The sequence below is a fragment of the Drosophila eugracilis genome, unplaced genomic scaffold, assembly GCF_018153835.1.
Source record: "Drosophila eugracilis isolate 14026-0451.02 unplaced genomic scaffold, ASM1815383v1 contig_90, whole genome shotgun sequence".
In the NCBI taxonomy this organism is placed as follows: Eukaryota; Metazoa; Arthropoda; class Insecta; order Diptera; family Drosophilidae; genus Drosophila; species Drosophila eugracilis.
Genome location: NW_024573812.1, coordinates 9738180 through 9874936, shown reverse-complemented (window position 1 = coordinate 9874936; position 136757 = coordinate 9738180). Strand labels below are relative to the sequence as shown.

Sequence of the window (136757 nt, the reverse complement as noted above, 5' to 3'; positions counted from 1 at the left end):
ATAAGGACCCTGCATTAACATGAAATCCAATTCGCAATTGCAGGCCCCCTTGGGGCGGTGTTCATAGGGCACCACTTCCACTTCCCCACATGAAGGTGGAACCTCCTCTGAGAGCTCGACAACTCGCAAGTTGAAAAGGGGGTAAAACGATTGTAATGCAATATTTATGGCGCAGAGTGGCCAGGAATCGAGTGGAGGCGGTCGGGAAGGCTCCCTGCTAATAATATTACGTTCTGTGCCAGGAATTTCATTTCGCTATTTACACCCTGTGCATGGGAGGGATGAGGGTATGCTGGAGTATTACTGATTAAGTATCAAGTAGGGTTAAGTTTCAGAGGTTAAGAACTACTAAGCCCTAACTTATAAGATTAGCTTGCTAAGGAAGTTAGTAATACTACGATATCACGTCTGTTGCCCATCTTTTCTTAAACATAAGCTTATTTATTATCATTCTTTATGCATTTTAATGTATATTTATTTACATATTTGCTTAAATGAAAATAACAATGGTAATTGTTAATATAGAAAAATATGACCTACCCTTTTGGTTTGTTTTCGATTTAACTTTGCATGAGGTAACCGCTGTTTATGGACGATTAACGATAACAACGTTAATATTTATAACAATAGGTGGCTAAACATAACTAAAACGGCTTGAAAAATAAAATCAATCGGTATGCCAAAGTCGAGTTTTGATTTTATATTTTCATTTCAATTTTTTGTATGCAATTTTTAATTTGCAGGCACAACATGCAAAAAAATGTCAACTCGCGGTTAAAATAGAAGAGAAATCGTGCTGAAGGCAGGCTTTTTGGGGGAAGGGTGTTCCAGGGGGCAGGCGGGGGATCAGGTGTAGTAGGTAAAAAGCCGTAATTAAAGTAGAGCGTACAAGGTGACTGACTAATGCATTGATTCATAGTTTAGATATAAAACGCGCTCTCCGCCGATAAAATGCCAACCGAAAGGCGTTCACATGCTGAAAATCATGCGGTCAATCCGTCCGTCATTCATTCGCTCAGCCAGTTAGTCAGTGAGTCCGTCAGTCATTTTCAGTTCGTACCTGGGGTTGCCAAGAATTTGCACCTGCATGTCTATGTCCCGGTTACTACTGCTGCCCCCAAACATATATCCACCCTAAGGACACGATAACCGCATCGGGCTCAGTGGGCTCATGCATTTTTTAAAATGCGCCGTTGGAAAATCCTCTTGCGAAAATTTCGTTGCACGTTCGCGGTTCTGCAGTTAGAAAAATATGTGTATGTTAATATTAAAAAATTCGTAAAAAATGTGAAGAGAAGAGAAAAACACAACCCTTTTTAGTGAAACTTACTAGTTAAGGAAAAACATCCACGAAAAGTAAGATAAGTCTCAGCCAGAATACAGAATCCCCGGAAACTAGACCAGCTTTTAGCTTACACTTTACACCCTATCATTCTATCATTTTTGGGTATAACCCTCTTTAAATGTCAATAAAGATTTGGTTTAAAATGATTTCCAATTAACTTAATATATCCTTTCAAGATCCCTTTTCTCCACGTGTTCCTTTTTTGACGAACCTACTGCATATTGCATGTTGTTGTGGTCACTCGGAAAAGTTGTGGCAAATTATTGCATCAACTTTGGCCCATTGTTTTTCCAGGTTTCTGTTGTTCTTCACCATGGCCGGCAAGTAATGGAATATCTAAGTACGGACAGAGTATTAACCCTCCAAATGCATCGATCCAATCCCAGGTAATCCCCAGCTGACATCCGAGGGAATCGAAATCAGTGCAAAAAATCAAAATGCCAACCCTGCAATTTCAGGCATTTGCGGCGCGACGTCGCCAATTAGATTTGATGACCGTTTTCCACTGGAAAAGCGCTCAAATGTTATAAAACAAAAGTCCAGGTGGGCGTTTTTCGACGCAAAGCGAAAAAGAATGTTAAAAATGTCATGCGAATTGTGCGACTTGGCTGTCCCCCACCCAAAAGGCGGTGGCAATCCAATTCTGGATCATGAAACTGCAATTTGCATGTCTGTCTGGCCGTGTCCTGAACCTGTACTTGCAACTGCAACACCACCCACCCACTCGGTTAAGTAATTGCCCTGCCGGAAAATGGTCAAGCAACAAGTTGAGGTAATTATTGGGAATATTCGCATGGGCGGTCGCCTTTTGGGTAAATGCAGCTTACCCTTCCGCCTTCGGCTCTGCATTTGTTTGTAAACAAAGGCCCTAACCCTGGCCAAAGGATGGGTGTACCACTCAAACGCATTGGAAGTCCATTTACTCGGAGCGGAGACAACGCAGGCGCATTTGTAATTTCCTTCCTTAACTGTTATACCAGGGTTTCCCCTGTGGAAAGTCCTTTTTGGGAAATGGTCATCAAGGAAATACTTTGGAGTGCTTAGAAACTGATCCTAATCCAAGGAGTCTTAAGCTGTTGGCTATACTATCATTATCCTAAAAAGATATCTGTGAATGAAAGTGATTTTGGGTTTAAATTCTAACTTCTGCAAGGCGTTCATTCATTAAATGGCCAATCAATCCATGAAAACATAAAGCCAAGAACCGCATATTCCTAAGTTTTTCTATATAACTTTACCAATTATTTAAACTTTTATGACATTTACCATTAACGACTACATTTTCAAAGATAAATTTCATTTCTTAAGCACAGACATTTAAGACATTTACTTAAGACCAGCGAATAAAAGCTGTTCATTGTTTTTATGCTGATGTCACCCAACAAGAGTCACTTACAGACATAAATATTTTTCTATTCCGGGTGTTAAAGGTAACGAAATTTATCTAAACTTGCTAAAAGGGTGTTATTAAGAAGTAGAAGTCATTTTTAGAGCCTGAAGGAAAATGAACTCTGTAACTCTTTATCTAAATTCTGATTAATTTCATTCTTAAAAATCAAAAAAAATTAATATTCAGCACTCTTAAACTTACTAATAATAATATCTTCCCCTACTAATTCCTAAAAAAAGTACAGTTCTGGCCCAATTAAGCCCCCGAAATCAAAGCAACTAAATGACCACTTCAACTTTCGCCCCTGCCACACATTATTTTTTGGCTAATTAATAGGCCGAATGCTAATGGAATTTTCCCTTGGAAAAGGTAAACTGGTCAATCGCTCAAGAAATTATCATTAGTTGGACTGTCAGTGAAATGCGTCGAGTGAAGGCAAACGAATTTATTTGATTTGGACCCAAGGTTCCCTTGACAAATATTGAAAAAGCGTAATTAGCGCAGGACACATAATAATGCACTCTAGTGATTAATTAGCCAGGAAAAACGATTTCCTATTGGTAAGGAATCATTGAGCCAAAGAACTTTCCAGCCAAATTAACTTTCAAATTCCCAGCACGGAGTTATCATAAAAGTTGGGAGTGAAAAAGACCAAATTTGCAATCAAATTGGAAGAGCCAAAGCTAAAGCCAACTGACCATTTCGGGTTTATTGGGTGCACAAATATTGAAAAGAAATTTGCGCTAAACGCCTCGAATTGCCAAGGCTGATAGCCACACGTATCGAAATGGCAATAAATGCAAATGAAAAGCTATAAACACGATATCCAGGCCTACGGCTGTCCACTTTTAACCCTCTCTCTCTCTCGAGAGAGCTCTCTAAAGGGTTATGGTTATGGACCACTCAATGGGTTAACCAAAAAGCATTTTCAATAAATACCAATTATGATGGGCACAGCCTATTGACCATTTAGCCGGGGATTTGACTTTGGCAGTTTCGATTTGAGCATGCGAATTATTTCCTTTTTGTGTTTTTGGGGGGTTGCAACATATGGCCCTTTTCAGGTGGGTCATTCCATGGCCCATTTACGGAATTATGCCATGGCATAAAAATTTGATGAGCTTCAACTTCACAAATGCCTGGATCCCAGTGAAAAGTTTGAAGTCCACGACGAGACCGGGGAATTTCCATGCTTCGAAATTGCGTGGCTCCTTACGCAAGTTGGAAAACTACTCACCCCACATCCTGTCATTCCCCCTGAACTCCATCTATTTTCTATCCAAATTATCAGTTGGCCAGTTGGCTCCAACATTGCATGTCTTGGCATACGTGGGCCATGAAAAATTCATGGTTCTGCCTTCATTGTACTGCCACATAATTAGACTGCGGCTGCCAAAAAATAGAGCTTGTCCTGCCACCATGATTGCGGTTAGATACCTTGGAAAAGAAATTCTCTAGATAAAGAACGCTTAGTGGAGTATAATTTTTAAGACATCTTAAAGTTATTTTATGATTTTAAATTGTAATCAAATACAACATATTAACATGTTGTTGTTATAGAAATTTCTTTTCTGCTTAGAATGAGGAGCCAATTTACTTCATTAATAATTATTTAACCAGTTGAACAAGTTTTTAAAATCCTAAAAAACAATTATACATTATTCTTTAGGATTATTAGCAGAGAAACTATTCTTAGATTAAATAATACATATATAAATAGTTAAATAATCAGTAAAAAAAACAGAAAAGTTAATATAGTATTATTTATAACCATATTATTTACGTTGTTTTCTTGGACTTCAATTTTAAAAAAGAATAATTTATTTAAACTGAAATTAAGTTTTTAAGTATTAATATGTTGAAATGTAAAAATATTTCTTAATTGACAAATATTTATACATTTTTATTTTCTAAAAATATCCCTCAAATGGAAACTGATTAATTTTTAAGGAATTAATAAATTGAAATGAGAATATATATAATATAAACATAATCCTATATTTAGAATTTAGAAAATTTATATTTTCCTTATCATTAAATACGAATGAATAATATTAGGGGTTCCTGTTGAACAAATTCAAAGATATTAAAAACATAATACAGTATAATTTGCTTAGCTGCCTCGATACTTAGCTGCATCGTCAAGATAGCTGCCTGATATTTTCATTTTTCTGCATCATGGTCACTTTAGTACGAAAATAATTACGTTTGGTGCACCCAACTTAGCAGCCTTCTGCAATTAAGCGCCTCATATCGGAATTTTTGATGGTTTTCTATGAAAATCATGTAAGTTAGCTGCGCCATCTATTGAGAGCGAAGCAAATTTTCTTAAATAATTTGTATAAAGTAAGGCAACTCGTGCAATTTGAATTTCTGCATTTCTGCATTTCATATGTTTTAATATTTTGTTAACAATAATTTAGACATTGAAATGAAAATATAATTTGGCTAAAAAAAAAACAAAATTTATATGTACTTTATTTGAGCTATAGGTCAACTTTTTTTTGTTCAAAAATTAAAATTAAGATAGCTGCCTCGAAGTTGCGTGCAAGGTACTCGAGGCAGCTAAGCAAATTATATTGTATTACCTTTAAGTTATAATTCTTAGCGTATACGAACATTAAATTTTAATATTAATAATCATTTACACAATGTACCTAACTATAAAGAAAGTACAAAAATCTTTAATATTTCTTAATGTTAATGTATAAAAGTGTTTCTTTTATTATTTAATAAGAAAATAGTTAAGAAACGAATAAGTAAACTGGATAAGAATTCGACTTTCTTTAATTGTAGTTTCATTTGATTAAGATCCAAGCCAAGGTCGCATATACTCCTTTAACCCATTCACTGCCAGGTATTCAAATGGGGCACCTGTCCAGCGGGGGGCGATTAGCTTTGTCTATTGGCCGCTGTCCCAAGTCCAATAGATGTGGTCTATAAAAAACAATGCGGCAATCGTTTGATTTACCCGCCAAGATTGCGTTCGTTCCAGGTCCTGAAATTTGCGCGCTTATCACTTTAATGTCGATTGCCCAGCACCACCCAGCACCACCCAGCACCACCCACCACCCTAAAACCTCCAAGAGGGCCAAAGGGGTCGTTTCGCGTAAAGGTCATTGTGTTATTAGTGCCACTGTACCGCAACTAACGTAATAGCAGAACAATTTATATTATTAATGCCTCGTATGTGGGTTTTGGCAGGGGGACTGTGCTACTGCTGGAAAATTCCTACGACTTATCTAAAAATATATAAATTTTTTTGTATTTTTAAGTTCTTGGATTTGCTATTAACTCGAGTTAATGAGGATGAAGGATTTCTTTGACGCATGCTGGCAATGTGTTAAAAATAAAAGGCTCGTCACGGCAGCTAATTGAAGGCTGGAAGGTTGGAAAGCACTTCCCGCCCCCTTTGAAGGCCTTTTCAGCCGCGGGTGTACTTAGCAAATTGCTTGTCCTCTGTTGCATAGTAAATGGAATGCAAACACAAGGGTGCCCCATGAACCGAGTACACACCGAACTTGGACTCCATTTCCTTTTTTTTTTTTGCGCTGCTAAAGAGGTCAGTATTACAAATAGAGCACCTCCGAAATGACCCTTCCATCCGGTAATTTCTGGCCTTTGTGCGATTGACACACGCATGTCAGGCCCCATTACCGGATCTCCATCAGGCATTACCTCCCGATTGTCCCTTGTACGGGGGATAGCCTTTTCCTTTTCGAAATTGCGCATTTTTGGTTTTCCTTGCACCTGACGCACCACCCACCACCCACCAAGCCAGCGCGAACAAAAAAGACACACGCCCACCCATCAGAAAAGATAATTTACCAGTCCGTCGGCCATATCGATCGTGTGAAGCTCGCAACGCTTTTCCGTTACTCCTTCCCGAATTGCGTGCCGTGATGTCCAATTTTCCCGCAGAGTGGACAAACGAAACCGCAAATGGAAAAGCTAAACCAACTATTTCGGCCGCCCAGGGAGGCGGGGCAATAACTATCGGGTCTGAGGTGGCCAACATGTGTGCCGCACACATGAATTATTAATTGACAATTGCCGAAAATGTCCATTAACCAGTCGAGAAAATGGTCGAGGAGAACAACGAGCTGGTGGGGTGGTTTGCTGGCCGGGAAAATTTCAATTTCTGGCTAATGAAAATTATGGCAAAACGGGGTTAGTTTTTCCGTCCACTGGCAGGTGTTTTCATTTCTTTGAATGCCCTTGAAGGGAGTTCATCGGATGGTGGATCGTATTTACATGGGAATGATGTTCTATTAAGTAACTAAATATTGAAAATACTAAAATGTAAGTTTAAAAAAGTTTTAGGTATATAAGAAAGAATGATGACTATATAAAAGAACGTAAGGATAATAAATCTGTTTAAGCTTTAGATAAAATCATAAAAAAATAAAGCTTGTAGTCTTGGGTATTAGTTTATACGAATTGAATTGCCTTAAAGTATCACTAAAAAAGCAATTTAAGTTCAAACTAGTTAATATTAACTACGTTATTGAGATATTAAGCCTTAAGTTTTTAGTATATATTACGAACATTAAGTATTAAGATTATTAATAACTATAAAGCAAGTAAGATACTGCAGTTCTAAGTGGACTTAAACTGGAAGCTGGAACTGTTAATACCCATTTCCCCTTAAAGGGTATTCAAACTTCGAAGCTCCCAACGAAAACTAAACCCATGTACAGTTGCAAATTACCACTTCCTGTAGCCATCGCTACACTGCACTGTCATTCCCTGAACATGCCTAATTGACCGACTTCATGTGGCACGCTCTATTGGCCAAATGATCGCCGAATGGCCGAAATGAGTTATCTATCAGTTCGGCATCAGAATTAAACTCGGAAATTTAGATGACAATTATTTTTAGATTTCCAAAGTAGACCTCAAAAACGTTGAGCACACAACGAAAACGAGGCATTATATAATAAATCTTCAAACTGGCATTACAATAGCTCTGCCACTGCCGAAACAGCTGAACCAACATTAAGAGTTGGCCAACTGTATAGCCGGTTTTTTGAGTAAAAGAGAGCGAGAGAGCGAGAGCCACATTTTACATTTTACTGACGTGTCATTCAACTCGATCGAGAAGCCGAGATCCAGAGAATCTTCGAGTTTCCATACAGAGAGAACAGGTGAGTAGAGAGAGTTGACTTGGAACTGAAAAACAAAGTTACCTGAGCGAAGCGAATGATTATTTAGAACTCCGAAGTAAAAACACTTCTCAGCTCTTCTTGTGGAGGTTTTAGCCAGTTTACGTTGATAGCCGGCTAGAGCAGGGTCAAGTTCAGAAGCCTCTGTATTTTGCCACGAAGATGATGCGGATTTTGGTGACACTGCTACTGGCAGCATTCCACTCGGTTCCCTCTACATGGGCCATATCCTGCACTGGCTGTGTGGATCTCGATGAGTTGAACTTCCAGAAGACAGTCGAACGTTTTCCCTATGCTCTTGTGAAGTTTGATATTGCTTTTCCCTATGGGGAAAAACATGAGGCCTTTGCTGCCTTCTCGAAGTCAGCCCATAGGGTGACCAAGGATCTTCTAATAGCCACTGTGGGTATCAAGGACTATGGAGAACTGGAGAATAAGGTGAGTCTTAAAAGACATAAAAAGTGCAGACCATTAGAAAATTTGTTACGATTTCCTGGTTTTCTTTTTTTAATGTTTAACTTTTATGTGAATTTTTAAGCACTGACGTCAGCTGTGGAAATCCACGAGGCTTAAAGTTAATAATTTTCACACTTTGGAATCATTACTTTTCTGTGAATAATTAACTTTCAGCTGCTGTTGCTGCGTTCTATTTTATATCAAAAAAACTTAGTTGTGGCTTTTAGTTATTTGAGATTTAATGTTAAAAGTGTAAAAAGAGTGATTTCGATGTAAAATTTATAATAAATAAATATAATTTAAATCTTTTCCAGGCCCTTGGCGACCGTTACAAAGTAGACGACAAGAATTTCCCTGCCATCTTCCTGTTCAAAGGCAATGCCGAGGAGTACATTCCCCTACCAAGCCACATGGACGTTACCCTGGACAACTTGAAGGCCTTCGTCAGTGGCAATACCCCCCTGTATATAGGACCCGATGGCTGCCTCAAGGAGTACAGTGATGCCCTCAGGAACTACGCCAATCTTCCCGACGAGGAGCAACTGAAACTCATTGAGAAGTTGGAAGCCAAACAGGAGCAGCTGGCCAGTCCCGAGGAGAAGCAGAGCGCCAAGGCCTATCTGATTTACATGAACAAGATCCATGAGCTGGGATATGGATTCCTGGAGGAGGAGAACAAGCGTCTTCAGCGTCTCAAGGCAGGAAAGGTGTCGGCGGCCAAGAAAGAGGAGCTACTCAGGAAGCTTAACATCCTGGAGGCTTTCAGAGTTCACAAGGTCACCAAGGCTAAAGGCGAAAAGCAGGAGCTGTGAGCCTGCCAAACTTAGTTAATTTTGTAAAATATTAGCATCATTCATGATATTTATAAGTCTCGAAAATGGGCAGTTAATTGTTAATGTAAAATAAATCTTAAACTAAAAGTAAATGGCAGATACTTTTCCATCTACAGGTACAAATTGTTGGTATGTCAGGAGAATGAAAGAAAATTTTTTATGTTAAAAGAAATTGACAATCTTAGGTAAGCTTATTTATGATAAAGAGAAATGTCACATTTTAAAGGACTTCAAACGGCTGATAAAATATTTATCCATTTATATCTATATCATATAGTTAAGTCTTATTAAAAATATTGTTCGAATAAAGTTTGATATAAACCGTTAACATATATTTATTATTTCTCTAATACAGAATTAGCTATAAATGTTGGAAATGTTTCTCTAAGAAACTGAAGGAAGAAACTGAGTCCTCTCTTTTATTTTGTCTCTTAATCCTGGATCCTTTAAGAAACAGTTCTACTCTATATTGTTATGGTAATGAACACAATCAAGAAACCACAAAAACGTTACAAAACATGCGAGTACTCGTATGAGTCAAATACTGATCACAGATCAAAGTTCTGGTAAAGAAAAGAGCAATTTCCATTCATGACTATATCTATATCACTACAAAATATTGCACTTCTTATATTGAGTTTATAACTTATTACTACCTACCTAACCTAGGACTTCCTCTCTTTAACCTTGTCCCTTATTCGTGGATCGTTTAAGACCCAATTCTCCTGCATATTTGAGCCCAATTACCAAATACTGATGTCTTATCAGAGCTCTAAGCAACACAAAAATGATTTTTTATATATTTAATAACAATTTTTAAGTATTTTTTAATGATTCAAAGTAAATCCTCTACCAGGCGGGCATAAATGTTGACAAAGAACTGCGTCCTGCCATCGAAAATAAAATCTAGGCAGACTAAGTAATCTCCCGATGGAACTGGAAGAGGAAGCGATATTTTGTGAAAATCACTTACCACCTGCAAGCCCTGAAAGACAACAGCTTTAAGTTATTATAATAAGAAGATTGTGAGTTAAAAAACAATAAAGTTACCACATAAGGACAAGAATGGTTCAAGGTAGACACATCCATGATAACATTATAGAACATCTTGATGACGGGATTATGACGCTTTCGCAAAAAGAGGCAAGCATCGATGGTGATATTGTACAGAAATGGCTTATAGCCATTGGCCCTTTTCAGCAACGCAAATCCGAGGGATACATTCCTGGCAGGATGCAGAAATGTTGCATTTATATTCAAGCTGGTTTTGTTCCGAGAATAGGCCTTTAGCCGACAGTAATGGAAAACTGCCCAGGACTTGTTGTACGAATGACAGACGACATTTGTCATTTTAACAAAGGTTGATTGCTAAAAAGGAATTTAAAGGGATATTAAGTTTAAAACAGCTACCACTCTTACTCACGGTGTAAAGTAAAAAAGCCAGTGGAACGAATAAACCCAGTAATATAAACCTAGAGCTCATGGCTGTTAAGTCCGAACAACAAAGGAAGACTGCAAATACGGATTGATTATTTTTGGCTATAGTAAAAACGTTTTAATTTGAAAGGCAGATTGATTTTTAATAGGGCTAGACCTTTCCTACAATTATTTTCAAACTCTTTTATTGAATTAAATTTATACTACATTTTTGGCCCACATTTATTTTTCAAAACAATCGACAAATTTGCTTATAGTAATAATCAATATGCTATACATTTTACAAAAAAAAACTACAAATTAGTTCTTACCAAAAAATCTCACTTAAATAATAAAAATATAATAATTCTAAATAAAAGTTAAAAGTTTAAGTAAATTTCACAAGTAGGCGAGTAAGACATATAAGTCCGATAAGATTTTTTTTAATTTAAACCTAAAATTGATGTTTAAATTACTAAATGTTTTTGATGATTTGTTAAAAGAAGGGTTTTTTAAAAAGGTATTTATTTATTTATCTGAGACTGACAGTTAGTTAAAACTAAGAGCTAACATCTAAGGTCTAAGGTCAAGGCTTCTGCTCGCAACTATATTTAGTTTATGGCTTGGTTAATAGTTAAAATATGAATTCATATATATAATATGATATATATAGATTAACACAAGGGCTTACTTATTACATTTTATTTACACATTATTTCTACTTGCAAGATGATATGGGAGTTTATTTATGATTTAAGGTCTTTAGGGAGTTTTTAGGGACCGGTTGTCATTTTGAGTATTTCTTGTTACCAGTCTGATGTACCTAGTTGTGACTGTTTTCCTTGTAGGAATGATTTAAAAAAAATGAAATATGTTGATAGGGTTTAGGTGTAGGTTAAGGGGAATTGGCACCACGTTTGGCTGTATTGTCAGCTTTATCATTCCCGGTAATTCCCCGTGACTGTGCACCCAAATAAGCTTAATTTTAGGGATATTTAAATAAAAGTTACTAATAGCAAAAACAATCTTTCCTGCTACCTCTAGTAATATAAGCTTATAATGAACGGTTAACTGATAGATCTGAAAAAACAATTGCAAATATATATTCATTTTTTGCGCAGTATTAGGTTGAATAATTTGTTGTTTATTTGCTATACCTTTGGCTCTTTCATTACAAAACAATTAAAAATATGAATTACTTGCACATGTTTTTAATGAAAAATCTCCGCAAATTGTGGGCGTTCAAATGAGCGCTGCTAGCATGCCCAAATCAAGTATTTATATATATATATATACTTTCTATCTATATACTTATAAAGTTGAACTCGCGATCTGTTACTTGTGATAAACATTGCAATGAAGACATTTTACATTAATAGTAATAGATGTTGTACATAAAAACTATATTTAGACTTTAGACAGCCTTTCAGCATTTCTGTTACTTCAGCTAATTACATGGTCAGCCCCACGTATTATTCCAGGTATATTTTAGTTCATTAATTTATATTTCAGCTTATTTAAGCTTAACTTGTTTCGCGAATATTTTCTTTTTCAGCCGAAAAGTATGATAATTGTTTAAGTTTTGTTGCTTAATTTACAGACAACGTTTATCAGCTGTAGAAAAGGTGTCTCCAGGAAAAGCAATTGGACTTTTTTAATTAGGTGTTTCTGTGTCAGCTGCCAAGAAGTAAATTCTTCAGATTAATAACTTTAAGCAACCTTATTAGGAACCGAAATTACTGCAATATAAAAACCAAATTGTATGTAATATCAGTGAGCAACTTTAGACAAAACATGTATACAAAATTACAAATATAATTGATAATTCAAAAATAAATATAACAAAGTGATTTAGTTAATAATACGCTATTTGCAAAAATAGTTCTCTGAACAATCATAACTATTTTCCAAAGTGATTTTTGCTATAAACCCAGAAGAGTTACTAAACACACAGTTTATACTAAAAAAGAAAAATATGTATAAAAATATGACATATATTATTATTTTTTGTACAAACTAAAACTAACGAATGCTGTTTTGTGACTTACAAATTTATATCTTTATTCTATTACTCTTAATCTTTGGTAGTATATTCACGTACATATAGTAAGCCAACGATCAGCTTGTCAATCGGCTGACTTTTCTAATGCTAAACTAAACAACCCATTTGTCATTTTAACGAAGGTTGTCTCCCACAAAAAATGTGCTAGGTGTTACATTGTTTTTAAAATAAAGTATCTTGAAAAGCCATTAGCAAATAACATGGGGGAACGTGGCTAATAAACATGAGCAAAGAGCGATAAATATGGTTAAATTTATATTAAGTAGCTAAACTGCATCACTTTGGTTTTGGTAGATTGATTTTTAATAAAGCTAAACTAAACGTTATATTTTTTTAAGCTCTTAGATTATAAAAAATATTTATATATATTTTTTTGATAAGCGAGGTCAAATCTGGCAAACAATTAACAAACTTTCTGAAGCACGAAACATTTTGTTTTCATGCCAAACAGCTATGTCATAGGTGTGCCCTTTAACCTTTTGGAAATACAAATAAAAAAGCTAACAGTACTCCTAAATAATCTTCTATAAAAAGTAAAAAGATACTTGATAAACAGTTTGTAAGAGTCTTAATGCTCGTGCCATTATGGCAATAATACATTACCTCGACCTTACAGTCAGTGAACCCAACCTAACTGTTATCAATCCATAAAATTGTCAAAAGAAGCTTAGGAGAAATAGCATTGCACTAAAGGAATCTCTACCAGATTTACTTTAGATATTGTGCATCTGCTTATTTCCTGAGGAAGTGAAAGCTGCATCTTTGAATATTATCCTTACCTTTTTGTAGGCGTCTTTACGAACGCGCTGCTTACTTTTGTGTTTTAAAACAACGTGTTACTTTTTTTCTTTTTCTTTTTCTTTTTCTTTTTCTTTTTCTTTTTCTTTTTCTTTTTCTTTTTCTTTTTCTTTTTCTTCTTCTTTTTCTTTTTCTTCCTAGCTTAATTTCAACATGTATTGGTGTCATTTGCTGATCGTGCGAAAAGGACACAAATTATGTTCATTACTATGATCTTTATGCAAAAGTAAGGGAGAGGAAAACATTGTGCTTAGTGTGACTGTTTGTTACCATCTAGTGTGACCACCTGCTACAAGTTAATGTAAATGTAACTAGTAAAGAGACAGAGGGAGAGAGGGTTCTGAAACATAACAGTGCCAAGAATGGCCATAAAATCGAAACCAATTAGTAATGTTTCATTTTTGTTTAAATTAATTCATGATTAATTGATGATATCTCAGCCTATGAGTAAAGTTAAAACTTGCAGTAGTACATCCCTTACAAAGCTCTAAGACCTCTTAATGACTGAATGGCACTCACAAAAATCAGCAGATGTCAATCGATATACCAAACAAAAAGGTCTTGCTGTCTCTACTAATTTGTCAGTCTGATAACGGGGCAAATCCTGAAAATAGTTAATAACTAATAATAAGTAATTATCTATTATTAAGTATTAGGAAAAAGTGTTCTGAGGGTAATTTAACCCTATAATGAACGCTTAACTGAAAGAACTGAAAACACTTTTTGCGCAGTATTAGGTTGAGTAGGTTTTCAAATTTAAATATTGTTTATGACGGCATAACATTTTATCAAATCCAAAGTTAGAAAGTATTTAAAATGATAAATTTTTTGCAATTCTGTTAAAGATCAAAATATCAGAAATTTTATAAAAAATGAATTATTTTTAAATAAGAACTTGTACATTTAAAGGACTTTAGCGGTAAGTGGGCGTTGAATTAAAATAACATCCCAAGTATTTTGTTGCCAAAAACTAGATTTGGATATTTATCCTGACCAAGAATATATATTTATAGAATTGGATACACTTTGTTCTGACTCTTACTACAATACAGCCCGTTTTATCCTGACACTTTCCTTCATATCCTAAATATATTCCCCAACTGAACTTGTGTAAACAATAAAAACAATCTGTTTATCCTTAAACCCATATTTTTCATAGTTTTTGTGTTCACTTTGGGCCCCATGATCTAGTTTATTGTATATTGATTGTTGAAGTTTTTTTCATTGAATATTTTCCTTTAAAAATCCTCTTTAAAAGTAAAGTAAACATTGACATGGAACTGCTTCCTACCATCGAATATAAAGTCCAATAATACTCCGTAGTCTCCTGTTGGCAACGGTACAGGAAACACTGCGTGATGATAATCACTAACCACCTGCAAGCCCTACAAATTAAAAAATAAAATTAAACTTTGTTTAAATATAAATAATTCAAAGATCTTGCCTCATAGGGACAGGTGTGGTTCAAAGTAGAAACGTCCTTTATAAAATTATAAAACATCTTGATGACGGGATTGTGTCGCCTTCGCAAGAAAAGGCAGGCATCGATGGTTATATCGAACAGAAATGGCTTATAGCCACTGGCCCTTTTAACCATCTGCAATCTGACAGCTATATTTTTGGCCGGATGAAGAAATGTTGCATTTATATTGCCGCTTGTCTTGTTCCGCGAATAGGCCTTTAGCCGACAATAATGGAAAACGGCCCACGACTTGTTCTGTGATTCACAGACAAGGTTTGTCAATTTGACATAAGGTGCTTCCTGAAAAAGAAGTTTTTGATTATTAATATATATAAAGAAATCACCTTACACCCACAATGCAAATCACAAAAGCAACTGCAAAGAGTACTGCAATTAGCAAATTTTTGGTATTCATGGCAAGTACACCTCTTGAGCTACGATAAACTACTGCGGAGGAGTGATCGATTTTCAATGAAGCCGAGCAGCGTAGCCAAACACACTTTTTATACTAGATCTGAAAAATATTAAAATAATATTAAATATTATACAAATCAATATTATCAAAAACAGATTAATTTTAAGTTGTTGTGTGTTTATAATTCTTTATATTTGTGGCAGCTTTATTTGTTTAGTTAAAAATGACAACACCTCATTTGGCCAACTAGCTGACTTTTTCTTTGCAAAAAGTTCATGTAACTACACATTCATCATTCTTACAAAGGTTGTCAATTGCATTGTTTTGAAAAGCCATTAGCAAAAAACGTGCAAAACCAATTTTATATTTATTTACGCTAGCATAAAGATTAATGGGATAAAAGACAGCGTATTGAAAACAATTTCAAAAGTTTGTCAAATCGAAAATGATTTCATGCATCAGTTCAGCAAGCAATTTAATAATTACTCAGTGTTTAGTTTATTTATAGCTAACTTATTTATGATAGCTAACTTAAGTCAAATATAAATTTAATCGTTAATAAGATTTTTTACTTTTTGCAAATTAAACTAGCTATAGCTGATAGAATGCTCAAGATCCTCTCGATGAATCCTGCCTAAAAGTATGTAACAAAATTCCTCAAATAAAAGTATATGTTAATAGGTTTGAGAGAAAACTAGAGCATACTTTTAAGACAAAATGCATTTTTTATTTTTATATTATATTTGATATACATATAACTCCAAAGAGCTTTATAGAAGGGGAAATAACCCCAACCCCCACATTAAGTGTTATACAAATGCACTTCTCTGTGAGATGGCTAGAGCTGGCTATCTCGCTCGTGCGATCGTGCCACGGCGAATACGAATATAAATATATTCGTGTAGAAATATGGCTGCGTTGGCCGTGCGGTTTTCTCGAATGGTCGATGGCTTTTTTTTAGAGAGGGGGGGAGGTGGGGTGCTTTGGGGGCTTGATAGAGGAAGATCGCGGAGGAGTGGGGAGTTGCTGTTCTTGTTTTTTTATTGTCTGCTGCTGGTGGCGCTGCGTTGTGTGTGTGTTAGTGCATGTATATGTATCTCCAGCTGTATCTGTGACTGCGCTCGTGTCTGTGCGTTTGTGTGTTTGCGTTGTTATCGCTCATTTTCACTTTAATGTAATTTTTTGTGTGCACTCTTTGGAGTTTGCTCTTTTGTGCACACGCTGAGTTGGGGCCGCCATATTTATTTCGATTCGAAAACGGTGCAGTGACAGAAATTCTAGTTGGTTTTGATTGCTAATGGGTCTGTGATGTATTTTTCATATTTTCAAAACAGATTTCAAGTTTTTTTTTAATTTGTGTTCCTCATATTAAAGCTATGAACTTTTTATATTGTCAAAAAGTTTTTGTCTTTTCGCAGTTTTCGGTAACTTTGTGATATTATTATATCTTAAGTATATTATTCCTTCTATTTTTCTTCTAATTTTATACTTTAAACTTCGAATCGTAAGTCCTTATTAAATATCCCATAAAAATTGAATTTTTAGATTTCAAAAATCCCATAGCCTAGAAAATAAAAACAATTCTTTATGAACTCTTCTTAAAAAATATAAAGTCCAAGCTTTTAAAATAAAAAATTAAAAATATAGTCTTACCACAAGCTCTTACAAAATGAAAAGCCTTACTTAGGACACAGCTTTAATGCAAAAAAATATGAAAACAACTAAGTAAGTATAAATAAAAAATGTTATAAACGTTTAAAAGCTAACAAATTTTCTTTCAGTGCAGCAATAAACTCACTAAAAAGATGCGTGCCGTTGTTGTTGTTTCTCTATGCGAAAGTCAATGAACTTTTTCGGTGCTGTCTACGCATTTTTCCCGGCTCCGCTTGTTTGCGATAACTATTTGGGTGCACTTTGTTGTGTATTTTGTACTTTTTTTTGGACAACGGATACAGACACACACACACACACATACGAATACGCACTCCCAGGGGGAGCAAAACTGAAAATGATTTACTTGCGAGGGAAAATAATTTCCTTATCGCCGACACTGCACAAAAAAATCACAATCAGCACCCGCTTTTGGCGATTTTCTTGCCTTCGGTCTTTGAAAATCAAACAACCTTTGACCCGCAGCTCTGCCAATTGGCAAGTAAAAAGCGGAAAACTCAATTGGGAAAATCAGCATTATGCTGGTGATGGCGAAAAATAGAAATTTTCACACACTCGCAACCGCAGATTAAACTGGGATCGGGGTAAAAGTGATGCAAATATTTGGTTTTCCACGCAAGTGCATCTCTCCTTACGAAGATCAATCAATTTTGGAAACCCTTTCTTTGGCCTGGGAAATCAAGAAAATCACCCACGCAGAAATCGAAACCCATACCTTTACCCCCGTCCCTCTAAGTCTTACCCATCTCTTCAAACTGATTATCCATTCACCCCGTTTTATGCACCTGGCAAGTGCGTAGTTTTTCCTTTTTTTAAGGAGTGTGGAAAATGTGCAGACAGGACAATCAGGAGCAGCAATCTGGAGCAAAATGGAAAATTGAGAAATTTATTGTCGCCGGCTAGACGGAAAAGTCATCATCAAGCGCAATGTTGCAGGTCCAGCCAAGTGATCTCCATCTCCATCTCCCACTCCATTTCCAACTCCATCTCGATCTTGGCCATTCCATCCGGCGAGACTACCTGCTGCGAGATTTACGTTTATGCATTTCATTTTGTCGTTTTGTTCGTTCGTTTTTCGATCGTTTTTTTGGCCATAAAACAGGTTCGGGCCAGACTCTTACTTTATCAGCCGCTGCAGATCGCTGCACATTTCCAAATGTGCATCCCAATCCCGACTTTTATTCCCTATCCCCTTCCCCTTCCCCTCTCCTCGATTCCGATCCCAAATTCAATCCCGGTCCCATTACCATTCCCGATCGCTGTCTTTCCCCGTCCGCGATTCAACACGCCTACAAGTTGTCAACCCGAAAAGAGGTTAAAGTGCACTGAGAAAACTATTAAGTGATACAGAATATATAGATTTAAGTATTGTTTAGATCTAACTTTATATCAAAACCTATAATTAATAAGAATTTTGGTATTTGTTAAGTTTTCTAAGCAAGATTTTTGGTCTAAGCTAAAAACTTTATAAAATCATTTTCAGTTCTATAAAGTTCTATAAAACTTAATTCCAGCTTTATGTATTTTGTTCCCTCATATTTATTCGCTTCAACAATTTGCAAAGTAAATAGCCAGAATCCTGTTAACTTTTTCTCCCAGTGCATGAAATCAATCGAAGGAGTTGGGGCAAGGGTTCGCGCCGAGGTCAGGCCCTAAACTTATAGCCATACTCGGCAAATGCACAAAGTGTGTAATCCCCGGCCCCAGCGATACGGAATCTGGTCGGTCCGCCCTGCCGACCGACTGACTTTCGGCCGATGTGATATGTTGGCCATAATGCTGGGCCAAGAAAACCATTTTCACGACTCTCGACTCGACTTTCTGTTGTTGCTGTTGCTTTTTTGCGGCCTCTTTCTTTGGTAGTGTTAGTAGTAGGATTGGGGCTAAAAAAAAACCAGCACAGGTAGTCCGGCTAACAGCTCTAAACCCGATTTTCCTCATCGCGTAATGCGTGGCTTCGAGAAAAATGTTTCATTTTGAGGTTTTTGCTTTCCTCCGGCCTTCTTTGATTGCAGAGTTTTGGGGCAGCTTCTCATGGCTTAATTGGTTACAACAAAAAAAAAAAAGGAGAGGGGCGGGGCAGCGTCTTGGTCGATTGGCGTTTTGGGCCGTCAGCGTCATCGGCCATTGCACCGCATGCAGATGCGTTTTTTGGTGCCCCAAAGTCAATGACTCTTGAGGCATTCGCCGTGGGCCCAAAAGAAACGCTTGACAGATTCACACACCGCTGCATATTATGCAGAGAACCAAAAGTTTACGGCCGTTTATTTAGAGTTTATTCGAGGGGTTTGTGAATATTTTAATTAGTTTTCAAGTCAGTTTATAAAGCAATGTTTGAACTTGTTTGAGGGGTTTTATGTCGATAAAGTTAATATCATTTGGTGGGGCTTAAGAAGTTTTAAACTTAACCCCAAGTTCTTAGAGAGCTCCTGGTTAGAGCAGTTTTTAGAGAGTTACTATAAGAAGATTGCATAACATTCCATTACATAAATTAACTAAATATTAATAGTGCCACTAAATTTAAACATAAACCATTTCTCTTTGTGCAAAAAGTGGTTGGAGAGCTGAAAGCATCGCTTTTAACGCTTTTGAGAAATGCCTGGGAAAGCGGCGAAATGCAAACCGACATAACCGAGCGTCTCGCTGATTGAGATTCATGAGAGATCTGATAGCACCAGCATGGCATTTCCCGCAAAAGGTAGTAGTAATGCAACCCTTTTTCCCAGCCAGGAGAGCCAAGGAGTGCCCTTCCTCCGCTGACCCTCATCTGCTGATGGATCATAATTAATGTCAAATAATTGGCGGAAATTTGTTTGCCATTTAATTGTTGGACTTTCACCACTCTCGCGGCACACTTTGCCCCCGCCGCCCCTTGGCATTTCCAATTTATTTTCACAATTTCTCAATCAATTCCCTTAAATTGAGGAAGATGCGGGCGCGGGCCAGCTAAATTGTTGAATTGCAATTGCAACATTTCGTTTCGTCTTCGAGTTTCCCACTTTTCCGGGGGTCATTGACTCCCATTTCATTCTGGTTTTCTGCTTTTTCGGGAGCGGCGCGAATAAAATAGCTTTTCCGCCATTCCCAACGGAAATCCATAAATAGTGCTTGTGTGGGTGCGTCGTTTTCACCCAAAAAAAAAAAAAAAGAACGAAAGAAAAGCAGCGAGAAATGCATACATGAAAATCCCAAGGCAACCTGCATGTTTCGACCGCGATCGCTATCGGCGATCACCTTTTGTCCTTTGGCCAGGATTCGCGGCGTTCCCACCAAAAGGTTTTCCATTGTTAGCCGTATTTTCTTTTTTTATATCAAAATCCAAATCGAAATCAAGGGAAAGGGAACGGAAAGTCAGGGTCGCAACAATAGGGTCCAAAGAGCCAAAGTCAGAAATCGCTTAAGGTTAACACATCGCAAACAATGAAGGAAAATCAGGGGGAGCGGGACAAGTGTCGCGACCACGACGAGGGTAAGAAAATGGAAAACCTGTTTGTATCATCTTCTGGACAGCCTGTACCTGTGTATCCACGGTCCATGCTGCCAAGCCTAGCCCTATCCTAATTGAGGATGGAGAACGATGCCGCTGAGTCAGCGGCAATTGCTAAAAAAAATAAATAAAAAATAAGAAAAGGAAAAGAGAATCGCCGAGGGATTGGGAAATTGGAATTGGGATCCTGAGAGCTGCAAGATCGCGTAAGCACCTCGGATCGAACAATTAACAACTGCAGGTCTGCAGGTGCCGTAGACAAACAGCAAAAGTCACATACTCCAAGCCAGACGGCGCACAATGGCCACAAAAGTCAGTAGGAAAACATTAGCCAAAGGCAGAGGTAAAGGAAGAGAAAGAGAAAGAGGAAAATGGGGGCGGGGGAAAAGGTCCGATGGCAACACACAATTCAGGGAAGAAGAAAACGCACGGCGACGGGACATGCGAGTGCACATTTTCGTCTATAAAATTTATTCGCATTAATCGCCGTCAGAGATAAAAAATTAACGAAAAGAATGGCCAAGGACGTGGACGTTAGGGCAGAGGGACCGATCTAGGGGTAGGGGTCAGGGATATCTACTCCTGGGATGATAAGGCAACATTGACACCTTGGCCAGGCAGGCGGCAGGGCAGGTAGAACCTGCGATAGTCAGGGCATCCTGCGTCTGCTCCAGCGATTGCGTGAGTCGTCTTTTTGGGCAGGGCTGCGGCCTAAAGAGCAACAAATTTGCAGTCTGACAAGGCCTTAAACCTAAGACCTTAGTCCTTGGGTTACAGGATATGACAATGGCAGGACTGTACCAAGAATAATATGAAAATTAATTGAAATGAATTTATGATGTTTTACAAGAATGAGAATCTTAGTTTTATTTCTTTTTGAGGACTTAATTAGCTAATTTGACTTACTTGTTGCTGAAAAACTTGGAAGTTTGTTTTTGAAATCTTAAATTAAGAATCTTAAGAATCTTGAGAAACATTCTTATTGAGCAGCGTTATAATAAATAATTAAATATTAAACATTAATGAACTTAAAATATTAGGTTGTCAAAAAAAAAGTCTTGCGGTATTTTCGCTGGTTGGCTCTGAAAGCGTAGTTCTTGTTTTATTCGTCGCATCAGATTATACTATACCTTTTTGGAAAGCTCATTTCACGCGCTAACACGTGTTTGATTGATTGTCTTTTCTTTTAAGTCTTTCGTGAGTTATAGCGTCGCAATCATGGAGCAAAATAAAGAGAAAATACGGCATATTTTACTGTACTACTACGATAAAGGCAAAAATGCATCTGAAGCCGCCAATAAAATTTATGCAGTTTATGGACCCGATACAGTTTCCATTTCCACCGCACAACGATGGTATCAACGTTTACGTTCTGGTGTAGAGGTGGTCGAAGATGCGCCACGCTCCGAGTTTTTTGGCAATAGGGGAGCGAGCTTCTATGAGAGGGGCATTATGAAGATGGCATCTCGTTGGGAACGCGTCATCGAACAAAACGGCGCATATTTGACTTGAATCGCATTATTGTAACCAATTTTATACCGCAAGACTTTTTTGACAACCTAATATATATAGTATTGGAAGTATAAAGTGTAAGAAATATTATATAAGCATAAGCAGTTTCTATACTATTAAAGGTAATGGTTGAAAATTATACTTTTGTGGTTACTTCTATATCTTAGTACTTCTCTTTCCTTAGTTTAAACACTTAAATATATAATCTTAAATAGCAAAAATATTTTGAAGCTAGATCAAAACAGTTCCTAATTGATCTTAGAATCGGATCAGTAAAGTCTTAAATACATTAAGGGCTTGTGAAATCCTCTTCTTGAAATAAATAAAAGATATTTAAGCTTAGTATAGCTTCCTGTCCATAGACAAGCAAAGTTCTTACATTGTATACTGAGATATATGATAAATAATATAATAATAATAATAATAATGCTGATATACAATCAAGTTACAAATTAAGGTGTAGAACAAACTTGAACTAACCGAAAGCCCCAGCAGCATTGGCTTTTCTCCCTCTTCTGCATCTTAAGTTTTCAGCTTCTTTAAAACAAGGCTTGAAAGTTTTTAGGGATTTGAAAATCAAATAAATAACAATAAATACTTACTTAAAACCAATTACTTAACACTTTTTAAAGAATATTTTTAATAAATATTACGTGATAAGAGAACCCTGAAGCCTTCCTTTAACTTCACCTTAAACTTAGTCCATCATTTTGGCCACTCTTCAGTAATTTGCATTATTGATTTGGATTACAGTGATGACCTCCATTTTGTACGATTTTTCCGGAGTGTGGCCCCGTGTCTATTTCCGTAGTGGGCCTGTCCCACTGCGGTGGTCCTCCAGTGAGTCGGTGGGTGGGTAGATGGGTGGGTGGTTGGTTGGACTGCTGGCAAAGCAGCACCGCAAAGTGGAATGAAGCGTATGCGTGTGTAATTAAGTGCGCAAAAAGACGCAGGAGGCTGTTGGCGAAGGGCGATGGGCGATGGGCGGTGGTGTGGGCGTGTCCGTATATCTGTATTTATGGGACACACACGTACATATGTATGCAAATAGGAAAAGCATGTTGTTGTTGCTGTACTCCTTGAAGGTTGTCGGTGGTGGTGGAGGAGGGTGGGTGAGCACAGAACGGGCAGAGTGGGTGGTGGGGTGATAAAAATGTTGATGTAAATTGCAAAAAGCAGTTTTTATGTCCCATTGCCACATATTTTCCAAGGAGGCGGGGTAGAAAGCTGAAAGCCTGTGAAGTGGTGCAAAATATTATAAATATTCGTTGGGTTGGGGGAGGAGGGCTGTTTTCTCTGTAAGGTGGTGTCTCTTTGTGGGTGGGTGTTTGATAGCCTTGTTTGCTTTGATGTGCCATTGTTTGTTTTAGTTTCGCTGTGTCTTTGAGTATCCCAGGTTTTCCATTATCCAGTCTATAATTGGCACATTACTGCTTAGTGAGAGTTCACAAGGATCCAGAGAGGAGATTTTCACTTTTCAATATTCTTTCTCTGCTTACTAACATTTCCCAGAAAACAGAGAGTTTTCTCAGTGCTTAAGTGCAGCTAATAGGCCATCTTCTTCTCCACTTCTTGCTTTTAGTTCACAGTAAAATTTCCAAGGACTGGAAGACCTGCCCAACACTTTCCCCATAGTGTTGGCCAATATTCAGTAGGCTGTGCTTTTCTTTTAGCTGACAAAATGACAGAAAGGCAAAGGAAAATATTTCTTTTTATCAGAAATGTGACCAAGAAAGTTAGGAAAAAGTTTCGACTTCATTTAATAATTTTCCTAAGGAAACTCCAAGCTATTTGAATGGAAAACTAATAAAAAAAAACGTTGGTCACAAACCAAAGAACTTGAATATCCGTAGATACGATAGTAAGTTAACTAGAAAATATTAAAGAAAACTATAAAAATGGTAAGTTATGTATATAAAGGCCCAAGAAGCCCCCAAAAACACATACGTTCTCCCTCAGTCTTTTCCCACGTCCCTTTCCGTGAAACTAAAGCTACCAAATCGTGTCCAGCCAGAGGTTATGCCTCAGCCTGGCAAAGAGGGTCGCTATACCAATAAGATGCACTACATCAAGAAGCATTTGCTGGACGAGATTAGCAAGAAGAAGTTCGCCTTGGACTTCCTAGAACCAGTGGACACGGAGGTACTCAAGGTTCCCACATACTACAAAACCATAGACACCCCCATGGACGTGGGAACAATATTGAAAAGAGTTCAGAACAATTACTATAGGAATGTGGACGAGGCCGTGGCCGATTTCCAACTTATCATCCACAATTGCTTTGTTTTCAATCAAGAAGGCGACGTGGTCTATCGCAAGGGTCAGAAGATGGAGAAGTTCTTCAAGAAGGTGCTTAAAGGAATGCCAAAGGGACCAGAAGTGCTGTGCAACAAGGATCCCAAGGCGACGGGACCGACGAGGAGCAATCCCACCAATGTCCAAACAGAACGGATGTGCCGGGATGTATTGAAGAAGTTGCAGAATTTGACCAGCCAGTCGGATCCCTCAATTCGTAGTTTCTTCAATGCCAAGTGGGATTTGCTGGCCAAGAAACTGGAGAAGCCCTATTTCAAGACCTTCGATGAGTTTCGATCGCATGTGGATGGGATTTTCATGAAATACCATGACACAGCCAAAAGTATCTACGAAAAGGCCTTCAATCTCCCAGGATCCTGGACTATTTCAGTGAGTTCTGCGAATGGTGGTTCCCCCTTAGCTGATTCAGATCTGGATGAACTAATGAAGGCCGCCCAACTGGCAGAGAGTGGCTTGATGCAGTTCCTCCAGTCGCCGAGTTACGGGAACTTACCAAAGGCCAGGACTGCGGTGGAGGCCTTCTCTGAGACTATAACCAAGGCGAAGGCCAAACTTCAGGCAGCTAAGAAAAGTTCCGTAAAGAAATCAGGTCAAAAACAGAAAGGCAGCCCCAATCAGGAGGAGGAACCAATCGAAGGAGTACGCAAGCCAGCAATGGAGTTGCTCAATAGGCGTGAGGTCGATTCGGTCATGGCGGTGAGGCATGAATCCAGTGATGAAGAGGAACCAACAAAGTTAATTGGCGACTCGGAACAAAGTTCTTTGCAGAAATCGTTCACCAAACTTCCTCAGAATGCCATGGGGGAGATCATTCACATGGTCCAGCAACTGGAAGAGAAATCCCTGAAAGACGATCAGCTATGCATCAATTTGAGGAGCATCGGATCGAGCACAATGGTCATGATGAAACGAGCCGTGCCCAAGGTGTCGCGGGCCTATAACAAGGTGAATGTCAAGGATATGCCGGCCGAGGAACTGCAGGGACTTCGGCGCGACCTGGAAGAGCAACTGTTGAAACTTTCAACTACTCTGAACGACAATCGTCGCCGGGGTAATGCTTCCACGGCTAATGCAAGATTGAATAGCACTAAGACAGCTGCGAGGAAGAAACCATCTAACCCATTGGCGGCCAAATTGAATCCGCCACCGGTCAAGGATAGCGGCCAAGGATTTGGTACAGGTGTGGGTAAATGTCGCAATCTCAGTGACACCAGCGATGACTCCTCTGGCCGGTCCAGTCCTCAATTTCAGCCCCAAGGTGACTCTAATCAGCGGATGAATAAGGACCAGAGTAACATGAATAACAAAAATCCACCGCAAAATGAAAAGTATTTTCAGCCAAACTTTATTCCTGGTAGAGAACTCAAGATCAGCAGCAGCAGCAGCAGCTGTGACTCGCAGCCAAAATCCAAATCGGCCAAGAAGTCTGGCTCTCGTTCCAGCTCCAGCTCCAGTTCAGGCTCCAACTCAAGCTCTGGCTCTGGCTCTGGCTCAAGCTCCAGTTCAAGTTCTAGTTCCAGTTCTGGATCCAGTTCGCGTTCGAGCAGCAGCTCCAGCTCCAGCTCCAGCAGCGGTTCCCGTAAAAAATAAGGAACTGCTTTTTGCCGTAAAAGAAGGACTTTTAAATTTTAACTTTGTATTTTTAACACTTTCATAAAACATTTAACCATTTTAGACATGGTTTTAACTTGGTTTGAGGATTAGAAAACTCACTTATATATGTTAAACTAAGACTCAAATAAATAAAAGAGGAAGTATTAAAAACAAAAAAGGCAATATTTTTGCATTAAATTACATTAAATTTAAAATATTTATGAAATTAAGTATTAAGAAACCTAAAAGAAAGCAGAGTTCGAAGTACAATATTCGCAGGTATTTTTCATATTTGAATAACAATTAAAAATTAACATAAATTTAATTTAATTTCAAATGACATTTGCCTAAAAGTCATTGACACATTCGAAGGACAAAAACCAGCCATGAAAATGGAAAACTACGATCAGAGATCACTGATTCAGAATCAAGAATCTCTGCTTCCTTTGCGACGATCACGTAGCCGGCAAAATTTTCACGAAAAATTATGCAAATTTCCCAACTTTCTCACGATCGCAGGAAGGATGCTCGCAGTACCTGACACCCAGCAGTCCAAATTAGAGCGGAGATCATGCAGATCTGGCAAAGCGCAGCGGAAGGAGTTTTCCACAAGCAAACGAAAATTTGCATAAGATTTTCACTTGGCGAAAAAAAAACAAGGGAAAAGGGTGAGGATGCACTCTCATTTGCATAAGAAAACTCGACTTGCGAAACTGGCAAAAGGACGAAAAACCAAAGATCCAAACGAAAGTGAAAATGGGAAATGAAATAGAAAAGGAAAAGGCCAGAGAGACAGGGGTTAATTACGGGCACAGTGGACGGCGCCTCAGTCACAGCATGCCGACACGCTCGCACACCTGAGTCCTGCCGAGTACCTACGTCCTGGCAGCAGGGGGGTTGAAGAGGGACAGCACTAGCCTGGCTCATTTGCATAAGGTCCACACACACACACACACACACATACACGGAAGATCTGCATGCAATTTACTTGCCCAAAAATTATGTAAATCAAGAATCGTGCAAAAAGGAGACTTTCTCACGCTCCTCGCCGCCTCAACTCCTTCGGCAAATGTCCTGGCCGTGGAGGCATCGCCGCATCCTAAGTGATCGTAGATCTGAGGGGTGCGGTATTTGGGTTTCTGCACACCGGGCAGCAAATCAATTTTGATCGATTTTAATTTAGCCTTCGATTAATTTGGTCATTTGCATATTTAGGGTATGTCTATTCGTATCCTGATTATTATGCAAATTCCTGGGAGAAGATTTACTTGACTTGAGCCTGGAGTAAGCTGATGGACTTTCTTAGGGCAGAAGGGTTTGGGCTTACTTTTTTGCTAGCTGGCTGATTTATGCGAATCTTTAATGGGTAAAATAAGGTTCGGTTATTGTAATTAAAGATAAATACGAGGTAAATTTCTAATGTGAATTATATCTAAAAATTATTCCATAATTTAATAAGAAACGTTTTAATATGAAACGATTTTTGAACTATATATTTTCAATATTATATTCTCAGATATATATTTATGAAGGAAACGGAAAATTAAAAATTAAATTGCTTATCTTTGTTATCTCCGTTAAATCTAATCTTAATCAAATATCCTAGTAAGAAAAACTTAACGACTAGTTAAGCTAATCCCTCTCTCTGCACCCAATATTAACTTAATAAACAAATCTATGAATAATAATCTAGTTTAAAGACTAGTTAAACCTTAACTTTATATACTATACCCCACTCTCTTTCCCCTCTACTATTTTCTTCAGAATTTTGGCACATGATTCGCTGATTAGAGAAACCACTCCCTCCCAGCAAAGCCACCGAAACCCACCCTCCACACAACCCCTAAAACCCCAGAAAACTTGCAAAATCGCCACTGCGATTCGCCAAAAAACCAATCGAAGAGTCTTGCATGTTTGCGAAAACTGCAACTGGCAGCCAATGCCAGGCATTTCCACTCCCTTTTCATTTCACAAGCAACCACCGCTCGCGGCGCAAGGACTTTTCCCCGCAGGAAGTGAACTTTGATGTTGCCACCAAACTGGACTCATACTGCCAACGGTGGACGATAAAAAAATCCGCAAAACGAGGGTTGTCTCTCATAAAGTACTTATCGAAAACACCCCAAAGCACCCTCCCTCCGCTCTGTACTAACACACACATACAAACACACACACGCGTAGTGTGCATTATTAAAAGTGGATTGTGCGTGTGCGAGTGTCTTGTATCTGGCAATTTTGGCAGCAGCAACAACAACAGCAACAACAGCAACGGCAAAGCCAAAACTACGGGCCACATGCAAATTTTTTGTAGCAATCGCTCAGGGGTTGAAAATTCATTTAATGAAGGTTGAAAAAAAAACCGGAAAATAAAGTTAAAGCTGCAGCAGACGTTGCCCAGACGTGGAAGCCTTACTACACTATACATAGATATATATTTTCATATATATATATTTATATCAGCAACCCCCCAGCTGGCCCTTCTGCGATTTTCGACGTTGTTGTTTATGCTAAAAAGCGTTAAAAATGCGACAGGAGCTTCTCTACATTTCCTGCAATATTTTCCTGCTCTACTTTGGCTTTTCGCGTTGCGGTTTCTACAAAGGGGGTGGCCATTTTTTTTTTTTTGCTTCCACCCGAGCATAAACTGTCTTGGAAATAGGCATTTCCCTCCTCCCCTTCCTGTTCATAATAATTGGGAATGTTTTTTTTTGGGAGTTGGTAAGTTTTGAGAGGGAAAATCCATTTAAGTCGATGTCGGATTTGCATTTTTCACAGAGATATCGATTGGAGTTCTTTAAGATTTTGGTGAATCATAGAGAAATATATTCGGAAAAACCAAAAAGAATTAAGCTTTGGTAAAGAGATAAGAAAGGAGATGATAATATGGAATAAAATGGACATGGAGTAAAATTAGAAATGTAGTTTATTAGGTTAATCATTAGGTTTGTGTTAAGTTATGCATAGTAATATTCGAAGATTTTGAACTTATAAAAGTACTTTATGCCGCCCTATATCCGAAGTTCAAGCTTTTCACAAACTGCTGTAAATAAATAAATATTCATAACATTATTTTTTTTTCTATGCGACCAACCGTCTGCATTTAAAAGCAGATATTAAAATGATCGATGCACTCATCTCTCATTCAACAAACAAATTCAATATACGCAAATCCTATATCGCACATCCGCGTGCTGACAGGTCATTCCCTTCCTAGTATTACGCTAGTAACCACGAAGCACCAGTCTTAGTTTTATCTTTATTCTTTAAGCCCATTGAGCCAAGTTTTACCATTTTCTTGGGTGATTAAATGTAAATAAAAATGAACAAATAAATATTAAATAAACAAAATATAGAATATAATAGTTGTAAAGGTAGTTAAAAAGTCTAAACTCTAAGTAAAAAATTTGTTAGCTTTAAACAAAATTGAAAATGATATTGAAAAATAAAGCAAAATTATTGAAAAAATAAATAAATAAAAAAAAAATTATTTTAAGTATTTTAATGCAAATTAGATTGAATTAACAATTTAATTTACATTATAAAGTTAAGCCAAATTTAATATAATTTTAAATTTTTGATAACTTTGTGTGGCTTTTAATTTAAAATTTAGTTAAATCAACTCAAATTATTTATTCAGATTATTATTTATTATATATTTAATATATTTTCCTAACAATTATTATTTTAAATTTATATTTTCAGAGCCCCACTGGAATTTGTACCTTCATTTATAAAAGAATTTAATTAATTTTTATACGATTTGCGATGATGTTTGGTTTAATATTTTCATCTCATCTTTGTTGCTTGGCAAACTCCATATTTATTCTAGTTAATTGATAAAAAATAATACACCCTTATGTTATCCTTAAAATAATACAAAGCGTGCAGAAGGACGACTAAATATATAGTTAGGCCCTACTATATATTTAGTCGTCCTTCTTCACGTATTTTATTATGATCGGCAAAACATATATTTCTCAAAAAAATTAATCAATAAGCTTAAAAATTCAGAAACTAGTTTAACCCACTACAACTACATGAGTCCAATAATAATCTTTTTTTCTCAGTGCATGATCTCCAGGCGGGAAATGTGAAAATCGTTCAGACGTTTGGGGGGGACGAGACAGACTTTTCTTATCGCACTTGGATCTGCAACTGTCACTTTTCATGTGGAAAGCCGAGGAGAAACCAGAGAAGAAGACAGGGAAAACGTGATGTCTGTAAACACCGAAGGACAAACATTCGCTGCTATCATATTTGGCATAAATTACACGCCATACGCCATTTCCAGCGAGCCCTGGAAAGTGCGGGTGTTTTTTGTTTTTGGGGGGGAAAAAGGAAAATAGGGAATTGGGACAAGGGACAAGGGAAAAACATATATCCCATCCCTTGGATTGTGTTTTCAGTTTTTTATGCGACATAAACAACGCTCAAAGGAATGGGAATTGTAAGGAAAATGCAGCGAAAATGAAAATAGATATACTCGCGCACTCGTCGCGCTTCACACGCGCAGGGATCGTTTGGTTGCCTCTCGAAAAGGATCCAATTACAAAGGATATGTATCTGGGAACTTTGACTCGAAACAAAGCAACATGCATTTGAGGAAAAATCAAAACTGAAAAACTGAAGAAAAAACTGAAAACCCAAACAAAAAACTGTTTGAATTTGTCGCATTTCGTGGCCTTTGTTTAACCGAAAGGACAGCGTGTGTCAGTCGCTCGAATCGCTCGAGGCTATCGATCTTGGTTTCACTTTCATTCGCAGATCCTTTTTATTTGTTGGTCCTTCGTCCTGCCAGACGTGTGCCAGAGCGAGAAGGAGCAACGCTGACCATTGTCCCGACTTCTTGACCTCTGCGGGCAAATTAGCCACACTCAATAGTGAGGTGATCAAGGGAGGTGATCAGAACTGATGGGAAATTGATGCTCTTATAGGGGTCGATGCTGTGCGAATTAAAGGGAATACGAAATGTGTTTTATATCGGAGGGAGGAGGCGGTAGATGGTCCTGAATTATTTATTACTTTTTGCATCCCTTTTTGGCTTTTTTCAATATCAATCAAGTAGAGTTATTAATGCATTTCAAGGCGAACTGTTTATTAATTCATTGCCTGTTAACCTTTTACTTTAACTTTGGTATTGCGTCATGAACTTAATTTGTTAATTTTTAAAAAATAAATGCATTTGATGTTCCAAATCCGTTAAGCATTGCAACCATTGCTTACATTGCTAAATTATAGCTGATTAATAACTCTTTAATTAACTTATTAAGTTACAAATTTGGCTAGTCACCCCCATAACAACACTTTTTTAAAGAAGAAAATTAACTCTGCCTTATTTAAATTATATTGTTTATCTAAAAATAAGTTTACTTCCTTGTGCCCATTATGCAACATCTCCCAGATTGACATCCACCACATTATTTGCTCCTGCCCCTCCCTTTCCACTCAAAGATCCTTATTCCTCAATAATCCTGGCGATCCAATCACCACCATAGCTAACCCCACAGACACAAACTCCCTAAACATCCTCAAATTCCTAAACAACTCCCATATCACCTCCCAAATCTAACTAAATCAAAGTTTTTGTAAATAAAATGTAAATAGTAATCCATAGAAATATCTTGTATAAACTCATAAGCCAAACATTCACAAGCCATATTCTAACTTAAGCCGAGGTAAAGGCCCTAGCTGCTATTGCTCCTAACCATTTTTTAGCTCTTAGTTTTAACTAATTGTTAGCCTTATTTAAATAAATAAATAAATAAAGTTTACTTCCTAGAACATTAGGATAAAAATAGCTTAAAATTTCTTACCAAGACTAATGGTTAATATTTTTAACTCAAAATTCTTGTAAAATCACAACTCAAAATTTATAAAGTTATTAAAATTCAACTTAAGCTGTTAGTTTAGAGTTATTTTCGATTTATATTTAAAACAAAATGAGAACAAAAAACATAATTAAAATAAACTAGCTTGCTAGTTCAAGCAAAATGTTATTAATTCCTTATGCTCAAGCTGTTAATTTTCATAAACTCTTTAGTGGAAAAGAACTGGCAAGGTGTTATGTTCTAAGACGTATTTTTAAAGTAAAGTTTTTAAGTTTAAGTAAACAATTTTAAGGGCTTATTAAATAAGAAAATATTCATAATGCTTATCATCACTCATTATTACTTGTTTAATGATCAAAAAGTCTGTGCTAAGAAGTGTCAACACTCTTAAAAGCTTAAATTAAGTATTTTCGAAATTGAATTTATTTCATAAATCACAAATTCACAAATTCCTCGACCATCAACAGATATGAAAATATCATAACAACGCATTCATCCATAAAAGTGCATTCCGAAAATTGTGTATTCCCCTGAAGGTTCGATGATCGCCGTGCCGCTGCTGTCGTGGCAATTATGCAATCTGAGGCGGCGTGGCCAGCATTTGAATGCGGCAGTGCCACGATCGTAGCCAAAATCGTGATGTGGCTCCAGTTTTGTTGGTGTAGGGCCATCGCCGCTCCCAAAGATCCCAAAAACTAGTCGAAAAACCACACGAGGGGCATGCAACAAATGCGTGAGTGTGCGATGTATCTGTGTATCTATGTATCTGTGCATCCACAAGTTCGAGTATCTTGTGTTTTTACCAATTTCCCCTTCTTCTGGAAAAGTCAAGATGGCGACCTCGCTATCGCCCCCCTCTTTGCTTACTTTGTTTTCGTTCTTCTTCGGCGTTTTGTTGACATTACCGAAAATATTTTATCGCACTGCTGCTGCCTGGCTTGCCATCTCTTTCGCTGCCCCTTCGCTAGCCATCTCCTTCGCACATGCACATGTGCAACGAAAATTAAATGCAACATTGCGTTGCCGCGACTCAATTGCGTGGTTAATGCTAATTATTTGTTATTCCACACAGGCGAGAGAAGCGGCGGAAAATGCAGGAAAACGGGAAAACGCCGAAGTGGAAAACATACATAGACAAGCATACATATTTTTGGTTTTTGGGAAGACACGCACATGGGACGTGCAATTGCTGGCGATTTCCGGCCCAGCCGAGCTGAAAAAATAATAATAAAAACGAAAATAGACAGCGAAGAGTGTACTGTACCAGCGAGCACAGTTTAAATTGGCTATAATGACCTTCGGTCGGTAAATGTGGTTTTACTTCAGAAACTATCTTAATTGCAGGGGCGTTACTTTGAGTGCCAATAAGAATGTTATATAGTTTGCTATTATTATACATTTTAAGAACTCCTAAAAACTCATTTTAAGATGTTTATATTATGGAAAGTTAGATATGCTATGTACTTCTTATAGTTAGTCGGATTTCTAGTTAATTTTCTATCAATTTGACATTCTATAAGGGTCATTAGTTTTGGGCTTAACTTACTCCTACTGATAGTGCTAGATTCTTAAGAATGACATCAGCAACTATTACCATTAATCAACTCTACTTGGAACTCTTTAAGAATGAAGCAAAGTAAAGTTGTGATAAGATTCATAGAGCAACCTAATTAGGCGAAATAATGTTATCAAAAAAGTATTATTAATATAAAAGAAACTAAAGCATTCAAAGAACCAAATTGACATAATCAGAAACCTCTTTATAATAAACATAAAAACGGGTTAAAGAAAGGGGGCAGAGTTTAACAATTGATCGACTATCAAAGCCTTTAGACATTGACTGATAATGAGGCCCTTGAGTGAGCCTGTGTGGCACTTTGATTGTAATTAATGGCCTGCAATATTTATCAAATAGCAGAAAGAAGCAACGAGGCAGCCACTTGGTCTGCCATCTCCAAGGTACCAAAATCCATAATAATGGCCTGTCACTCAAAGAGGAACTGCAGCAGATCTTCCAGCAGCATCCCAACAATGATCTTTGTTGGTGGCAGTGGACAATGGAGGACAATTTCTCGGCCACTTGTCAAAATAATTTGCGCCTGTCTTTGGCCTGGGAGATGCGGATACCTGCCGTGCAATTGTTGACTTAGTTGCAGCGTTGGAAAAGTGTGAGAAATTCTTTGAGAAACCAGGAAAAATAATATAGATCCGGAAAAACCATCAAAGAGAAGGGGTAAACTAATATTGGGCGAACATGCGATTAATGCGATTATATGGCATAGTCCGCCTTGCCTCTTTTCATTTTCCCCCAACCCAGCATTGCCACTGCGACAAGTGATGGGGCAGTAAATTCCCTAAAAATTATCACCTGTGCAACCTGGCGGGGCAATAGTTCAATAACCCAACAAAGGCCGTCAGAAGAATGACGAGAAATTATGGCAAGGCACAATGAGCTGGGAATATACAGAGATCCTTCGGCTCGGAGGACCCTAAACGAAGGACAAACCAAAGCGAATGCCCAAATCGATTGCTGCTCCTGTTGCAAGCAGAGGAGGCGGGGGCTGCACATGCAACAGGATGCTCGCACACGCACAAATGCGGGATGAAATCCTCGAATCTTTGGAATCCCTGGGAAAAGTTAACTTTTTGATTCGATCGAGAGAATAAAAGGGGCGCAGCCAGAGAATCACACACGGAAAAGTCACACGGATGGAGGAGGAAAAACCAAAAAAAAGGGAACATGTTGCAAGTCAGTAAAGCAGTTGCAATCGCAGCTGATCGTGCAGGTTGCATCGATTTTTGGGGGAAAGGATCTCAAGGATAATGATAGTGCTGAACAAAGGAATAAATTGGCTCTGCGATTCCCTGGGAAACTCTTTCTCCTCTCTTTCAATTTAGGTAATTTTCTTATAGGTTTATATCTTTACTAGATCATCAGATCGGATGAAAACTTTTCAAAGCATTCTCTTTTTGCCAAAGCTTTGGCTTGCAAAATCTAGCTTAGTTTGGTTCTACAAAGCTTGTTAAATAAACTATTTGGAAAAGCTTTTTTGTGGGATTCAAACTTGTTAGAATCGTTCGCCAAGGCAGAATAAGTTATTTACTAAGTCGCAGAAATATATATAAAAGCTTTGGGGCTGTAATAAATCATTATATTGATGGTATTTGTAGTTGTTTTAGTTTTGCAAAAGCTGAGTAAATAAACAATGTGGAAAAGTGTATTTTCTGGCTGTAGTTCGCAGTGCTAAACTAGATAGACTTTATCAGCTTTGTTAGCAGTGGAAGTAGTTTTAGTTTTATAGAACTAACAAGGTTACAGAAGCTAAGATTTAGTGTACTTATTAGGCTATTATGATCGTATACAAACAAGGTTTTTGTTCTTAAAAAATTTTCAAATGGAAAATAAAGCACTAATTAGGGGTTTTTGGCACTAATTAAGGGTTTTAGGGTATAATAAATGGGAAATATGTATATTTAATGACAAAAATCTTTATATTTTTAGACCAAAAACTTTATTAGTTTATCTGTAAAACTAATATTTCATATTTCTTAACTAAAAATAATCATTTTTTAAGATAATAAAGTATTTTTGACTTCAAATTTATAAGTTCTTAACTTTAAATTATTCATTCATAGAGATCATAAAATATTTTCGTCAACAAAAGGTACGACAAGTTTATTTTCAGATCTTTATTAACTGCCATGACCACATCCAGATCTGCCACAAGCCTACTAACTCTCGATCGTTCCAGAAAGCTTTCTCAGCGTTTACAGAGTTCTCCCGTTGAAGGGTAACCTACCTCCCCGTTCTAGTCTTCAATCTACAAGCAAACCACGTGTCTGGGCAATTCTTTTAATCACCTCAAATCGACAGAACGCGACGCCAAGACAGCTTTTGGCTTTTTTGCGCAAAAATGGCGATATAAGTTGTGCCAAAAATAAGCAGAGGCCCGCTCACGCATACTATCTCTAAGAAAAAACCTACACATGCAAGGCAAAGCTTTCGTTTTGCTCTTTTTGTTGTGTGCAAAATTTGCTCTCTGATTGGTCGGCTTGCGAATTTCGGCTGAATTCGCGAGTCGCAAAAGCGAATCGAAAGCTTGCACAATCTGCCGAACAAGAGCCGAAGGCAATCGGCTCCACGTCGGCTCCAAAGAGAGAGGGAGTGAGAGAATCTGTCTGTTTACGCCAAATTGTTATTGTTCGCGACTAGTTTTTGCGTTGTTTTTCGCTTTTTGCCGGCATTTTGCTCTTGAATTTCGTTGTTTTGGCAGCGAAATTCAAGTTCAAGTTTAGGGACGTTGTTATTGTTAATCAACGCTTTCGTGCTTTCGCACGGGTCTCTATATAAGTGTATGTGTGTGTATGTCTGGAATATTGTATCTATGTGAGTGTGTGTTTTTGGGTTGTGGTTCTGTTGACGCAACTTGTTGCTTCTACGTCTGGGGTAATATTTCTGGGGCTTCGGTTACGCTTTTATACAAATTTGGCACAATTTAGAAAAGTTCTTGTGGTTTGATATCTAAAAGATAGTTTTAGGTAATTTGCATCTGACAGATACTTTTCTTTGTGGTTTAACTTTAAGGTTGTTCTTGAATGTGTTCAGATAAATGGTGATAAAGCGATCGTTCTAAAGTTATTATAAACATTTTATTCAATACAATAGATAGAAGAGAAAAACTATTTTTGCACTTGTCGCATCTTTTAGAAGCAAATAACTTTTTTTGATATCACAAATATGGTTAAAGATACTTTGATTATATATCTTTAAGCAACAATTAGTTATCGGAAGAGATATACACTTTTTATATTTTATTTTGTTACCCATTTAATTTAGCATTTACTTTGTAATTGTCATTGAGCGATCCGTCCTTCCGGATTTTCACGTAGCAGCTTTTTGACCCTGGCCCACCGAATTTGTTTTCGTGGTAAACAACAAAACTCAACTCGAGAACCCAAATCATACACACACTCACACACACACATATAGATTACAACAATTTGCGCCGCATTTTGCTGTAAACAAAAATTGTGTAATAATCAAGAGTGACCCTGAAAAGTGCTTGAGAGATAAACAACCCGCCAACTGGCGGGCTTTTTTTTATTATTATTTTTTTTGTCGATTGTTGTTTTCGATTCATGACGATGTTGGTGTATTTGCAAAATTCTTACGTGGGCCCAAGGGCCGAAGATAGTTCTATGCGAGAGAGCTTTCCCCCCACCATATACCAAAATATATATATATATTTTTTTATTTTGCTCAATTTGTGAGTCAGTGGAACTATGTACTAGTGGGGAGTATATAATGTACAGTCGAAGCTTTTCTACACACACACGCCATTTTTCGGGGCTCTCTCTGCAGGCGAGAATCAGCGAAAGAATTATAAACTAAAAAAACAGTCCCCACTGAGAAACTGAGAAACCCAGTCCCAGTCCCAGTCCCAGTCCCAGTCCCTTGGCAAATGCCTGAACTCAAGGTCAGTGCTCGTACCGCCGCAGAAGTTTGGCGGTCTGTCCAGAACTTACAGCGACACATGTAAATCGCCGCTGCTGCCAACCCTGCCCCGCCCTTTGAAAAAAAAAACTACAACAAAAAACGCGAACTAACAGATACATAGATACGTAGATACAAAGATACATAGATACCCATCCAAATGGTCGTGAATATATGTAAGCTTCCGAGAATCTGTTGTTTTGCCCCTTATTTTGTAGTTTTTTTTTTTGTGTTTTGTAACTTTGCGGCATTTTGCCATCCGAAGGCAAAGAGTTCACTTCGATCCGTGCCACAGAAACCAAAGAAAAACCCAGTGAAAATCGAGTTGAAACCAAACGAAAATGCCGGCTAAAGTGTGGGCAAAGCCAAACCAAGTGAAAACGTGGCTAAGTTATTTGCGAAAATGTGAATCGAATTATGGTTAGAGTCGAAGCTCTGATCAGCCAAGAGATACTTTTGTAAAACGTGTTCTACGCGCGCTAAGAAGCCCCCACCAAATCGTCGCCAGATCGTGCAGATACTATATACATATGTATATATATATGTGTATAGGAACAACGGAAAAACAACAAGGTATGTACTCGCTGGAGGGCGGTTCCGCCCCCACCTCCCCTTGCCTTGTGACCGTGGCCGTATAAATTCAAACGCACAAAAATTCACAACGCTCGACTTGAAAAATTTCCCTCAAATTGCTAAAAATAAAATACACGAATGTTGTGTATGTGTGTGTAAGTGTGAGTATGTGTGTGTGTGTGTGAGCGAGTTTTTGGTGAAAACATCGTGGAAAATGCACCCCATGCGCCGCTGCTCTAAAAATGCTAGCCTGTACTTAACGGGGGCGTGGTTGTCGGCTTTCCATTTCCCGAATTTCCACAATTTCCAAATTTCCACATGTGCAACGAGCGGCAAAATGCAACTGCAACCGCCACACTCGAGTGGCGCTGGCGGCACAAATGGCATGGCCCTTGGCTCGCTATTAATAGCCAACGCATTTGGATAGCATATGTATGTACTTTGTGTCTATATCTTTGGCCGGATCTGCAAAGACTTCGGCATATATACTCGTGCATATGTATTTAGGAAGATATGAACATGCAACGACGACTGTCACCCGAGGGTTCTGTGTTTCCAGATACAAACGATCATTGCAAACATCAGTTTTATATCTGTAGCCATAGGCCTAACAGATATCAAGTCTTCCCTGCACGGAACAAAATGAAATGAGTTAGCTGATTCCCTTTGTTAAAATACAAATATTTAGTGATTGATCAATCACTTTAATAAGATCATTTTATATACAGTTAATGCTTTTCTAATATACTTTTTATCTAATTCAAACCAATTTTGTATTCTAGTCAATATCACAATTCTAATTCCACTTTAAAATGTTATGCTAAAGATACAAATTCCTCCTATCTGCCCATCTATGTATCCATCACCCTTATTAAACGCACAAACAAATTAATTATTTCCGGAAGGGGAGTAAAACTTGTAACATTATTCCACAAGCTGTTAATATTTAATTATTACATTAAATATAAAAGTTAGGCAGAGTGAAAAATGGCATAGGATATAGATTTTGAGAAGTACTTCACATTCCGTATACTAATCAGAAACTAAGAAGTATAACAAATATTCTAGTATTTAAAAACAAATTGGTAATGATGCAGTAAGGTAAGCAATTATACTTTATTAGATAAAATGTCAGCAATTTAGTGGTAATAAATAAGTTGTCCCTAAATACTATTCATACTACTAATACTAATCTTTCTTGTGAAAAACTCCTTCAACTTTTCTCTCTCTGCAGCGATCGTATCTTTCTATCTGCGCCAGCGAAATCGCTTACAAAATGGCCGGCCCATGCAAAGTTGCAGTTGCACTGGGAGCTCATTTTCCCCCCGACCCCAACTCACACACTTTGCACACAGGCACAGATGTATCTGTATCTTGTTTGCCTTCTCTTCCTCTTTCTCTACTCAGTCTGTTTTGCCTTCTTTCTGTTTGCTTTCGCCTAATTTTTCGTGCCTTTTTTACACAATTCTCGTTTAAATGTTGCCTTTTGCTTTTGCTATCTGTGTATGTGTATGTCTATCTGTATCTAAATGCGTATTTGTATCTGTATCTGTATCTGTGTTTGTGCTATGCTTTCGTATCTGTGAGTGCGTTGCAAAAGTGCAATGACCCATTCGGAGACCGCTCCCCTCCCCACACGACTCCCTCCTCCGCGACTGCCTAACGCTGCCACCTCCCCCTCCAGCGGACCCACCAACACCAGCACCAACACCACCATCGCTCTTGGAAGCCGTAGTCTACGTGCCACTTTCCATAGTTGCAGCGAATGACGCGCGCGATAAATTTCCAGCGTTTTCGTTTCTCCGCTGCTTCGTATTTGTCTAATATTCCCACTCTCCTTTTTCGTATTTTTTCGTGGTCTTCTTGTTGCATTTTTTTATTAATTTCCCCGGGCTGCAGTTTTTGTTTGTTTTCCGACTGTTGCTCTACCCACACAAACATGAGATATGCACTGGGAAAAATAAGGAAATTATAAATAACATAAATATTTTGAAATTAAAATGAGAAACTCAAAAGTGAATGAAAGGGAAAAAATCGAATTAAATTCCTAAAATAATAAATAAAATATTTTTTACTTAAATACAAAATGTAATCCCACCAATGACGTTATATCTTTCATCAATATCTTTTCTACATAAACCTCAATGAAGACGCATTTTTCCCCAAGTGTAGTGTGTATCTAGCAGATAGTTTTCGTATTTTTGCCCTTCCGCCGCTTGAATTTTATGTAAACACTGCGAGGAAAGGGGAGAAATATCTGTCGAAAAATTTTCGCCTCCATTAGCACCCGAGTGTGAGCGGCGATTTTTATGGCAGGTCCTGGCGATCCTGTCACTAAACTAAACTCAGCACGCTGCCCATTGTCCAGCGTAGGCGGCGGCTCCTGTTCTCCCTTTGAGCCACGCTAATTGCCTTTTGTGTTGGATAGAATTTTCACGTGCCGCTGCTACTTCAAAAAGAATCCACAAGAGGCGACACTTCAACGGCAACTGAGAATCCTCAAGAATCTCAGCAGCAGCATTTAGCTGGCCTACCTGGCCAAAAGATACATGTTGAGGTAAAGGGTTGCCTGGGAAATGCCGGGAAACTCATCCTCAACGTTTTTTTGCATACATTTTTTTATTTTGCATTACAAATGCTGCTATTAAGCTGGCCCAGACATTGATTGAAACCCAAGGCAAAGCATTTCCCGGAAAATCCTTTCGCTTCCTCTATTGGCATGCAAATCTAGTCGTCGCCTCAATGATAATGACCAGGGGCAAAGGGTTAAGGATCGTAAAACTTCGGTCTGCCTTTCCTTCGAACACATTTTGGCACATTTTTGCGAAAAGTCGTAAAACCATAAAAATCCCAGAACCAAAAACCCTTTCGCAAGGATCATAAATGTAGAGAAAGAGCAGGTCAAAGGTTTCAGTCCATATGCGCTGACCAGAAAACAAAGAACTGATAATGGTAATCGCGAAAATGCGTAGGAGAAAAACATTTGTCGTGCAGTTTGCAAACACAAATACGAAATGCAAATCCAGATGTTAACTAAGAGGGAAATCTTACAACTGATAAGAGGCACTTTAGAACAATGCCATTTTCACCAGATGACTGCAAATTAGTGCTGCTCGCAGAACAAAGAATTACTTGATTGTTAAATCATTTTAGAGTCTTCTTTGTTTCCCTTTTTTCTTTTTTTTTTGCCAGGATCCACACATGGCAGGTAGATTCAAGGACTCTACGGGTTCATTAATAGTCCTCCGCTTCATTGAGCGACTGTCTTGTGGTTGGATTATGTGCGGATTTATCCATGCTAATCCCCCATAATGAGCGGTGGCTTTGAGCTGGGAAAACGTCTTCATCTCCGGCATTAGCCACTTCCTCAGCCGTTAGTCAAAAAGTCAGCAAAGTCAACACTGACCAGAGGATAATCAATTTAAGGAAATTCTTAGGGAACGACACATGTCAGGAGTTCTGATAGTTTATCTGTTTTAAAAAGTTTCTTTATCATTTTGCAAATTTATTTGGGTTTTTAGAAATGATAATTAAATTGTTTTGTTAAAAGATATATTTATTCCTTGATTGAGAAGTTTTTCAAAATAAGCAGCGGCAGATTGATTCAACAGTTTAATACATTCCCTATACAAGTTTCTTTGAAATCCTTGTAATAATGTTGATAATTTCCATTAAAAGAACTTCAAAGGTGGTTAATCTGTAAATTTATCACCTAAGTAAGTTATTGTAATAAAAATAACACTTGGTTCTGTAATAGTTGGCCTAAACAAACCACTCAATCTAAATGAAATTTAAGCTCATTTTTAAAACAAAACACTTTGAGTTTTTCAATTGCAAATTCGCTTAAGAAAATAAAACAAATTCTCTCTTAGCAACATACAATTTTCGGCTTCTTGTAATACATATTTTTCACTTTCACTGGGCCTTTGACAGGCACTGAGGGTAATGATGATAAGATTACAAAGGGGAAAACGGGTAGGGGCATATATATACCATATATATATATATATATATATATTGCAGTAAAGAGTAAAGCCCCCGGCTCTTGTCCATAAATGTTCAGAGTCCAGATTATGTGCAGCCCAAGTTGCGGCAACTTTTCCGCTTTTTTATGCCCGTGCCTACACTCATTTCTTGCACTATCAGTTCGAAGCTAAATTCCGCAGAGGCGGGGGGAGGTGAATGCACTTGCGAACTAGTTTTTTGGGATTTTCGGGAGGGAGAGAGCAGATAGTGCTGGCCGATCTTAAGGCCCTGCCAAAAAAATAAAAGTGCAGTTGGAAACATGGTCGGTCAGAAAACAGCTCCGTGAAATGCGGTTGACCTTAATTTCCAAACATGATTAATGGGTTTGGCAACCCGAGTGTGCAGGCGGAGGGGCATGGCGGGGCTGATACACAGAGGAAACGACGAACAAACTAATGATGAACAATTAAAAAATGTAAGTTGAGCCGCGAAGAGAAAAGTGCGTGGAGTACAGCTGCAGCAAGATGGTCAGTGCAAATAGGGAAAAGTTCTATTAAAAACTAAGATTCTTAAAGGTTAAAGTTTAAAGCTCTTGAGATTGTTAATATTTCTATATAATAATGCAATTTTTCGTGCTGATCAGATTACCGATTAAGTCATACTCGTATCCTTCTGTACTGAATATATAAAAATTGAAAAATTAGTGTAAACCCAGATCTATAAGGGCGCTTGTCTTTCTAGGAAGGCTATCATTAAGAACCTAGGCATTCGTGTAACTTATTGTTTTTAAATTGCCAAAAAGGTCAATACCTAAGCTTCTAGTTTAAGAAACTGAAACCCTCAAGTCCCCATATTAATCCCATCCCCTTTTTAACTATTTTGTTAAGAAATTAAAAAACCAGAAGACCTAAGATGCTTTACAGGTGCCTTGCATAAATTACCAGATCAGCAGCTTCTATGCTGCTTTGTGACCCCTAAAAAACTCAACCCCTTGCGACCGTTACTCCGCAATTTACATAAAAAATCAAGAAATCGAAGGGTTATCGTCCGAAGGGTCGAAGGTCGAGACATATGCAAATTTATCGCATTGCAGGCCGAAACTGCATTCAATAATGCATTGATTGCCGAAGGTCGTTTCTTTATCTGTACTTTCGTATCCCAAATTTGCATAACTAAGAAGTTGCACAAGGAAAAACAAGGCGAAAAAAGAAAAGCGAGGAAAATTGAAAATATACGACAAACTATCAAAATGGCGACGAATGTAACGACGAGAAGAGGAAGGAGAGGAAAGGGTGGCGTACAAAATAGTAAAGATCGACAAACGAACCACTCGGAGAGACCAGTTTTTCACGCAACCTGCTTAAGTTCGTGCATTAAAAAAGAAGAAAAAAAAAGTAAAAAATGCAGTCGCCAAAAAAAAAAGAGTGGGACTCACTGCAGCTATTTGGCTCCCTTTCGCACACACTGCGTCCAATGGCAGCAGCCATATATGCAGGAAACGCACACACTTGCAGTCGCAATCTCGTACACGCACACGCATGCAAACGCACGCATGAAAAAAACGCAAGGGGAGAGAATAGGCAAGAGTCAGAGAAGGAGAGACAGAGAGTGAGGGCCAGTGAGAGCGAGAGCCAAGTGCAAGCGCAAAAAACTGCAACTGCGCGAAAGAGAGGGCGCGAGGGTGGAAACGTGACGGAGCGATTTTGTAGGACAGTTTTCCCATGATTCCCCTTTTCGTAATCGAACAGTTTTCTCGCCGCTCTCTCTCCCGTATAGCGCCATCCCGCTCTGGCAGCGCTCGGGAAATTTGGTCTTCAATGACTTGCTGCACACGAAAACCGTGGCAGTTTTATTCAAGTTTGAGCGCTCGAATCTGCAACAACGTGCACGCAAAACTCTCAAAATTCCCTTTAAAAATATATCAAAATCACAAGGCGAGCGAAAAACCTCAAGGAAAAACGCTAAACGTGTCGCAGTTTCTTGGAAAATATCAAATATTTTTGGCAACATCTCGTGTTTTGTGCAAGTGTGTGTGGAGCGGAAAACTTAAACAACCAACAAACAAAAACAACATCTACTCTACAAAACTCTGTTCTGAGAATGTGAATAAATATCAACAAATTAAAAAAAAACTAAAGAAAATTAAAACGAATTCAAATAACTACGAAAAACTATATGCGAAAATAACGTACAAGTGTTCCAAAAATTAATTTGGCCACTTAACACCTTCGATACTGTGCCCCAACTGCGGCATTTTCATTATTTCGTGGTAAGATTTTAATCAAATTAATTAATTTTAATAATACAGAGTTTAGGTATTGTAATGGAAAACCTAATTTTGTAGTGTTTCCACTATACCAGTTCAGCTTCATAACACTGCCCTTCGAAAACCCTTTTATTTTGGATTAATTTTTGTACAATTTCGCAATATAATACGTGTCCAAAAAATTGACACTACCAAAATAGAAACTGGAAACCCTAGACCCGAAACCGGTTCCCAAGTGCATTCGTTTCAATGACGTTTGTGATAATTTTAATTAAGCGTTTTTTTTCACAAAATGGTGGCCACTGTTGGCGAGCTCTGTTAGCAAAAGTTGGCCAAAGCTTTCCGGCGGGAGCTTTCGATCTTTTGGCGATCGTGTCGTATGCGCAACGTGCGATCGAGGCGTTGAGGCATCGCCTTTATGGCATGATTATAACCACATCTAATGCGCTTATAGCATTTCGAAATACAATCGAAATCGCTTACCTGCCGAAATCGGTAGTTGCGCAAATCGGGAGTGGGAACTCTAGGATTGGGATCTCTGCAGGTTGCCCATTATCCTGCCGGCGAGACAATGGCTAGACAACAACAATTGATGATCTCTTGCGCATTTTCCGCAGACAATAATGCGATCGTTTGCTCGCCGCCTTTGTCTGATTGTCTGCTTTTCTTTTTTGCCATATACCTTCTGGTTTATTTTTTACGCTGCCTCGCCCCTTTGACATTTCCCTGTTGTTGTTTGATTGCCATTATCGTTTTTTTTTTTGCGGGTGGGGAGGGGACGTAAGACGAAGACGGATCCTTTGCCACACTACCTGTTGGTAACTGGAGATTCACACAGACACACACACACGCGACACATGGTCGCAGTTTGGGATGCAAACTCCTTGACGAATGGCCAACACATGACGCCAGGATCCCAGCATATGGCGTCCACTTGAGTTCGAAATTCGACCACAACCCGAGTACGAAAATTGAAGTCATGCCAAGGACAAGGGCATATGGCTTGCCGTCCACCCCCGACTCCCTCTTCTTTTTGTACACAAAATGAATGAAAATTATTGCAAGTTTTTCAGCCACATTTTTCCCTTATTTTCCGTGCCTTCCCATTTCCATTTCCCGATTCCAGGCGGCGGTAATACAAAAAAATGCTTGATATACATATAGATTTGAATATGTATGCGTAAAAGTAAAACGCGCGAAAAGCAGCCGGAAAAATACGCGCACACATCTTTCGAGGGATGTTTGCATATTTTTTTCCCCCATTTTTCGTACACGTTTTCCTGGTCGCCACCACCACCCACTCCCACTCCCACTTCCACCAACCCCCACCATTTCACTTTCACTTTTTTATGGCGCATAAAACTTCGGGGGGTGGCGAAGGGCATAAATTTTACAAGCAAGATTTTCCGCCAAAAAGAGAAATGGTGGACTGGAGAGGAGACCATCCCCAATTTCGCACACCTGACTTCCTGGCAGCTTTAGCTCGGGCATGGGCTATGGCTTCTATTTGCCATCACATTTTCATGTGTGTGTCTTTCCTGTTGATTTTAGCAACCCATGCGAAATTTGAAATTTGCTTCTCCAACCCTCTGCTATGACATTTGCCAAATCTGAACGCTTGGCTCAGGCTGAAAACTCATACTAATTGGCATTTTCTTTTCTTTTTTTGTCTTTTCCGGGAATCAGGCAACCAGGTGAACCGTAGGCCTTAAACTGGCGCTCAAGGTCAGGAAGCACCTATCCTTCTACCCGCCGACGCTGCTGAGCGCCGCCTTCACCAGTTTGAACGGTGTGTACAACCACAGCAGCAGTAGCAGCGATCCAGCTCCAGACGAGGAGCCCGACCAGCCATCAAACCATCACCATCATTCAAGGGTGAGCCACCACAATCCGAGGGAGCCAAAGCACGATATCAGGGATCGCGAGGTGGATCGCGAGGAACGCGACCAGGAGATGGGCGGCCCCACGGCGCCGGTGGCCAGCAGCGGCGAGGTAGGCCAGACCTACTGCCTCCGCTGGAACAACCACCAAACGAACCTGGTCCAGATATTGCATGCCCTGCACGAAGTCGGCAGCTATGTGGATTGCACTCTGGTCGTAGATGACGAGCAGTTCCAGGCTCATCGCGTGGTTCTGGCCGCCAATTCCCCATATTTCCAGCACATTCTTAAGGATGTGCCCCAGGACCATTGCAGCATTATCCTTCCCGGAGTCAAGGGCTTCGAGATTGCCGCCCTGCTGCAGTACATGTACACGGGCGAGACAACGGTTACCAAAAGCCAGGAGCCGGAGATCCTGCGCACGGCCAAGGAGCTGCAGGTCAAGGGTCTGTACGACAACCTCATGAAGTTCAACCACCACAGTTCCGGCAGCCATGCCAGCGTCACGCCCACCTCCAGTTCGGGAGCTGGCGGAGCCAAGCCCCAGAACGGCTCGGCATCCAACCACTCTTCGTCCGTGATCTCTACATCCACACACATCTCGCCTAGTGCCGCCATCTCGAGCAGCTGCTCGCCACCACCGCCGCCCCAATTTGGCTATCAGCCGGGCTTCAGCCACTATCCGCAGCAGCAACCGTTGTCGGCCAGTCAAATTCCAGCTGGTGAGGCTCCTTTGACTCCCACCCAGACCACACCACACTCGGCGCCATCGGGCGCGGGAGAACCAGCCGGCCAGTGGCCACTGACTCCCTCTGCCGCCGCTGCCATGTTGAACTCCGTCTACGAATCTGCCGCTGATATGAATCCTCTCAAGCGCAAGAAGCTGTCTGCCATCTCTAGCATGCTTCTGAGTGGAAACCGCGATACTCCGATCCTAAGAAACGTTCTGGCCCAAGCTAATCCCGCTGATTCCTCGCAACCTGGACCAATGGCCATTAATGGAGAAAAGACGCCCACACATCAGCATCAGAATACACAACTTCCTGCCGGCTTGGGAGTAAGTGGTGGCGAGCGTAACCATAGCTTCAATGGATCTGACTACGGCGGCGATAAGGAACCACTTTCACCGTACACAGATCGCTCCTTTGAGGAGGAAACCGGTCAGTCCGGTGGCAAGAAACCTGAATGGAAGCGCTATAAGCAGTACACCCGGGCGGACATGATGTGTGCCATCCAGGCGGTAAGGGAGGGCATGAGTGCCCTTCAGGCGAGCAGGAAGTACGGCCTGCCCAGTCGCACGCTCTACGACAAGGTCCGTAAGCTAAACATCACCACTGGTCGTGGCACCCATCGCGCGCCCAAACGTAGTCCTCCGGGCGCTGAATCCTCTCAAGGTTTCACATACTCCGCTGCTGCAGCCGCTGCTGCTCACAACTACGGACATGGACACGGTCATCACTCGGAGGGCAAGCGTGATCCGAAGGTGGACCATGTCCCCGCTCACCATGGCATGCCACCCACCATTCCGCCCTCAGCAGCAGCCCTCCTCGATCACGCTTTCCTCCAGCAGGCCCTGGAGAATCGGGGTGGTGACATGGCCGGCCGAGAGGCTCTCCATGCCATGGCCCTGGCGGCAGCTGCACATGCTGCTGCCAATCGCATGTCGAGCAGTCCAGCGGAGATGGACCAGCGCTCCAATGGCCACGGCATGCGGTCACCGAGTCCGCAGGGTCGTCACTACTCGCACGACCAGGAAGCCATGGATCTGGAAATGGAGAAGCATGAACAGAACATGATCAAAAGGGAACGCGACCAAGATGAGCGTGAGGATGCGGACGACGAGGAGGACCACGAGCAGGAGCATGTGGAGGATCTCTCGCTGGCCAGGAAGGAGCGAGCGCATTCTCCCTACTCGCCCCAGCCAGCCGAGGGTGCCGGAGTGATTATGCACGCCAGTAGTGCGCCTGCCAATGGCAAGGATCACGAAGATTACCCAGCCTCGCCACAGTTCTTGCCCATGGGCCTCAAGAGGGAGCTGCTGGAAGGCGAGGATGCTCAGGCTCGGGCCGACTGATTGACGCTCACCATGGCCTGGCAATATGCCACGGACAGCCTCGACTCCTTGGAGTAGGCCAGGCTTAGATAGCAACTCCTATTATTCCCCGTTATTAGACCCATCCTTGTGTTACTTTCCTTACTATCGGCGACTCAGGCGCCGACCAGCGTTGGTGAAGCTTTAAACGAAGAAACCTCATCCCAGTCGTTGTGGGAATCATCCGCACCAGCACCTGGCACCCATCCAAAATCAAACCCACACACTAAAATAAATTGTTGTCAGCATCACTTTGTGCCTAAAAACAGAAATGTTAGGAAATAAAATAGAGAATAGCTTAGGATAGATTATGGACACCTTAGGCTTAGGCACTCGTAGGCCATCTTTGGAAACCAGCTAGTTGTAGGCCTTAAAACAGCTCAACCATCCCAGATCCCAGTCAACTGACAAACTAGGATATGTAAGCCGACTTACATAAGACTGAAGGCGGGATCAGAGATGGCGATGGATGAGCTAACTAAGGACAGAGCAGAAGAGGCTCCCATTGGAAATGGTTAGCGAGTTAGCTACACCATGTACAACTTTGTTAAATGCCAGTGATTTGTTTTAAAAATTATTAGCACTAGATTATTTATAACGACCAGTATGTGAAACGCATGTACGTGGCCTTAATTTGTATGATTTTCGAAGCGAAGAGTTAGAAGAAGTTAGAAGAGATCCCACTTGAACAGAACTACCTCAAATAGCGTATCTTTGTTAGCCTCATGTTATCCTGTTAGCGAGATATATATGTATATTAATCGTCCTGGGTTGAATTTATAAGACTGACACCGACTCAAACGTACCACGAGCAAGAGCACACGCATTAAAATAAAATTACAAACTAAACTTAAATACGAATCGAGATCCTTAGTTAATTAGCTGTAAGTTTCAGGCAAATTGATTAGTTCTAAGCCACACCAACCTAAACGTAACCACTAAAACTAAACTATTTATAAGGCAAACAAAACAAAAACAAAAAACAAATGAAAACATGCGCTGGGGGCAATGCAATAGGCTCTTTAATTATAAACACCTACACTTATATAACTATATAGTCGTACGGTCGATAATGTTAAATTGTTATACGAGTAACTCTGTACATAGCATCATAGTCCACACATACACATGCGAATTCTAGATCTAGTTTTAAGTATTCCAAATTGTGCTGCAATTTAAATTATCCCTAAACACCCAACTTTCATCATGTAAAGATCAGCGAAAGAACGCGAAATAAACTGACTGAAGTATCAAATAACCAATCTGAGTTTCTCTGACAACACAATTTTTATTATAGAAAAATATATTTTTAAATTTTACTAATGTAGTTCCTAATAAAATGGCCTATTCATTAAGATTGCAATGTCAGATAGTATATCATGAATTCAGTGACAACCGACGCAATTCGGATTCCGCTCATCGAAATCGCAAATGCCAATGGCGAAACGGAAAGGTTTATGTTGCGGCAAGTGCATGGGCTTCAGCGATGGCACCTTAATCCTTGGGATATAAAACTCCCGCTCCTCATACGTCTTCGATATACGAGAATGATCCGCTGACTGAGACCCATGGCAGTTGACGATTGAAAGCGACCGATCGATACTAATCAAGGGCTCATCGTTAGGACTGTGTCCCCGGAGTTTGCAGTGTGCCAGCAGCTTGGCCTCGCTGAGAAACTCCAGCCGACAGAAGTTGCAGTGATAGTTTATACCCTTCTTATGGAGCTGGAAGTGGCGGTCCAGCTGATGCTGCAATTCGAACTCTTCGCGGCACTTGTGGCAGACGTAGAAGCCGCGGTTCTGTAGGTGCAAATGGTAGTCCAAAAAGACCCTGCAAAAGCAAACGAATGGCGTTCGTTATTACTAAGAAGCTGTTCTGGATTATGTTATTTTAGTTGTTTATAGTGAAACTTACTTGCTTGTAAAGACATCTCCGCACTTGTGGCAGTAGAACCAGCTCATCTTCCAGTGCTCCATGTAATCGTGCTTCATTAGAGCCACTAGGGTGTCCGTCTGATACCCACAGGCTGGAGTAAAGCACGTAAAAGATTTTAAACGAACCTGGGTCTTCAGCAGATCGAGTAGGTAAAGGTCTGTCATTAAAAAGCAAGAATGTTTATACAAAGAAATAGCTTAAATGAAAAAAATCCCTACCGTACTCCTTGTCGGTGGTCATATGCGTTTCAACCAGTCCGTAGTCATCGTACAGAAGTGGGAGATTTCCAGCACTGTTGCTATTGCTGCGGCTGTGGTTTACGATCCAGTCACCGGTGAAATTCATGCGGCGTGTGTACATAGCGTCCTCCTGGTCATCGTCGCCCTCTTCACGCTCCTCTTCATCGCTTTCGTTCTCTTCGATTTCATCGTCCTGATCATCCATATTGTACTTATCCCAGGCTTCTGAGCAGGCCCGTGAACGAGACCGTGTGGAACGAGCCTTTGGGGTCCGGGAAGGCTGAACGGTCTGCCCTGTTTCCGCCTGTTGTAGAAGTATTAAGGCCTAATTGGGATAATAAGTTAAAATAAATATTTATCAAGGTAAACCAACTTAATTTCTACTAACCTCCTGCTTGGCCTGGCAGATTGCATGATGTAGGTCCCATTCGTACTTGGTGTGTAACTGGGCATCGCAAAGATCGCAGGGATACCGCTGCTGATGCTTGGACCGTTCATGGTGTCGCTTTCCAACCATTGAGTCAAACTCTTCGTCGCAGTGTCGGCAGTAGTAAGTGCGCGACGAGCGGTTGACTCCGGAAGACGTCTCCTCATCACAACTGGCCTCGTTCAGCACCCGGCACTTGGCGCGCGGCGGACGGGTTTGTGATCGTCGAATTTTAGAGCAGCGGCGCAAGTGCTGGGCGTAATAGTCCCGCCGGAAATAAGCACGTCCACATTCGTGACACTCTAGCCGTGTTCGCCACTTCCAACCTTCCGTATGCTTCTCCTCAGACTCCTTAGCCGACGGGGAAAAGGGCTGCTGAGCAAGGTAGACTTCCAGCACAGAACAAGACGAACGTGAGCTACGAATACTCGGCCTTTTTTGTGGTACCTCCTCTTGGCTCTCTATCAGTGTAGTTGACACTTCTGCATCAGCAATAGGTGGACTATGTTGGGTTGGTGAAGTTGTGGTAGTGGTCACTGTGGTAATTTCTCCCCCGGAACGCTGCAATCGTTGCATGCGTTGCATCAAGGATCGAGTGACTTCCGAGTGCATGTTTAACTTGCAAACGCACTCCACACAAATGGCCTTCAAAGTGGATCGAATAACATCGGACTAAAAATTATAGCAAATGTGAAATTTATATGGTCAGCTGAATGGGATAATGTTTGTATTACTCACATGGATCTTCCAGTCGCGACTCAGCCGGCGCTGCATCACGTGATTGGAGCGCAGATCCAAAAGAGCCGAGACCTTGGCGGCCCCACATAATGTGCAACTGGCGTCATTGGCTTCTGCCTCCCGCTCAGCTTCAACAGGCTCCTGATCATTATTCTCGTTATCAACCGAACAATTTCCTTCGGTGCTGCTGGGTTCCGGATCTGTTACAGGGGCATCCCGCATTCTGCTTGGAAATGAGTGCTATTCAGGTGCAACTATGGCAAAGGTGGGTTTTTTGGCGTTTGCCCTCGACCTCAATCAGTTCTGCGTGGCTCTCATTTTTTTCTCTTCTTGTTGCTTTTGGAAGTGCAAGCCTACCTTAGAGCTCCGGAAATGTGATTTTCTAAAATATATTTATAGTAAATATATTAATATGTCGAAGAACAAAACGAAACTGCAGTTTACAGTATGACCGTATTGCGTTTTTGGCAAATATACCGCATAATGTCTAAATAGTCTGGCAGCACTCATCGCTGAATTTCAAATTAAGCGCGGCGTAAAATATTTTTAATCTATGTATGTGGACAACTTTTTAATCGCTCTTATTAGCTTTTAATATGATTCGAATTTATATGAAAAATACTGGAAGCAGAAACGTATTATAAATTTTACTAAAAAATTATATATTTAGATTTCCCAAGTGTCAATTATAAAAAAAAAAATAATTCAACCGAAATTTTTCGAAAAAAAAAACTTTTTCCCTATCCAATTCTGGCAAGTGTTGGCAGCTGGTATTTGAAGAAAAAATTAAAGGAAAGCCATCACTGTCGTGATATTCATATATCACGACAATGGATCCCAATAAGCATGCTACAATTTAAGCCGATGCATCGCCCTTGATTGCAAGACTTTTAATACTGATAAAGCATTGATTTAAAATCTTAGCAGATCTTTTCCGCGGGCCGTTACGAAGGGCATTGAACTCAACAAAGAAAATGTCAAGGTCACGGGTTCATTTTTTTGTTGTTTCAGAATGTAGGTCCAAGAATTTAAAAATTCATTGAAGATTAGCTTAATCTAAGCAATTTTTATTACTTCTTAAGACATTTTGAGATAAGATATCGGTTAATATTAAGCCTCCAGGAAAGTGCAAAATAAAAAGAAAATTTTTGCAGATAGCCTTGGGAAAGCCTATAAAGAGCTCCGTCTGATTTTTGTTGATAACGCGTTTGGGTTTCTTTAAAAGGTCCCTCCAACTATGAAAAATAGGCAGTTCCCTACTGCCAGAGTGTATAATTCAAAATGATTCTCAGTCAAAAAAACGGAATAACCATACGCCTCATGGAGGAGAGCGACTATGGAATTGTTAAGCCTTTCATGCGGGATTACTTCCATTACGACGAGCCCATGGGAATTGGACTGGAAGAACAAATTCATCTATTAAATGAGGAAGAAGTTGACAGGGAATACATTTCGGTAATCAACCAAGGACTCTCCCTAGTAGCATTCGACGACAATACAGGACTTCTTATCGGCATGAGCCTTGCCGAGAAAATGGATCCCACTATATTGGCTAAACAGCACAAGGAAGCCGAGGAAATCGAAGATAATGCCTTGGGTCGAAGTCGGAAGATGATAGCCAAAATCGAACGGGATGCCAACATATTCGAACGCTGCCAAGTTCCCATATATCTCAACCTAATAGCAGTCTCTGTTCACGAATCAATGAGGGGCAAAGGTGTTCTGTCCCATCTCGCCGTCACCCTAATGAAGTTGGGACGCTCTCGAGGATTCCCGCTGCTGATCGGCAGCAGCACCAGTTACTACTCCGCTAAGCAGGCAGTGGAAGGCTTGGGTATGGAGGTCATTCACTCACAGGCCTATGCCGAGTACAAGGACAATCAGGGCCGTCCTGTATATAATCCACCTGCTCCCCATACCCATGTCCGCGTCTTGGCCAGCAAACTTTGACTTTTAAAATTGTTTTCTTTTTGTATAAATTGCAGAATAATTAGCTATATTATGCAACTCGAAAAGTGTAATTAATTGATGTTTAAAATAATTATTTATAATAATAAAAGAATAGTGTATACACCTTAAAAAATTTTAAATCAAATTCCTGTCAAAATTTTATGGCCATTACTCGCAACGATGTATTGGGAGCTGCCGGCGCGAAGATCACTCGTCCCCGGTTGTCCTTGTAGTCCGCATAGTCCATGGAATGTATGCACTCCATTCCCAGGGCCTCCTTCTGGCGAGCAGAGTAAAAGCTGGTGCAGTAGGCCACCATGGCGGGGAATCCCTTGGACCGGCCTAAGTTCATTAGAGTGGAGGCAAGTCGTGAACCCAGTCCCTTGCCCCTCATCGAGATGGCTACACTGGTGATGTGGGAATAAAGTACTTTCGAGATTCCGTACCGCTTGAAAATATTGGCTTCGCATTCGGCCTTGATGATTATGGCATAGATGTGGCCCCAAGCGTTATTCTCGAGTGACTCGGCCACCAGGCGGCTCCTTTCCACATCATCGGAGGTTTCGGCTCCTGCCAGGACGAATCCCACAATTTGGTCATCATCGCTCTCGTCGAGGGCCAAGAGACAAGTCCCCTGGGCAATCATCGAGAGGTTAATCGCGTCGTTCTCCTTCTCGTTTTGCAGATGAACGGGTTCACCACTGGATTGGCACAAGGGCTCCGCCGTGAAGTACTCTTCCTTCATAAAGGATTTTACCTTTTCATAGTCCTCCAGTCTCATAATGCGAATCCGGATTCCTTCCTTTGTGTTGGAACTCATCATTAGCTTCACTCTGCAACGAATTTCTTTGCTTTTATATACTTGTGATTATCTTGCCAAATCTTTTTGATTGCTTATCACTCAGTTTACTACTATTGGTCAATCGAAAATAAATTTGCAACCAGATGGGTTAACGTACGCCTTCTGACGAATCTAAAAATCGAAAGTTCAGTGCCCTATTGTTAGGAACTATTTTGAGCTATTGCTTTGAAGCTCTTGACTGATTAGAGGGTTTGCTAGAATTCATCGCTGTATTTACTACACCTTTTATTTTTCACACGACCACCATTTAAATAATCCATTTGGACACTGAATAAATCTTTTCAAAAACAAGAAGAAACGCTATAGGCGAGTGCCGCGACTATAAGATACCCGTTACTGTCTTACACAATTTTAAAATATTAATTTTGCCAGTGGAAATTCACAAGGCGCCACCTATTGTCAGAGAAAGCATTTTGAGTAACTGATAGTGACGTCACTGCCAATGTGAGGACTTATAACCTTGATTTCTTCATAAATAGCGTCTTTTGAGTCTTGTCGGCGTATGGGTAATATATAATGTGCGCTGGCATCTAAAGATTATACTTACTGAATTTCAACTTTCTAGCTCTAATAGTTCCTCAGATTTCAGCGATTTTAGTTTTTCGCGAGTTGTGGGACTTGCGTAGGGACCTCAAGAATCTTCATGGTTAATCTCAACTTTGTATCTCTTATAGGTCCTGAGATCTCAGTGTTCATACGGACAGACGGACAGACGGACAGTCAGACGGACATGGCTCAATCGACTTCGCTATTGATCCTGATCAAGAATATATATACTTTATAGGGTCGGAAACGCTTCCTTCTATCGTTACATACTTTTCAACGAATCTAGTATACCCTTTTACTCTACGAGTAACGGGTATAATGAGTGAACTCATTCCATACTAAGTGTATAATCGATCCTCCTGACAGTAATTAGCATTAGCTTATTACGGCCCTCTTCACTTCTTATCAACATTAAATTTACAATCGAATAAAAGGCACACTGGTTCAAGCTTTAAAGAATCTTAGAAATACAAAAATGTGAGTAGTAAAGTTTTCTGCGCGCCTATGCTAGTAAATTGAATTTGCCAATCATCGGCCTTGTTATGTTAGGTTATCAACAATTGTAGAATTCGCAGTAACGCAAAAGTGAGAAATGAAAACAATTTCTTAACATAAAATAAATATTATCAGCGTAATTGACATATGACGAAAGATTGAGTTAAAGGAGCTTATACTACGATGAAATTATGAAACCACTGATTTTGTTAATTTGATCGAGTCAAATAGATTGCAGAAATTATAAGAGCCCATCTGTGGTCCCAACAGATCATCTTTCCTATTGATGATGAAAACCAGCAGTATTTCTTGCTTATTACGTATTTTTTTCATCCCTTGGCAGCGACCAGTTGGAATAATATATCAGAATTCTTGTCAATACAGTGAATTCTCCAATATCTCAATAACCCATAACCTTGTATAAGACCTCTGGACGTATGAGAAAAGTGACCCTTCGATTTGCTACTACTGTCACATTAATACAGCACAAATATCTACCGCTACTGATATGGCCTCCTACCAATAGGTGGCGCCAGGCACATTTAGGTTTTAGTAACCGGTATGGGGCTACCAATATTTTAATGTTATTTATTATTTACAAATCACATACGCCGCCTAGGACCTTCCAGAACACCAGAAGCTACAGCCTTGCCAGGGTTGGGGTCGGGCACTTGTGGAATAATCGCTGTGGAGAGAGAAAACAGTGGCGTGATTTCGCACAACAGTATGCCCCGGGGTCCGGATGATCCCAGATGTTTCCTACGGTTATACCTTAGCCTAGTGTAGAGAAGGTTACAGACCCTTCGGTCTGCTAGGTTTCAAAAAGGTTAAAGACCCTAAGGTCTACTAGGTTTGTAAGCGTGTACAGACCACCGTGGGCTGCAATGTTCGCGGATCGGTTCGCGCCGTTGAGCAGGGTCGACGATGTCCTGACCGTCTTCTGGACGGGGTTTAATTTTAAATGCTTAGTTGTTTGGTCTTGTTTGCTATAGTTTACTTCATAATACTTCGTGTTTCTTTCTATGTTCTACTCCTCATTTTCTAATATAATTTGTTTTCCATAACCATTTTCAAACACTAATAATAAACGTTAATGGGCGATATTACAAAATATATTGGCATGCAATATACGTTTTTAAAAGTACCGCTCAATCAAAGTTGTTCGATAACCGATATGATTAAACATTAAGTGGCTAGCAGAGCTGCCAACTTTGCCCAAATATTTAAATCGTGTTTCTATTCAATAGTAAATGAAATATTTTCATGAAATGTCCAAATGAATTATACCTAAAGTTTTTAAGTAATGGAAAATTACAACTCCATCCCTTTAAATTACAATCTTCTCAGTGATTAAATGGATAACCCTTTACGAAAATGATTAAATGACGAACTATCGTATTTGTACACCTTTAAGCGATAGTTTCCGCCAACTGTCTATCGTCTACCACTAGCTGTCATTCGGCGACGCGACGAACTGAAATCAACGTGCTTATTTTCCGCTCGGGATTTTGCCAGAAAAAACTAATCAAAATGGGCGTACAAGTAGTTCCAATTGCTCCTGGTGATGGTAAGTACAAGATTATAGGATTGAAATCCTCTTGAACTGCAGTTAATTACCGGCATTTCTAACCTAAGAAGTGCATAATGTGCGATGCACAAGTCGGAAAATTAACCTTGACAATATGGTCGTCTCGCTTACACATATAAATTTTTGTATTCTATCCCCGCAGGCAGCACTTTCCCGAAGAATGGGCAAAAGGTCACGGTGCATTACACCGGCACCCTGGACGACGGCACCAAGGTGAGTAATCTTCTTGGTCATGGAATTCCCAAGCTAATGAAGGGTTATATTCAACCAACTAGTTCGATTCGTCGCGCGACCGCAACAAGCCCTTCAAGTTCACCATTGGCAAGGGCGAGGTCATTCGCGGTTGGGACGAGGGAGTTGCCCAGTTGAGCGTAGGCCAGCGCGCCAAGTTGGTCTGCTCGCCGGACTACGCCTATGGCAGTCGTGGCCACCCCGGTGTCATTCCGCCCAACTCCACCCTCACCTTTGATGTGGAGCTGCTCAAGGTCGAATAAGCAACCAGGCCGCCCGTTTTGTGTATACCCCCAACAAAATCAAGAGGGTTTCGGACCGGCGCACGGACGTCGAGACGAAGAACACCAAAATCGGAACCAGAACAATCCAGCAGCATTTGCCAACCGAAAAAAAATATGATAACTCAAAACCCAGCTCTAAACTAGAACTAATTTAACCGCAATGGTAACGCATCTTCTACGCATACAAATAAACATTTATTCAAGTCAATGACAATAGATCGTGTTTTATTCACCTTTTTTGTAAAATTCATTAGAGGTTCCCCTTGGCCACTGTTTTTTACGGCCTTTCGTTCTATTTTAATAATAATTAAGTACAAGTTTCGTTAAAGGTCTAAATTAATATATGCACAAAGAAATATATAATTTAAAAAATCAAATTATATTTAATACATAAAAATGGAAGATAATATATGCATACAAATAAGGATTTATTCAAGTTAATGGTAACAGAATCGGGTATGATCATTATAATATGCCTCTTTTAATAATCAGCATTGTTCGTTTTCCGTTCCCTTTTCAGATTCCTTTTCGTGCATCATTTGTTCTTGCACAACAGGTCCATAATCTGATCAATATCTTCATAGCGCTCCTTGTCGTATTTATAGGCATGTCTTAACCAATGTCCGCGCACCTTCTTCCAACGAGTCACATTGGAGGCAAGCAGATCGAAAGCACTGGCACCCTCTAGAGCCTTTTCCCGTTTCTTTTCTTCCTGACTAAACTCCAAACGTGGCGGGATGACAGGCAAATCCGTGGGCTTTGGCTGCGGCAGGTGTGTGAGCGTCTTCATCTCACCGCTTTTTAATTTAGAAATGATCTCTTTGCCATTGTCTTCGCGTTTGGTACCAGGAACAGTCCCCTCTGTTTGAAAGGCGGCCACGGCGGGATTTCTTGGCTGATTTGCCATCCAGGCACGGCAAATGGGATACAATGGAGTGCCATCTTGGTATTTCGAGAGATCTAAACTACGCTCGAACAGGCGCATCACATAGGACTCGCCGGGAGCCTTTTGAGTTGATCCAATACCGCTAACGCTCTTCTTGTAGAGCATTCGCCTAGCCTTGATGCGCCCTCCACTTCCTCCGTCAACTATTGCATCTGCGGAAGTTGAAGGCTTCGCGGTCGCTCCCATAGTGACTGCCCTGATCTCCGGATCCGGCTTTACCTGGTAATGGCGCTGCTGCTGTTGCTGGAGCAGGAGCTTCTTAGAGGGTCGACCCCGAATAGGCAAATCCGACTCCGCATCGTCGTCCAGCGGTTGATGGCTTCGCTCCGTCTTCTGCTCCTCCCTGCGCGACTCTCGCAGGCGTAGGGACATCTCCTTTTTCTTTGGAGTGGTCTTCATTTCCGAGTTGGGTTGATCGAGTAGAAAATTATTGAAGAACAATTTCGAATGTCAACTTAGAAATCAAACGAGATTGTAGTGCTTTGCAGGACTGACACACAATATAGTTGCCCAACACTACACAATTTCGACATGTTAGAAAATACCACACTATTATAATACCAATTGAATTGGCGCCAGAATCTACAATGGAAATTTGTATAAAAAATTTTTATTTACAATAAAATGAATATGTTTTTATTCAGTATGAAAACTTTTGTACATATTCCGAAATAAATTAGAAAAAACAAATAATAACTCACTCAAAACGTACTAACTTAAATTTGCTTTGTAATTTTAAAATGGTCACTGCTTCTTAAGTTTAATGGAGTATAATTAAAAAAATACACACCAAATAGTAAAAAAAAAAACTTTATCAGGGAATAAATATTTTGTGATTTCTTTTCTGACCTGTGTGGTATTTTCCGAGTGATCAGATCTGGTCACACTGCTGTTTTGTGATCGCGATCGAAAGGGCGACGTGAATAAAATACGTTTTAATTAAGTTTAATGCGACAAATAAAATAAATAATTTAATACCAACAAAACCGAGCTTTTGGGTGGAATGTGCGTGGAGTTGTGAGTGTGCGATAAAACCGAAACGAAAAGAGAGCAAACGAAGTATTTGAGGAAGAAAAGTGGATAAAAAGCTAAAAGTGAAAACCGTTGAAATATCGAAATTACAATATTGAATGCCAGAAAACAAACAAAAGGGAGCGACACAAAGGAAAATCAGCAAACGTGCTTGGAGTTTTAATTATTTGGTGAGTGGAACAAGGGGAAAGGATGCAAATGCAATCTGTAAAATTCAATTCTTCTGGTGAAACACACACATGTGATTTGCACAGGTGTGGGTGGCTCTGCTCTGTGTGCAAATAACAAAATTGTGAAAAACAACTCGCACACAAGCACACTTGAATAGATCATTGTGAGGTAGTGCAACAAATAAAAGCAATAAGTAAACACTTTTAAACACGGGCAACAAGTTGTGATATTCAAGGGGGTGGGCTTTTTCAAAGTTTCCCAACATTTTACTTTTTAAATCGATCTTTTTATTTTTTATCTACTATTGCGTAGCTGCCAATGTCACCTGTTTTTTGCTCTCTCTCTCGCGCTCTGTCCCTCCCTCTCGCTCACTCCCACACTGGCTGTAGCAGGTTTTTATCTTGTGCCGTTAACATAGTCACTACGTGTCTCTTTCGCACTCGCCCTGCATATAGGTGAGTATGCGTGTGTGTCTGTGCAAGACTGCACGTAACTGTATGATGCCATATACGTATACGTATTTCCGCCTATTGATAACGACCAAAACTCCCTCGAAATGGCCTTAATTCTTTTCGAAATATGTAAACGAAACGTTCGGGTACATCCCCCACACACCACCCTCACACACTTTACCACCCACCGCCCACACACACCGATGCTTCTAATCGCAAAGTGCAAATATTGATTTTCTATGTGTGCTTTTAGATTTTCTACCACTATCAATAATAATAAGCGGTCACTGTTTGTTGTTGTTTCTTTGGTTTAATTTTCGTATGAAAAACAAGTTCAACACTTTTTGTTTTGCACTTGTTGTGCACTGAAAGAAGAGAATGTTGGATGATTACTTATTTTTGATAATTTAATACATTTGTTGAACTCATGTTTACATTATGCACTTATTAAAATAATTTTTAGTACTTGTAAATTTGAAATGTTTTTTTCGTTTATTAAATCAGTTATTTTTTCTATGTGTATGTTATTGTTTCTGTTTCGTTTTGTGCCTTTGTTTATGTGGCGTTTTGTTGTAATTGCGGGAATTTCCCGGCATATGCACAGTTGAGAGTACAAATATAATCAGAGAGAGAGAGAGAAAGAGAGGGAGAGAGGCAATCATCATCTGGTTGGCATTATCTGGATTTATTTTCAGTTTCTAAAAGTTAACTCCGCCTTAAAAACATCTAATAAATTTAATACATTAAACAAATAATCAAAAGTAAATATAGCTACTATTTGTTAAATCAGAATTTATTAAATGGTTTTCAAGTTGTTTAGTTTTATTGTGTTTAAAGTTTATCCAACAGTATTAAAGAAGTTTCATTGTAAAAAGAAACTATCTTTAAAAAGTTAAAAATCATTAATAATCAACAAAAGCATAAATGTATTTGACAAAAATAATAAATCTTAATTTCAAGATCGCTTTTCTTGATAAAGCGCATTCTTTTGGTGATCTAAATGATAAATAAATGTTTTTACGGCAAATGCGAAAGTACTTTATTATATGTAATAGTATTTGTCTTCCTATACGATTTGGTTTTTTTTTCAAATTAATAAAAAAAGGATTTTAGTGGCCATTGTAACTATTCTATATTTGATACTAATCAAACTCACGCCCTCAATGAAAACTTTCCCATCAATTCAAATCAATCTTATCGCTTGCAATTGCGTTGATTTTCAGTGGAAGGGGTCGAGACGTGGGAAATGTATATGTATGTGTCCCCTGTTGCGAGGAGACACAAATGTCGTGATAAGGCGGGCTTCCCCCCTCGAAACCACACCGCACCTGGTTGGATTTGAACATGTGCACATTTTTGATAAAAAAAAAAAAAATTCGGCGGTAGGAGGATGATCGGAAATAAATAAATAATCGTAATGTATATTATGGGAGTATTCAAAGGAGGCAGGCGAGACCATGTTGACTTTCCATTCCCGAACCAATACCCAGTTCCATTCCCCTACGATTCAGATTTTGATTTCGATTCCCATGCCCATATTCCATTCTCGAAGTCGGCAATGACGTCAAGGCCTGACGTCTGCAGAAAATTCCGCAAAACGCCTCTTCAAATTATTGGCGAGGCAAGAAAAGCGAAAGAAAAGCGCCGAGCATTTTGGTGTTCAAAACAAATACAAAATGAAATACAAAATAAAATAATTTTCGTTCCATTTTTCGTCTTTTGGTATTTTGTGTGCTGCTTCCATTTCATTTCATGTCTTTGCATTTGATTTATAATTTTCACAATTCACATACTTTTTGTTCCCGCCATCTCTTTTTATTTAATTTCCAAGTCGTTTTGTTGTTTCAACCACAAAGTGAAAGTTGTTTTTCATGTTATTTACTGTAGCCCCTTTTCTTGGGCTATCTCTTATTTTGCTAGTTCGTATCTTGTCTGTCTGTCCATATGTTTTGTGTTTCAAAAGCCAAGTTGAAGGTGCGGGAAGGATGTCTTAGTACGTAGTTCCTTTCACAATTTATTTTTGTATACAAAAATATTTTTGGCCATTTTTTGTTATTTATATATATTTATTTTTTGACATGCCAGACAGCGAGATTTCCGGTCAATATGCATCGATACCTCAAAAGTCTTTTAGGGGCGCCAAGACGGCATGGTAAATCCCCAAGTCCAGCAATGATTTTATCTGACTTATAAGAATGATAGACAGAAAGATTATAAGCTTGCTGGGCTGTAAATTGCATTGGGGAAAGCCCCACATAATAGCTAGTTCAGACAATATTTAAAAGACCTATTTACCTATTTTTCATAATTAGATAACAAACCTATTGAGCACATACATAGTCATAGTATAAAAATGTTATTCTTACTTACGAGTATATTATGAAATAGAATTAATTATTTATCAGTTACTGATTAGTATAGAACACTATAAGAAGGCTAGCATTTCCTTCTATATCAACATATTTGTATACCTAAATATCGAACTGTAATCATTGGAAATTCCCATAAGACAGTTTTTCTTGTAAACCAGCTGAAGAACACGCGCTCACATCACTCCCACCATAGTTTTACAAAGGCATTTTAATGAATGGAAATTTTGCTTAACTAATTACAAGAGTTCCCCTGCAGTGAACCCGCCGCCGTCGCCACGCCCGCCCATCGAAATTTCACTCCCTCGCAATCCAAAATACCTAAACAATCGTGGGCTGCCATAATTTTAATGACTTTGTAAACTTTTTTTTTATTTTGTTGTATTTCGTTTTGTATGTTTTTGGCACACAGTGCGAACTTTTATTTGTTTTTTCTTGTTATTATTGCTCTTAGCTGGTTTTATGTTTGTTTTGCGTGTCCTCGAGAAAACACAAAAAATAAAATTCGAACTTAGAAAAAGACAAATGATCTTTTACCTGTAGAATAAGTATATTGTTTAAACAGTGCGTGGCATAACTATGTGTTTGATGAAAAGAAAAACAATTGAAAGAAAAAGAAAGAAAAATAAGAGCTCTCTTTATTGATCTTATTTATTTACGAAACAAGGAGCCCTTAACAAATTATTGAAAATGTCAGTTTATGCTTTTTTTTAGTTAATGTTAATTTTAGTATTAATATTATTCGTCAAAAGATATAAAAAAAACAATCTTATTTTCAAGTTTCTGAGGTTTTCATAGTGGAATCTGTTTAGTAATTAGCAATTATTATTAATTTGTCTTGCAAATTCGTAAACAGTGAAATATTGAGCTTTAAAAAAAGTTTTTGAATATTATGACAAAATTTAACAAAATCCGGAAACCTTATCTGGTTAACCGATTTCTTAGATGGTATAATATCCACATCCGAACCACACTGTACCTATGTATTTCCATATGAACATATGTATCCATAGCATTATCATTCCACACGACGAGTACTCTCAATTTCTTATATATACTATTGGCTGCGAAATATTTGACGTCGATTTCCGATTTTCTGGCCTGTGCATTCTGGGCACCCGGTCTCTGTATGGGTGTATCTCTATCTCGTCTATCTGCCCTGCATATATCTGGCTAATTGTGAAGGTCGTTTACGTCTGCAGTCGATCGCCTCGTTCCTGCTGTTGTTGTTGTTGTTGTTGTTGTTGTTTGTCTGCCACCCGCTATAAGGAAAAAAAATAAGAGGGAGGAAAAAAGAAAGGCAGACGAAGCTGGCAAACAAAACGAAGCAATCGAAAGAGCACACAAAATGAATTTTCATTGCCTCCCTGTCAGCCCCTCCTTCTCCCCTCCAATTTGATCTCTTTTCCCTCAAGAAATTCCTACCCAAAAAAAAAAAAACAAGAAAAAAACGGAGAAATTGTTTATATTTATACGCTAAATATTTTCAAATATCAGATCGCAATTTACGTGTTCCGCTCATCCGCCAATAAGTACCCCGCAGAATGATGGTGGAATTTTATGGAAGAACTAAAGAAAACCAAAAGAAAAGAAAAGACAAGAAACATTGTTTTCATAATTTTCGTGGAGGTTTATCTCTAATGGCTTCTTAATTTCCCTGGCAACTTGCAAATGTTGTTATCACGGGCGAAAAAACTGCCTGGCTTATGGTCTTAAAATAAACAGCAACTGGAAAGTGAGAAAAATAGAATTATAATTTATTATTTATGTTTTGCTGGTCAATTTTTTTAAGGCGCCATCGCTGTGAATTTATTGGTTTATATTTTTAATGAATTATACATTCTTTCGTATAGATTTTGTGACATGGTTTGTTTTCGGTTTATTATTTGTTTTTATTTAGTGTGTCAGGAAAAACAAAAAATTGGAGCTGCGAGGGCGGTTCTAATACTTGGCTAAGCCATTGGCTAATTTAAGCGATTTGCTCGCTGATGGACAGCAATTAAATGTTTATCCCACTTGATGGGTTTTCGCTTTTTTATTTAAATTAATTTCCCTCGTCTTCAACTCTTTCACCTCGGCCAGCATATCATTAATTTTTTGCCTCTATTTTCCTTTTTTTTTTTTTAGATATTTTCTATATGTACAAGTCTTTCTTTTTGGCGTTTTTGTTTTTTTTTTCAAATATTTCATTCAATTTTCTTAGCATTGCAGTGTTTGTGTGAAACACCCACACAAAAATTTATTTTTATACAAGAGAATCAAAGAGAAAGAGCAAAATTCTGTTGCATATTGGTATTGGTGTGGCAAAAATATTGAATGATTTAATTGATTCGTTACGGGCTCTTTTATTTCTTTTACATTTAGTATGCTGTTCTCAACGTAACAAATTGCAATTGTTCCACGTTGCGTATGTGTGATATTTATTGATATCCTTGGATCACGAGTACACACAGTAATTGATTTATTTGGTTATTACTTTTGGTAAACTTGCATCTTTAGTTCGAATTTCAATAATTTTCTCTTGAATAAATATAAAATATATCTGTTGTTTACGCTCTCCCAAACATTTTCACTCGCACACACAAGCATAAAGACAGCTCTCCTATGCTCATGATCTTTTCAAAATTTGTAGGCCTTTGCCTTTCATTCTCAAAAATATTTGGTATTTGTTTTTCAGTTCTTCGCTGGCACTTAAAGCGTTCAAACGCGTTCGAAACCAACTGAAAACAAATTTCATATTTCCTCAGAACTTCGCGAAAATTTTCGTATTAACGAAATAAAAACCAAAAAAATTAATAAATTTATTTTTATTGTGACTTAAAAGATAAAACATCTAAATGGTTTATAGGCAGAAAAAATGCCAGCGTTCAAACTAAAGAAGAATAATACTTTATACGGAAAATAATTCAACAAAAATATCAATAACGTTTATTTAAGAATTAAACGTATTTCAAAGCTAATATAAAAAGTAAACAGTGAATAAAAGTGATAGATTTGAGAAAATAATTTCAAAAATATATTTTATGAATATATTGCTATAAAACAAAAACTCCTAAACTATTATAATTGTCAAGGATAATTTCCCAGTGAAAAATTTGTCATCGATACAACTGGAGAATACTTATTTTATAAACCCTAAAGAATATATTTATATAAAATGTGAGTTAAATAAATTTTTTAAAAACTTCCATTACTAAGAACTATTAAATATAAAAAAAAGATGTTTACTTAGCATTTTTGTGAAACAACTGTTAAAAAACAAAATATTTAATACCAAATTGGCAAATACTTTTATTACCATTTATCGCCTTTTTATAGAAAAAATGTGTGGGTAGACGATACGGATATGTATTATAGTTAACCCTATCACGGAAATTAGGCGCCAATAGCTTATCTATTTCAAGCATCGATAGTGTGTACTATATAAAGCGGGTGATAATTTATCTTAGCCATCCTTGACAATGGCCGACTCTGTTGGCCAGTCAAAGCAAGATATAGACAATATGGCACGGCTAAGTTGTGTCATAAATATTTTTAAATATCCCATGTCATTTCGCCAGAGATCTCTCTTAGCCCCTGTTTATCCGCAGCTTTTTTTTTATTATTTCGAAAAAATGATAAATAAAATAGAAAAAGTGCTCTTAAACACGCTTAGTTAATGTTCTAAATCGGGCAGTGGAATAACCCACCCGAGTGGGTGAACCAAAAAATCGATTCCTCCCTCCCATCAGTAATTGAATTATAGCCAAACACCTGACTGATGTCTGTTTTTCCTTTTCTTGCATTCCCCCAGGTCTCCAGCTGTGACAGATGATGGCCTAAAATGGCGGCTACACCACCAATGCCGCCCGGATCAAGTACCCACCAATTGAATGGCAAACCCAGCGGCAAGGGCAACCCCCTAACCGAGGCGATCAATCAGCACTTTCAGCGGAAGAACCAGAATCAGAACAACAATCAGAACCCTAACCCGAACCTCAATAGTCCCGTCAGCCGCAACGGAAGCAATGAACAGCTGGAGCTGTTGGATCAACCATCGCATCCACAGCCGCAGCAAGAAGACTCCAGTGGCAAGGGCAAACCGAGCTGTCATTGCACAAACATTAGTATTATGCACCTGTTCCATGAGATGAAGCAAGAGTTCCCAACGATACCCGATGCTATAGTGACGCAATGTGTCAATGAGAATTGTCATCAGCGCGACAACTGTATCCAGATGTTGAGGAAGGAACTAGCCCTGCATCCCATCCCAGTGCAAAGTTATCCGGCCAAGGTGTTGCAGCAACAACAGCAGCAGCATAATCATCAGAACAGGCAGGCCAAACCTCCCACGCCGCTGAAACCATCGCGGGTAGCACCACCACATCCGGAAGTGGGGCAGAGCAATGGAGTGGCTACTCCGCCAGGTGTTGTTAGTAGTCCACTTCCCATTACGCAACCCAGGCCACGACCCACTACGCTCAATATACAGCGCCAGTTTAGCACACAGTTGCAGCAGAAGATTCAGCAGCGGCAGCAGCGTCAACAGAGAGATCTCCATCCGCCCCAGTTGACGCCGACGTCCTTGAGCAAGCCACTGCGCCGAGCACCGCCCCTTCCACCGCTGCCTAAGCCAAAGCCCGGCAGCTTCTCCAACGATTCCTCCTGTCTCACAAGTCCCATGAGCTCCAGCGAATCGGAACTCTCGCTAAATGCGGCCTCCTTATCGTCGCCTACGTCGGCAGCGACTACAGCTGCGGGAGCGTCAGCAGCAGCAGCACCAGTAATCGCACCAGCGCAACAACAACCCTCGCCCGTGCGACATCGTTCAGTCATTACGCTTCAGCCAGAACCGCCGTACGCGCGCGACTTCCGCAGCGTTGACTTTCCGCCGACAACGACTACGACGTCAACGCCGCCTCTTCCGTCGCCCAGCTCGGTAGCATCACCCGGAATTCCTGGCGGCCGCAAGAGTTTTACCTCGCTCAATCTAACTCTGCGCCAGCCAACGGGTTCGGCACAATCGGCCATCGACATTACCGCCGGTCCGGCGCCTAGTGGCCAAGGTAGTGGGATCACCTACTCGAGCGTTAGTTTCGACGCGCGTCGGGGAACGCACAAGAATTTCCAACTGACGGTGACCGACGAGGGCAGTGTCTTTAGTGCGGGGTGCATTCACCCGAGAACTTCGTACGCCGCTCCTTGTGAGCCTGTGGTAAGTGTTCCGGCAAATCAGCAGCCCCCGCCGCCAGCAGCTGCAGTGGTGCTCGACGGACTTGGGGAGGCCGATATGGCATCGGACATATTCCCTTATCCTACGCAGGAGCAGAACCACATTGTGGCCTCAAACTACAATAATAACCATGCCGCCAATAACAACAACGGGATCAGCAGCAGCGTGGACAATAGTCCCACCATGCCTCTTTACGAAGGAGTCATGGAGGAGTGCGATCGCGAAGGTAAGGTTGACATTTTTGCACTCGGCGAGAATCTTGGGGGGTTAAAAGGGGCACATGTGCCTGGTAAAGTGTTTTTATGTCCATTTTCTGTTGTTATACTCTACGACGAGGTAGTGTACATTTTAGAACGATTTTGAAACTGAAATGAAGATAATATTAATAGTTTAGTTAATCACAACGTATATATGTGTGGGATTGTCTATTAGTTTCCATGAAACAATCGTTTTTAATTTAATCAAACACACTTTTTGAATAGACTCTAATATGGGTTATACTCAGCAGCTGGTGTGGTGAAAATAAATATTAAACAAATCCACAAAGATTGTTTGAATATTTCCAGAGAATTTCATGATAATATGCAAAATGCATTGCATTTAAATTTTAGATATTTGGAGAAAGTTTGATTAGGCGTTCAGTTTAGTAGTTGGAAGTTTTAATTAACAGAAAACTTACTAAAACCCCGAAAAAAGACATAAGTGACTTACAAAATGTAAAATATGTATCTTTCAGATAGCTTATTATTCACACTTGAATTAACCCATAGACTAAACAGACAAGAGTATTCCGTTCTTCGCCAACCGAATTCGGATCTGCATTCTTGTTATTATTGTGTTCCAACGCGTGTTGGATTCCATTGCTTATCGACCAGACGACGTCGTAGTTGGGCTCCTCAGTTCGTTTATCAGTGTACAGGTTCTCGCCCAATATTGTTTACATTTGATAAGGAAATTGAATTACGCCCTGAAATAGAATTTGCGGGAACTGGCATGTCTTATGATCCGCAAACATGAACATTTTGGCTGGCCATCTAATGGGCAAAATTATACAAATTCAAGGGATGTGTGAAGGAAGGGCGGCTTTAGCTAGGGGTTACCCGGGACTTATGATCTTATGATTATATGGGATTGATTTCAATATCATTTTAATTATAAAGCAGCGGCAACTTATAGTATATAGAGTGACAAGTTGACGTCATGAAGTACAGAGGTAGAGAGGTAATAGGCAGTTATCAGCAGGCGATAGTATTTTAGAAACAGAGAATTCTTAAATAAATATTAGATACGTTTCTTCAAATGCCTGGCAATCGTCATAATAATGATGTAAGTGGCTTTGACTTCCTTAATAAAATGAAAAGATTATCGGAATGCAAAATATTATTTATAATCCTCCTTGTTCAACATTGTTGCATTTCAATTGCTTTTCTGCACATTACATATATATATCAAACCTGATCCATATCGGACGCCCACGCGATCCGAATTTATAGATTGAAAATGTCTTTTGTCTGGCTTCAGGCTTTGGCCATGTTTTCCCCGATTTCACACCCCCTTCGTTTTCACTTTATTTATACGCTTCTGCTTTGGCCGCTCTTTCTGCGACGTTTTTAATTTGTTTTTTCGCCGCGAGACGTTCAAGTTCAGGGCGAAATGTGTGGGTGGCAATACCATTGAGAGAAACAAAGGAGAAAGAGAGAAGAAAGCGTTACGGAAAATCTCACCGTTTGATCACCTAAGGTATTAAGCATACGCAGCGTGGGCCCAAAAGGCACTTACACTTTGACATTTCATCACGCGACGCAATCACGAGAAAACACTTTAAATGTCGTTCAGATTCTCAGGGAAAAACATTTTGGAATTTAGAAAAGCGCAAGAAAACCATTAATGAATGGTTTAATGTATCAATTAAGATGCCATCGTTTTTCGCATAATGATGTGACATATTCGCCACATAGACATAGATTAGAGAACCCTTGGCCCACTGCCCTGCTGGCTATTTCCGTTGGAAATCTATCAAGCGTCTAAAAATATTCAAATGAACAGTCGCCCAAATCAAAACACAGAATGCATCGAAAAGACTTTGTCTGTGTGGTTTTTTGTACTTATTTATTTTTACCTATTTTTTCGTAGGAATAAATTATTATTAGATTGATTTTTGGTTGTTCTTGCTTGCGCATTTTCACTAAATTTATCTATTTAAATATAAATTCTGTTTATGAACCCCTCTACTTCTATCTGCGGCTGCCGTGCGGGTGGTGGGGTAATTATTTTTAGCAACAAAACAGAGTAATAAAATGTGAGGCGTTAGATAGTAAAAATAAATCTAGCAGCGGGGAATATTTGGAAAATTCGAAATGCCGAAAGGCAATCACTTGTTGCCAGGCCAACGAGGACCGACATCCCAATGCCAATTGATTGATAATTTTTCTGTCTTTATTCCAATCTCTATTTTAGTCCATGCTGCCACAATTGAGCGACAGAAGCAGCGGCGCGACAAGCTGGCCAATGCGCTGAGGGACAACAAAAAGCGGCTGCTGGTCCTGGAACAGGAGATCAACATCCTAACCGAGCCTGTGCCGGTTGGCGAATCTGAAAGACTGGATAGAGATATCATTCAACTGACTAAGGACTGTAACCGGCTGCTTGAATGCCTAAATGGTAAGGGTAATATCATTACGGCTAGGATTCTTCCATGACTAACTTTTGTTTCCTTAACTCCACAGAACCGCAGGCGAATGGCTCTGGTACCGCGGCAAATCAAATTAACCGCCAGCAACCTTCTCCCGCTAGCAATGCCCCCCAGCAGCAGCAGCAGCAGCCTCAGCCACAGCCATTCCCGCGCCACCGTCAAGGTGTTCGCGCCCAGGCGCCGCCCAATTCGCTGCGTCTACACTCGGTGCCGGCAGCACCCACCACCCAGCCGGTCCTGGACTTTGGCCAGCATCACAGCAGTGCTCCGACATCGGCATGTCTGACGCCCCAGCAGCAAAACCAACAGCAGCAGCATCCGTTTCAGATGCAGCACGAACCGCCGCCCACGTACGCCGAGTACTATCAGTTCCAGCAGTATCTGCTTCAACAGCGACAACTGCAAGCGCAGCAGCAAATGTTGCAACACCAATTGCAGCAGCAGCAGTTACAACAGCAATTGCAGCAGCAACAGCTGCAACTGCAGCCACAGTTGCATCAACAGACGCAGCCACAGCAGGAGGAAGAATTTCTGTCCGACTCTGACGCAGACGAGGAGGAAACGCTGGACTCCTGGGCCTGCAACATGTGTACATTCCGCAATCATCCGCAACTAAATATTTGCGAGGCCTGTGAGAACGTTAGGATCCAGCCGGGTATGATACGCATTGTTTCCAACGGTGGCGGGGCCGCTACTGCTACTGCCACATCACCCGGCAGCCTTGACCAGCAACAGCAGCCGCCCCAACAGCCGTACGCCCTGCATACATAACACAAAAGCTGCAGCAAACGATCACAAAGTTATCTTAACGTGCATGAGCTCGCTCCGACTGTTGTTCCTGCATGCTCGACTTTGAAACTGTGATAGCATTTAAATTAGTAGGCGGCAGGTTCTTTATCTAATTAATACACTGCATGGCTCAACCTGAAAGACATGATCGAAAAGAAAAACGATAGCGAACGGAAACGAATTGCCTCTGTGCGCGGCATGTTTAAATTATTTTATTTGATTTATATTAATTAAATGCAATCGCCTCAGCCTCAGGCCGTTTATTTTAACAGCAACCCCTAACCGTTAAACTAGCTTTAAGCCAACAAAAAACACAGTTTATTATTTTTAGCCACCTTAAAAATAAATAAAGAACGTTATTTAAATATTTACACAAGCTTCGCCAGTTGTTGCCTTTAAACGTTGATTGGTAAAACGCAAAATATACATGTGTATGGGCTTTGTCCAAATGTTTATTTTTAGCCCCTTTGCTGAGCCGTGAGGATATACATATAACTCTCTCGCCAGGCGAAAATCGTAAGTATATAGTACATTTAACTAGCTAATAGAGTATCCCTATTGATTGATATCCTTCGCCATACAGGTATTATACACTCCTGGATACTATCATGACAATCGGCCAAACGCTCACCATAACATCATAGACAACTCCTGAGATTTTATAATTCGCTTTATTTTTTTTTGGTAACTTATCCTTAGGAATTGTAAAAATATAAAAAGAATTGTTTAGAAAAAATGCTGCTGGCAGCAATAATTATATTCTCTGTACTAAATAAGTCATTATCGTAATTTGAATTTGTAAGAAAAGACTTTTAGTAACGTCGCATCAACTGAAACTAGCTAATATTAAACTTAATGGAACACTGTACATTTTGTAAATATTTGCTAAGCTGCGAGGATAAGTGATTTAGGGTTTTCTACAAGAAAAAATATAAATGGTCAACTGGAACAACAACTTTTGTAAGCTTTTCATAAGCCGCATATATAACGACATTAAACTGCAATTTAAGATAGTGTTTTGTGTTTTTATTTGTTGCGTGAAATTCTGGATGTTTAAAAAATATCATAAATTATACTTAATAGACAAACTCAATAGTAATAAAGGTTTTGTGAGTATTTTTGAAGCTATAAAGAGTGAATTTATTCGTACTCTTTTAGATCGTACCTTCTCGCGTTTTAAAATAACATATTTCAATATAAACTATGATCATTTTCTAAGCTTTTATTTTCGTGAAATTAATCAAGATGTCGTCATTAAATGCATAATATTTATATATTAATTTAACATTAAATTAACTGTAGCCTTATTTGGTCTTTTGGTAACGTTTGACATGGTCATAAATCTATAATGTCAAATAGAATAATTTAAATTATAAAATCCAATTCCTCGACGGAAATAAAACATACTTCAATCCTGGGGATACCCGATACCGAAAAAATCATCTCCCTGAATATTATTAGGGAACGGGATCGAAATCCGATTCCTTGTCATCATCGCTTAAAAAGCCCATATCAAGAAAGTCTTGGTCGCTTAAATGTTCAAAGTCATCATCGGAATTTTCATAAAGGTCGACATCGGGATCGTCGGCATAGTCCAAGTTTATCCAATCATATTCGTATTCGTGGGCAGTTGTAGGCACAATTCGTATTATATCCTTAGGAACTTTATCAGGATGCTGCATATATTTATTTTAATGGTACTATTTATTATTTTTGGAGATAAAAATATTGTGAACACATTATGGCTCATAAATTTTAAATCTACTCTCAAGCGATTTGAAATCTCCAGATTGTGCTAAATTTGAAAGATTAAATACTCATTTCTAAATATACCAGATTGACAATGCGCAAGGTCGCGATGATGAAATTTTTGTGGGTGATCGGGAATGTGGTCACACTAAATACTCTTGGTCCAAAGGGCGATTTAACAAACATTTTGAAACTATGTGGAAATATACTATTCAAAGTACCAGCAAATTAGCAGGAAATGCTACATTATGCAGGCGAATTGTAACGCACAGTCCTAAATTGGCAGCGGAAGCAAATCGAAACAAAGAGAAGGCAAGTGAGAATGAGTCCTTCATGGCCAACATATTTCGGGGTTCTCTGGTATCAAGCCAAGTGTTCCCCTACCCAGATGTTTTATCCGCGGACCAAAAGGACCTTACCAACAGCCTGATAGACCCGTTTGAACGGTTCTTCTCCGATGTTAATGACGCAGCTCGCAACGATAAGAACGCTCAACTGGATGAGACTACGGCACAGGCTTTGTGGGAGCTTGGGGCCTTTGGAATACAAGTGCCATCTGATTACGGTGGCCTGGGTCTGAACAATACCCAGTACGGAAGGCTGTGCGCCATTGTGGGTGCCAATGATCTGGGACTGGGCATCACGATTGGCGCCCATCAGAGTATTGGATTCAAGGGAATACTTTTGTACGGCACCCCGGAACAAAAGGCGAAATATTTGCCCAAAGTAGCCGCTGAACAAGTCTACGCTGCCTTTGCCCTCACTGAACCAAGCTCCGGATCTGACGCTGGATCCATCCGATGCCGCGCTGTGAAAAGTGCCGATCAGAAATACTACGTACTCAATGGTTCGAAAATCTGGATTTCCAATGGTGGAATCGCGGAAATTATGACTGTTTTCGCTCAGACCGAGCAAGTCGACCCAAAAACTGGCGAAAAGAAGGACAAGGTGACTGCTTTCATTGTGGAAAGATCTTTCGGAGGCGTTACAAATGGTCCACCGGAGAAAAAAATGGGTATCAAGTCCTCAAATACGGCTGAAGTCTACTTTGAAGATGTGAAAATACCTATCGAAAATGTGCTAGGCAAGGAAGGAGACGGATTTAAGGTGGCCATGAACATATTGAACAACGGTCGTTTCGGAATGGGAGCCACGCTATCGGGAACAATGAAGAAATGCATTGAATTGGCCACCGACCATGCTAACAATCGGGTGCAATTCGGACAAAAGCTGAAGAACTATGGATCCATTCAAGATAAATTGGCCCAGATGAATATTCTTCAATATGCCACTGAATCGATGGCTTTTACTATTTCGCAAAACATGGACGCTGGAAGCAAAGACTACCACTTGGAAGCGGCGATATCGAAGATCTATGCTTCGGAAAGCGCCTGGTACGTTTGCGACGAGGCTATTCAAATTCTAGGTGGCATGGGATATATGGTGGAAACTGGTTTGGAACGAGTCCTAAGAGATTTGCGCATTTTCCGTATATTCGAGGGCACAAACGACATATTGCGGCTATTTATTGCACTGACTGGTATCCAATATGCCGGATCCCATCTTAAGGAACTGCAGCGTGCATTTAAGAATCCTTCAGCCAATTTGGGTCTGATTTTCAAAGAAGCCTCTAAGCGCGCTGCCTCGACTGTCGGCTTGGGCGGCACCGATCTTAGTGTCCACGTGGTGGATGAACTATTACCCTATGCGAAAAAAACGGCCCATTGTATTGATCTTTTTGGTCAATCGGTGGAAGAGCTATTGCTGCGATACAACAAAAATATAGTAAACGAACAAATTTTACTTACACGACTGGCAAACGCTGCCATTGATATTTATGCAATGGTTGTGACGCAATCACGATCATCTCGTGCAGTTAGTCTAAATCTTCCAACTGCACAGCACGAGATTAACATGACAAAGGCACTAACTATTCAGGCATCTGACCGAGTGATTAAGAATTTGCAGGCAGCTACTTCTAGGCATCATAAGGCTTTAAATGACAAAATTTCAACAATTGCTAAAACTACTCTTGAAAATGGCGGTGTAACAACGACTGGCGTCTTAGATCAAATTTAGAAAAATTAATTTTTATACGAATTTAAATCCTTTGATTGTTCCCTTAAAGAATTGAAATAAAGTCTTGTAAATAATGAAACAATAAATACATATCTCTCTCTTTACAAAAATATTAAACACTATTATGTGTAGTTATTAACTTGAAGCCGTGTTTTATTAAGTTAAGCTCAAGCTCATCCTAAAAAATCAAAAAAAAATCTGCCAAAATGCACTAAATTTCCGCAACCCACTTTTCAGCTCTCTCAATATCATTAATGCATTTCATTATGAGTTTGAATGCCTAGAGGCCGACTATTAAGCTAATAAACAAATACTTACCGCCTCGATAAATCTCTTGATGTTGTTGCTGGGGAAAAAGGTCGTCAGCTGAATGGGTAACTCTCGCTGAATTTCCCTGTTGGCCCTTTCCTGGCACACCTTGTTCACAATGTCCATCAATACGTTGTTGCTCTCGAAAAAAGTACTCTCTAGCCCGAGGAAGCACAATTTGCGACATGTACTGAACAGCTTCAAGATGGCAGTTTCCCTTACATTGCCCGAGAACCGAAGAGTGAACCGCTCCAATTTGGAGAGACCAGAGAGCCGGTCAAGCCCATCGTCAGCCACAATGCGGGAAATGACCAGTGTACGTAATCCGACCAGTTTGGATATGAGGTGAAGCATATTACGGTCCAGTTTGGTACCACCAATTATCTCAAGTCGCTCCAACTGTTCCGCTTTGTGCTCTGACAGCTGCTCAAATAGCTCGTTGGTCATTGGGTTAACGTTAGGCAAACTGATAAACACAGTCAGATACTTTAATCCAGGTAACTTGGCAACGAATTGGTAATTCTCTTCGTCGTGTGCTGTCATTACCACAGTCTCAAGCAATGGGCAGGACTTCTCGTTGATTATTTTGCGGTAGACATCGCACGATATGTATATGTTCTTAACGTTGAGTTCTTTCAGATGAGGAAAGGACTTGCAAATGTTGGAAAGGTAGGAGCCCTGAAAGTATTGACAGTCATTTAGCGTCAATGATTCGATAGTGGCCGGCAACTTCGCAAGGTTAATACCCTGCAAAGGATTTCCGCTCAAATTGAGAGTCTTCAGACTGCGAAGATTTCTTAAGCCCAAGATACACATATCTTGTATACACGACATGCGCAATTTCAGAGTCTCCAGCTTGTGCATTTTGGCGAAGATTTTGTTAATGTTGCGCGTAGTTATGGGACTGCTGACCAGATCCATTGTTTTGAGATTAGTGCAGTTATGAGCTAAAAAGTTGCACAGGCGTTGGGAGCGAATAGGGGACAGCATGCCCTCCACGTTCTGAATATGCCGACCGGACAAAAGGAAGAAGTCACGCATGTTCCAAACAGTCATACCATTGAGTTGCCAAAAATTAACCGACTTATGCAGCCTGGCGCTAGCCGCCTGGTATACGCATCTGAAGCGCAGGCAACTCCTGGCGAAGTGTATTTGATCAACCAGACTAAGATATTGGAGTATATTCTCTAAACAGTAATCGTCTAGGCTCATGATTGTGGAAGACGGTGCAGGCTTATCGCTTGGTAGCATACATAAGCTATCGTGATGGGGTTTTCCGAAAGCTTCCGGTTGATGCCAACTGTGACTAGCCTGAACAAAGAATATCCATCCGTCGATGCGGTGAGCCCGGTTAAAAAGAGCCCTAAAAATTAGAAAGAAAAGTAAAATAGTTAGGAAGACGTTAGAACATACTTAGCTGCATCTTGTTTTTGCGCGTATAAAACAAATCCAGTTAGGTAAAACTGATTTTCATTGCGTTCCCCACCGCCACGGGAAAATTTTCGGGGCTTAAATATTTGCATGCGAAGCACGCGCCCATAGGCCTCAAAGTGGTGCTCCAGAATGCTCTGATTCAGCTGCATGAGAAGGTCAACAGAAAATTAGTGGACCACAAAGGTGCTATATTGTACATGTACCTGCGGCGAAACCTTGTAGAAGTACAGCTTCTGTACGGGAACGTGGTCTTCGGTATAGGCAATCATGTTCTTTATATAATAGTTTTGATGGGCTGAAATAAAACATTGAAAACTCTGAATTCGAAATGGACATTCTTGTGCATGTCCACATGCCGCACCGGCCACCATGTGCAGCAAAAGCACTTGCTCTATTGGCATACCATTTGTTCACTTACGTGGATTAGTTAAGAAATGAGCCATTTTATATCCTGTCTTCGTTCTGCGATTAGATGTAAAAAATTTGAATTTTTTATAAAGTTGATTAAACTTGGAATTCAATATTCGTTTCAAGCGCCAAGTGAAGTTTGTCAGGACTAGTGTGACCGAAATCCGTATGGAAAAAGTTAAAAAAGGTTCAAAAGTGAAGTGTGTTATTAAGGGATATAATTGTTACAATTAATGAATGCCTACAACACATTTAGTTATTTATATTTTCAATCGACTTCTAAATGACTTTCAGGAATATATCTTTCTCTGAGTTTCACAGCATTAGAATTTAAAATAAGTTGCAAATGGTATTAAAACAGATCAATTCAAATCCAGAATATATATATGTAAAAAAAAATTTAAAAACTTTTTACCAAAACTAGAATACTGTGTGCAAGGGTACAAAAGTAAGTATTTCGACTGGGTGGCAGCTCTAATTTTTAATAAGTCCGCAAAATAAATCAGCTGTATACAAACAACTCATATCGCAGATCTCAAATAAAAAGTTTTCTATTCAATATGCTGTGAAATAGGTTAAATAACATTGTTGTAAATTTGACTATTTTGTATAAATTCTTTGATTGCGAGATCCAACTGTTATATTAATTTATTTATGTCAATATAATCTTTCAAAACCCATTATACATTTGTATTTTTTTATTTTATTAAAGTTCATAAAGGTTTTTTTAAATATAATATAAAATTTATCCTTGAATGTACGACTTGCGGAATTATCTGACCAAATTTATGATCTCGTCTCCCATTCGCTATCGGAATTTGTAAAATGGCTTATTTTCTTGGCGAACCCAGTAAGTTTACCAGATCAACTAGTTTTCCAAATATAAATACTTCCTTCTTGTTTTAGTGACAGCAAACTACTATTTAAAGGACTCAATTGCCTACACAGAGGATAACGTTCCTGTGAGAAAACTATGTTGGTGCGACGCCCCGTCTCAGGTTATCTTGGGTGTTCAAATGAGAAAAAGTCTCGTCCCTAATCTTTCTATTTCTGAAGTTGCAGGAGGTCGAATTGGGCTTCTACTTTGGGTGCTTCGGACAAATATTGGAAATCCACGTGTTTGAGCCCAGAAGTGAATCAATAAGATTTCATAGTGGCTTTGTGATCTTTGCTAACGCAACAGATGCAGCCAAGTAAGTTTGATTCTCAAATATCACGACCGGAATTCCTTTGTTGACTATTCCCAGAGCTCTGCTAGCGAGTGATGACAAAGTGTTCCTAGTGCAGGCCAGTGACAGCTGGGAGCAACCCGATGCTTACGGATCTCACCAGGAATTGGAGCTTGATCAGGAACCATCGCCCATTTTAGGCCTCAATAACGATTGCTTGGAGCACATTATTCTTCAATTGCAACTTAAAGATCAGTTACGGTTCGGCAGGACCTGCCAGCGTTTTAGAACAGTCTTACTAACGGCTACCGAAAGATTTTACACTTCTGTTGATTTCGCCCGTTTCAAGGACATGACCTTATGGGACTTGCGCGACTTTTTCCAACTGTATGGAGCTCGTATAGAGGTCCTTCATGGTCAATTAGAAACGGATCACGCGGAACGGATGGCTAAATTCATAAGCGATCATTGTAGCAATCTTAAAACTATACATGTAATGTGCAGCCCCGAAATTAGCCTTCACTTGCACGTTATATTGGCCAAGGCGTACCAACTGGAGGAACTGCAGCTACAAAACTCAGAGATCGCCGACGAACCGCTTTTGGAGCTGCAAAATCTGGTTAATTTAAAGAAATTGAACTTGAGCCAGAACATACTAAGGGGGCGAGTCTTGGTTAAGCTTCCAATCTCCATTGAGGTATTGGATCTTAACGGATGCCAAGCCCTAAATGTTGAATATCTTCCGGAGATTTGCAACCGTTTACCCAATCTGAGGGAACTGCATATAAATAACATTGATACATTGCTCTTTCCAATTTTTAATGAAATGTTGTTGGACTATTCTTATCCATCGCTAGAGGTGCTCAGCGTAACAGCCAACCATTGCTCCACTTATAAGTTTATCCCCCAACTGCCCAACCTGAGACACTTGATCATCTTCAATGACTTAAAAAATAACAGATCGGTTACCAACAAAATCTGTGAAAATCTAATCAATCAGTTGGTGGAGTACAAGTCGGACCAGCTAGAGCAATTAGAAATGTTTGGATTTGAGTTTATACCCAGAGAGCAGCTAATACAAATAACCACGCTAATCGGTCTTCGTGTCCTTATTTTGCCTGACACGGATTTGCCGAATGATTTACTAAGGGAGTTCTCACGTCTTACAAAATTGCAAAAAATCAGTTTAAGGAACTCAAACGCCACGGATCCTTGTTCTCTTCGGCGTCTAACGTAAAATGAGGACAGGAAAAATCCATTCACCCAAATGAAAATTTAGTGCGTCGCTTTTTATTGGTTCAAGGATTGCTCCCAAGTATCAGAGAAAGATATCTAAAAGGTAATACATCCCTACGACTGCTAGTACGCGATACCTTTAATTGGAATTTCTATTGTTATTAATCCCAAACTCACAGTTAAAACAAACTTATCTTTGTTGTTCATTTTGATCATATATTTGTAATTATTTAATATAGTTTGTGTTTTAAAAATTCGCTTCTAGACGCTTTTTATATTTCAACTTGTTTTTGCTTTGCTGAAAACCTAAAAATCATCGTTGTTTATTTTGTATTTGTTGTATTGTACGTTTGCGTCAATATTTTGCAATTGATCTTCAGCTATAAAGCGCTAGTCTTGCCTTGGTGTTTCAGAGTTTTTCCCTAAATTTAACAAGAAACATTCATTTAATTGACTTTCAAAAATTGCACAAAAAATGTGTTAACATAATAATTGCAGCAGGAAGGAGCAAAGTTATTAGATAATAATTAGCTTAAACCGGAAACGCCTTCGCTGAATATATAGATAATAGGATTAACAATCTCGTACATATTTTTATAATTATAGGATATATATAGTAAAGCACAGAGAATTTCGCTTTTGTTAATTAAGTTAAAGACAAACATAACACAAATATATAATACTTTGTTGAGTGTAGAGAAGCTTAATCAAACAGCACTTTCTCTTTAGATATGCGATCAATTTTAACAATAATGTTGAGAATTTCGTAAATTTATAAATATAATTTGACGGTTATTCAGGCAGCAGATAATGTATATTTTTTTAATACAACTAGGCGAGCGTGATCTGTGTGCAAGTGAGTAGCGTTGCTGTTTTGGGCAAGGATCAGGTTTTAAGGGTCAACGAGGCCTAAACTACGATGCTTTTTTTTTAATAACACGCCCATTTATGTATGTATATGCCTTGTATATATTATGTTTATGTATATTCTAATAAATTATTGTACTCTCTTGCTAGTGCCAAATGCCATTTTGGCCGCATCTTATAATTGTCCAATTGCCTTTCATTCCTCTTGACCATTTATTCTTTTTAAACATATGAGTATTGCCGTACTTGGAGTATTTTTCTTGTTCATTTCTTTTTGTTGAGATTATTGATTGATTGATTATTCCTGAACGAATTTTTGGAGGGCTTAGAGGGTGACGTCGTGCTCTTCATCGAGCATTTCGACGAAAGCGCGTGGCACCAGACCCTTCATCAGGCCCTGCTTTCCATACATGTAGTCCTCGTTTACGGGCGAGCATTCGGTCACAAAGATTACCTGAAATTTTAGTTTACATTTAGATTATTACAAAAATTATAGGAAGTCCGATAAATTATTCACTTAAATTCTAGACGAAATAAACACAATTTTAATTACTCACCTCATTTGCACTCAAATTAAGCTCGGTGTGATCTTTGGCATCATAGGAGCATAGTACGCGTGCCCGCTGCATCTGATCCGTGCTGACGTGCATGGGCTGATTGGGCTTGTGCCCAGCGGTAGCCGAGTTGGTGGAATGGTTATTGCCTGGACCACGGGATGCGGCTCCGGACGAATTGTTGGACTTGCTAGCACTGGCCTCGTTCAGGTCGAGAGGAATGTATGGTGTGGGGCCTCCCAAGCTGATGAAAGATGCAGAGTTTAATGAGTTTTTGATTTGGATCGATTGTGGGGCTCTAAATGGAGGGATGAGTTGCTGAAACCTGTCTTTACAAGGTGCTACAACTACGTATAACAACAACCTATCTATTAAGTGTAATTTAATATTAATGTTAACTGGAAAGAGATCCGATTTGATTATAAGGTCACAAAATGATGCCTAAACTGTGGAGACGGCTGTCGTATCGAACTCTATGTGAAAATCTTCCAGCAGATTCGTTAGCGACTTGTCCAGATCGGGATCTGGGTCGCTATCAAGGGCTAATCCCATTAAGGAATCGGAATCACAGGAATGCATCGACACAGAGCTGGGAGGCCCACCATCAACATCTTCGCTATTGATGCGCAGGCGTGGCTTAGGATGCTGCATTCTGTAAGACCACAAACAGATAACATAACGCACAGTGAGATGACCAGAAGGGAGCACGGAATATATCAGGAATAAGGCCTGGTGTTTATGGTGCAAGGACATGTTTTTTGGTGCCTAGTTAAAATTCGCAGCCATCCTTTATCGTCAAGCATCAACTTACTTGGCCAATTCGCGCTGCAGCTGCTCCATGACATCGTTACACTGCTTATAGTAACGCACCTGCGTCTGGACAAAGGCATGCAAGTGGCGCAAGTGCGAGGCTTGCGAGGTGCTGATCCCATCCAGCAACAACTTGGTGATCTCCGACTGCCGGTCGAATTCGGCCTGGGCCACTCGCAAATCACGCTCCGCCTGAAAAAACAATCTGGATTAGTAATTCACTTATTGATTAACCATAAAACTAGAGCACGAGCTCGGTCAAGGTGTGATACCTGTTCCAAGACGGCCTCTGGCGAAATGCCATCTTTCTATAAATTCCGGGCAGCAGTGGGCAAGAGAAAATTGATAGTTAAGAAAGCCATTACAAAACCCATACAATTCACCCATTAGGTAGACCACCCAAGCACTCACCGATTGCTGGCCCAGCATGCTGCGCGCCTTCTTCACACGGTTTTTGCACGCATCGAGGTCCAGGCGCTTGGTTTCCAGTATGCCGCGCTCCTTGCCGATCGTCTTCATCTCGCCGTCGAGGAACTTGCGCAGCGGCTGTGTAAAACAAATACCAGAGGTAGCGATAAAGTCGTGCTCGCACTGACCCAGTTTTTGTTCTGCCTGGCCAGCCTTGATCAGGGCCTGACCGTAGGGAAGATCCTGTCCGAAATCCCCGCCAGCCTCGATCATATCCAGGGCGAGATGCTCCAGATTGCTTAATCTTTTGGGCTTCGACTTCTCAATCTTTTCGAAGATAAAGTCCTCGACACGGTTTTGGGGATTGGGTATCAGCACTGATTCCGTATCGCGCACTATCTTCTCCGTCCATGTCTTGGTCACATCCGCACGCTCTGCAAGATTCTGGAAGTGCAAGTCGTACTCTGTGCGTTCCGTGGTTCCCAGTTTCTCCTCCGTGAGCTGGAAAATCATTGAAAACCATGAAAAGGGCAAAGAGTCAAGATAAGTGCATGAGCTCGGGCTAGGGGCCACCACTCGCGCTCATCCCCATGATAGCCCAGGCCCCACATAAACCCCACCCGCTTTTTTCTGCCACCCAAAATCATTGATTTTATTCACCTGCACCACTCGCGATATTGTGCTGCCCGCCTCCTTCACCAGGTTCTTTACGTTGAAATTCGGCAGATTTATATTCATTTTTGCCGATTTATTAGCCAATAAGTATTGCTGTTAATAAACTTTTAAATTTAAACTTTTGCAGCTTTAATTTGTTTGTATTTATATCGTTCCCACTGGAGTAGTGTGACCCTCAAATAAAGCGCTAAAATACCTAATATTTAACGACAATATACTAAATCTTAAAAATACCCAATAATCTTATTTAAAGAATACACTGAATTCAATTTTTAAAATGTCGTTTAAAGATGACTTGGTTTTGAAAAATGTTGAAATTGAAATAAAAAATGTATAGTAAATTTAATTACTCTCTTTCTTTAGAGTCGAAAAATTATCTTGGTTTTTAATACTATTTAAAACTATAACTACATTTTAAAACTAAGAATGACAGACAGTAATTTCGATTAACTAATGAATCTGTTTCCAAAAACCGCCGCAGTGACAGTGAAGCCACTTACTAAACCACGCTTTTAGGGCCGACGTCTTGGCCACCTTGCTAGCGTTATTTACGAACACAAATCCACAGCGGGCGCATCTTCGGATGGTGCTGGGTCGGGCACCTAACTGGAGATTGCTTACGCCATCCTTTACTGAACGGGCGAAGACCACGTCCTCTGTTTCCACGTCCTGCAAACAAGATGGCTCTACCAATGAGGTGAACTGTAGCTGTCCCAACTTGACAGCCGCGAATCCTTGGGCACTCAGCAGCGTGGTAGGGTTAAACTTTGTTGGCTGTGGTATCAGTAATTGCTTAGACAGAAGACTGCACTCGTCCAAAAGCATTTCGTCCGGCTCTGCTGGATTTTGAGCCAAACGAGTTAGCAAACGGAAAAGAATAACCAGCACATCTATGTTGTCCATCGTCTTGGTATAGACGGGCAGGCACTGGGTGTTCAGCAGCCCCCAGATGCGAATCATTACCAGAAGTTCGCGCAGACTGCCGATGGCCACGATGTCCCGGCTAATATCATAGCTTGGCCGCTTTCCGGACAGTTTGCTCTTCATCACTTCTTCGGGCAGGCGATTCAGCATGTTGAGAGCCAGGTCGGTGACCCACTGGATCAGTTGCTGTAGGCTTTGCAGCATCACTGGCTCTACAGTGAAGTCCTTGGCATCGAGGTTCAGCATCACGGTGTCCACGTCTGGTATGGATTCTGCGAGCTTAATAGCTAAGTTATCAGCGGGTCCCTTATCCTGAAAGCCCAGATCGGAGGGTCGCAAAAGACTCTTAAAAGTGGTAGATATTGCGTGCAGAATAATTAGGTTATCGAACTCCTGCTGTTGCACTCTGCACAGATTAGACTTCAGGGCCAGAAAATTAGCATAATAATAATGGCGCACATATGATGGCTGCCTCGTAAAATTATCCGTTAGCTTCTCCACCAATGCCTCTAGATTTCCAAGATTAAGGAGTAGCACATCGCTGGCATCGCAGCCCGTGACTATGCAATATTCCAGTAGAAGCAGTCCCGATCCTGCTTGCTTTAGAAGAGGTGCCTGCATGGCGTGTAGTTGTGCGTGAGTGTCGAAGATAAGAAGCATTTGACTGGTGGGTGTCAAGTCACCACTTACAAACTTTACTCCTCCACTGGCGTCTGAAACCTTCTCAAACTGGGTATGATTCAGCTGCTTTAGGGTATTGGGCTCCAGCACCTGAACACTGTTGTCCTTAAGAATGGCATACACCTGACAACATTCCGGTGTGGAGACAGATAGTCGGGTTACACTTATATCTGCCAATGATGCATTTAACTGCACCTTGCCCACCTGTTCCCAACTTTCAGATTGTACGAACTCATTTTGCTTGCTGTTGGTGCTACCGCCTCCCTGAAGCAGGGCATGGACACTCTGATGTCGCCTCGTCAATGTCCATTGCTCGAGCTGGCTGCCAGCACCATCAGGACAGGCGTAGGCTATGAAGATCACATCCTCGTTGGCCACCCGTGTCCATTTAAGGTGACTGATTCGCCTTCCGTCGAGGGGACCCAAAAATATGCTAGTTTGTGACTCGGACTTGATGGCTAGATGCTGCTCGAGACCGAGTTCTCCCTCCAAGGAAAGCGAAATTCGGAAACACTGCACCAACTGTTTCTGCCAGCCGCAAGTAAAGGCAACGCTAAGGGCTCCCGATGGATTCGGCGTTATGCTGCAATGCTCGATAAAGCTGCGGGATATGCCGATACTTTGAAGTGTGGGCGTCACTTCAACGATTTCGTGGGCAGTTCCTTCAACTCCTCCGCCAGCGGATGTTTTTTGCAGAACGGGCAGACTAAAGGCGGCAATCAGTCCAGAAGACGTTAGCAGGACACAGCCCTCACTGGGGACTCCACCAAATCCGCTGAGAGTGGGCTTTTGCTGTTCCATCCTCTCGAACTTCTCCGCATAATAGGTGTGATCCTTTTTTTGGGGATTAAAGATTAGCCCCTTGCCATTATGAAAAAACTGTGCATCAATAATGTCTTCACTGGGCACAGTAGCGTGGTACTGAAGCACCCATAGATTAATCGACTGATTCCGAGGCTGCCAGATCTCAACGCGTCCACCGATGTAACCGAGAAGCAATTGTTCTCCGTTTGGACTCCACTGGAGTACACTGATTAGCGATTTGGATGAGCACACCTTGTAGTACTCCCAGGGCGTCACAATATCGCAGACGTACACATGACTGTTGCTGGCACCCACACCTAGGCCCGCTCCCGGCAAGGTTCCATCGCCGGCATCTCCTCCATGTGACGACGGAAGTATAGCACTCTGCAGAGCGCTGAACGCTACAATATTCCGCGTGGAGACAGAGCAGAGGACCTTCTTGTGCGGGAAAACACTGTCTTTGCTAAATTCCTTGCCCTCAACTTTGTACAAAATCGTCATTTTTGCGGCGTAAATAAAAACCGAATCCGACTATTATTGTTTTATATGCTTGGCCTGACAATACTAATCCGAGCCATCTTAGAACTTTACAACACTACAGCTGGGTGTTAATCTCGTTTTCACACTACCTTTTGTAAATATATTTATTTAAGAATTTTTTTTTATTTGTCTATATTTTTATTATTATTTTTTGTCTATAATTTTGATTATTGTTGTTTCAAAATAATTGTACGAAATTCACGTATATTACATTTTACAAGCGTTACTATAGCAAAACATCAATTCTTACATATAAAAAGACGAATTAAATTTAAGTTCAGTGTGTATGTCCTATATTCGGTTAGATTTCAATTTAAAAGTGGTTTTACCATTTGGCCACACTGGGAATACCTGTCTACTTTTGTTTACATCTGACTGATTATAATTTTTAATTATATTAATGTTTGTTGTTGTTTCGATACCGCAGGTGGCTTAATCTGTGCCCACAACAACTGGTAAGTAAACTTTTCATTCCCGAAGCTCATACTGCGATCATCGATCGAGTTCGACAGCAGCCAAACAAAAAGCTGCCCGCCAAACCGGCTTTTTCCGCTTATCAACATTTTGTGTTTGAAGCAATATTACTCACAGTTTATTGAACTCTGAGGGAGCGTACATTAACTTAGGGCAATAAATACACACATGTCTTATGGACTAACTAATTATGGTATCGAGTATCGCATCTGGGGCCGCTAAACCAGATTGGCGTACCGAAGTCCCTTGACGAGACTTCCGCTAAAGCTATCTTCGTCCATGAACTGCATTCCGTCCGCCATGCAGGATTGCAGGCTGCACGGATACTCAGCACCGTAGGCACTGGTGTCCCAGCAGATATGTATCTCATATGTCAGTTCAGGATTCAGCACACAGCCCTCATCGCGCCGCCAGTTTAGATGCAAGTCGCAATTGTACTTCGTACTCTGATTCTGAACGACCTGACTCCACACGGGCGTCGTGGCGGGACTCTCGCTGTCTGCGGGCACCTCGCATAGATCGAGACGCAGAGATTCCCTGTACTCCAGCTGCTGGATGTGACCCAAACGGTTTGGGGTCAGCCTACTGTTTAGCACCAAGCCCATCAGAGAGATGAACCTGGGGCACTTTAAGCGAAGCCGAAATACCGGTGTCTCGGCATCCACTGTAAAAGGCCTACAGGCCTTGTAATAGCAGCGCTCTACCGAAACCACGGGACCTAGAGTAGGAGAATCCAAATCATTTACACTCGAAACCACGGGCCAATCGCTTGATTCACCAGCCAAATCGTGGACCACCAAGTCCGCATCACTAGAGCGTAGTCCCAATTGTTCGCACTCCTGCCGTGTCCACTCGTAAACGTACCAAATAAGTAGCTTGTGTGGCTCCTTGCAGGCCGCTATAATGGCCTTGACGCATTCTTTAGACACGTGTACGTAATGTTCCTTCAGATGGCTCATATACTGTCCATTATTCACACAACAGCGCATGAAAAAGGTCATACAGACCTCCAGCAGACCATCCAAACCCATACAAACACTAAGCTCTAGGGCAGGCAAGATGTTGCCGAAACGCAATTTCCTGGTTATTGCCAAGAGTGTGTCGGCGATTAACTCATTTAGTAGATACTTCTCCGCCGCGTAGTATAGCTCAATGCAGGCCACCAGTTCCAGGTCCTTGTAGTCCACGACCCCTGTGTAGATATATTCCACGAGCACCTTAAAGATGGCAGTACTAATGTCGTGTATTTCGATTTCTGGCTCTGGTTCGTTGTTTTGCATTGGTCCAAAGAACATGGCCTCAAATACAGGACTTGCGGTGCTTAAAATGAGCTTGTGACACTTCACCTGCTCCTCGCACACGTGGAACACACAATCAGTGTATTTGGCTCCGTGGAGCAGCTGCCCGTAGCGTTGGCCCAAAGCACTGCCCACGCTCCCCTGTTCCTTACGATCCACCGGGGATATGGTCATCTGCAAAAGGGGCAAAGAAAGGTGGTTAATATTAATGAGCAATTTGAGAACCAGTTTATAATTTGCCGTGTCATGAGGGATCATCAATCATTCGAACTTAATGGAAACTATAATGTCGCTGGCGAATAGAAAGCGAGACGAGATGAAAAATATCAAAAGAATAAGCAAACTCACATTTGAAAGAGTCATAGAAACAAGTTTGCCGAGATTTTGTTTGACCGCGAACTTAGGACTAAATTAGAAAAGACTGCGAGAGAAAAATAGACCAACTTTGTTGCCTTTTTAGGCTAGATCATTGGTCTGTTAATTTATACAACTTAACTATGCCATGATATTTAATATTTTCTTTAATCAAATTTTCAAACTTTTAATTCAGCGTGCCATTTTATGTTACTTAATGAAAAGGGCGTGTGCCATATAGTTATCAAATTTCAAATGTCCGATAACAAAGTCCCCCTTGAAAATATAATCTGTAAAGTCAAGGGGGTTTGTGTGACGCAACTTGAATTTAATTACATCAATTACCCCGCTTGCATTAGATAGATGTTCGTAGTCATGGACAAGTTAGCGGTGTTGATCGCATACAAAAATATATACATATGTATGCAAGTTTGTATATAATATAGGCGAATCGCACACATGCCGGACTTTTGTTTATCAATAAGCCGAAATAATACTACGACGCGTCTATTTGTCAGCCAGTTAGTTGTTCATCCATTGCCGGTCCGTATTTGTTTTTTAAAAGGTAATATAAAACCGGTTTTAAGTGTTTGTACAGATTTTAGTTGGGCAAATGGGGAGTACGCTCAAACGACTTATATATGTAGATAGGGTGACTTCAGAAAATCAAAGCGAAACACTTAAAAAATCCTATTATGTGTGTTAGTTCTGAGTAGCTAAAATAAAGGTGATTACTATCGAACGCCCAACAAAAGCACCTTACTAAAAACCTATATACCCAACCATAATATCCAATTGATAGGCTCTGTGCAGTTGTTAAAGGGTATTCGTAGAACAATATGTAAATAGCGGGTTCGTCTCTAAGTCCCCATCGGTCCCCAATCTCAGCTTTCAGAAATCTCGAGCTGAGTTCATGCAAATATTTATCGACTTTATTTGAAGATAACATTAATCTGGCGATCTGCGGCGCACATTGTTTACTCAAATCGATTCGCTCGATTCAGTTGCGTAAAGTGTACCTAACCAAGGTGGTGAAGGGTTCACAGTCGACCTTAAGGCTAATTTATGGCTTTTTAGAACATTGGAAAAAGTATACGATTTAAGTGGACATTTCCAAGAAGAAACACACCTTTTGGCACTGTGACAAATTCATTTTCCAACAAGCACACGAAAGATTCGTAACAAAAGCGATCTATATGGTGTATATGAGTTTGTGTTGCACGAAAATTGAGTTCGGGAAAATTAAAAGTGAATTTCACGCGCCCTCACGGCGAGGCTAATTGAGTGATCGTCGCGTCGTCTCGTTGTCGCCTGAACTTGACCGATATCGCGTCCTAATACGGCAGACGACAGCACAGCTGCTCCTTAAGAGATTGGGGAACTTTTTTTTTGAGAACCAGAACAACGACAACCGTCGAGCGCAACGCGCCACCTTCAACTGATCTTACTTGGTATGGCGGAACATTCTCCAAGCGATTTCTGGTCTCTACTTTTTGGCTCTCCCAATCTCTCAGTTTTTTTTTTTTTACCAAGTTCTCAGTTGCCTGAGCAAATGATGCTCCTACGGATTTGATAGGTTCGCTTTTTGTCCTGCAAAGTACCTATGTATATGTTTTTCAAATACTGCTCTCTTTGCTAGTTTTTGGTAGGGTTCTCATCCATGGAGTCCCAAATTTGGACTCGGAATTCAACGAGTTCAGGTAGTTGAGACCGACTAATCCCACTTAGTGAATTCTTTGTGCGAGCAAGAAATTAAAAAGGCATTTTTTAGTGTAAGGCTAGGGCACTGGAAGAGGGGAGTGGGTATGGGGGGATGCGACTACTATCTCAATAATGGCTGCTCTCCCACCTTTGCTGAGATTACAAATTAAGCGTCTGCCTGGCTTTTTGCTGCCAGCGATTGATGGCCAACCTTGAACCCTTTCAATTGGCTCTTCTTCAGTTTACCATGGGAAGCCAAGCACACCAAAGCTATTTCTGTAAGTCCCAGTCTCTTGCATACTCTACATTCTAAGTGGGGTATATTGGCAATCCTTTGTCATGGAGAAATTGTTTTTCCCAATTTGTTTTTTTTTAAATAACAATGTTTATGTTTTGAATCAGTTATAATAAAAATAAGTTGTAACTAATTTGCAGTACTTTAAAAATACACAAGTATAAAAAAAGATTTAACAAAAAAAAACATTAATAAAATTTTCGAAATTTTTAAATTTAAAAATTCATTTACATATATATTAAACTATTTCATATATTTGTGTTTTAAATTACTTTTATATAAAATAATCATTATTCATTTGGATATTATAAAAGCAAAAGAGTATAAATGTATCGACTAGGCGTAGTTCGCAGCAGCTGCTTTGGCTCTGTGCTCAAGTTTAGTTTTGGCATGTGGCTCCCAAACAGGTAATGTGGCCAGTGGACTGGAGGCTGGGCTCTCACGCACATTTCTATACGATTCACACACGTGTGGCTTCTTTTATTGTTTGGCAAGCCCCTTTATCATGGCCTTAACATTTTCCCCTTTTTCCCTTTGCAGCTCCCAGTGATGCACCTGTCGTCTGGGCAACTGAAAGTCGTGCTTATTCTGGCCCTGCTGCAGGAGCTGCAAGTGAAGCGGCAGAGGGACGTATTTCAGGAGCTCTTCGAAAAGGATCTGCAATTATGTCCCCAATGCTTTGTTGAACAGCGTGAGCAGTGCCAGGATATTTTCCAGAAAATATCAGAGCCCTCGGATTGGAGTAGACTTTTAAAAGCCGTTTCGTTGCTTATTGATCGTCGGACCATTTATTTCTTAGAGCTGAACGATGTGCATCAGGAAGCCAAACTTGTGGCCAAAAGAAAAGCTATTGAGGATCAGAAACATAAGACTGAAAACCCGAAAAAGGAGTTCCTGGAGCTAAAGGAGAGACCTGGTGGCTTCCATCTTTGCAGAAGTCTCACAGGAAAGCCTCGCTTTGTTAATTACTTAGAGCAACGTGGTCATTCCTCGGCTAGCGTGTGGCTTTACATGATGCACTACGTCAGTCCACTGCTCATGCAGGAATTATATATACAGGGCTTTCCAGTGCCCCGAACATACGCTTCCTGCGGTTTCACGCATTTTCAATCCTACGCAGGGCATACATTAATGTATTATGCAGAAGCTGAAGAAGGTTTGCGCCTGGATCTGGCTCGTCAGTTGCTGCAACTATCACTGAAGCTTACCTTTGGGTTTTCTGATTTTCGCATATACCTAACCGATTTAACGGCTGATAATTTGGCTTATGACAAAGAGAACAAAAAGCTAATAATCATTGATTTAGATTCTGTGGTATTGGTGGATGCCGCATCCACGTCAGGGCAAGCCCAGAAATACGAGCCTCTACCTGGTGATGGATTTACTTTTGATGTATCGGCATTCTGTTCAGGTCAGCAACTAGATGCTAATGTGTACCAGGCGTGTCTTCTTTTAAGGGATTTCTTGCTCAAGGATGTGGTTAATGAGAGACTACAACACCTCTTGGAACAGTGTGTTACATGCAAAGATGAACTTTGTGATATGCGATTCCAAAAAGCTTACGACTTAATAAAATTGATGGATAGCTAAAACTAGAACTGATGATTGGAGATCCACTATCGTTTATTATCATAAAACACATCCATTACACTTAATTTATGTCTAAATGAACGTCGAACGCCGAGGTTTGAAGGATTTGGGAGGAGGATTAGCAGCGGCAATCTGCTATCCGGATATCTTAGGACTAGGACGGACGCCGGTTCAGAGCTTAGATAATATCACGTGGCACACTAAGGAAGTGTATGGAATTGGACACATGGTGTGTGATGTCCGTCAGTGTCTCCTTGTGCACACCCCCGAAGAGGATTAACTCGCCGTTGCCAGCAATAAGGCTCGAGAGGATTAACCGATCCGGAGCGCCCTTAAGCACGCCGAAGTTCTTGTACTCCACCCAGTCAAGGGAGGGTTCACTGCTGTCCAGGATACTGGAGATGTCGCACACAAATAACGATTGAACATTGCCGCGTTGTCGTTTGGGAGAGGGGGCACGCAGCGGCTGTGGTTCTACTTGAGCGGCGGCAGGTGCGCTGCGCCGCGAATTTCGGATGGCGTTCATCTTCTCCTCCATACGTCGTATGCGTTCGTTGTGATCCCGTGAGGCACTACGTGATCGAGTGGGCACATTAAAGGCAGCCATACGAAAGGGATCCTGTTGTTTTAAATAAAGATAATTAAGATGGGTTTTGGCAGTATTTTATCATGTCTTACCTCGTATAACTCATCGAAGCGTTTTGGGAGTCTAGGTTCATTATCACGACACCTTAGAGCCAAATTCCTTTGCAGTCGCTGGGCAGCATCAACATCGCCATCGGCGGGAGATGGCGGTGCATTTGGTCGCACTGGCGGTGATGGGGGAGAAACAGCTGGCGCTGGCGGGGCATGGAGATCACTCAATCTTCCAGAGCGTGGCTGGTAGTTATTGTTATTATTGTTTACATTATTGTTGTGCAGGAATTGTTGCGCCTGCTGCATATGCTGGTTGAGAATTGCTCGCCGGTTTGCCAGATATTGTTCCTGTGGACCCAGGGCAGCTGGAGCTCCACCAGCTTCAGGACGGATGTTTACCCCGCGATTTTGTAAACCTATTCCCCAAGCCAGTCTCCGATCCAACGGTACCGGTATCCAGTGTCCTCTCGGCGGATTTGGTGGAGGCGGTCCAGCACCTCCCACAACAGGGACTCTGCTCTGCTTCATCATCTGGAAGTCTTGCGGCGTATTGGGTGAGGGTCCAACCACTACTAGGTAGTTGTTAACCTTACAGCCGGGATTACACCACATGTGGACAGCTCCAAAACGCTTGTTGCGCACATATAGTGATTTCCAGCACCACACATCCCTGGTCATATCGAGAAGCCAGGCATCGGTATGCACCCGGTTGGCTCCGCCACATCCTCCTACGATTAGTAGATGGTTTCTGCCCAGCTCGACCTGAATCTGTCCATATCGCGGCGTTGGTCGCGTATTGCCCACGAAGAGCGGCTGCCACCATCGCTGCTCCGGAAGATCCAGCACCCACGTATCGTTAGAGTTTACGTTAACATCGTCCTTGATTTGGTAGCCGCCAAAAATGACCATCCGATCGCCGTGCACAGTGGCCGAGTGTCCAGCCATGGGTGGTGGACCAGAGAGGGTGTTACGCAGCAGCCAGCGGTTCTTGCTTAGATCGTAATAATGCAGTTCGTCAAATAAACACCATGGCTGGTAGGGTGGGTGCAAAGAAGGGTAGCGCCAGCCGCCAAAGAGTACCAGCTGATCACGCCACGCCACCATGGAAGCGCTGCCCTTGGGCGAAGGATAGGTTCCGGTTGCTACCGGCCGCGCCCAGCGCATGTGCGTTAAATCAAAGCGCCAGAGATCGTTGAAGGTAGTGTCCGAGGAGGAACCACCACCGAACACATACATAGAGTTATCCTGTCTCACGGCCGAGTGGGCGAAACGTCCGGCAATAAAGGACAAAGGTGCTCCAGCAACTCCATTGGCCGTTTGCTGGGAAAACACCTCCCAGCGCAGGCGGAAGTCGGTTAGACCTTTCTCCAGATTTAGCTTCGAGCGGCGTACGAGATCTGCATATTAAAACAAGACAATTAATATGTATTATGACCACCAATTCCAAATACCTACTCTTTACTATGGCGTGCCATCGCTTGCACACCAGACTGCAGTGCTCCAAGTCGCCGTAGGGCGGCAGGTAAGAGAATATGAACTCCAGAATCTCATCGGGAAGGACATTCAGATTCACTGCGGCCAAGGTCGCCTCACAATTGTCGTTCTCGCCGTCGACCTTGTAGCTGCACGCGGCCATCCTTTTCGATGTCCTTGCTGCCTCCTTCTTTTGTGGCGTTCGTGGTATCCTTCACCTTCAGATGGTGCACCACAGAAGCAGCAATGGCAGCAACAGATCTTAAGTCTATTAAGTCTGCCCTAGGACTTTGTTCTGTTGTGATCTCTCGATGATTTTGTGGTTTTTTGAAGGAACTAAAATAAATTAAAAATCGTAGCCTGAGAACGATGTGACCGTGCTTGAAGCCACAGAAGATACAAGTTTATACCAAAAAATATACCACATTTGTAAACTTATAATATTATATTACCGATAAAGAAATATTACAAAATTTTTTAACTTAAAAACTTTAATTGAATAAAGTATTTGGTGAGCGTTTATATATATAAGTGAGTCTGACATCTCATTTGGCCTACTCTATGACTTACACCCACTATCAGTTTAAATACGTAATTAATCCATACCCAATTCAATGTAAATGATACGTTAAAGAACGCGCTAGGTAAAAAACATTTTATTCGGATTCAGTTTTTAATCAATGTAATACAAGTAAATTATTATTAGTGAAACATAACTATTAGTCTTATAATCAAATATTGCACATTCGTTATATGATTGAATATAGTTGGGACTGTAGTAGATAAATTATTAAGTCCATGAAAATCCTATCGTCACAAAGCGAGTTCAATATATTTAATCAGCAAAGCAATTAATGCGGATTTACTTTTAGTCAGCTTAATATGTACTGAATTATGTATTCGAACCAAATAAATGTATACTAGTGGGACTTAGATATTAGTTGTAATAACAAGCATTGCACATCTCTAATAAACGCGTTTCGCGGTGAATGACAAACAGCTTGATCGAATTTCACGTGTAGCTTTCAATTTGTTTATTTTCGGTTTGCCGCCAAAATGAGCACAGCAAGTGACAAAAAAATTGTTATTAATAAACGTTTAAAAGGTTTGCCCCGTGAGGCTCTGGAAAAACTGAGCCAAACGGAGTTGATTGATAAGGTTGTCCAATTGGAAGCTTACAACTTTCAGCTGCGAAATCTGCTGCAGAAAAAGCTAACTGAGCACGATAAAAATGATAAGGAATATGCTTTACTATTTGAAAAAGACAAGGAAGACAAAGTTTCCAAAGATGAAAAGATGTCCAGCAAAATGCAGAAGCAACGTAAGTTCGATTGGAGCAGGTTAGTCCGTGTACTATTGACAGATTTTGTAAGGACTTATGAATCCCTCTTTCGTTTCAGTGCTCACAGGCGTCATGTTTTGCTAAAGATTACCTACTTTGGCTGGGATTATCAAGGATTTGCCTGCCAGGAGGACTCTAATGATACCATCGGTAGATTTTAAACCTGGCTGATCGTTATTTGTAGCTATATTTTATTATTTTACCATAGAATCAAACTTGTTCCGTGCTCTAAGTCGAACTTGCCTTATTGAATCTCGTGCCACCTCTAATTATCATCGTTGTGGACGCACTGACAAGGAAGTAAGCGCATTCTGCCAAGTGATTTCCATCGATCTTCGCAGCAAGCATTCACCCGAAACTCAACTGGATCCCACGGCTCTCTCCTCTGAAATCGATTATTGTGGTCTGTTGAATCGCGTCCTACCCAAGAACATCCAGTGTGTGGCTTGGATGCCATTGCGTAGTCCTGTTTATAGTGCTCGATTTGATTGCGTATCGCGTAGCTATCGTTACTACTTTCCGAAGGGTGACTTGGATATCTCTTCCATGCAGGAAGCTTGCAATCTCCTAGTGCGCCATGCGGATTTTAGAAATTTCTGCAAAATGGACGTGCACAACGGAGTGACGAACTACATGAGGAACTTGCAATCAGCCAGGGTGGAAGCTTGTGAGGAGAAACAATTAAATTCAGGTATGTACTTGAATTAAAGTTTGGATATGGGATATATTTATAATGTTTTATTGTATCCAAAGGCTACGACATGTACTATCTGGAGATCCAAGCTAATGCCTTCCTCTGGCACCAAATAAGATGCATTATGGCAGTACTACTACTTGTTGGTCAGAAAAAAGAGAAACCCAGCGTTATCAGTGACTTGCTCGATGTGGAGTCCAATCCCTGCAAGCCTCAGTACACTCCTGCCATTGGTTTGCCCTTAAATCTCTTTAGTTGCGATTTTCGAGACAAGACCACGAGGAATATAAACCATTCACCTGGTGGGGAAGAAATTGAAGAAGCTATGGATACGACCATGGAGGAAACCGGGGACTCGGATCCTTCTGCTGAATCAAAAAGTGATCTTACAACCTGGATTTACAATAAGGAAAATCTACAAAAGCTTATTGAGAACACTCAATGTGAGTGGACACAATTCAGTGTAAAAAGCACCATGATCAGAAATGTGCTCCAACAACTAGAGACTTTTCTAGAAGAGAACTTTCAATCCACGGAGAAGGTGCAGGCACAAGTAATCCTGTTGCAGGATTCTGTCAAGCCGCGTCAATATCAACCACTCCTCGAACGCAAACGCTGTGGCAAGTATTTATATTTCAGAGTTTAATTAATTAGTTCTAATCAATCATCTTTACAGAGAGCTTGGAGAACCGGATAGACCATTTTGTTAAGAAGCAACGACTGATTGTCAAAGATGAAGCGGAAACGGCGTGATTAATTTTAAAAAACTGTCATTAAAACAAACCATTAGTAGTTTTTCAGGTAAATATATTTAACTTGTATGTATATAGAAGTTGTACAACGTTTCGAACCTTAGCCTAGTCTAGAATGGGTAAATAATTTAAAATTGTAACTCCATACAATTGTGTATATACTATTTTGGGTTCTAGGTGCTAATTAAAGTCTGTGTGTAAGTATAGTTCTTTCAAGGGGCTTTGTACGATTACGAAAAAAGACTTCACTCAAGTGGTGAAGCTAACATTTAACTTGGTTAAACGATGCAGGTTGTCCATAATCAGGTATTATCATGGGGATAAGTCAAAAATGGGTATTTACTAACAACCCATCGATTTAGCTTTTTGCAATCTGTAAAAGGAAAAAGGAGCGTTAGATTTATATTTATAAGAATAGTTACTTTGCTGGACTTACTTTCTTCTCAAGATCTTGAGCACAATGGTGCCTTCTCTAACGTTTTTGAAGAGTCCAATGGTTTCAGCATGACTCATGCCCTGCACTGAGTTGCCATTTATCTCCACAATCTCATCGCCTGTTGGGCATTAAATTCATTAAATTCTGAGTACAGATGTTTGTTAATACATGATAACATACCTGCTTGTAGAGTTCCATCATCGGCTGCCTGGCCTGAGGGAAATACGGTCTTCACAAAGATACCCATATTTCCCTTGGGTGAATCGCGACCACCCACAATGCTGAAGCCCAGTGATTTCAGTCCGGGTCCCTTGAAGAAGGTGATTGTCTTCGGGGTGCAACGACCACTGCCTGGAATTTGAAAGGCGTTTTTAGTTTAAGAAGGGGAAATACCTAATTTTAAAAGGCATAGGTATAATATTAAAATTAAACTAATTTGATTTCTTCAAGTAGATTCTTTATTGGATTACTGATTCTCACCCTCACTCATTGATGCGCGGATGACCTCCGCCATTTCCTCATCGCGTATAGTTAGTTTGGCCACCGGCAGTGATGGCCTGTGATGCATTAGGGCAGCGGCAGGCGGGGCCAAGGAAGTACCTGCGCCCGCTGATGTTGATGCCGAAGCTGGTGAGGATGAGGCGTTAACATAGGGATTAGGCGAGAACAATGAGACGCTCTTTGGCGAGTGCTTGATGTACAGTGATTGGTGTGTCTGTTGCTGGTTTTGCTGCTGTTGCTGCTGGTTAGTGAGATCAGTGGTTGTGGTGGCTTGAGAGGATGGGGTGTTAGAGACTCCCTCCCCGACGGTTAGACTGTTAGGCGGCGCCTGCATAAACAGGCTGAGGCGCGACGAACTCAATCGCGAGTGGGCAAACCGGAGCGAGCGGTAGTGTGAGTTGGCCAGGTTAATGGAGTTCCTGGCGTAGTGGGTGCGCTGACCAAATTGCTGGGGACTCGGCGCAGCAGATAAAGCGGATCCCTCGGAGCAGCGTTTTCGGGCCAGCAGCTTCCACTTCTCATCGTCCGCCAAAGAGGAGGCCACACACACGCTCGCCGCCCGATTTGCATACACTGGCGTATAGGAATCTGTATCGTTAGCAGGGTCATTCTCGTTATCCAGCAACCGATGGTTAGGGGAGGAGGAGCAGCTGCTGCTGCTGCTGGCAAACAGTGGGGTCGGTGTTAGAGCCAAGCTGCGCTGACCTGAGGAGCTGCGTGCCCGCCTTCTAAGAAGCTCGTGCTCCGCCCCACCCATTTCCAGTGAGTGCCTGGGCGTGGAGCTCCTACGGTGCTGCATCAGCGGCATCGGATTGGGCAGTGTACTGACACTGGCCAATGATCGTGCATCGCATTGATCCTCCCCCTGGGTATCCGGCTCTTGCTCCTGCTCCTGATTCTGTCCCTGAATCCTCTCCTGCTGTATATGCAGACTCTGCATGCTGGTCAGACTGTCGGTGCTTTGGGTGCGTTGGACATAACTCAGCCTGTGGCGCTGTGTGCTCATCCCATCGATCCGGATTTTTGTGTAGAAATCTGTGACCGTCGTCACCTCATCGTGGGCAATCACCAGGTCGATGCAGTTGTCGACAAAGCTGCTCAGCAGGCGCTGAACCTCCGCAAAGGATTGAATGCCGCGCAGGTGCTTTCCATTCACGTTGACAATTTCATCACCCAGACGAAGTCGGCCGTCCCTAAAAATGGGTTAAGTATATGTTTAGATTGTTAAGATTTAAAGATATGGGTAAGGATACTAATTTAATTTGTGCCCAACTCACTTTTGGGCCATGCCGTAAGGTTCCAGTTCCACGATAAGATACCGATACTGCTGCTCATTGCTGTTGGTCATCACCGTTTTGGGAGAAAGGACAATCCCAATGTAGTCCTCCTGGCACTTGCGCTCAAGCTTTAGTTGCCTGAATCTCCTCCGGATTGTCTCCGTTTCGTAGTCGTAATTATAGCCACCGAGCGATACGGGAGCACTGCAGATGCTGCTGTTCCTTGTTGATGGAGTTACACCCATTCCAAGTCCCATGCTCAGACCCATGCCCATGCCCACGCCTTCTGACGAACTGAGGGAGATGAGCGAGTTGCGCTTAAGCGTTCCCGAGGCAATAGATTCGGTATCTCCGCCGGAGATGCTCAGATTATTGCCCAGTCGGGCTCCCGTCGCACCCCCATCGCTGTCGTAGCCGGACTCGTTTGAACTTAGACAACTACTTAATCTTTGGTAAAGTGGTTCCCAGTCCTTGGAGGTGATGCTGTCGTTGCGTGACACATTGTTCAGCATCGCCTGTTCGGGGGATCGGCGCTGGGGTAGGGGCGATGATGCCTGCTCCTGCTGGAGAAGATCCCTCTGATGTTGTTGGTGCTGCTCCCGCTGCCGTTGTATTTGTTGCTTCAGGTGACCTGGGCCATTTCCATGGTTTTCCTCGGGCAAAACAGAGAGGCGTGATCGCAGGAAGGCGTAAGGAAAAGCCCCACGTCGCGAGGGATCGTGCTGGCCACTGGATGTAGATCCTCCTCCTGCTGATGCTGCACCGCTCGGTGGAGATCCCAGGCTGCCTGCAGCACTGCCACTACTTGTACTGGCCGTCAGACAACTGCTTACCTTGGCTATGTCATCGCAGCTACTGGACTTTAAACTGGCGATACGCGGAAGGCGTTGCTCCCGCTGCTCCCTTTGAAGATTCAGACCTTCGGTGGGATCATCGCACTTGACGTAAGAGCAGCTGGACAGTTGGCTCGTGGAACTGCTCCTATATAGGGTGGTAGCAGCTGGTGTGGCCTGTTGAGCCGCCTCCGAAGCCTTAAGGAGATTGTGGGAGCGATGGTTAAGCATGCCAGTAGAGCCGATCCGATGGAAGAAGTTCTTCAGAGCTTTCTGTGGGCGGGCAGCCGCTTGGAACTGATGCGTTGGCGTGGACTGAGCACTTTGGCTCTGTCCCGTGCCCACATCCTGGGCCAACTGTTGCTGCTGCTGGTGACGCTGCTTGATGGTCTCAATGGGCCCCGACTTGCACTTCTTGAGGGTGCTGGTCGTGGATCCGGAGGTGCTCTGATGGCCGCCAGTGGATGAGGGCGAGGCTTTCGACGAACTGGGTCCGCTGGATCCACCGGATCCATTCTTGTGGTGCGTTGGCGAGTGGAAGAGACTCCTCAGATCCGAGTGTGATTTGTGGGCGGCGGCGGGCGAGTCGTTTCGTTTCAGCAGATCCAGTTTGCGACTCATTCGCTTGCCCCAGGTGAAAACTGCATCAGCAGAAGGGAGGATAGAAGAGAAGAGCAGAGGTTTGAAATCTGAAAGCGATTTCTAACTTAATTATAACACTTCAATAAATCTCAACGCCTCGCCACAAGTCGGCGCAGTTGCCTTTGGACAGATGAAAAATGTCCAGCGTTTCACATGGTCTTGATCTTGGACATGGCCAATGACAATCTCCCACTCCAGATGCATTGTGGTCAGCCGGCTTGCCACGTGCTTGTGAGAAAAGCATCCGATTTCAAGGCATTTGCGGTTGGAGTTTCCCCACATAAAGTCACAAAAGAAGAGGTCGGCCTTAAAGATCTTTCGACCTTAACTGACGTTGAAGCCTTTTGACATGTAAGGACTAGGCAGCGTGGATGGTCAGAGTTGAGGTGTGTTGAGTTGAAGAAAAAAATAGTTCTATTTAAAGGACAACTCCATGTTTCCTAAATATTGAATTTATTTTATAATTTAGAGCTTTATATAAGCGTATTCATTGCCCTTCCCTACGATTCTTCACGTTGGGTTGACAAGGCTATTCTCAGTATTTTATGATCTCTGACTAAGATTATGTTAATGTTTCGTCATTTAATCCTACAAATTACACCCTCGCAGCAGTAGTTTAATCAAGAAAATAATAGCATACATATTTGCATACATATTCTATGAGTTTCCAGCATTATCAGCCCATCTCCTGGTCATCGAACGATCGTAATTCTGCACAGTTATTGAGCAATAAACACACCTCAATTACTAATAGAGCATAACCAATCATTAAATGGACTCGTATTGCCCATCTTCCCAACGTATATCTAATAACATCGTAAAATATTTTAACGATCGAGCCTTAACAGCAACTGCAAACACTTAAAAATGGCAAAGAGAGACTGGGCGATAGAATGCTCCTCTTAGCATCTGGTTAATAAACAAATGTATGCGCTTGTTCCATATTTATCGCCTGTAGACCACCTGATGGGACGGCGGGAAGGGGGCATTTACTAACAATTAGCATAAAACATGCACACCAAAAGATTCGAGGGATCAGGAAGGCATCGCATTGCCATTGACTTCAAAGCCCATTATACGGCTCAGCCAATAAAATTTCCAAAACTATTTTCATCAAATCGAAGTGGCGGAGAGCGGCCCAAAACCGTGACCAGTGATGCGAGGCAGTGACTCAGGTCACTGAGTAACCCACTTTAAAAGCTCAGGCTAGCGTACACTTGAAAAAAGATTCTCTTTGTAGATCGTTATTGAAAGCATTATCACAAGTTTTATGTTTTTTAAGTAATTTGTGAAGAAATTTTCAATATAGATATTTAAAAACGGTTGGAAAAATCTCTCTAATTTATTCCCTATTGCAGTTAAGTCACTTCATCATTGGTGATCACTAGGTGATAGTGTAAGCCATCTCTGGAATCCTCTAGCTTCTTTCGCTGACTCGTGCCAAAGTTGTTTAATAGCCGCAGCCCAGCCGCGGGCTTTGGTCCGTCCAAATTGCCCTGGCACAGGCCATGTGTGGGCGCATTTGGCTTGGAAGTCGGGAGGCGGATCAGGATGATGATGATGATGATAATGATGATAATGATGAGAAGGCGTTTGAGGGGTGGCCAGATTCAGAGCCAATGCAGGTTGACAGCCGCTCCAAACGGCGAAACTCCACCCAAGGCCTGACCGAGTTCGCCTTTGATTAAAGTTTTCACCATTGCAATCATACAGGCAAGATTGGATGGAAGGGAAGGGAGGATGGGAGAAGCTCTGCAGCAGAGTGTTAAACAATAATAGGAAACGGCGCGCGGGCATCAATTATATGACAACCTCAGCCACACTCCAAGAGTCTCTCTACCAGTTCCCAACCCCAACCATCTCCATCTGCAGTCACCGCCGGCCACATGCCACAAATTCTACACCCACTTAACTTTCAAGACGGTGTCAAATGCCCGCCAGCCGAAGAGGCCCGTTTCCCTCCTGTTCCTGTTCCACCCCTCAAAATGTTGCTAGTCGGAGATGGCTTTGTTGCAATTTTGCCGGCTGACATGCAAGCGATGTTGAGGCAAAACCATTTGAGACCCAAAGAGCTGGAACTGAATCTTAGAACTGAAAAAATCTGAAGTGGCGAAGGAGAGAGAACGGAGAAGCGGGAAAGATGGGCGATGGGTGAAGTGGAGTTTTCCAGAGTTGCCAGAGGAAGCAATGGACCAAGAAGAATCTATTGTATCTTAGATATTTTCTCAACATACTTTTTACCTATTTAACTGCTAAAGAAATCTTAATATTTACTTTAAAATGTAAGACTTTGTAATATTCAAAATTTAGAAATATATTTTCCAAATATGCAACCTTTAAGGCTGAAGTATGATGCGGCAAGAAGTTTAATACGAAAAAGAAATCATTTTAAAACTTAAAAGTTTTCAGCATATAACCTTATTTCAATTTCAATTGATATGCATCAGAAAATCAAAATAAAAAGTTCAACAACCATGAGGCATGGGAAAGGCGGAATATTTATGCAAATGTGAACGCAAAAGTCGCGATTTTGTGCCACTTTCAGATCAAACGGAATCAACATCAACATCGACATCAGAATCGAAATCAGTTTGGGAATCGAGCAGAAACCAAATGCACATGGCATGCAATAATATCTCACGTACAAATGAGAATTGCTGGCGGAGAATTCCTCCCAGAGAAGAGTTGGCCATAACGGAATGGAGTTGGCGGGCAATGAGAGATCGATAATCGGTTTTGAAATCAAGTCGGGAGGGGAACGTGTAATAAGCGATAATCCACAATAAATGCGCATGCGTGCAGCGCCAGCAAAAAAAAAAAAATTATGGTTAGGTGGTGAAACCATCCTCAAACCTCAACTGGATCGAAAATTATAGCATTTATGCTGAGAGAAGCTTTAAGATTATTGATTTTTGTTCTCTGTGATCTTTTTTTTCCAGCTCTCTCTCTTTCGCTGAAAGCCATTTACAATTGTTTATTTAGCCGTGTCTTTATGTATAGTAAACTGAAATTGACCTTGGGGCGGCGCGCACTTAGCAAAACTTTAATTAAAGCCAATTAAGTTCGGCATTAGAGGCGGCAAAAGCTCAACGAACTTAGAATGCGACTTTGGCATGCAATGGCTATGGCGATGACTTTGGAGTGGCTCTGGTCTCAAGATGAATGAATCTCAACGCAGAGCAACAGCTGCAGATTCCCGCGGCACCTGATAAAACCTGCCATATCTCTTCCGAGCCCGACTTGCTGCAGCTGTTTGGCCGCTTTTGTCGGCCGGCATCTCAGAATGCAATCATCAAACGTTTTGCGGTTGCCGTAGGGGTCTTGGAAAACATTATTTGAATTGCCGTTTGCTAGAACTTGGCTTATAATGACGGCCTGCGGTTGCCAGATAGCAGCTGGGGGGAAAGTGAAAATTGCAAAAATCACTTGCTTTCTTTGGGTAAGTTCTCTTATATTTTCCCATATTTTTCTTGGTTTTTTCAACTTTAATTTCCCAATCACTTCATTAGCCACTTCCTGCCCTCAATTCCTTGCTTATCTAACTAGCCGCTCTAATACCCATATCTAAGTATCTTTTTTTTGCAACTCCACCCATCGATACAACCAAAAACCTCAATTACATATCACATAACAGGGAAAAAACGAGTAGTAAATAAAATACTCTTTGTGCGAATCATTGGAACTAAACTGAACTCAACCAAAGTAAAGTGAACTGAACTGAACTGCACTGAATGGCATATAATTCCCGGCTTTGTCACACTTGGTCGGCTGTTGGCCGGAGCTGTATTACACTGAGAGATAGAAGTTAATTTGAAATTTTATAAAATATATATATTTGAAAGGGTGCATTTACTAGATATACAAATATTCTAGAAATAGGCTAGTTAAACAGAATTGGTTGATAAAGTTGATATGAAATACTCTAAGAAATGGTTACTAAATACAAGACTTGAAATGAGAAATAATCTAAACTCTCTTTTTAAATAACGGAAACCAACTACATATGTCATCTAAAAATATTAGATGAGATCAGTTCTTACTTGATAAAAATACTAACTTTCTTCTTATATTCACCTAAAAAACCCTTAAATTTTAGTTTCTCAGAAATTAATACTGAATTTCGATGTTATTTTTTCTGTGTGTAGCCCAGGCTTTTAGGGTGGGCTGCTCCTCAAAAACGAGACCACAGCCAGAGGTCTCCTCACTTCCAACTCGTGCCGAGCTGAAAACAATACAAATTCCAGTTGCAGACATATGGGATCACATTACGGTGATGTGGTGGTGATGTTGTCGGCGGGCATTGATGCGAAATCGGGTCAATACGGTATTTTGGAGTGCTCGCCTGTGCCATCGTATCGATGACAATTGCCAACTGATTGGCTCTGATTTAGGCTCCGCTAAATGGAAAATTGCTAAACGCGGAAGCACTGGGAGTGCTGCTTCCTATGTTTAGCTTCGGGAAATTAATTGTTTCAATTAAAATCTGCTCTAAATTGAGCTCTTAATACCGGGCTGACAACACACACACACACACCCTCTTCTGCCAGGCCTATAATTTATGGATTCATTTTTCTCATCACCTTCTGTGACCCACAAGGCCCATCCCTATGGGCTCAAAAATAAAATAAACTTCAAGGGGAAAAAAAGAAAAACACTCGAGGCGCCTCTGCCACTTGATGGGAAAATCAATTTCCAGGCATTTGCCTGGGATTTGGATTCTATTTCTGGCCATAGTACTTACCATTTCTCGTGGTGCTGGCCAAAGAAGTGGAGCTTCCACTGTTTGAGTTGCTGTTGCTGACGTCAAGGCTGTTGCCGTTGCTGTTGCTGCTGTTCATGTTGGTGTTGCTGTTGCGACTCGGTTCGTTGGCTGGCAATGAATTCGATTTGTGTTCATCGTCCAGGACAACAACTGGCACCGCAGTCACCAGTTTGTAGTCGGGCAGGTGACCTGTGAAAAGAGGAGTAGGTATTACTTTTGTTTAAGGAAATACAAATCCGGCCATTGGTGTTTTTAATTCGAAGAGATTTTTAAAAAGCAAAAAGTGAGCGATAAGGGAGAGATACCCGGAAATGTCAGCGTGAAATCTGAACGAATATGGAATCTGTAGATCAGTTTAATTAAGATTTTTCATCGCAATGGTCGTTTACATCACTCTCATATTATTTTTGGGATTAAGTTGGCTATTAGGTCCAGTTACAGCTGTGAATAATGCCAATATTTACGAACCCCTAATAGATCTTGTGGCTAAACATCTTAATGGCAGTCATTTGGAATTCGATAATTGGACTAGGGAAATGAGTTCGTCTTTGAGTGATGAACAACTAGAGCGAGTGTCTTGGAATATTCCCTGGTGGCATTTTCTAGAGGAAGGAAGATCATCAGTGGAGCTCCAAAAGCTACTCACTCCTGGAAATTCCTTCATGGTAAAACTTTGGATGAGCTTATATTGGTACCTCAGGCGGTCTTATCTTCTCAATGAGATTCTTCTCTCGAATTTTGCCCTGGACTTGTGGAAACTCCACGGAAACCAACCAGAAATGTGGAACAATAAACTTCAAAATATGTGGCAGAGTTTGCCGCGATCTTTGAGACTTTTGCTGAAAAGTCGTCATTTGTGCCTGCAACACAAAAGGGAAATGCTGTATGTTTCGGCTGAAAATCATCTGGAATTAGGTGCCAATAGTAACTGTAGCATTTGGGAGTCTGAGCAGGGAATGAAGGAAGAGCACTGGCTGAGACTTGTTAATATCTGTGATAAGAAGAGCCTTTTCTTCATTAGCCTGTTGTCGCAGGGGGATTCCCATGTCCTGCTCACTGGTCCTGACAATTTGGCAAGACATTTTTGTGTCTTTAAAGGTTTGGGTTACTTTGAAGATGCCGCAAATTCTGTTATAATGAAAAGTGATTGCCTTTGGCAACTCAATGATTGCAGATTTCTGCCAATGGTACTATCAGTTAAAAATAAAAACTAGCAGGAACAAAGCTAAGGATACTCGTATAAATGACTTACCATTTGGGGTCAGGGATCGGCTGCTCTTGTTACTGCCCGCCCCTCCACTGGTATTCGCCCCCTTCTCATACAAACAGCTACTGGAAGCGGCATGCAGACGCTGGGCAACATATTGCTGGTACTGGGCAGCATGTTGCTGCTGCTGCTGCTGCTGCTGTTGGTGTTGCTGCATGGTGGCAATGCTGTTGGTGCTGCCATAGCTCAGCAGCAATGTTGCCGAGTTGTTGCCAGTGTTGACATTGCTGCCAAGTTTCGTGGGCACGGGCACGTAGATAGTGGGTGGCTGATGTTGCTGCTGCTGCTGTTGTTGCTGGCGGTGCAAACTGGTGGCTTCTTGGAGCGACATCACCGATATGGCCGATGGCGTCTGCCGGCCACTTAGTAGACATGTGGGCGTGGCCGTGCGTAACGGCTGCTGCTGATGGTGTTGCTGTTGCTGCTGCTGCTGCTGCAGACCGCCGGCAGATGTTGTTGATGTTGCTGTGACCGCTGCCGTGGCGGTGGCTCCATTGCTGGCCAGGGTTGTGCAGCTGAGTATCATGACGGGCGACTTGTCATGCAGATCAGGCAGCGATGAGGATATGGTGTTGCTGCTCACAATGCTCTTGTTCAGTCGATTGCTGCATGTTGCTGGCGTGTGACTTTTGCTGTTGCTGCTGCTCTGGCAAGCTTTTGTGTTGTCGGATTGCTGTTGCTGCTGCTGCTGTTGGTGTTGCTGAGCTGCTAGAGTGCTGTAGGTGTCCGTGGATTTGCGCGTTTTGAAGAGACGCATACTATGTTGCTATGCTCAATCTGCAATTGTGGGAGAATGGTGGAAAAATTGTGGGTTAATTTTCGGGAAAAGCGAAATTAGGGTAGAGCTCTGTTTTACGGCCTAAATTCGTGTCTGAAATCTCCATCGACATTCCCTATTTGTTCGCCGCCGCTGTTGCTTTTTTCGTCCAACGGAGCGTATAATTAACGCAAATTGCAGCAAATTTTTGAAGTGTTGCCGATGCCGCTGCCTCTGCTGCTGCCGCAGCAACTTTAACAAATAGTTAATGGCCAATGGTTAACTATCGATTTCCTACTTTCCTGGCTTTGATTGGATTGAACCGCTCTAGATAGCAGCTTCAAGACAAGTGGGTAATGAATACTATACACCATAATGAATGCACAACTTGGCCTGGCTTTATTTATAGAGTAGTTTATGGTCTATAAATAAATGAATACGACACGCTTATCAGCTGGTCGGCACTTCCCCATAAGCTAATGGATCTTGGATCAGACGCCTTATCGGTTCAATAAACGCATCAAAGGTGATTATCAGACAGTAATAAAAAATAGCCGAAAACAGGCTGTCAATAAACTGCGTGTGCTTATATAATATTTGCACAGTTAGCTTTGGCTTTTGTTTTTACTTACTGCTGGCTATCACAATATTTGCTCGACATTCTGTAGAAATCAAGGAAAGTCAATGCCGAAGGTCAAACAACAGCTGTTGAGTGGGTGGTCGGGTAGTCGGGCGGGAGGCCATTGAACCAGTCAACCGCAGAGCAACCAACATCAACAACTGCTAGAGATGGCCAATTCACCCAACTGCCTTTTACTTTTCAAATTAGCCAACCTAGTCAAAGTTAATTTGATGTTTTACGAGTCTGCTAGCCAGCGACTCGGATCTAGCCAAGTTTACTAAGTTGGCCAGCTGCAATCGCCACATCTTGCGGCCCTCAGTGCGGCTAATTGATGTGACATTTGCGTGTGCATCGATGGACGCATTTTGTACACTAAGAGAAATCGGTAATTATGATTGACTAATTAAGAAATCGTTATAGGGTGATCCCTTTTGGAATTTTTAAGCAGCTTGGTTAGTTGTTTCATTTTAAAAATTAACTTTTATTTGGTTTGAAAATTATTTAAGATCATTTTTAGGGCATATTCAGTAGAGTCAGTTATCAGATTACATATTTACTTTCTGTGTAGTGTTTTGTATTGCACAGTGGTAACATAATTAAATTCCAGTCATAAACTGATAGCCCACTCCCAAATGAATGACCGTAAACGATAAGTGCCCGTTAGTAAAATGATAAACTGACTGTAGATGAGTTGGGAATTTGTTAAAATTATATACATATATATATATATATATGATACATATATTATATATTATCAAACAAGTGTAAGGTCTGTAAAAATGTCTTACATCTTCCAAATACTTATTTCCATTTATTTCTTAGCTAATTTGCTAGAAATAGAAGTTTTAATAGTCCTAAAACTCACTACCTAAGTAGGGCCAAAGCCCTATTCTCATTTTTTAAAATCTTTGTTTTAAGCATAGATTAAATATATAATTAATATACATATATTTTCAATAGCTTTATATATTTTTGCCCTGAAGAAATAGATACAAAAATATATAAAAACTAGTAAGAATTTCTATGATCTGTTTTTAATCTAACTTTTCGTCTTTAAATTTAATGAAAATGTACAAAAAAATCCATTAAAAATATAAACTTAATTAATTTTAAAGCCATACAACCCATGGCTTCACCACTGTCGCCCGCGACTTGGCAAATCAAATTGTGTTCTGTGTTTCCTCCGGCGTTTCTTCTCCTCCAACCACTTGATGATGGCCCCCATCCATATGTATATTTCCCCCTCCCCCTTTAGAAGGCCCCCCCTCCTCTGCCGTATCAGATATATGCGCCAGCGCCAGTTCCTCCGGCTACTGTTCAGTAATAATTTTGCTAATTTTATCAGAAGCTTTGAACCTTGTCTCGCTGATTTTTATAGACGCTTTTAGGCCTGGGACGCTGCGGTTCAGAACTGAGCAATATGTTGTCGTAATGTGCATTTAATTGGTCTCGGAGAGAGGTCATTGCCGTAAATTTCAGCAGTGTGTTGTCTAATTAATAGTGCAAAATTTTAATGGCCTGGAGATGGAATCGGTTTCGGTTTTTAGGAATCGGACTCTAGATGCACCACAGTCGGGGTCCGGGTCTGGGGAGTCATAGTTACTAGCCAGGCAAATGGCCGCCTTGTTTATGGGGCGAAACCAGTTTCAAGGACGCGCCGCTGGCGCAATTCCAAGAACCTCACTTGGCTCATTACCGCATGACGATGATGTGGACTAGATGGAGTGGCTTTGGCATAGTCATTGGTTGGTTTGGGATCCAAGGAGTGGGCAGTGCGAACGTGACTCTCTGTCCGCGGGGCTGACGATTGCTAAACTATTTTTTAAACTGCCTTTCAGTCGGACAAGGACAAGGCTAAGCCGATGGCCTTAGCTCCTCGTATCCCCCCCTCAAACAGCCTGGATTTTCCTTCCATATTTCTCTGCACTTAATTTTATTTTAATTTGCCTTGGCTTCGTGTGTTTATTTTTTTCTTAATAAGTAGTAACAACACAACAACAAAGTCTGCCCTCCATCCTTTTGGCCCGATCGGCTGCTGGAGCCGGCTGCATAGTTGTAAAATTCCTGTAAACAAGCCGGGGCTGCCACAGCTGTGGCATGCGGCATGCGGCAACTGCAACTGGCAATACATACACACACTCACACACTTTGCCCAACGCACACACTGATTCAAATGATCCCGCCAACAATTGCGCCAATGGATTGGCTCCGAGGGTTGCCAGAAGAAGTACTCGAGTTTGAGGAAAAGTTTTAAAATCAAAAAAATAAGATTTAAAATTGGGTTTTAATGGATTAGTAACTATCTATTAACTACATACCTATACAAATAATCTTATCAGTTCTATATAATATATAAGACCTTCAGGATGCATCAGCAATAACAAAAGAACCTTTCCGAAGAGCAACCTTTTTGGCTAACAAAACTTTTAAAAATAATAAATAATTTGTTAAGAATGTAATCTTAACTCTCTTCCCAGAACTTCTTGACCACCCCACTTGGTGGCTTTATCACCGGGCAGACCAAGAGTTGTTACCTTTTGTTGCCACAAACTTTTTGAGTTATTTTTTCTGTGCATGCCTTACATATATATATAAATATATATATACATATATATATATATAGAAGCACACGTATATATATTTTCGATATGGCCTATCTACCGTGCGCCTACATCTCTTAGCATGTGTGTGTGTGTGTGGTGAGTGTGTCTACTACTGGCAAGTCCGCATTCTTTTAAAGGTTGCCAGGTTGGCCAGGCCGAAACCGAAAAAGAAACAGAAACCGATGGAGACGGAGTTGGGAGACGGGAGCCGATGGAGTTTTTGGCCCAAGACGGAGCGGACCAGTTCGAAGCGAAACGAAACATAAACCAAAGCCAAAAACCGAAAACCAAAAACATTTGCCCAGCGGCTGCCTTGAATGGTGCGTCGGCGACTTTGGCGCATGCGTTCAGTTTTCATTTTCGTTTTAAGTTGCCGGCCTGTCTTCTTGGCCAAAAAAGCAAAACCAAAACCCAGAATCGTATCTGTTTTGCCAGAATATTTTTTGGGCGCCACCTAAAGGCTCCGCACTTTGAAATCAAAGCAAATAGATTGCAAGACCAGGCACTAGAAACCGGCCATATTGCTGTGCATTGAAAAGCTGCTGACCTTCAGGTGGCACCTGTTTGCCCAGTGCAAGAAGATTATCAGAGAACAGCCAGTCAGTGGTCGCTGTTCCAGTTAATTAAGCATATCAGTATGATTATCCACATGTCGCAGCAGCAAGTGTTGCTGTTCCTGCTGCTGCTGCTGCTGCAGTGAGTCATCCTCTGATAGATATGTGGCTGGAATGTTGCCGGCGTTGATGCCGCATCGCATGGCTATAAATAGTTAACCTAATCAAAATGCAGGCGTGTAAGCAAACCATTTGCATAGTCGTTGATGTGGATGTTGCTCGTTGTCGTTGTTATGCTGCTGTTGCATGTTGCTCGCTGGCAATTAACTTTGGCATGCGCAGACATTGGTCTAAATGTCAAGGTAAATTATGATGCATTCAGCTATTACGTCTAATAGTCCGAAATTCATGCACGTGTGCAACTATTTATAGTTGTTGTTGTTGCTGTTGTTGTTGTTGCTGTTGCAATTGCCATTTGCCGGCAATGACAGATCACTAAAACCTGCTGCAGCTCCTCCTCCCTCTGGTGTTGTTGTTGCAGTTGCTTGATGCATGTCTTTGGCTGCGCCCTTTTCTACGCTAATTAAGCTGCGACTTGGACCCAAGCCCAGTCCCAAGCCCCAGAGTTTTATCTCCAGCTAGACCGTAGGGGCCAAGGCCCCAGCGATTGCCATCTGAAAAGATGAAGATGGCCTGGCAATCGGCTGGCTAGAAGAGGGTGGAGAGGTGGCCAGGCGGAAACGCGGAAAGGGGGAGGCACTTGGCCTGCGGCGGTTGCAACATTTAATCATCACATTGCTGCAAAAATCGTATCATTAGCGTTTTTACGATTACGCGCTTTATCAAAATAGCTGCAGCAGCAGAAGCAACTGTTGCACATGCAGCAAATGTTTGCCAATTGCAGGGGGGTTTGCTACCGTGGGTAAAAAGCGGTAAACTTTGAGCAAAAAAAGTCTTAAAAATTTCATAAACTCATAACATCAGATAATGGAATATTATAATCAGGAATTATCTTTCAAAATTTAAAGAAAACTTATGCAGCTTTATAAAAATCAATCGTTTTTTACCCACTGTACCTCGAATGATTAAATATTTTGTGTCTCTTCTATGGAAAATTGCTCGCATAGACACAAACTGATGCATGCCACACATGCGCACACATAAAACGAAAAGTGAAGCGAAGAAGGCTGGCGGAAAAAATTCTAATCAATACTATCAACAACTTGACTTGCGGCTGATGTTGCTGCTGGTGCTGTCGAGTGGCAACAACTTTGTCGTAGCTGCAGCACGTCCATGTAATTTTTTTAATTGCAGGCAACAATTTTTGCAATTGGTGCACAGCAGCAGCAGCAGCAGCAGTAGAGGCAGCAACAAACGGTAGCTACAGTAACAGCAGCAACACCTGCTGTGCAGTTATGATTTTGATGAGTGCCACACACCCACCACAAGCTGCAGCTCCCAAAATAACTGATCACTTATGGCCAGTAAGCACATGTTGCCTGTAAGCTGATACTTTCTCTGATGGTGCTTTGCGACAGCATGTGTTGCTGTTGACGTTCAATGACAGGACACATCCTCGCAACTCGACACCGGCAACATATGATGCAATAAAAACCAGCAATACCCCTGCTACTGCTTCACTTAATCGGGTGTTGCAAGTGCTCTCTATTGACTTTGGGTCCAGTTAAGAAGATAACTGTCACCGATGTCTTAGGGACGATGTTCCATAGCAACAGAATTAGTTTACGCCATAAGATTTAGTTTGTTAGTTGTGAAAATGTTTCAAGTCCAACGAGGATAACTATCACAAGAAACTTGCCTACCTGAACTTCTTTCTTAATCAGGACCTGGAGGCCAATATTAAGACGAAACGCATTGCAGTTTGCAGTGGCATCAACTGCTATGTTGCGCCACGACAATTACACAATGTCGCTGCTTGCAGCAATTATGCCTTGAACTTGTTCTCACTGAGCAGCAGCAGCAGCAACAACAGCAACTGCAGCAACAACAACTGCAACTTGAATGCTCTGAAATGACAATTTCATTTGGAACTCAGTGAGCCGTCTGCTGAGGTTGTTCAACCCATTTGGCCACAGTTCCATGGCTTGTCATTAGCTAATGCATAAAGGCGGTGAAAAGGGAGTGCTTAGAATGTGACTGAATGGTCTAAAAGGCTATTATTAGTCAAGAACGATCGGTATATTCTTAAAAATATAAGATTTATCTTTAAAATTGGAAAAACCTAAAAGAACAAGTAAAGTTTGTATAGAATGCATATCTCTGAGAAGTGTCCTTTTATTTAGGGTTAGTTTCGATATTTTTGTGAATGTTACTTCTATTGCTCTAACCAACATTTTAAAACTTTCTACTCAGAATGATATTCCCAGTCCTCATTCGTTGGCAAGTTCCAGCTTTTGACGATCCTTCTCCATATTTCTGAGGTGTCAAGTCCTAAGAACCAACCAACGTGTTGAAAAGTGAAAGGTAAACAAGAGGCCACCATTATCCCCCAAGATTAGCAGATCCAAGTTTACTTTGTGTCGGATCTCTGTCAACATCTTTACGCCGATGGCCAGCCGTGAGTGTGTCCAGGTTTATGGCAGCAATTTGGGCCCTCGGTTAGGCAACAAACAGTGTCTCGTAAATGTTGTCGCTCACTTTTGACACCTCAATGATTTTGTGTGTCAGGCAAACAACCGGCCAGCCAGCGACAAATTCCACGGCACTAAAACAATAATAAATACCTATATATATATACGATCTTTGTCACATTTCACTTTTGTTCAGTTGGAATACTGGGCTGATCTCGTGGCAATAATTTATTGGACATTTCTTTGATAGCTGCTCATTAGCTAAGAACACAAATCACTGGCAATGGCTAACAAGCAAAAATAAGTCTCCAAAGACTGCTGCAACATTAACAATAACAACAACAACAACAACAACATTAATGCCACTAGCAATACACGCAGCACTCGGGGCGAAAGCAATTTCCTTGGAAAATTGCTGGCTGCAATCTCTCAGGATGCTGCTGCTGGGACAAGCCAAAGTTTTGCCTCCGAGAAGAGCGCTTCATCAATTTTTATATCGATGAAGACCCATTTGGTTGATAACTCCATTTGTGGCAAATGTTGCGCACGCGCGTTTTAGTTGCTCTGTCCGCTCGTTGCTGATGATGTTGCTGTTGTTAATGTTGTTGCTCCTGTGCCGTTGCCGTTAGTAAATTTCGCGCGAAAAACTTCAAAGTTGCCTGGCCAAGCACCTTTCGATGTTGCTGCTGTTGTTGCTGGTGCTGCTGCTGCTGCTACTGCTACTGCTATTGCAGTTGCAAAAGGCAAACGCACGTGTTGCTATGCCCGCTATGAGGATGTTGCTGCCGTAACAGTTGCAATTGTTGTTGTCGCCGGACTGTCACTGGCCGTTTAGGCCAAACTTGGTAAATTGTTTTGTTGAGCACTGAGCGTTGGCCTTTCTTTTCGGTCCGCTTATATGGCCAGCAGTTGCTGCTGCCTCCGAGTGAGAGTTGCATACTAATGCCTTCGAGTATTTGTCTTTTTGTTTTTTTTTGTTTTTTTTGCTGGCCAACGATTTTAATTACCACATTGGGCAGAAAGGCTAAGAGGCAGGCATTGATTTGGCACAATTTACATATCAAAGCGAGCGAAGCAAACTTCCTGTTCCACACCCAAACGACACAGCAGCAGCAGCAACATCAGAGTAACCAGCAACAGCAACAGAAACACTCCAAGCAGATGTTGGCCATGGGTCAAGCCCGAGTTGTTGGCCATTTACAGCAGCCAGTGAACTGACTTGGTTGTGATGATGATGCGACTGCTGCTGTGAGTCCATTGGCCCTCATGCTGTTCACTTGCACCACTTTTTGTTGTTTCTCTGTTTTTTTTTTTCCGTTTTCTGTTTGCCACATTACGTGTTTGTTGCTCCTCGCAGTGATGTTGCTGCTGGGGATGTTGCTGCTGCTGCTGCTGGTGCTGGTGGTGTGCAAGTGCTCATTGCACTGGGCAACTTCTTTCTGTGGGTATTAAAATTACTTGGCATGTAATTAGTTTGGCTTTTTTGTCGTTGCATCTTGTCGATCGCTGCGTGTGGCCCCCCACCGAAAACGTTCCCCAATGATGGATGCCACTTTGTCTTCAGCTGTTGTTGTTGCTGTTTCTGCTGCTGCTGCTGCCGAAGGTGTTATTTTTATGGCTTTATAATGTGAGTCAGTCTGGCTCTTCCTTGGTTCTTCTGTTGGTTGGTTCTCTTACGTTGCCCCGTTACGTGGCATGTCAATCACCTGGACATGGCTTTATAATTTGCACAATGGCCAGGAGTGAAAAGAGGCCGACCTGAAAGATACGGAATGTCTTAACGAGAACGAAAGCCATGACCATAGGATCGATATTGATCTAGAGATTGGGGTAAAATTCCTGGGAAGTGTATGATTCTACAAGTAAAGAAAGAAAGACTTTTCTTAGAAAGAAGGAATCAATGAAGGTTAACCTCTCTTCAGATATATTTTGAAGAAATACTTTTAGAAAACTAAAGGAAAATAGTAAAAGCGATTAATCATTTATAAACCAATTACTTGAGTCTTGCTTTCATGTAAAAAGGAAAAATCTAACAAATAGTTAACAATCTCAATCTGTATATATAGCCATGAGTCTGAAAGAAATCATTCAAAGTGCCCATAATTCTCTTTTACGATTTTTCCAACTGAAAGAACGATCAGCAGAGAAAGTAAGACTGAAAATGAGTAAAACATTCTCGAGCTGGGAATGGATGGATAGTAAACCATCATTAGTGGCAGCAAACGCTTTGGATTTGCCTGTGTAGAATCGGTTGCACAGTCCATCAACAATTTGAGGAGGCATCGATCGCACAAATGCCCCTTCGCTCGTTTTATGGCACATTCTCTGGCTTTGGTCTCGTTGTTTCCGTTTGTGCCACTTGTGTCCAGTTGAGTTGAAAATTATTGTGATTATGGTAAACTTGTTGGTTGTTGCTTGTTGTTGGTTGCTTGTTGCTCTCTCACATTCTGTTGATCCCCAGCTGCGCACCTGTTGCTTTTGTGGTTCAGATTCAGATTCCTTTGCAGTTTTCCTCAGTTTGCATATAAGAACTACACACACAGGCACATACACCTATGAACACATGCTGTTTTATGGCCATAGTTTCCATTGTTAGACTCGTTTGGCCGCTTAATTGCCGCTTTGGATTCAGATTTGAATTCTGTTTGCTCAGCTCTTTTACACCACGATGCTAAGCACTTGGGATGTGCAGCTGCAGCTGCTCTTTGGCTGGAATTCTGAAAGGCGTGACTAATCAATCGATGGCTCAAAAGCTCTGGCTTTTCCCTTGATCATATATATGTACATATATATTTATCTAGATATCATGCCTGATTCTCTCAATATTTTTATGTCGATTTATGAGCCCAGTTTTCCCTTGATTGGCACTCCAATGTCGAATTCATCACTGGCTCCATCTTTAGTCAATTTTTTTTCGTTTTTCAGTTTTGGGTTTATGGCTCAGACGCTCCCTAGCCGAAATGCAGAGGCGTCGCAGAGAGAGAGAGGGGGGGCATTGCGTGCCACAAAAATATTTGTTTTCTTTGCCATTGCACTTGAGTGGGGGGAAAAGCCAAAGGCGTAGCTACAATTTTAGGGGATTTTTGTTAACAAATTTATGTTTACATTTTGGTTTTGACAAAAGTAGGCAATATCATATTTCATTAGCAATAAAAATGGCACATTGGACTTAGATTGACAGATTTTATAACCTTTTTTATTTATAAGATCAATATTTTTACCATTTCCAATCGAAGAACTTAATAAATCAATGAGTTTTGATATGCATTAACCATTTATTAGTTTCATTTCATAATTTATATTGAATATACGAATTCACTTCAAATACTTTGCCATAGGCACTAAAAATGCATTTGCTGTCCCTGCTTCATGCAGCTGCTTGATAAATCTCTTACATAAAGTGCGCTCAGACATTCGAGTATCTTTTTTTCCGTCCCACATCTAAGCGGCCAAAATTTGATGCTAATAAACAACGTTTTCGGCTCCGGCGAGACTTTCCCAAAAAAAACTCCGTATCTGACCTTCAAATTCTGTTGGTCTTGATGTTGCTGTTGATGTTGTTGTTGTTGTTGTTGTTGTTGCTAGTGATCACGCCCAACTAACGAAAAAAAGTGGCTGCCATTTCACTCAGCCAAGTTTGAAGTCGAAGTTGAAGTTGAGTTCTTCACGACAGACGTGCAATCCATCAAAGTTGTGGCCGCCACCCCGCAGCAACAGCAGAAACAACAACAACAACAACAACAGCAACAGCAGCAACATGGCGAAAAAGCATAATACATAATAATATTTGTGCAAAGTGTTAAGGCAACAAAACAGCAGACAGTAGCAGACATAGTCAGACAGCCAGGAGGAGCAATCCAGTAGCCAGGGCAGGAGTAGAACATCTAAGCAACAGCAGCAGGTATAAAAGGTGGAATGGGATTGGTTAGGGGCGGGGGGCCAGGATCAGTGGCAAGGCCTGAGGAACTCTTTTAGCAGGAGGAGACGACGACAACGTTTTGTTTTAATTTACTCGACGCCGCCAACGACATTGTTGATGTTGTTGTTGTTGCTGTGGTTGCTGTTGCTACTGCCGTTGCTGTTGCTGTTGCTGTTGGGTTTCCTGTTTAGATAGCTTTTTGTGATTTTATGCGATACACCTTCCATGTACAACTGTTAGGCAGGGAAGTCAGGGGCCAGGCTAGTCCACTTTGATGTACGTACACTTTGAAATGTTGTTGATGAGTACGCGAGATTTTTAAAAGATTGCAACTGCGGCAACTGCGACGACGGCTACGGCGACGGCAGATGAAGCTGCGACTGCAAAGGCGACTCTATGTTGGCTTATATAATAAATTTTAATGCACGCCCGCCCTGGACATTCCGGACAGCTGGATGGACTTGGTCCGGATAAAGCTGCCCAGCTAACAACAAAACTGGCTCACAGTGACTTAAGAGTGACTGCAAATGGTATTTGAGGGGATTACTTGTGGGAAAATGAAGAAGTACTCGTATACGAGGTGTGTTCAAAAAGTAAGGTGACTCTTCAAATTTCGCGAATTTCAAATTTTTCGATTATCGATTTTTTTGTTTTGTTATATTGGTACACTCTTCCCTAACATCTGTACCAAGTTTCAATGGAACATCCTCTTTTGTTTGGTTGTGAGAGGCGTAAAGTTACAAGTTGTTTTGCGAGCTCGGCGATTTTTTGCTATCGAAAAATATGGATCAAAGGATTTGGATTTTTTGGCCAAAAACAACACCACAATAATGCCTCAGCCACCATATTCACCGGATTTGGCCCCATGTGACTTTTTCTTGTTCCCAAAACTGAAGATAATCGAAAAATTTGAAAAATTTGAAATTTGAAAAGTCACCTTACTTTTTGAACACACCTCGTATAACTTCTAAAAGGTTTCGATAATCGAAAAATTTGAAATTCGCGAAATTTGAAGAGTCACCTTACTTTTTGAACACACCTCGTATATTGTATATAAAACTAACAATAGTATGAATCTTCTAAGAAGACTTTACCTATTTTTATATCTGTACAGCAAATAAGGCCTATACTCTGGGATACTGCTGAGCCTGGCTTTAAAATTTACTCCTTAGCTGAATAACAACGTAATAACAAGGCCTTTAAACTGATATATTACTTAAAGAAAAGCTTATTTACAAGTAAATAAAAGTCAAAGTTTAAGCTTTAAAGATCATAAAATTCAAATTATAATTATACAGTACTGATGCATAATAGACTTAGCCAATAAATTGAACAATCTATTTAGTTTCTTGATTTATGGTCAGTAAACTTACCACACATCTTATTTAGTTAATTCAGATGTTTTATTCTTAAGCTGTTTACTAGTAGCTAAGTAACATCTAACCATTTTATGACTCCACTGTGCAGCCAGTGTGTCAAAACCAAGCTTATCTTGGCCTGATGTCGGCTGTTGGCTTGCCAAGATGTTTTGGTTACTCACTCGCCGTGGCAATACATTTAAATATATATATAATATATAGTCCTATATGTATACACGTTTGTCTTGCGTTAGACTGACACATGGTTAACCGACTAAGAGATAATCATTAACTTGCCGTAATTTATGTAGAACCAGCGGCAGTTGACGGCCGAAACAAAAGACTTAGGACACGAACTTGTCAAGAGACATGCAACGAGCAACAAAGTAAGCCAAAGTCTGAGCTGCAGAATTATATCAATTAGTTAAGGGCCACAAAGGAGCTAAGAGAGCCAGCAATTTTGGGGGCTGGACCGGGGAGACGCCCAAAAAGACCAAGTCACTGGCAGGCAACTGAATGGACAGCCTGCCAACGGCAATTATAGAGCATAAAACATCGATAATCATAATAATTAAGGATGACTGGGCAGAAAAGAGGCCGCAGGAGCTGGCTGTGACAACGCACAGTAGCCGGCCGATTACAGACTCTCCGATGGAGATAAAACCCCTGGTGATGCCAAGGATGATGCATCAACTTGATGTAGCTGCTGCGGTTATTGTTGTTGTTCCAACTACCACTGCCACTGCACATAAATTGTTAATTAAAGCCTATTTAAGACCCAAAATGTTTATTCTACGCCATTGAATTCTCTACCCACTGCCGTGATTTGTGCATTTAGAAAGTATGCTGGGCTGCTCTTTCCCCGTCTATTGTGCGGGAAAGTCGTTTAACTGGAAAAGAACCAACTATAGAACCAACATGGCATACAGAATTCCTTTCATAGTTCTCTCAATCAAGAATCGTTGCTGGTCAGAAAATTGAAAGCTTTTGGCTCTTTGAGGGGAATCTATAAATTTGGAATGCTTTCAAAAGGCTTAGTTCGGCTTTGTTCGAAACCCAAAACAAAGCTGCGAGACTCAGAAACTGTAACAAATTATTTATGAACTTCGTGGCAACACCACAGTTTGCCCGTCTTTTGTTGGCCCCCAAAGACTTGCTTTGATAAATAATTCAGTTTGTTTTGTTTGGGAATTAGCAAAGCTGACAAAGCGACAACAATTGGCAATTTGCTTTGAATTCTGCTGTTGGCACAATAAAGGAAACCGAGACCCCAAAAATCAACTTGGGATGGATGTGCGAAGTTTGGCAGCAGGCCAAAGCCAAGATAAATATCTAATTAAACTTGGCTAATGGACAGCACTACAATGTTGTGGTAAATGAGTTCAGTTTCTGGCCAAGGTACAAATGATTCATGGCATTGGAGTAAGAGTAAGCCAACAGAAAGCCATAAACTTGACCCACAATGCCTGTGAATCACTTTTCTTTTTTGCTTTAAAATAAAAAAATATAAAAAACATGACTAAGAAGAGACAAAAACTGTTTGGGTCAAGAAATAAATGCCCAAATTTGTGGATGATTTATTCCTTCAGCCAGAAAAGGCTAAAATCCTTGGAGCTTGGCCCTCATTTACAGCCTTAAAATCCTCATTTTATAGCCCATTAAGGCCCTGATCGCCAAGTTTACTCAAGTAAAACCAAAGAGCCAGTTTCAGTTTCACTTTGGCACCCATTTTCATGGATGAATTGCTAGGGAAAATAAACCACAATTTGAGTGATTTTCCTTCTTCTTTTTTTGCGTTTGTACAATTTAATTTTCTCAGATTTTCACTTTTCCCTGTGCAACGAAATGCTTGACATTTTTTGTTTTTGTCATTCGTGAAGGTTTTCACTGACGTTTTGATTAAGTAAAAGCCAAACTGGTTGTGCGCAGTTAAGTAGAACCATAAAACGCAGCGAAATGAAGGCTTATCGTGAATGAAAGGTGGCCCGAAGATCTCGAACAAAACGCTCATAACTGGAGCATGAATGTTTACATAATCCCCGGTTTTATAGTGATATTTTTCCATTTCTTTTTCTTTCTTTGAGGCAGCCCATCTGTTGACCATTTACGAATGATCATTAGCCAGTTAACAGAAACGTTTACTGGGCAGCGTTTAAGAAGTTCGACAAATACCTTGAGCTGTTAACTATTTTTATGGTTCTAGCACTTACCACTTAATGGGTTTCCAGTGATGACTCCAGTGTTGGGAAGAGAGCTAGTTGCCACAGGAATCTGCAAATGGAAAGAGACTCCAATTAGATTTTCCAAATCGATTTTCGAAAACCAACTTCCTGGGCGACAGGCTCATAAGCACATAAATCAGCGAAAACTTCATTAACACGACTGCCAAAATCTACGAATATAAATCTAAGCGCTGTGCTAGTGCAACGTGCAACTTGGAACTTGGTACTTGCAACCTGTTGCTGCTGCTGCTGCTGAGTACGTGACCGTTCGGTCCAAGGAATAAATAACTCAATTTGGGATCGGCAAAAAAGTGTTAACTTGAAATCTGGCAATAAATCAATGGCCATGGGGACCCGTTGAAGGCAGCTTGTGATTAGCACTCGCCCGATGGCTTATCTACTCCGAAAGTAATACCTTCTGCCCCATTGTACCCCTTGTACCCCTTGTGCCACTCCGGAAGAGTTCTTTTCAATAATCAGTGGTAAGAAACCCCAAAAAAGAAATCCGAGACTGGGCAGCCGTCACTTGGCCTGACAGGCAATAACTTTTTGCAAATCTCTTTCGGATTTTTTGTTTTTCGTTGGCCTTTTTGGCCAAAAGCGTTGAGTTGTTTATTATAAATATTACAGAGTCGCCGCAATTTGGCTTGCTTCACGGTTGTCTCTCAGCCAAGATCTCAATCAGATCCAATCAAATTGAAATTAGGCTGAGAGCCGCTTTTGACACAGCTTTAAATTTAATTATTTTGGTTTAAATTGTTAAATTAATTGGCAAAAAGGTTGGCTTAAGTTACAGCAGGCCAAGTAATACATATAACAAGCGACCTGTGGCGATTTGATTCTGGGCCCGACTACGGTTCATTTCGAACCCAGAGTTCTTAAATCCAACCGGTTCTGATATGATTATTATGCTCCAACCGGTTTGCAAGGCAAACATTTTTAATTTTATTCCGTTTTATTTTGCATTTTTCCTTTGCGTTTTTTGTGAAATATTTCGATGGATTTTCGTTGCTTGAATTTTTACATTTTAAACGTATTTGACACAAGTCTCGTTTTTGTTTTGGCCATCTTGACTTAACTGTAAAAGTTCAGGTTATTTGGGTGAAGCTTCCGATTTGGTTTTCTGCTCTTTTGGCTTTGTTTTACATAATGTTGGCATGAAATTAACTCCGATACGGTCAGAGATAATGGACTTTTGTCTATTGGCAGATTCATTGGGATTCATAATCACTGCTTTTTGTTGCTCGTTGTGCCAAAAGCTCGTTGTATTATCATTAAAATGGCACTTAACTTTCTGGCACTAACAATCTGAGTTTATACTAGAGAAGCCATAGTTTACTTCACTTCCTTCACATTCGATTATATCTTCCGCATATGAACAGTAAGAAATGAAATTATGCTTACCAAACACAAAACAGTTTAATTTATTACCCCGGAAAACTCAAGGTTAACTCAACTTGACGTCTTTTCCTCAATGATGTGCGGCTTTTCCCCGCCAGTTTCTCCTCCGATCTGCCAATTTCCATTTCCCATGCGAAAACAATCGGAAAAAAAACAGAAAAACTCACCAAACAAAAGGAAAATCATTACGAAAAACTAATGTGTATATACGAATGTGCAACTGTTGGGTTAAAAAAGCAGTTAGTATATAGCCATATATAAAGCTGAGAGAAAGATGCGGCAGCATCTGGGACTGAGACTGCGTTAATTATGTGCATTTAATGCTTTAATTAATGTTTTCTATCGAGAGATGAGACAGCGGCGCTGCAGTGAAAGTTATAAACACTTAACGGCCATGGAAGAGTGAAATATTTTGCTCGTAAATATAATTCAAATGTTAATTGATCAACCCGCTAACTTGTTGTGCGTGTGTTTCTTTGGTGTTCGAGTGGGCAGTGGCCAGAAGTACTTGATTATGGCCTAAAAAATTGAAATCGAAGCGGGTGAAATTTGCAACTCATTGAGATTGTTGTGGGTAGTGGATCTATATGGTTAAATGGAGTGAAGAAAGTAAACTCAAAGCTATGAAAATCGTTCCGTTTTTGGCAAGTCTTTACAAGAGGATGAAATCGATGATTTAAAGCGTTTAATTTGTTAATTAATAAGCCAAGAAAATAACAGAAACTTCTAAGATTCCTCCTGGTTATTAACATATCCCCGAAGTAACCTATAAATAACCTTAAAACCCCCTTTATTAACCGCAAAAAAATAGATAAAAATAGCACATATCACCCATGAAACGGTAGTTTGCTATCGAAAACCTTTGTCTAGGAAACCTCTAATATAAATATCAAATACGATTTATAAATCAATCCAATTTATGGTTTTGTTTCCATACAAATATCAACCGATAGACAGCCAGGGCCAGCCACTAATTTAAACTAATGTTTTATGTATGAACTCGATTCTGAAAAGCGTTGACACGCAGAATCTCAAGAGTCTCAAGAAAATGTGTATATAGTTAGCTCTAGGGTTTATCTTTTGGCTTGTAACAAAGGGTTAGATATTTCTCTATGGCGGCGGCACCTGCTTATTAGTTTCTGGTCCCATTATCCACACACAGGCAGATAAAGACGGAAAGAAATTTGCAATTTTAATGACGTTCGGTAAGGTTTTGCCGAACCGCAACCTTATATAACCCGAGTGGGGCGAGTGCGAAAAGAAACCTCTGAGCCGCCCTGCTTGAAGTTAGCTCATAATGGCAGCGGCGGCAGCAGCAGCACTCAGTTTATGGCCCAAACTAAACGTGCACTTGGCTCGAATCGCTAAGAGTTGAGTCGCGGCTTTTGCTTTTCCTCGACCATAAAACCGACAAACAAGAAATTTCAATTTCAAATTTAAAGCCTCTAACTTTCGCTTTCCTCTTCAGCAAGGAGGGAAGAAGCCGAGATTTCTCGTTTCTCGCAACAAGAATTCCTGCGCTCTGCAGTTACCACATTTTTTTTCCCCCGGCTTGGCCAATTGCAATTAGCGGATAGGCCCCGGCAATCTCCACACAAACAATAAATCAAAATCTAATAAAAATAATACGAAAAATTCGTTGCATGTACTAATGTTGCTATGTTGCCGTTGCACTAATGCAACCGGTTGCAGCCCAGTCAAAAATGAGAAGAAAAAAAAAAACGAAATATCAAAATGAAACCGAAACTCGGTAAGAAAAAAAAGAAAAACCCCCAAAACAAAACTGCAAAACGACAACCAGACGACGACTTTCCATTTCCAAATGTGTTTGGGAGTGTGTGTCTATGTATTCGCTGGGTCTGCAGCCTTCGGGCGGCCAAAAGATACCCCAACAACACTGACCACTGCAACAGCAACAACACTAGCAACAGCAACACCAACAGCAGCAACATCGCAGCATCGACATCGACAGCGACACAAACAGCAACAACTTTTCATTTCGTTTTTCACGCGGCGCATGCCAAAAAAAAAAGAAGCTACCAAACTGCAAAACTAGCAAAGGATTATGATAGGGAATCGAATTGACTAAATCGGTACAAGAACTATGGTAAGGGGTTGGTAACTTCTTGGCCAAAATGTTGAAAATTTCTGATGGCTTGATAAGATTGTCTTGTATTTCTTTTTCTATGTTTTTAGTTAGGTATTTATTCAGTCAAAAGAGCTTTAAACTTTGGGGTTTATTCTAAATACTACAAAAATGTTAAAAAATTATTTTTACATTTTTTAATATTTTTGGCAACTGAAAGGCAAACCAAAGTCCTTACCACTAACCTTTTGAAATGTCTTAAATGGTTTTCTGCATTTTGTTTAGTTATTTCCCTTTAAAGTTTATTATTTTAAGATTCTTTAACTTCAGTTTTGTTGATGAGTTCCTTGGTCGAAAGCTATAATTCATTGCTTTACTTATGTTATCTGATTTCCCCTCCTAAGTTATAAATAGTTTATAAGTTACCAATATAAATATTAAAAACTTATATAAAAGTGAAAATGAAATTTAGGAATCTTTAAGAAATTTCTCAACATTTCTTTCCTTATTTATTACAATAACTGTGTCAATGAATTCCCATTTAAATTCCAATCTATTATTAAGTGCACCGAACAGACATGCACATTCCTTGTGGGAAATGGAAAAGCTATCTGTATTACTGGCTTACATTTCCCGCTTCCCGGTAATTTCCATGTCAAGGAAGCGTAGACAGTCTTCGACTATGTGCCACGACTCCCCTCTATTGATGTTTTTTTTTTGGAAAAGTGCAAAACTTTGTGGCAGCTTGGGCAATGTCTGAGCTCTGTCTACGCAGTTGGACGTCTCTTAACCCCTCAATGCCCCCTCCCCAACCGCCAGCCACAACAACTCTGGGGAGTTGTAGTCAAAGTTGTGTGGCAAGTGACTCTATAGCTTGGCTGTGTTGACAATTTCCAAGTTGACCGGTCTTTGCCTTTCGTGTGTTTGGCAAATAAAAACCGAAGAAGAAGTTGCACCACTCGTGCTGTCCTTGTTTCACCCATTCAGTGGGTTATTAGTGGGCGCAATCTAAGAGTGTTGCACTTGTTGCTTTTCCTTTCCTTTCCACTCCATACACTCCATACACACACTCAATAGCAATAATAATAATAATAATTGTCCAATGCCTTTTTTGGCCACAAGCGGCGGAAATGTTGGTGTTGCCACTGCAATTGTGCACTTGCCATAGAGAAACTCGACTTGTTTGGCTTTTGATTTCCTAATACTTAGCGGTTGTTCTCGGTTTGAAAACGGAAGCAACGACCAAACATAAGAAAACTTAAACAACAACAAAAATAATAATAAAAAATGAACAGAAAACAGAAAACCCATATCGAAAGCCGCCAAAGTTGCTGTCGATGGATGATGACTCAAGCATAAAATTCTAAAGGGTCTTTACACTTTGTCCGCGGGTCTTTGATTATGCGAACCAACGTGAAGTCGTGAATGTACTTCCGTTGAAGTCGACTTTGTCGGATCTTTCCTATATAGATATACACACATACATATCTCCCAACTCTTAAGTTAAAGTTTGGAAAATGAGGAGGAAGTCTAAGTGCAGCGGAAGCTGGTTAGGTGTTGAGTCTCTTCAAGCTCTGCCATTAAACAGCGTGAAGAAAACCCCTAAAAAAAAGGTAAACGTTTTACAAATCTCTGGCTAGATATTCATAAATCTTCTTCACATAAAACAATATCAATTAAACGGGGAGACGACAGGGTTTAATGATGTTCTACCTGCATATATAGCCTTTGGCTTTATACGATATAACCATTGGCATTCGTGTTTATTCAATCATTTATCATCTGAGGGAGACGCGTGGGCAAACAGGTGAAGAAACAAACAAAGAAAGAGAGTTCTTATTCATACACTCAGAGAAAGTAAATAGTTCATAATTAATTAAAGAATTCAATATATAATTCAAAAGTATTAAAAACTAGAAACCAAAGTTTAATCTTGATGCCATTCTTTTAAGCCTACTACCCAAGGTTGTCATAGCTTAAACCCCAAAACCAATCTTTTTCTTCCACTGTTACCCCTTAGGGTTAAGTGCAGTTTTTTGACCCCTTTGCAGTATTAACTAATTAACCGTTAACATTACAACCACAACAACTACCAAACAACCAACAGCTACTTCCATTTCCATTTTTCCACTTTGCAGACAAATTTCCTTATGAGCCGTCGTCCAAGTCTGACAAGTTGACGCCTTAGAAATTGTCAACGTCATCTAAGCCAAGTTAATGTTTATTGCCTCTGCTGTGGGGCATATGTTTTTTACCGTTTGTAAACTGTCATATTTCTTGTGCCAGCCACGGCAACCGAAGCAGTTAATTTGTTATTATTTTGACATTAATTTGTTGATGATTTTCGAATGGTTTTTGCTTTTGCTACCGCCGGCTCAACTTTGTATATAATTTATTCAGATATTTAAATAACAAAACTGGAAATTCTATTTCCCCCAAAGGCAAAGAAACGATGAAATGGAAATGAAGCGGAAACTTTTTGGGGAAAAGGCTTGGGAAGACTCATGGGCAGTGTTGCCAGTTTAGCTTATTATAAGCTAGTTCTAGCATATTTTAAACTGGAAAAGCTTGAAAACTCCCGATCTAGCTTTTAGCTTGAAATATAGCTTGTTTTAAAATTCATCTAGCATATTATAGCTTTAAATGCGTTGTTTCGTATGAAAAATATGCTTTATGGCATGAAAATATCTGAGCTTTTTCTTTTATTATTTTATTTCTATTCGATAGTGCCGACGAAGATCGATATGTTAGCTAAAGTGTTGCCAGCAATCACTTGGAGTTGTGAATTTTAATAAAGCGAGTGGTAAAATGCCGAAAGTCCAATATAAACAAATTTTTCGCGATGCTTGGCTCCAAAGTAGTGAGTTCAAGGCGTAGTTACGCAAACTTCCAGGGGATGATACAAGAGCTTATTGCTCCTATTGTAAGTCAACAATTTCAGCAAAAATCTTTGAAACAAGGCAGCAAGCGGCAACAAAGGAGCACGTGCTAGAATGGGCTCAATTGCACAATCTCAGAAAATAAGTTTCCCTGCAAAATGTTGCAAAACACAGGAGCAGGAAGCAGCCCTTTCAATGGAAATTTAAGGACTTAATCATAAAAATAGCCCCCAATGACCATTGCCACCCATATTTGGGTGTAGCTTGTTTTTTTAGCACATTTTTTTAAATTTTAGCTTATTCTAGCTTATTTTTTTCACAAATGTAGCTTCTACGTGCGCTCATCACCTGGCAACACTGCTCATGGAATACTTTTTATATTTCTTACAGATATTTGATTAACTTAAATGTTAAATTATATTTAAAATAATATAATTTACATGAAAGAACTTGTTTGTATTTTGTTATTTAAATTGATTTTTCGTTAAGCTGTTTTCTTAACTTTTTCTTAAACAAATAATAATTTTAACATTTAAAACACCTCCTAAATTCTTTCTTAAAGAAGTCAAAGATTGTTAAAAGATAGATTTTTATTTACATTTTTACTTGCAAATTACTATGATTTTTAGAGCTCAACTTAAACAATTTAATATAGAATTATATTTAATTTATTTATATCTATAAATATACATAAAAACACAGTAAAAAACATATATTATTCTACGATAAAAACTATCAAAAACGAATGGCGGAAAAAGGGAGCAAATTGCAAACTTTTTTGGCTTACGTTCACCTTCCGAAGGTTAAATAAATTTATGCAAAAGGTAACAAATTAATGTATGGCCAACAATTTTCAACGTTGCAGCAAATATTCACGCAATTTCCTGCCTGCCTCAGCTGCCCCGAAAAAGTACTACAAAAAAATGATCGCATTTTGTGTGGCATGCGACAGCCAACGTTTTCGTTTCGCTTCTTACCAACGAGAAATATTTCTGGCTAATTACGCCACTCGCTATCATTAACACATTTCTTAGTCATCATTCTTGGCCAGTCTTCCCCCAGTTTTGTTTTCCTTCTTCTTGGTGACCCAATTTTCATGACAAATAAAATAACAGTTGCTGTCCAATGTCCACGCTGCCGTGTGTCCACTGTGCCACCGTATCGAGGCGACTTTTACCCGCGCATTGGTATTAACATTTTTTCGCTGAATTTTTCTGCAAGCTGCTGACAGTTGCAAGCTGAAATTGCAACTGCAACTGCATTTTCCTGCCGCCGCCAAACGAGCGGTCGAGCATTGCAATTAAATGTGAGATTAATTTGTGGATCAGCAACTTGTTGATGCCCAGCGGCGCTCGGCGGAAAATGCAAGTGGAAAAAAGCGGCTTGGCGAAGAAAATGAGGGTGCAGAAATGGGTTAAGAAATGAAAATTGGATTGCGGTCGGTGGAAAATGAGTGGGTTGTTTGTAGAGTAGAAAAGTGTGGTATTTAGAATGAGAAAATAAAAAATGTGTTTGGCTTTTAAAAGGGTTTTTAAGCAGTCTAAAATTAGTGGTAGTTACTAAATGAAACATCTAAAAGTTTGCTTGCTTAAACAAAAATCTTGGTAAATAAAGTGTAAAAAATATATAAATTTGAAACCAAGTGATAGACAATAATAAGAGCAAATGAGAAAATAAAAAAGTTGATAAATACAAAGTCCAATCTGTATTTTGGTCAAGAGCATGATGAAATGTCGGTCAAAAGTAGAGAGTCTAAGAGTTCTCTGAATGCAGAACATACACTCAAAATGTTATTTAGTTTACCTTTTTGGTAGAGTTATTATTTTATATTAATAAGATAAGAATGATAGTTTGCTTGTTTTTCTAAACTAAAGTAAATTTTGGTGAAGCAACAGATACAAATTCTATCAAAAACTAGAAGATAATAGATGATCAAAATTTCAACCTATTAAGTCATATTAAGAAATATTACTTTTACCAAACAAAGGCCAAAATATGGAATGAAATTTGAAATCCCGAAAGTAGCAAGGGACAGATACATTGTTTCCTCTTCTTGATTCTCTTTTAAAAATGGATTTTCCGATTTTCCCTTTGACTTTCAGTTAATCTGCAAACTTGATCAAGTTAAACTGTTGCTGGCAGAACCTCAATCATCAATGAAAGGTGTTTCCTCATTTTCAACAAACCCACCCAAGGTACTTTCAACGGAAAGCATTAGAGGAAATGGAAATGGCGAAGAAAACCCGCCTTCACCTTTTGGCCAATAAAAAACAACGACCCAATCGACCTGCGCCGGGGAAAAGCGAAGGCCGGGAAAAAGTGTCGCCAAGTGTCGGTTATTGTTTGGCTTAACACGTTAACCGCGGGTTCACACGCTTTTTTTTTATGGCCTCCACACATTAACGTGGCCAACAAATGTTGCCAAACGCTGCTTGGCCTGCCGATTTGGCAGATCATCATCATCATTATCTTCATCAGAAGCAGCAGGCGGCAATTAAAACTCACGCGAAAGTAAAACGTTTTACAGTTACCAAAAACAAAAAAAAAAAGAAGTTATATATATATATTTAACGATGAAGAAGCCGCAGACTTGGACTTGAGAAACAACAACAAATTGCTTATTTAAAAGTCATCAAGAAATGGTTTTTATTGCATTCATTACCTCAGACTTTGTTTGCTTTCGCTGGCTTTTCGCTTAAACGAAAACAATTTTCGTGCTGCTGCTGCTGCTGCTGCTGCTTGCTGCATTTACCAAATCAAATTAAGTGAAAATTAATACGCTTTTTTGTAGCTTTAAATCATAAGCAATTAAATGCAAATCAGTACGTAATATCAGTCTTTGGACTACCCCACCCCAAATCCCAATTAATCTCCCGTCCGCCAGATGAAATATGAAATATTGATCAGTGTCAGGGGCTTTAATTACTTTATTACTTGAGATCCCAAAAAAACTCAAGAATGAAGCCAAAAAAAAAAAAAAAAACGAAACGAAGGCGGTGGCCTTAGCGGTACTTTGACTTAAGGGGCCGCCAAAAAAATTAACCAAAAGACAAATCGCTTACGCCCTCTCCTCAATTTTGATGTTCCGGCCTGGTTTTCCTCCTCCTTCGGGAGGCCGACATAACAATTTAGTGTAACGATATCCGTACGGCATATAGGTATATATAGGTACATAAATACAAAAGATATATATATATGCTCGTGGAGAATAATTTAATTTATAACAAAGCTCAGTGGCAGGACATGCACAGTGGGACCAGGGGTGGTGAAAAGTGTTGAAGAATTGAAAAATTTGAAATCAGATTATTTCCTTGAAAACAAGGTAAAGTGGTTTAAATAAAAGAAAATTAATAGTTTTAAAAGTCTTAAATCTTAAGTAATATCTATTTAAAATGAAGATATTGATCTTTTTCTTCCTGAACAGCTCAAGACCCCAAACCTTTTCAACTCTTCGGCTCCACTGTCTCCTGTTCCAATACGAAATCTGACGATGACCACCCAACAAATAAGCTGGATGGGATCCGGCTGGACAGAAGGCCCCCTTGAAACCGGAGGCCACACACAAGAGGCGGAACCGAAAGCCCCGAAATGGAGCCCCCGAAAAAAATGAGAATTAATACGAAATGCTCTTGGGCTGGTAGCTCTGCAGCTCTGGAGCTCTGAACTGAGCTGAGCTCAACTTAAAGAGAAGAAAAAACCCAAAACTGAGGCTCAGCTGTCAGGCTTGGTCAATGGAAAATTAATTAAAAACCCAACCCCATACGTTGAGCGAGGAAAGTAACTAGAGAAATGGCTCATTACAATGATTACGAATATGAGTACCCGAATGGGAATACCAAATGTGAGTCAGGGCAGGGGATGGGGCTGGTGCTGGGGCTACGTGCCCAGCACAGTAAAATCGAGGGAGAAGAACTGGGAACCGAAGAAGTCGGCCTGGCCAAAGAACAAGTCCCACAAATTGATTGCCTAGAGAGTGGAGCATGAAGAATTGACCCACTGTGGCCGAGACGGCTATGGAGAATTGTTATAACTGCGCTTTGCTCGGCTAACTGTGGCAAGACCTCAATCCAGATACAAAACGCCACTTGGCACGCTCGCAGCTAGCAGCTCTTCGTTCTCTGTTCTTCATTCCCAATTCTTGGCTCTCAATTCTTCAGACATTCGATTCAATTTATCCACAAAAAAACTAAACAGCAAGTTGGCCAATTTGCTTAATTACTGCAACGCTTATCAAGTGAGAGTTCCAATTTGTTTTGCCGGCGAAAGTTTCCAGTCAATGAACTGAAGTTTTCCTTCTTGAAGAACACAAACCGGGGAAAAACTCTGATTCAGATTTAATGATCAGTTTCAGTTAATCTCTTTTTATGGTGTACTTTATAGAACAACTCTGATCACCAGCTTAAGAACTATAAACAAAGCAGAGGTGCAGTATCTTAAGATTGTAAATGCTGCTGTAAGCCTTATCAAAAACCCCGAAAAAAAGGAAAAGAAAACTCGCCACCGATGCAAATATTTACATGTAAAACCCGATAAGGCACGATCTCGAGAATAATGTTGTAAACGTTGAAAAGATAAACGCTTTGTTTTTAAGACCTAAGTAAATGGAAATGGTTGGGGATTTTCCTGACAATGTGTACCAGTTAGTTTGGAATTTCTTTGGTCTTTAGCCGGGCTGCATCCCATTTCCATAGGCAACGCCCCTGCCCGGAAGCTTTCAACTGGCTGTGTTGCAACTAGGTAAATGCAGCTACTTTTACTTTAGACCAATCTCTTTTTTTTTTTGAGTTTCTGCTTGCATAAGATACTTGTATATACCGGGCTAGTTTGGGAAAGGGGAACATAGATACATGGATACACGCCCCAAATAAACCACTAAACCGGTGACACTACGCCACACCGCCTCCGCAGCCCTCTTCTCGGTCGTCTCCGAGTGGCACCACTTCCAATCCCACTGCAAGTTGGGGCAAGCCGCGAGCCGCTAATTCAAACAAATTGCAGCATAAATGCATTATAAAAGGCAGAGGAGCTGCATCGGGCGACACAGTGTGACAGTAATAATGTCACTCGCAGTCACAAATGGCCGTTGCTAGAGGGGGGCACGGGGTCTGATATGGATATATGGATATAGTATAGGTGGAATAGGGAATACCGAAGCGTGAATGCCAGTGATAAATTAGCTAGCTTCAGCGGACTGTCCATGTGTGGGCACTGTACAGTGGTGATTGGGTGGACTTTTGGTTAGGAATTTATTAGTTGATATAGAATTAAATTAGTAACAATTGATTTGATATCTTCTTCCTTCATTTGACTCCCTTTTAAGCCCAGAAAGTACCCTTTAAACCAAAGGTAATTAGTGCTTCGAGATCTAACGTCAAAGCATAGTTTTATACCCAATGAGGTATCGGAAAACCCTTTCCAAAATCAAAATAGGATGCTGGCTACATAGAGGTCTCTTCTGCAGGTCACTGAACCCGTTTGAACTAGAATTTTCTTCGCCTTTTCCCAGTTAATTGATTGTTCTACTCCATTTGATAAGCTCTCGGCAATTGCTCATTTATGGCACAATCGCAGCCGTAATGGTTAATTATACTCTCGATCTGGCCCACTGTGCTGCATTGCAAGTTGCAAGATGCAACTGTGCAACAGCAACTTGGTGGCAGACAAGCAAGTGTTTTGTTGTAGTTTCTACCGCTGCCGCTGTTGCTGTTGCTGTTGCTGATGTTGCTGCAGCTAATTTGATTAATGATAAGCCGGGCTTAACTGACGACGATTGTGATTCATTATGTGCGCACAAGCCGGCACACTTAGCACAGCCAAGATACAGATACATTGTAGGTTGAGGATATTGGTGCGGGGGGGAAACTACACATGTATCTATCTATCTATCTATCGGTAGCGAATTTTCATTAAATAGATTAGAGGGGCCTGCCACCACAGCGAGTCGAATCAGTGAAAGAACATTGCTTTATTGAAACGAACAACAAGTGGTCGTTGTTATGGCGAACAGTGGATCCCTGTTTGATGGGTAATTGAAGCCACAATTGAATTTCCACTGGGGCTCTATCTCTATGTGAGATATATCTGCTTGTGCCATATGCCATATGCTATATGCTATATGCTCTTTGCTATCTGAAAGATACAATTTCGCTGCTTTTGATTACATGCAATGAGCCATTTCCTCTACAGCTCACTGGCTGCCCGACTTACTCTAAATGCATGCCTCGACATATACCTAAAACATTCTGAAATCGTTTTGTTGTAGTTGCACCTCATTTTGGGCTGAAACAGAGCGCTGGCTTCATTGCCGTTGGCTAGGTAAGTCGTTAATAAAGTGGCAGAACTGAGCTATGTAATTGCACTCTCTCAGCTCTTTGGATCAAATCTTGTCTGCCAGAGGTCTAAGTTAATTGGAAAAAGGTTTAAGTACCAAAGTTTATTGGTAAAATAATTACAGTTCCTTAATGTTAGCAATAAGACTATTTTCTGACTCTCTAACCTGTTTTCACCCTGCCAATTATTGGTCCTTAAAGGACTTTTATTTAATAAATCCAACCAACTATTGTTTAAACTTGATTTCAGGCCAACAGTAACCAATTTTGTTAATTTATTCAACAATTTGTTTAGTTTTTTGGGGCTACATTCTTTCTGGACGTCTTTGGTTTTGGCCCAACTAAAACGTAGCTGCCGTGTTGTTACTGCCGGCAAAGTACATAAATTGAAATGGGTGAAAAAGGATTTAATATCCGGCCGCCTTCTTGGCCTTCTCAGCCTCCTTTTCGGCCTTCTCCTTTTCCTTTTGCTTCTCCTTTTCGGCCTTTTCGCGTTCCTTGCGCGCCTTCTCGCGTTTTTTCTCGCGCTCAGCCTCCTCCTTTTCGAGCTGGGCCTCCTTCTCCTTCCGCTTTTTTTCACGCTCCTTGTCCCTTTCGGCCCTGACCTTGGCCTTCTCCTTCCGGATCTTCTCACGCTCCTTCTCCTGCTCTTCCAGCCGCTTTATTTCCTCCTTTTCCCACAACTCGAAAGCTTCGCGCTCGGCGGCCAGACGCTGCAGCTCATTCAATTCGGATTCGGTGATGCCACCGTCCATGTCGCGCTGCATCAGTTCCACCTCGCGTTCCATCGCCTCCTTGGCTCGTCGACGGCGTATGCCCAACTCACGGGCCTCCACAGCATCCTGGTGGCGCTCTTCGCGGGCCTCCTTCTCCTCCCGCCGGCGCTCCTCCTCGATCTCGAAGTCCTCCATCTCGTCCTCGGTGTAAGGGTACTCGGGAAGGACCCAGTTTAGACATAGGGCACCTGAGATTGAGAGGGTAAAGTGCGCAGAAAACTAGGTTCTAAGGAAGTACTATCGATTTTAAGCCTCAAGAATGATATCTTTCTAATAATTAACCTAATTATTTAATTCCGAACACAAAAACCAAAAAAATCCCCCAAAGGAGATAGGCAATGGGATATTCCTACCTGAAGACAGGGCAAAGCCCAAGGATCCCCCTGCTGCAAGGATACCCGAGATAAGGATTAGGTTATAGCGACCGTTCTTCGCCGACCAGGCCCTCATGAAGTCACCATCTGGCTTTGGGCAATCACTGAGCACAGCATGCTGACCGCCACTGGCAAAGAAACCTGGCTTTCGCTTCATATCCTTATCGCCACCAGGACACTTGGGCGGCTTGGCGGACTTGGGCGGTGGTTGAGTTCCAGTCTTAGGTGGCGTTGCCTTCTTGGCCGCCATTTGCTGTGGACCAGTGTTGTGGATCAACATCTGGCCAAATCGCACTGGGGGTAGTTCACGAAGGTTATATTCCAGGCTAAAAATAGATATATAACTCACATCCCCTTTGGAGCCGCTCTTTGGCCGTTGCTAAGAAACGAGACATGGTTCTTGCTCCTCTTCTAGACCCACAAGGTCTTGGGAAACAGTGATTTTCAAATGCCAAGTGTTTGTCTACTAAAATATAAAATTTTATCGAGTGACGAACTTAAAAATCTCAAATCGATGTCTAAATCAAATGTTGCTGCGTTCGGCCAGCGTTTCTTCATTCGTTTGGGCTTTCTTGAGTCAAAGGATTAAAGCTGGTTCAATTCTGGCTTAAAAGATAACTTACAAATAATGGCAGGACACTGAAGTCTAAATATTATGAAAACAAAAAGAGCAAAAAAGATTTTTTGACTTGTTTTCTTAAAACAGTTTAAAATTTTCACTCAATTTTGCAAGCAATGAAGATGTCTTTTAACCCACTTTAATATTTTAATAAAGACATCCGTAAACTTTAAAAATATTCTAAAATAAGCAAGTATAACCAAACGATCTATAAAGAAAATACAACTTTTTAGGCCTTTTTCTAAAAGATAAAGAAAAGACTACTCGATCTGGCTAACAAGTTTAAGAGATCTCCCATTCCCACTAAGAATAAATTTAACTTTCCCATTTTGCATGATGTTTTTAGGGATTGAGACTCTCCGATTTTACAGGTAAATGAGAACATTTTCCCAGTACTGCAAGATCTTGAAATCATTTTACCCGAATTCCCACCCCAAAGAAGTGCAGTGAACCAGTTTTTAGCAGACTGCACTTTGTGGTGATAACAAGCGAGATACACAAATATACAACTAGAAAATCGTGTACGATAATTTACACAACGGTTTTCGTGTAAGACACAAAAGCTCTGGAGATAAGAATATATGTAAGTCCAGAATTGGATGGGGGCCATCAGAATAACCAAGAGAACCCACACCGGGCCATTAGCATGTTTTTGGGAAAGAGAATTTCACGGAAATTTATGATGCCCAAAAGGGAACACACCTTGGAGAAGGAGGTGTCACGTGCGCTGTCAAAAATCGGGCTGGTCCGAGACGAGTGCATAATAAAGACAGTGGACAGTGGTTGTTGGCCAGACACGAAAAGTGGTCTAAGGCTAAGGCTAATCGCAGAATGCGGTCAACAAACTGGTTCCTCTGATCTTGTAGGTGTATGTCATTGAGTGGGTGAAATGCAATTGGAACCATGAAAAATATATATACACTTTATTTAGGAAAACTAAAACCGACTAAAATCATATATAGATCATCAACGACGGTGACCTCTTTTGTAGAGTCGCTTCCTTTTCTTGTTTTCATGCCGGATAACCGCTATCGCGATGAATACGAATGCCAGATAGACGATGGCGGTCACGAAACACCGGATGGCCAATAGGAAGTAGGCTTCGTCGGCCTGCTCCTCGAACTCCCTCTGACTATTGAAATGATGAGGAATTGGCAGGGACTCCATCAGAATCAGGGAATGGATATAGAAGAAAATGCCCAGCAGGTTCAACATCACGAAAGCCCAGGAGCTCATGAACAGGCAGAAGAAACAACACTTTCGGCCACAAACCATTTTTAATTCGAAAAATCGATTCGTTTGTTCTCAACTTTGTGCGACAGTGTAGGCGAGTGTTGCTCTGACCGCAACAGGTGCCAAGTTAAAGCCGACTTCGAAAGCGAAACCAAAATCGGAATGTGTTGGACTGTACGATATATATGTATATATATACTTTTAGCTATATCTACATACAAGTACAACCTTGTGCGATTTCTGCGGCATTAGATCTGAGTGGTTGGATTATAGAGTTCAGGTGCCCGAGAGCCTCTCGCTTTTGGCGCCGTTGCGGTTGGGTTTATTCAACTCGAAATAATTCTGTTTCGATCTGAACTAAAGATATTGATGGACAGCTGAAAGAGCCAGTCTTTAATAGCATAAATATCTCTAGGAGATGGTCAGGAGTGGTCAAAATAGTTTTGTATTAATACTCAAAGTTGAAAAGAATGTGAGAAAGC

General features: G+C 40.7%; 24 protein-coding genes across 34 annotated transcripts; 11 read left to right on the top strand and 13 right to left on the bottom strand.

Annotated features, from left to right (window-relative positions):
* Positions 1-7881: 7881 nt before the first annotated feature.
* LOC108112053 (protein windbeutel) lies at positions 7882-9517 on the top strand. Its single transcript, XM_017221807.2, has 2 exons — positions 7882-8338; positions 8671-9517. Exons 1-2 carry the CDS (start codon positions 8063-8065, stop codon positions 9166-9168), a joined length of 774 nt encoding a protein of 257 aa, XP_017077296.1. The 5' UTR covers positions 7882-8062; the 3' UTR covers positions 9169-9517.
* A 507-nt stretch (positions 9518-10024) lies between these two features.
* LOC108111926 lies at positions 10025-10672 on the bottom strand. Its single transcript, XM_017221568.2, has 3 exons — positions 10613-10672; positions 10240-10557; positions 10025-10174 (listed from the first exon to the last, which is right to left on the bottom strand). The coding sequence occupies exons 1-3, from the start codon at positions 10670-10672 to the stop codon at positions 10025-10027; spliced, it is 528 nt and encodes a 175-aa protein (XP_017077057.2).
* A 4031-nt stretch (positions 10673-14703) lies between these two features.
* LOC108111923 lies at positions 14704-15346 on the bottom strand. The gene is made up of 3 exons (XM_017221565.2): positions 15283-15346; positions 14910-15227; positions 14704-14850 (listed from the first exon to the last, which is right to left on the bottom strand). The coding sequence occupies exons 1-3, from the start codon at positions 15340-15342 to the stop codon at positions 14704-14706; spliced, it is 525 nt and encodes a 174-aa protein (XP_017077054.1). The 5' UTR covers positions 15343-15346.
* An 8461-nt stretch (positions 15347-23807) lies between these two features.
* On the top strand, positions 23808-25918 carry LOC108111922 (bromodomain testis-specific protein). The gene is made up of 2 exons (XM_017221564.2): positions 23808-23913; positions 23972-25918. Exons 1-2 carry the CDS (start codon positions 23911-23913, stop codon positions 25916-25918), a joined length of 1950 nt encoding a protein of 649 aa, XP_017077053.2. The 5' UTR covers positions 23808-23910.
* Positions 25919-43624: 17706 nt separating this feature from the next.
* On the top strand, positions 43625-49278 carry LOC108112001 (sex determination protein fruitless). The gene is made up of 2 exons (XM_017221737.2): positions 43625-44051; positions 45735-49278. The coding sequence occupies exon 2, from the start codon at positions 46002-46004 to the stop codon at positions 48000-48002; it is 2001 nt and encodes a 666-aa protein (XP_017077226.2). The 5' UTR covers positions 43625-44051; positions 45735-46001; the 3' UTR covers positions 48003-49278.
* On the bottom strand, positions 49016-51662 carry LOC108112002 (zinc finger protein 473). The gene is made up of 5 exons (XM_017221738.2): positions 51360-51662; positions 50583-51293; positions 50174-50519; positions 49935-50112; positions 49016-49850 (listed from the first exon to the last, which is right to left on the bottom strand). The coding sequence occupies exons 1-5, from the start codon at positions 51579-51581 to the stop codon at positions 49406-49408; spliced, it is 1902 nt and encodes a 633-aa protein (XP_017077227.1). The 5' UTR covers positions 51582-51662; the 3' UTR covers positions 49016-49405.
* A 952-nt stretch (positions 51663-52614) lies between these two features.
* On the top strand, positions 52615-53309 carry LOC108111925. Its single transcript, XM_017221567.2, has one exon. The coding sequence runs from the start codon at positions 52641-52643 to the stop codon at positions 53307-53309; it is 669 nt and encodes a 222-aa protein (XP_017077056.2). The 5' UTR covers positions 52615-52640.
* Positions 53310-53460: 151 nt separating this feature from the next.
* LOC121530534 (dopamine N-acetyltransferase) lies at positions 53461-54129 on the bottom strand. The gene has a single exon (XM_041819752.1). It carries the CDS (start codon positions 54127-54129, stop codon positions 53461-53463), a length of 669 nt encoding a protein of 222 aa, XP_041675686.1.
* Positions 54130-56678: 2549 nt separating this feature from the next.
* On the top strand, positions 56679-57529 carry LOC108112036 (peptidyl-prolyl cis-trans isomerase Fkbp12). The gene is made up of 3 exons (XM_017221782.2): positions 56679-56779; positions 56943-57013; positions 57076-57529. Exons 1-3 carry the CDS (start codon positions 56743-56745, stop codon positions 57292-57294), a joined length of 327 nt encoding a protein of 108 aa, XP_017077271.1. The 5' UTR covers positions 56679-56742; the 3' UTR covers positions 57295-57529.
* A 195-nt stretch (positions 57530-57724) lies between these two features.
* On the bottom strand, positions 57725-58660 carry LOC121530525 (protein lin-37 homolog). The gene has a single exon (XM_041819729.1). It carries the CDS (start codon positions 58658-58660, stop codon positions 57851-57853), a length of 810 nt encoding a protein of 269 aa, XP_041675663.1. The 3' UTR covers positions 57725-57850.
* Positions 58661-59329: 669 nt separating this feature from the next.
* On the top strand, positions 59330-71991 carry LOC108111961 (putative uncharacterized protein DDB_G0271606). 2 transcript variants are annotated; one of them, XM_017221664.2, is made up of 6 exons: positions 59330-59463; positions 66079-67723; positions 69955-70158; positions 70224-70844; positions 71441-71494; positions 71562-71991. In XM_017221664.2, the coding sequence occupies exons 2-6, from the start codon at positions 66109-66111 to the stop codon at positions 71588-71590; spliced, it is 2523 nt and encodes an 840-aa protein (XP_017077153.2). In that variant the 5' UTR covers positions 59330-59463; positions 66079-66108; the 3' UTR covers positions 71591-71991. The 2 variants fall into 2 exon arrangements, with proteins under 2 accessions (XP_017077153.2, XP_017077151.2); XM_017221662.2 differs by lacking the exons at positions 71441-71494; positions 71562-71991 and having other exon boundaries at positions 70224-71345.
* A 101-nt stretch (positions 71992-72092) lies between these two features.
* On the bottom strand, positions 72093-77074 carry LOC108111963. Of its 2 annotated transcripts, XM_017221666.2 has the most exons (5): positions 76968-77074; positions 76753-76844; positions 76529-76683; positions 75125-76478; positions 72093-72654 (listed from the first exon to the last, which is right to left on the bottom strand). In XM_017221666.2, the coding sequence occupies exons 1-5, from the start codon at positions 76990-76992 to the stop codon at positions 72436-72438; spliced, it is 1845 nt and encodes a 614-aa protein (XP_017077155.1). In that variant the 5' UTR covers positions 76993-77074; the 3' UTR covers positions 72093-72435. The 2 variants fall into 2 exon arrangements, 1 of the variants encoding a protein (XP_017077155.1); XR_001772632.2 differs by lacking the exons at positions 76753-76844; positions 76968-77074 and having other exon boundaries at positions 72093-72321; positions 72386-72654; positions 75125-76608.
* On the top strand, positions 72866-74923 carry LOC108111962 (very long-chain specific acyl-CoA dehydrogenase, mitochondrial). Its single transcript, XM_017221665.2, has one exon. It carries the CDS (start codon positions 72923-72925, stop codon positions 74804-74806), a length of 1884 nt encoding a protein of 627 aa, XP_017077154.1. The 5' UTR covers positions 72866-72922; the 3' UTR covers positions 74807-74923.
* Positions 77075-77453: 379 nt separating the features above from the next.
* Positions 77454-79616, top strand: LOC108111986. The gene is made up of 5 exons (XM_017221708.2): positions 77454-77531; positions 77670-77807; positions 77864-77955; positions 78014-78150; positions 78205-79616. Exons 2-5 carry the CDS (start codon positions 77783-77785, stop codon positions 79361-79363), a joined length of 1413 nt encoding a protein of 470 aa, XP_017077197.2. The 5' UTR covers positions 77454-77531; positions 77670-77782; the 3' UTR covers positions 79364-79616.
* Positions 79558-82938, bottom strand: LOC108111987 (endophilin-B1). 6 transcript variants are annotated; one of them, XM_017221714.2, is made up of 6 exons: positions 82662-82938; positions 82005-82502; positions 81866-81901; positions 81595-81785; positions 81231-81435; positions 79558-80683 (listed from the first exon to the last, which is right to left on the bottom strand). In XM_017221714.2, exons 1-6 carry the CDS (start codon positions 82737-82739, stop codon positions 80555-80557), a joined length of 1137 nt encoding a protein of 378 aa, XP_017077203.1. In that variant the 5' UTR covers positions 82740-82938; the 3' UTR covers positions 79558-80554. The 6 variants fall into 6 exon arrangements, with proteins under 6 accessions (XP_017077203.1, XP_017077199.1, XP_017077204.1 ...); XM_017221710.2 differs by lacking the exon at positions 81231-81435 and adding an exon at positions 80787-81027 and having other exon boundaries at positions 82662-82924; XM_017221715.2 differs by lacking the exon at positions 81866-81901.
* A 79-nt stretch (positions 82939-83017) lies between these two features.
* On the bottom strand, positions 83018-85639 carry LOC108111985 (mediator of RNA polymerase II transcription subunit 16). The gene has a single exon (XM_017221706.2). It carries the CDS (start codon positions 85584-85586, stop codon positions 83127-83129), a length of 2460 nt encoding a protein of 819 aa, XP_017077195.2. The 5' UTR covers positions 85587-85639; the 3' UTR covers positions 83018-83126.
* Positions 85640-85770: 131 nt separating this feature from the next.
* On the top strand, positions 85771-91339 carry LOC108111995 (divergent protein kinase domain 2A). Of its 3 annotated transcripts, none has more exons than XM_017221725.2 (2): positions 85771-86080; positions 90288-91339. In XM_017221725.2, the coding sequence occupies exon 2, from the start codon at positions 90297-90299 to the stop codon at positions 91335-91337; it is 1041 nt and encodes a 346-aa protein (XP_017077214.2). In that variant the 5' UTR covers positions 85771-86080; positions 90288-90296; the 3' UTR covers positions 91338-91339. The 3 variants fall into 3 exon arrangements, with proteins under 3 accessions (XP_017077214.2, XP_017077216.2, XP_017077215.2); XM_017221727.2 differs by lacking the exon at positions 85771-86080 and adding an exon at positions 88237-88316; XM_017221726.2 differs by lacking the exon at positions 85771-86080 and adding an exon at positions 89676-89730.
* LOC108111993 lies at positions 86195-89471 on the bottom strand. Of its 2 annotated transcripts, none has more exons than XM_017221723.2 (2): positions 88881-89471; positions 86195-87571 (listed from the first exon to the last, which is right to left on the bottom strand). In XM_017221723.2, the coding sequence occupies exons 1-2, from the start codon at positions 88902-88904 to the stop codon at positions 86318-86320; spliced, it is 1278 nt and encodes a 425-aa protein (XP_017077212.2). In that variant the 5' UTR covers positions 88905-89471; the 3' UTR covers positions 86195-86317. The 2 variants fall into 2 exon arrangements, with proteins under 2 accessions (XP_017077212.2, XP_017077213.2); XM_017221724.2 differs by lacking the exon at positions 88881-89471 and adding an exon at positions 87746-87847.
* A 10-nt stretch (positions 91340-91349) lies between the features above and the next one.
* Positions 91350-93857, bottom strand: LOC108111992 (F-box only protein 42). Its single transcript, XM_017221722.2, has 3 exons — positions 93429-93857; positions 92016-93370; positions 91350-91956 (listed from the first exon to the last, which is right to left on the bottom strand). The coding sequence occupies exons 1-3, from the start codon at positions 93607-93609 to the stop codon at positions 91516-91518; spliced, it is 1977 nt and encodes a 658-aa protein (XP_017077211.1). The 5' UTR covers positions 93610-93857; the 3' UTR covers positions 91350-91515.
* A 584-nt stretch (positions 93858-94441) lies between these two features.
* Positions 94442-96307, top strand: LOC108111955 (tRNA pseudouridine(38/39) synthase). Its single transcript, XM_017221648.2, has 5 exons — positions 94442-94786; positions 94847-94938; positions 94997-95479; positions 95542-96102; positions 96159-96307. The coding sequence occupies exons 1-5, from the start codon at positions 94503-94505 to the stop codon at positions 96233-96235; spliced, it is 1497 nt and encodes a 498-aa protein (XP_017077137.2). The 5' UTR covers positions 94442-94502; the 3' UTR covers positions 96236-96307.
* On the bottom strand, positions 96273-120627 carry LOC108111954. The gene is made up of 7 exons (XM_041819631.1): positions 120567-120627; positions 105938-106729; positions 104665-104874; positions 98449-99922; positions 97151-98364; positions 96851-97021; positions 96273-96788 (listed from the first exon to the last, which is right to left on the bottom strand). Exons 2-7 carry the CDS (start codon positions 106707-106709, stop codon positions 96667-96669), a joined length of 3963 nt encoding a protein of 1320 aa, XP_041675565.1. The 5' UTR covers positions 106710-106729; positions 120567-120627; the 3' UTR covers positions 96273-96666.
* LOC108111957 lies at positions 105063-105899 on the top strand. The gene has a single exon (XM_017221650.2). The coding sequence runs from the start codon at positions 105063-105065 to the stop codon at positions 105897-105899; it is 837 nt and encodes a 278-aa protein (XP_017077139.2).
* A 12886-nt stretch (positions 120628-133513) lies between the features above and the next one.
* On the bottom strand, positions 133514-135261 carry LOC108111956 (chromatin assembly factor 1 subunit A). Its single transcript, XM_017221649.2, has 3 exons — positions 134773-135261; positions 134403-134717; positions 133514-134237 (listed from the first exon to the last, which is right to left on the bottom strand). The coding sequence occupies exons 1-3, from the start codon at positions 134816-134818 to the stop codon at positions 133681-133683; spliced, it is 918 nt and encodes a 305-aa protein (XP_017077138.2). The 5' UTR covers positions 134819-135261; the 3' UTR covers positions 133514-133680.
* Positions 135262-135943: 682 nt separating this feature from the next.
* LOC108111958 (ribonuclease kappa-A) lies at positions 135944-136381 on the bottom strand. Its single transcript, XM_017221652.2, has one exon. The coding sequence runs from the start codon at positions 136315-136317 to the stop codon at positions 136009-136011; it is 309 nt and encodes a 102-aa protein (XP_017077141.1). The 5' UTR covers positions 136318-136381; the 3' UTR covers positions 135944-136008.
* Between the last annotated feature and the right edge of the window lie 376 nt (positions 136382-136757).

Coding starts and splice junctions, on each gene's coding strand:
- LOC108111962 (XM_017221665.2), top strand. CDS start 72,923: ATGTGGAAATATACTATTCAAAGTACCAGCAAATTAGCAGGAAATGCT.
- LOC108111926 (XM_017221568.2), bottom strand. CDS start 10,672: ATGAGCTCTAGGTTTATATTACTGGGTTTATTCGTTCCACTGGCTTTT. Junction 10,558..10,612: donor TGGCTTTTTTACTTTACACC/GTGAGTAAGAGT, acceptor ATTCCTTTTTAG/CAATCAACCTTTGTTAAAAT. Junction 10,175..10,239: donor ACCATTCTTGTCCTTATGTG/GTAACTTTATTG, acceptor GTTGTCTTTCAG/GGCTTGCAGGTGGTAAGTGA.
- LOC108111993 (XM_017221723.2), bottom strand. CDS start 88,904: ATGAATTTGTCACAGTGCCAAAAG. Junction 87,572..88,880: donor ATTTGTCACAGTGCCAAAAG/GTGTGTTTCTTC, acceptor CCCCTTTTGCAG/ATGACCATATCCCCGGTGGA.
- LOC108111987 (XM_017221710.2), bottom strand. CDS start 82,739: ATGAATATAAATCTGCCGAATTTCAACGTAAAGAACCTGGTGAAGGAG. Junction 81,786..81,865: donor CAGAGGCCGTCTTGGAACAG/GTATCACACCTT, acceptor TTGTTTTTTCAG/GCGGAGCGTGATTTGCGAGT. Junction 80,684..80,786: donor TTAATTTGAGTGCAAATGAG/GTGAGTAATTAA, acceptor CTAAAATTTCAG/GTAATCTTTGTGACCGAATG.
- LOC108111992 (XM_017221722.2), bottom strand. CDS start 93,609: ATGGCCGCGTGCAGCTACAAGGTCGACGGCGAGAACGACAATTGTGAG. Junction 93,371..93,428: donor ATGGCACGCCATAGTAAAGA/GTAGGTATTTGG, acceptor TTTAATATGCAG/ATCTCGTACGCCGCTCGAAG. Junction 91,957..92,015: donor GCTTCGATGAGTTATACGAG/GTAAGACATGAT, acceptor TTAAAACAACAG/GATCCCTTTCGTATGGCTGC.
- LOC108112036 (XM_017221782.2), top strand. CDS start 56,743: ATGGGCGTACAAGTAGTTCCAATTGCTCCTGGTGATG. Junction 56,780..56,942: donor TCCAATTGCTCCTGGTGATG/GTAAGTACAAGA, acceptor CTATCCCCGCAG/GCAGCACTTTCCCGAAGAAT. Junction 57,014..57,075: donor CCCTGGACGACGGCACCAAG/GTGAGTAATCTT, acceptor TCAACCAACTAG/TTCGATTCGTCGCGCGACCG.
- LOC108111995 (XM_017221725.2), top strand. CDS start 90,297: ATGCACCTGTCGTCTGGGCAACTGAAAGTCGTGCTTATTCTGGCCCTG.
- LOC108111986 (XM_017221708.2), top strand. CDS start 77,783: ATGGCTTATTTTCTTGGCGAACCCA. Junction 77,956..78,013: donor GGTGCGACGCCCCGTCTCAG/GTTATCTTGGGT, acceptor CTATTTCTGAAG/TTGCAGGAGGTCGAATTGGG. Junction 78,151..78,204: donor AACGCAACAGATGCAGCCAA/GTAAGTTTGATT, acceptor GACTATTCCCAG/AGCTCTGCTAGCGAGTGATG.
- LOC108111957 (XM_017221650.2), top strand. CDS start 105,063: ATGGTCGTTTACATCACTCTCATATTATTTTTGGGATTAAGTTGGCTA.
- LOC108112002 (XM_017221738.2), bottom strand. CDS start 51,581: ATGCGGGATGCCCCTGTAACAGATCCGGAACCCAGCAGCACCGAAGGA. Junction 51,294..51,359: donor GTCGCGACTGGAAGATCCAT/GTGAGTAATACA, acceptor TATAATTTTTAG/TCCGATGTTATTCGATCCAC. Junction 50,520..50,582: donor TCTGCCAGGCCAAGCAGGAG/GTTAGTAGAAAT, acceptor TATCCCAATTAG/GCCTTAATACTTCTACAACA.
- LOC108111955 (XM_017221648.2), top strand. CDS start 94,503: ATGAGCACAGCAAGTGACAAAAAAATTGTTATTAATAAACGTTTAAAA. Junction 94,939..94,996: donor GGACTCTAATGATACCATCG/GTAGATTTTAAA, acceptor ATTTTACCATAG/AATCAAACTTGTTCCGTGCT. Junction 96,103..96,158: donor CCTCGAACGCAAACGCTGTG/GCAAGTATTTAT, acceptor TCATCTTTACAG/AGAGCTTGGAGAACCGGATA.
- LOC108111963 (XM_017221666.2), bottom strand. CDS start 76,992: ATGGCTCATTTCTTAACTAATCCAC. Junction 76,845..76,967: donor TCATTTCTTAACTAATCCAC/GTAAGTGAACAA, acceptor GTTTTATTTCAG/CCCATCAAAACTATTATATA. Junction 76,479..76,528: donor CAAAAACAAGATGCAGCTAA/GTATGTTCTAAC, acceptor TCTAATTTTTAG/GGCTCTTTTTAACCGGGCTC.
- LOC108111925 (XM_017221567.2), top strand. CDS start 52,641: ATGATTCTCAGTCAAAAAAACGGAATAACCATACGCCTCATGGAGGAG.
- LOC121530525 (XM_041819729.1), bottom strand. CDS start 58,660: ATGAAGACCACTCCAAAGAAAAAGGAGATGTCCCTACGCCTGCGAGAG.
- LOC108111985 (XM_017221706.2), bottom strand. CDS start 85,586: ATGACGATTTTGTACAAAGTTGAGGGCAAGGAATTTAGCAAAGACAGT.
- LOC108111954 (XM_041819631.1), bottom strand. CDS start 106,709: ATGCGTCTCTTCAAAACGCGCAAATCCACGGACACCTACAGCACTCTA. Junction 98,365..98,448: donor CCTTACGGCATGGCCCAAAA/GTGAGTTGGGCA, acceptor ACCCATTTTTAG/GGACGGCCGACTTCGTCTGG. Junction 97,022..97,150: donor CCGCGCATCAATGAGTGAGG/GTGAGAATCAGT, acceptor TTCAAATTCCAG/GCAGTGGTCGTTGCACCCCG.
- LOC108111958 (XM_017221652.2), bottom strand. CDS start 136,317: ATGGTTTGTGGCCGAAAGTGTTGTTTCTTCTGCCTGTTCATGAGCTCC.
- LOC108111923 (XM_017221565.2), bottom strand. CDS start 15,342: ATGAATACCAAAAATTTGCTAATTGCAGTACTCTTTGCAGTTGCTTTT. Junction 15,228..15,282: donor TTGCTTTTGTGATTTGCATT/GTGGGTGTAAGG, acceptor CTTCTTTTTCAG/GAAGCACCTTATGTCAAATT. Junction 14,851..14,909: donor ACCACACCTGTCCCTATGAG/GCAAGATCTTTG, acceptor TTTAATTTGTAG/GGCTTGCAGGTGGTTAGTGA.
- LOC108111961 (XM_017221662.2), top strand. CDS start 66,109: ATGGCGGCTACACCACCAATGCCGCCCGGATCAAGTACCCACCAATTG. Junction 67,724..69,954: donor GGAGGAGTGCGATCGCGAAG/GTAAGGTTGACA, acceptor TCTCTATTTTAG/TCCATGCTGCCACAATTGAG. Junction 70,159..70,223: donor GCTGCTTGAATGCCTAAATG/GTAAGGGTAATA, acceptor TTAACTCCACAG/AACCGCAGGCGAATGGCTCT.
- LOC108112053 (XM_017221807.2), top strand. CDS start 8,063: ATGATGCGGATTTTGGTGACACTGCTACTGGCAGCATTCCACTCGGTT. Junction 8,339..8,670: donor ATGGAGAACTGGAGAATAAG/GTGAGTCTTAAA, acceptor AATCTTTTCCAG/GCCCTTGGCGACCGTTACAA.
- LOC108111956 (XM_017221649.2), bottom strand. CDS start 134,818: ATGTCTCGTTTCTTAGCAACGGCCAAAGAGCGGCTCCAAAGGGGAT. Junction 134,718..134,772: donor AGAGCGGCTCCAAAGGGGAT/GTGAGTTATATA, acceptor AACTACCCCCAG/TGCGATTTGGCCAGATGTTG. Junction 134,238..134,402: donor GGGCTTTGCCCTGTCTTCAG/GTAGGAATATCC, acceptor TCTCAATCTCAG/GTGCCCTATGTCTAAACTGG.
- LOC121530534 (XM_041819752.1), bottom strand. CDS start 54,129: ATGAGTTCCAACACAAAGGAAGGAATCCGGATTCGCATTATGAGACTG.
- LOC108112001 (XM_017221737.2), top strand. CDS start 46,002: ATGGGCGGCCCCACGGCGCCGGTGGCCAGCAGCGGCGAGGTAGGCCAG.